The 143,126-nt window shown below is 45.1% G+C and overlaps 3 protein-coding genes across 6 annotated transcripts in view; 2 read left to right on the forward strand and 1 right to left on the reverse strand.

The window, feature by feature from the left end:
• Positions 1–3,144: 3,144 nt before the first annotated feature.
• On the reverse strand, positions 3,145–20,530 carry MRPL44 (mitochondrial ribosomal protein L44). Of its 2 annotated transcripts, XM_047870085.1 has the most exons (5): positions 20,263–20,530; positions 17,832–18,300; positions 11,490–11,668; positions 8,037–8,254; positions 3,145–3,972 (listed from the first exon to the last, which is right to left on the reverse strand). In XM_047870085.1, the coding sequence occupies exons 1-4, from the start codon at positions 20,439–20,441 to the stop codon at positions 8,065–8,067; spliced, it is 1,017 nt and encodes a 338-aa protein (XP_047726041.1). In that variant the 5' UTR covers positions 20,442–20,530; the 3' UTR covers positions 3,145–3,972; positions 8,037–8,064. The 2 variants fall into 2 exon arrangements, with proteins under 2 accessions (XP_047726041.1, XP_047726040.1); XM_047870084.1 differs by lacking the exon at positions 3,145–3,972 and having other exon boundaries at positions 7,735–8,254.
• A 5,022-nt stretch (positions 20,531–25,552) lies between these two features.
• On the forward strand, positions 25,553–71,698 carry WDFY1 (WD repeat and FYVE domain containing 1). Of its 2 annotated transcripts, none has more exons than XM_047870082.1 (12): positions 25,553–25,788; positions 41,504–41,571; positions 47,849–47,922; positions 52,592–52,646; positions 54,248–54,398; positions 56,042–56,154; positions 57,928–58,054; positions 59,040–59,145; positions 64,393–64,494; positions 66,209–66,339; positions 67,407–67,515; positions 68,335–71,698. In XM_047870082.1, the coding sequence occupies exons 1-12, from the start codon at positions 25,652–25,654 to the stop codon at positions 68,392–68,394; spliced, it is 1,233 nt and encodes a 410-aa protein (XP_047726038.1). In that variant the 5' UTR covers positions 25,553–25,651; the 3' UTR covers positions 68,395–71,698. The 2 variants fall into 2 exon arrangements, with proteins under 2 accessions (XP_047726038.1, XP_047726039.1); XM_047870083.1 differs by lacking the exon at positions 25,553–25,788 and adding an exon at positions 36,541–36,609.
• Positions 71,699–97,841: 26,143 nt separating this feature from the next.
• Positions 97,842–143,126, forward strand: part of AP1S3 (adaptor related protein complex 1 subunit sigma 3) — a 59,753-nt gene continuing 14,468 nt past the window's right edge. For both annotated transcript variants that reach the window (XR_007154743.1, XM_047870704.1), the window contains exons 1-2: positions 97,842–97,991; positions 141,168–141,346. Coding sequence is in view for 1 of the 2 variants with exons in the window: in XM_047870704.1 (XP_047726660.1) it covers positions 97,989–97,991; positions 141,168–141,346 (182 nt within the window). In the remaining variant the exon portion in view is untranslated. The remainder of the gene's footprint in view (positions 97,992–141,167; positions 141,347–143,126) is intronic.

The raw sequence follows: 143,126 nt of genomic DNA on the forward strand, positions 1-143,126 counted from the left end.
TTTGTATTTTGTACAAAGTAAAAATAAAGTGTTATGAGTAGTAAAAAAAAAAAATGCCGTTTCTCTGTTATTGAAAATACAACAAAAGAAACAGAGCCTTTTAAAGGTACTTAAACCTCTTCTAAACCTTTGCACTCAGGCAAACGGCAGAAAACCAAAGCCCTTGGCCTTCTCCTACTCCTTTCCTCTAACGCCAGACACTGTTCCCTGCTTCACTACCCGTCCGTGCCTGAGTCGCCGCAGGGGAGTAAGTATGAAGGCAGTCCCAGCCCTGGTCTCAGCGCTGGCTCCCTCGGGGGCGTGTCCCCAGCGTTCAAGGTAAAGACCGGTTTTGTAGCAAGTGCGCAAAGAAGACGCCCGGTGCCGACATTCTTGGGAACTGAGTGAGGGGTACGTGTTTCACTTCTGGTGATGGGCTGGAGGGTCTGTTTTCTAAAATGGCAAGATGTATTTTTGTCTTTTGTTTTTGGAGAACTCATCACGTTTCTAAAATCAGAATGGTTTAAAATATGTATCTAGACTTCAAAACATTTTTTCCTTTTTTTTTTTTTTTTCTTAAACCCGTGAGCTCTACTCATCACTCTTTTGAGAGGGAGAGAGAGAGAACCTTGAACAGGCTCCACACCCAGCGCGGAGCCCAACGCGGGGCTTGATCTCGAGATCGTGACCTGAGCCAAGAGCAAGAGTCAGATGCTCAACGGACTGAGCCGCCCAGGTGCCCAGCATCATTCTTTATGCATCAAAACCGCACATTCAGCACTCCAACAGTTTGTCATTCTTATTTGTCACGTCGGCTGAGCTTTGCTGTTTGCAACTATTTGAGTACTTTAAGTATGGATATTTTGGTTAGCCAAGAGAGAAAGGAAAGGGTGGGGGGACTGCTTTCCTTATTTAAGAGTAAATTTATTTTGAACTGTTGACACAGATTACTTGCACCCTAGCAAACATGCTAGTGTGGTTAATGCCTTTGAGAGCCTGTTTTACTTCTCCAGTTTCCTCGTCCCGTTCTGTTACCCTATTTTGAGTAGTTGAAGATAGGAATAGTTTTAGCAGAGATCCAAGAGTTATATACACTCCATTTATTCATTTGGGCACCTCCTGGGTGCGAGGTACTAAGGGGTACAGAGATAAATGTGTCCTCTCCCTGATAAGCCACCGTGGAAGGGAGAGCGTGACTCCTACTAGGTCAAGTTCCTCATTGGTGCAACTGTACTTACAAGATACACAAATAGGACCGGGTGGACATTAGTCCACGAGAGAAGTAAAAAAGTAGCTGCAGGACCCAGACTGGATCCCTGGCTCTTGGGTCCTCGTTCCAGAAAGGACCGGGAGAGTTTGCTTTCCGAATACCGTCTGGTAGAGTGGCCCTGGTAGGTGTTACAGATAGGCTGCTCCCCCAAAATAGAAATTGGTCACATTTCACTGGGCATATTCAATTTCAAAGTATCCGGTCCCATTTCTGAATGCCTCTTCAGTGTGTGAGATGGTAAAGTTTCAAATTTATGATACAGAACTTGGGAAAATCTCATGGAAAAGTCATAATGTCAAGGTTCCTAGACAATATTTCTTCGCTCTTTTTCACTTGGTTTTACCAGCTTACTCATCATTAGCCCTTTCTCACCAGTCAGCACCCAGTTTCTGACTCTAGCAGCCTCTAGAACTGGTTTATAGTCTCTGGACTGGGGAAAAAGTTCTTCTCAAGTTCTTACTTCTATATAATTCAACTTGTATCTTTTATACGCTTCAGTCAATGAGTCTATAGGCCCTGTCTTCAAAAAGATAAACTTTATGAATTTATGATAAAATTTATTTGACGAAAACTGGAATAAATTTAAGATACGGAGGTTGCCACAAAAAATTGCAGACCTGTCACAAAAGATCACGTTTGCTGTGATATTGTGATTTATCGTAAGAGATATGTATTTGGTTTTCATGCCCATTTCTGGCACAGAACTTCCAAACCCTTGGAATTTACAAAGTGATAGAAAGCTACAAAGGTGTCTTTAGCTATGTTAATAAGGTAACTTTGGGCCAAACTAGGAAAGCACCCAGAGGGCCTGGGTCCTGGGAGGGAGCTCTTGGGGTTACAAGGCATCTAGCTAATTCTAAGCCCTAACCTACACAAAGTGTATATTTCCACAGAAGGCAGACCTTCAGGAATCTGGACTGCCAGCCAGGACTAGATCAGGTGGGTTGGCCGAGGTATAAAGAGACACCTGGGAGCCTTGAGGGCTGCAGGATGAAGGCTGGTTGCTAGGAGACCCAACCAGATTGGAGGGCTGACGCTTTCAGCCCCACCCCAGTGGCCTCTGGGGAGGGGAGAAGGGCTGGAGGTTGAATCAAATGGCCAACGGCCAAATGATTTAATCAAATGTGTCTTTGTAATGAAGCCTCCGGAAAAATCCAAAGGACAGGTTGAGAGAGCTTCTGGGTTAATGCGCCCTTGGAGATTTGCCAGAGTGGAGCACTGGAGAAGGCACAGGAGCTCCTCGCCCTGCCCCAGACCTTGCCCTGTGTATCTCTTCCATCTGGCTGTTCCTGACTGACACCCTCTTATAAACCAGCGATCACTAGTAACATGTTTCTCTGAGTTCAGTGAGTTGCTCTAGCAAGCTAATAGAACCCAGTGAAGGAGTTGTGGGGACCTCTGATTTACAGCCACTGAGTCAGAAGCACAGGTGACAACCTGGACAGGAATTGGCATCTGCAGTTGGGGGGTGGGGAGGCAGCCTTGCGGGCCTGAGCCCTTAACCCATGAGATGTGACACTCTGTCTCTGTAGATGGTGATAGAATTCAGATGAATTGTAGGATGTCCAGTGTCTGAGTGTTGGTGGTGTGGGGAAGGACACCCACACATTGGGACTGGGTGTCACAGCAGAGTAGCAAATGCCTTTCTAGGACTGGTTGGGGTTGGCTGCCCTGGGGAGAGGCGTAGACAGTTAACTAATTGGGGGGATGACTTCTGTGTCCTTGGCCTCCCATGACTGCTCGAAGACCCTGTGTCCTACTGAGTCCACGTCCGGCCACCCAAGAGCGGAGGACACCACTGGCTCTAAAGTCCCATTTCTTCTGAGATTCCCCAACCGCCCCTTTGACCCTCTCCCAAATCTTGAAGAAAAATGATGCAGTTGTGATTCAAGGGAGAAGTTCGCAAAATGAGAAATCACTGTTTTATATGATAACAGGTACATTATTAGTGTTTGCAGATTAACTATTGAATGCGAGGGAACAAAACAGAAGTGAGTTTTTACATTTCTCAGTGCTATCCGCCCTTCATCTGAAGTTTCTAACCCCAGCCACCAAGCGTAGAGTGGCAACACTTTGTGCTCGTCCTTCGTAGACAAGGAAGCAATCCCAGCACCCACATCAGGGTCTTGGAGGCAGGTTGTCAGGAGCCCCGCGGACATCGTTGTCAGGTTAGTTAATCTGAGGATGAGCCGCGAATTGTTTTTTTATTACTGTATTTGTCTTATTAACTATATTGCCTACTGATAAATATCTCTGGCCCTGACTGATACGTCTTGCTGGGGAGACACTGATCGATAACTTGCGTAGAGGAAGTATCTTCAGGAAGTCAGGCAATTTCTCCGGTCAGAGAGATTCTTCTTCCAGCAGGTCAATGATCTCATGACTCATCTCTTCTGCAAAACTCATTAGAACAAACTCATTAGTTCATCCTGCAATTTTAATGTACAACAGATGTGGTAAAAAGGTATCCTGCAAACAAATAATGGAGTTCTTCCTCAATTGAAGGGGGAATAGGTTAATGTTTTTAATCTTCTCAGTGGCTCTCCTTCCAGAAATTTTTCTTAGAACTGTTACGAGCGAGCCCTAACCGGCAGCCGGATACCCGAACAAGAACGAATGCGTGTTAGCGGAAAAGCACAGACACTCCCAACGTCGAAATGGCTGTCTTTTTTTCAGGAGCACGTGCGCTCGTGATTACAATTTTTGATCGTGTGAATTTTCTCCTGGAAAAAAAAAAAAATTGTTCCTGGTTTGCAAGATGGGATTTAATGTAACAATCGTTCTTGGTCTCCTACAGAGAGAGCCCTGGCTTCCCAGCGCTCTGATAGCCAGCCAAAGTTGTAAGCCACAGCTCTGGGTCCTGGGGGATGGTGGTAGAGGGGCTTTACACACGGAGGTTTGGAGAGATGACACGAGGGTCAGTTGAAGGGAGGAGAAGATTAAGTGGGCTTAGGGATACAGAGGGTAGCAACGTGCCCCCTGCTGGGGGCTCCTCAGGGGGCGCCCCTCAGTCAGGGAGAGTTGGGAGCTGGTCCCCCAAATGGGAAGAATGTCCACACCCAGTTTTATGAAGTGTCAAGATGCACAGTAAGAGTCCCTGACCCTGCAGAGCATTGTTCACACACAGAAGAAAAGGATAGGAAGAAGGGGCCAATACAAATCTTTAAAAGCGTTGTCTATGTCAGCCCTACAATTTTCTCTCTTTTCAGTAAATGTAAAAAAGCTCAGGGGCACGTGGGTGGCTCAGTCGGCTGGGAGTCCGGCTTCGGCTCAGGTCACCATCTTGCGGTTCGTGAGCTGGAGCCCTGTGTTGGGCTCTGTGCGGACAGCGCAGAGCCTGGAGCCTGCTTCGGATTCCGTGTCTCCCTCTCTCTCTGCCCCTCCCCTGCTCATGCTCTGTCTCTCTCTCTGTCAAAAATAAATAAACATTAAAAAAAATCTTTTTATTTATAAAAAAAAAAAAAAGCTCAAACATTCATTCCTTGGCAGCATAGGTGAATTGCTCATGTATCAAATTCTTAGCTTCACATCCTGAGGGCCAAGGCGAGCTAGCTTCTTGCAGTCAGGTCCATAGAATATTAGAGCTCTATGCGACCTTGAAAAGTCATGTTTCACTATAATCCTCTGCCCTATACATCCCTCCTTCCTGTGTATGGAGGAAAGAACTGTTCCCTCCAATGGCACTTCGCACACTACTTAACTGTCAGGTGGGACTACCACACCACCTTGTGGCCAAAATCTAAAAAATGCTGAACACAAACAAAAACAGCCCCCGTTTGTTCCACTATTCCTTGGAAATTCATTTCTAGTAATAGTTTACTTTCTCAAGACCACATGAAACACTTTGAGAATAATATTCCCTGTTTTATATATGCCTATCATAAAAACATTATGGACTAAAAAAGGATAAAGCTTATGTAATTGAGTCTGTAGAGATCAGTCGTACGTTTTTGGCTCAATTTTATGCTTTGGGCTCAGGGAACTGGCAAGTGGGAAATGGTGGAAACGGAGGTCAGAATTGCAACGTGAATGGCTTTAATGTCTTTCTCTGGTGCCAGGCCAACCCTAAGCATCAGTGCTTACGGTGTTGTTCCGACTTCCGTGTGATCATAAGGACGCTCTTCTCAATGTCAATTAGACAGTGGCCAAAAAGGCAGTCCTTCAAGTGGCCCCTGTATGCTTTTGGTCACACACACGCCTTTGACAACATCCTCACACCCCCGTGTTCCTCCTGCCCACATGTCAAATGTACGCAGTATTGGCTCTTATGTGGCAAATTAAAGTTTATCTACAGGTTAGCTACAAGTTTCAAGCTCTTTCATAGGAAGCTGCAAAAGTATGTTAGCATTTTACTTTCTGCATTCCAGCCCATCATAGTTTAGTGGGTGTTTTTTAAAAGTACAACTTTGGGGCGCCTGGGTGGCTCAGTCGGTTAAGCGTCTGACTTCGGCTCAGGTCATGATCTCTCTGTTCTCGAGTCTGAGCCCTGCGTTGGGCTCTGTGCTGACAGCTCAGAGACTAGAGCCCGCCTCAAATTCTGTGTCTCCCTCTCTCTCTCTGCCCCTCCCCTGCTCGCACTCTGTCTCTCTCAAAAATAAAAAAAATAAACATTAAAAAAAAGTTCTTAAATACAACTTAAATCGGGGAAGACTTTACTTAGAAATGTGTTGAAATCACATTCTTCATAAGAGATTTGGATCTGTCCTTGCAAAGTTTTTATGAACTAGACCTAGATTTCCTCCACATGTAAATCTAGAAGCGTTCAAGGTTCAGAAGCTTGAAAATCTAAGGGTGAGGAGAGTTCCCTCCAACCCTGTAGGATAAGCTCCTGCAAGACGCCCTGAGCAGGAGAAATCTGGGATTATCAGCACTACTTGTGAGGGAAATGAAGGACTACCGAGTTTACAATCGAATTCTCTAAAGACCTTTTGGAAAAATGTTCACCCCAAATAAAATTAGAATAATACTTCAGCTGGGGCACCTGGCTGACTCATTCCGAGGATGCAAGTGACTCTTGATCTTGGGGTCATGAGTTCGAACCCATGTTGGGCATGGAGATTATTTAAATAAATAAATACATGCATACATACATAAATAAACGTTTAAAAAGAACATTAATTTTTAAAAAGTGTTCATAAAAAAAGTAATACTGTAGCTAAATCTGACATTTTGCATATACTGGATGAGTTAAGTGATTGGAGGACATTTACAGTTTCTTCTTCTCAGAACCTTTTCTATGAGCTCTTCTTCTCTGGTGTCCATGAGATACGTACAAATCGTGTTTACTTGTGGATGACACACCCAAGTGTGGCACTTTACCACTAGGTTTGGCCCTCTATCCCGGCGTTCAAGTGTTAGGAGCTGGAGTGAACTCTCAAAAGAAAGGTGAAATACTTTACTTTTGACTGACCAATGCAGCCAATTAGGTAATTCTGAGACTTTCCTCTCTAAAAACAGTCTCTACTTTTCCTGTGACAGCTGTAAGCCCTCTTACATATGACAAAAGTCCCACTGTCCTGACCGGTCTCGGGAAAGAGGTTCCAAAGGCCCTTTATCTTCCTTAATAGAAAGATTTTATGGCCAGTCTTTTGCCACCGAGAAAGCAAGGCGGGTCAACCAGCGGTTCTACTGGAGCCGAGAAAATTCAGCCAGGGTTCTTGTTCTCGCCACTTCTGCTCCAACGGGCATGATCTGACCCGGAATTACGGCCTGAGGATGTGCCACCGGGGTGGGTCTCCATCAGGACGCAAAGGACCCAGGCTGCATGAAGCTGGATTAAGTGGACTTCACGAAATGGGTCATCCATTGTGTCGATCTTAATGCTAGCTCTTTGAACATAAAATAAAAATATTTCAACTAAAAAAAAAGATTTCACGGCAAAAGTGCTGTCAGTTTTAACATTTCTATTCTCAACTCCCCAGTCCCACTTTTCTTGTTAACCCCTGGGACTGACTACTGACAGACTGAAACCAAAAATTATCACTGCTGCCAAAAGTTAGAAACAAACGAAGGGAATGTGTGGTTGGAGGGTCACTGAATCAAACACGAAGGACCGAAGAACCGGAAGGAGACACGCTGAGCTCTGCCCTCCACAAGCTGAATGTTATGGTAAAATACTTACAACATGCTTGGTGCACAGCAGCCAGGACTGTGATTCTGGGACACTACGTTGATAAACACATACTTTATTTTTCCGTTGGCATTGATAAACGTATACTTTTTCAATTGGCGTATTTTAAACTGCTTTTGAAAAGTTAACCTTTTCTGCCACTTGTTTTATAGAAATTCAAGAACTATGAGATGAATTAGTTTAGCATACAAAATTTTAAACCTTGACAGAATCTAAGGATCATGTAAATACCCAACTGTGATCATCTGCACTTTACATTTCGAAAGGTTAAGAATGATTACTATTTTAGCTCAAATAATATTTGAGGGGCAAAGTTCACCAACCTGGGTATATCGATGTAAACTACAATGAAGTCTTTAGAGAATGACTTTTTTATTGGCATTAAAGTTCGCATGAAACACATACCCAAATTATGATGAAGCCAGAAAGGAATAAAATACGCCTAACTATACATGTGAGATACAGTAATAAAATCAAAGACTTCAGAAAAAATTTACTGGAAGACATCTAAAAAGACTTTTGACAAAACAAAAATGAAAAAAAAAAAAAAAGAATCACTGACATGATGAATATTTGTTTAATTTTAGGAACTCGTGATGAGGAATAAGACCTATTTCTTTACAATCTGAACAATGTCCAGCTGTGAGCATCTCTGACCTGTGTCTCACTGCCTGGCTCGCAGATCTCAGGCTGCCACATGCTTGGCCGGGTAGCCGGGTAGCTTCTCTGCTCTGAAATTCCCTCCGGGTGTGGAATAGTCCCAGGGCCGGCGATTCTCCGTGAACCCGTAGAGCTTCCGGAGTGCCACGCGAGCAGCTTCTTCTTCCGCAGCCAGCACGGTCTCCCCAGGTCCTTCCGCAATCAGCTTTCTATCACTAGACAAAACACCGAGATTAGTCTGAAATTATCCGCGCATCATAAGACATGGGCCACAAGCCTGTTATGGTTTCTGAACCTTATTTTGGCAAGAATATCTATCAGGAGTAACACAAGAGCTTTGTATGTAGTATCTTTTGAATAGTACGGTTTTGTACGAATTCCTTATATACAGTAGTTAGAAAAGAAATATTTACATTTCCATAGAAATATCAACAACTTAGTAGGTCCAATATTTTTTTTCAATTTTTTTTAAATGTTTATTTATTTTTGAGAGAGAGACAGAGAGAGACACAGCACGAACAGGGATGGGGCAGAGAGAGAGGAAGACACAGAATCTGAAGCAGGCTCTAGGCTCTGAGCTGTCAGCACAGAGCCTGACGCAGGGCTTGAACTCACGAGCCACGAGATTATCACCTGAACCAAAGTCAGACGCTTAACTGACTGAGCCACCCAGGTGCACCCAATATTTTTCAAATCAAAAACCAAGGTGCATCTAGGTAAATATGGTTTTGTTCTGTTGTTGTTAGTGATGAAAGAATATATAAAAATCTTCCTACAAAAACTCAAAAGTATTAAAACTAAATTCATGGAGGGCGCCTGGTGGTTCAGTCGTTAAGCATCTGACTTCGGCTCAGGTCATGATCTCATGGTTCGTGAGCTCGAGCCCTGCTTTGGGTGAACGTGAGCCCGTTCTGGGTGAGTCCCACTTTTCCCTCTCTCTCTCTCTTCTCCTCCTGGGATTCTCTCTCTCTGCCCCTTGTTGACTTGTGCCCTCTTTCTCAAAAACAAAAAAAAGACTCTTCATGGAAAATTGACATTATTTTTAATTTATCTTGAACCTGTAATGTGAGGAAAAATTTTACGGAACTAAATTGTGCCTTTCTGGTTTCTCATCTAAACTTTAAAACAAATAAGATAGTAGTTATATATATATACTTTTTAAAGTTTTATTTATTTTGAGAGTGTGCACACGTTGAGGGGCAGAGAGAGGGAGGGAAACAGAATCCCAACCACAGAGCTTGATCTCATGAACCATGAGATCACGACCTGAGCCAAAATCAAAAGTCAGACGCTCAACTGACTGAGCTACCCCGGTTCTAGATTTTACAATAAGAGCTTTAGATCTTTAAAACGTGCTAAGATCTAAAAAAAATTTATATATTATAATCCACTTTAATTTATTCCCAAAGGATACTGAAGTAGCACAGTGAACACTTAAGGCTATCGGTGTTCTATCAAAACCAAATTACAACAAAAACAGGTATTCTGCTTTACTGATATCTGTCTTACTATAACTAGCAATCTCTTCTCCAAAAGTGTAAAAAATGATCCAGCAAGGGAGGAAAGGATGTGCACTGAACAAGTGTGGTATGGATGTGCTACTTCTCGATTATCTTTAACTACTTCCTGGAAATTTCCTGACCCCAAACTGGACCTATCCAACTAAAAGAAGCATCTCTGAAAATTTCATGAACAGCAACTCCACTTAGTAGCTTTGATTCAATATAAATTGACCTGAAAGCTAAGGAAGACTCAAATCAAAGAAAGACAAGCAGAACTGTGCAGATAAAAGAAAAACAATGTGGAAGGAATTTGCTCAGAAACACTTGCTGTGGTAATAATATGGAATGAAACAAAGCTTAATCATATAGGTTACACTTTACCATAATAATTACACAGCACATATTTGTACAAAATAAAGGATAGAGAAAATCATCTGAGTGAATTTCAACTATACAATGTTTATTTATCATGTTTCTACCTCAATGATGGTGGCAATGTATCACTGTTCATTTTTTCAAAAACCATTATGCAAAATCTAGGTTTTGTCCTAGATAATAATAATAATTATTAACAATTCTACTACCTGATGACAATAATTTTAGTAACAGGGCAAACTCCCTTTTTTGTTTAAATATAAGAGATCATTCTTCAAACTTTCCATGTATCATTAAAAATCCTTTAAGAACATCACTTGTCCTAGCTGTACTATATTCCATCATGTGTATCTGTCATTTCCCTCTTGCTGGATACCAAAGTTTATACTAACTTTTTGCCTTATTTAAAAACTATTAGCTCAACAACTGTTTACTGACTATGTCAGTTCCTATGTCTTAGGGACTGTTGTAGGTATGGGGGATAAAGGGTAAACCACAAATGAACACCTTTGTTTACACATTTTGATGGCCAGAAGGAGACACACCCAAAAGTGAGAACACCAAATCAAAGAACGTGAAAAATTTAAAGACTGTTGGCGTTTTGTCAGAATTCCGAAATATTGCACCACTCTGTTCTTCTGCCAGGAGTATATGAACTGCAGATAAAGGACGTGTTTAAGACTTTTCAATCTGATAAGCAGAAGTATCTCATCATTGTGCTGCGCACTTCAAGTTGAAACTTTTTACATTATCCATTTTCTCCTTTGTGATGCCTTCCATCGCCTTTAACTTAGAAAATTCTTCGTCATATAAAGATTAGGAAAACATTTACCTAATTTAATCGAGGTCGCTTATTCAATCAGTGTGAGGCAAGTCAACTGTTTACTAACAAAACGAAGACCTGTTCAACGTGGGTTGATTTATATATTTTGATGGACAACTAAACCCTTCCTTTTCCAGTCCTAGGCTCAGCTGAAGCTGTTATAAGTGTGGATTATGGTTCAATCGGTAACACTTTTGAATCAGAACTTTTCTTTTTCTACAGAAATAGTTAGAATAAGATGAAGTTCTTACCTCCAAGTATACAACGTATACTTGGTTAGCAAAAGCTACTATTAGCAAACCCCAGATTACTTGGCTTCCCCTAAGAATAACCAGCAGGAAAAGAAGTAGATAATAGATAGAAATAGATAATAGATTGTAATAGTAGAAATAGATAATCGTGGGAATGAGATTTTAAAAATCTTCTAATGCAGGGGTGCCTGGGTGGCTCGGTCGGTTAAGCGTCCGACTTTGGCTCAGGTCATGATCTCACTGCTCGTGAGTTCGAGCCCCACGTCGGGCTCTGTGCTGACAGCTCAGAGCCTGGAGCCTGCTTTGGATTCTGTGTCTCCCTCTCTCTCTGACCCTCCCCCGTTCATGCTCGCTCTGTCTCAAAAATAAATAAACGTTAAAAAAAAAAAAAAATTTTAGAAATCTTCCAATGCAATTAGAGATTATATTAAGGAATTGTGAAGTCAGTTTTTAAGGCTTCCAATCAATGTTATGAAGCTAAGATTAAAATTTTACTAACCAGTACAAGCCAACAAAAAACACAGGCAAAGCTGTGGTGCTTCCAGACTGCCTGGTAAGTCTAGATTCAGGAGCTGAAATATTCCTTTTCTTCAGTTCTTCTACCAGTAGCCCCATGGGATTTATTATCTTCCAAATCTCAAAGAGTTCTTTTCCAGTCATCTGAGTAATTAAGAAGTCCTGCGCATAAAAATATAATTTATACATTGAAATTAGTATGATGAAAATAAGGACCATAATTCAAAGTAATCTTAAGAGAATTTAAAAACTTACTGGGAATTGAAAAAGACAAAATGTACTATTCTTTTTCATTTCTGTGTAGTTTTTCACGTAAGTTTTACGACAAAAATCATAGTTGTCGCAGACGACATGATACTCTATGCAGAAAACCCAATAGATTCCACCAAAAAATTGCTAGAACTGATACACGAATTCCGTAGTCACAGGATACAAAATCAACATATAGAAGTGTTACATTTCTATACACCAATAATGAAACGGCAGAAGGATAAATCAAGGAATCAATCCCATTTAAGATTATACTGAAAACCGTCAGGTATCTAGGAATAAACCTAACCAAAGAGGTAAAAGATCTGTACTCTGAAAACCATAGAACACTTATGAAAGAAACTGAAGATGACACAAAAAAATGGAAAAACATTCCATGCTATGGGTTGGAAGAACAAGCATTGTTAAAACGTCTATACTACTCAAAGCAATGTGCACATTTAATGTGATCCCTATCGAAATACCACCAGCATTTTTCACAGAGCTAGAACAAATAATCCTAAAATTTGTATGGAATCACAAAAAAACCCAGAAAACAAAGCAATTCTGAAAAAGAAAAAGCTGGAAGCATCACAATTCCGGACTTCAAGCTATATTACAAAGCTGTAGTCATCAAGACAATATGGCACTGACACAAAAAGAGACACACGTATCAATGGAATAGAAGAGAAAACCCAGAAATGGACCCACAACTACATGGTCAACTAATCTTCAACAAAGCAGGAAAGAAAATCCAATGGAAAAAAGACAGTCTCTTTAACAAATGGTGTTGGGAAAACTGGACAGCAACATGCAGAAGAATGAAACTGGACCACTTTCTTACACTATACACAAAAGTTAAGTACAGGAAACAATCAAAATCCTAGAGAAGATCACAGACAGAAACCTCTTTGAATCTGGCCATAGAGACTTCTTACTAAATACATTTCTGGAGGTAAGGGAAACAAAAGTAAAAATGAACTACTGGAACCTCACAAGATAAAAAGCTTCTGGGGCGCCCGGGTGACTCAGTCGGTTAAGTGTCAGGCTTCAGCTCAGGTCACGGTCTTGAGGTCCGTGAGCTCAAGCACCGCGTCGGGCTCTGTGCTGACAGCTCGGAGCCTGGAGCCTGCTTCAGATTCTGTGTCTCCCTCTGTCTCTAACCCTCCCCGACTCACTCGTGCACTCGTGCACACGTACGTGCACGCACACTCTCTCTCTCAAAAATAAACATTAAAAAAAATTAAAACAAAAAAGATAAAAAGCTTCCGCACAGCTAAGGAAACAATCAACAAAACTAAAAGGCAACCTTCAGAATGAGAGAAAATATTTGCAAATGACATATCTGATAAAGGGTTAGTATCCAAAATCTATAAAGAACTTACCAATAATACCCAAAACACAAATAATCCAGTTAAGAAATGGGCAGAAGACATGAGCATTTCTCCAAAGATATATACAGATGGCTAACAGTCACATGAAAAGATGCTCCATATCACTCATCATCAGGGAAATACAAATCGAAACCACAATGAGATCCCACCTCACGCCTGTCAGAATAGCTCACATTGACAACTCAGGCAACAGGTGACGGTGAGGATGCGGAGAAAGAGGAACCCTCTTACACTGTTGGTGGGAATGCAAACTGGTACACCTGCTCTGGAAAACAGTGTGGAGCGTCCTCAAAAAATTAAAACTACTACTACCCTACGACCCAGTAATTGTACTACTAGGTATTTACCCAAAGAATACAAAACTGCTGATGTGAAGGGGGACACCCCGATGTTTACAGCAGCACTATTGACATCAGCCGAACTATGGAGAGAGCCCAAGTGTCCCTAGATTGATGAAGATGTGGTATATATCTGCAAAGCAGTATTACTCAGACGTCAAAAACAATAAAATCTTGCCATCTGCAACAACGTGGATGGAGCCAGAGTGTATTATGCTAAGGGAAATGAGTCAGAAAAAAACAAATACCACAGGATTTCGCTCATATGTGGAATTTAAGAAACAAAAGAGAAGACCGTATGGGGGACAAAGAAGCAAACCATAAAACACTCTTAACTACAGAGAACTAGCTGACGGTTGCTGGAGGGGAGGTGGGGGAGATGGGTTAAATGAGGGATGGGTAGTAAGGAGGGCACTTGTCAGGATGAACACTGGGTGTCGTATGTAAGTAGTAAGTCACTAAATTCTACTCCTGAAACTACTATTACACTATATGTTAAATAGAATTTAAATAAAAACTTGAAGAATAAAATAAAAATAATAGTTGAAGGTGAAATCTTATCTTAAAAATGTATCTTTATCGTAAGAAAAAGATTTTTAAAGCAGATGAATAATGAATAAATGGTAGAAACTTCCAGCAGAAACTCGTTTAAGAAACTACTATGGGAGGCAGCTGGTGGCTGTTAAGTGATGCTTCAGCTCAGGTTATCATCTCAGGATACTGAGATCAAGCCCTGGGCTCTGCACTGGTTGTGGAGCCTGCTTAAGATTCTCTCTCTCCTAGAGCACCCGGGTGGCTTAGTCGGTTAAGCGTTTGACTTGGGCTCAGGTCACGATCTCATAGTTCGTGGGTTCAAGCCCCACGTCAGGTTCTGTGCTGACAGCCTGGAGCCTGCTTCGGAATCTGTGTCTCCCTCTCTCTCTGCCCCTCCCCTGCTCACTTTCTGTTTCTCAAAAATAAATAAATGTTAAAAAAAAACCCAAAAAACCTCTAGAGGGTAGTACTTCACTGTCTAAATTTATGATTTAAAAAAATCATTTAAATAATTTCACATTGTGTCTTTTGAACCTATTTAAGACCTGATATTTTCAATCTATGAGACTAAGAAAATTAGAAAAATTATGAACAAAGAATTTTGCCAATAAAACAACTATCAATATTGACAGAAAATAAGGGAACGTAAATTTTCATTAAAATATACTGCAAGTAACTCATGTTAACAAACACAGTATAGGGCACCTGGCTAGCTTAGTGGGTTGAGCATCCAAGTCTTGGTTTCGGGCTCAGGTCATGTCGTCACAATTCATGGGTTCAAGCCTCGCATAAGGCTCTGCACTGACAGTGAGAAGTCTGCTTGAGATTCTTTCTTTCCCTCTCTCTCTGCCCCTCCCCTGCTCACGCTCTCTCTCAAAAAATAAACTTTTAGGGGCGCCTGGGTGGCACAGTCGGTTAAGCGTCCGACTTCAGCCAGGTCACGATCTCGCGGTCCGTGAGTTCGAGCCCCGTGTCGGGCTCTGGGCTGATGGCTCAGAGCCTGGAGCCTGTTTCCGATTCTGTGTCTCCCTCTCTCTCTGCCCCTCCCCCGTTCATGCTCTGTCTCTCTCTGTCCCAAAAATAAATTAAAAAAAAAAAAAAAAAAGTTGAAAAAAAAATAAACTTTTAAAAAAAAGATTAAAAAAACCCCAGTATATAATGAATGATGGGTAAATGGGGATAGGAGGGAAGAAATTTAAAAAACACCTTAGTTCATAAAATAGTCAATTTCATTACAACACTTGCCCAAGCACCAGAACTCTATTTCAGCTTCATTAGTAAAAAATATTTATCACCTGAAACCAACATAACACTGTACAATAATAACACTGGAATTAATTTTTTTTTTAATTTGTAAGTCCTTATTGGAGATTTTGAATTTTTTAATGTATAGAGTTGCCTTACGAGACACATGTTAATTACACCTATATATGAATCCCTGGGATTATCTGCAATATAAAATAACCCAACGGTAGGGTAAGGAAAAACAATCTGAATGCCTAAGATATTAGTAGGAATATAAAAAGAACTCTAGATTTTTCTGGTGATTACCTATGCCTCCTATTTTTTCCCGATAGGTTCCTGGTCTTATTAGTTTATTATTAGAACTTTCAGTGGAAGTGGAGGTTGAATATTCCAATCTCACCTCCCCAGAACAGGGAGACAGTATGAAGACATGCTTCTAAAATGCACCTATGATCATGGAAATCTATCAAAACTCCTCCAGGTTTCTCTAGAGCAGTCTTAACAAGACCATCCACTATGTACTCCTCAATACGCTTCCCCACACACAAGCCTGTCCTCAAGGTTTCTTCCTGGAATGTCCTTCCTAGGGGCAAGCATCACTTTCATGAACTTCCCCTAACCCTGTTATAACTGACTGTTGCCTCCCGAGTTCCCTCTGCACCTTTATAACACATCTTTGAGAGCAACGGCCACTCGAACCGCCTAATGAGCTGACTAGGACCCTGGAGGCAAGGACCGTATTCCATGTTGCTCCGGCTCCAGTGCTCAGCCAAGTGTTTAGCACACAGTAAACAACAGATCCTAGGTGGACAAATGAATGGAATAAACAGAGATATTTGACCTACTTATCTTTAACAGGATCTATAAGTAGAACTGTCAACAGAGTCACTACGACACAGAAAAGATGAATTTCCAAAATGGTCTCAGGACTACCTTGTGGAAATATCAAAGCAAAGCGACCAAAATTTGTTTAGACAGTTCTAAGACTCCACAGAAGCTAAAGGGACAAAGAGAATGGAAATCAACGGAGGACTTAGTGAGGATTTCTTTAGAAAAAGCTATTTTACTGGGAGAGGAGAGGGCAGAGGAGAGGATTTCCTTTTCACCTCAAGCCGTGAGGACTTCAAAGAGTCCAGTGGCCTCCAAATCTGAGACGAGAAACATACAGTCACCTGGCTGCCAACACACATTCTCTGCTTACAGGCCAACAGGCTGGCAGAGGTTGCCAGTAGCAGAAGCCTGCAACTCATGTCAAAGGCATAAATATCCTTGAGACCTAATGTGGAACTCACAGAAGGGATATCATTTGTAAGGGAATCCTATCCAGGAAACCGGAAGCTGATGTGGGAAAAAGAGTCAATACCCAGGTCAAGGAAGATGGCTAGAAGGTTCCAGCAGGGGACACAATGCCCCGCAGAGTCTGTTTTGAACATCAACCAGACTCAGAAAGCACTGGACTAGCTGACGGCCACCAGGTCAAGTAAAAATCTTCTGTTCTCCTTTTTCCTTCTCTGAGCTCCCACTCCAGAAGGGCCGTTAATATACCTGCTTCCCAAAGGCAGAAAGGTGGCCCACCTGTTACAGGCCCTAGTTGGGGAAGGAGGAAGACGGATATGAACAAAGCCTGAATGTTGGCCAATGCAGGTGTTCTTCTGTATCAAAGTGATCAAAACGAAATGATATCCCAACAGTTAAGGGATGCTGATTTCAAGGACCCGACATTCAGATGTCTGAATCAAGACTGTTTCTTGACTTAAAGTAATTGTGTGGATTTGCCATTATGTAAAGGTGACCAAAAACTCGTGCATTCATCCAATGCAGGGGATAAAAATCCTCCCAGTTAAATTCTAAAAGAACAGGGGGAGTCAAGGAATCCCAATTATGTAAGTATTTTCATTAGCTAAGCTACTGGCTAACAAGGAATTAGGTATACATCAACGAGACTCAGAAATCCAAGATTTTACTACTTGTAAAAGTAGAACAGCAGCCGGTGCCTCAGCACGAAGCTCCCTAACCACTCCAGGCCTTTGAATAGTTGGTGTCATTCATTCACTAAACACCTACTGAACATGTACCATGCAGGCACTGCCTGTGGACCTAATGATGGAAAGCTGAAGACAGGCTTGCAGTCCTGGGAACTCACAACCTAGCACTTGATATGCACCTCTGATGATGTCCTCAATAATGAGACACTACCATAAGCTTTAGGGCTTTCTCAGAATTTGGTAGGGAGAAAAATTCACATATAAGCTTCCAAGATCATATAACAAAGGAACGAATCACGAAACAGTTTTTTCAGGGGCGCCTGGGTGGCTCAGTTGGTTAAGCTCCAAGCTTCTCAGGTCGTGATCTCACGGTTCGTGGGTTTGAGCCCCGAGTCAGGCTCTGTGCTGACAGCTCGGAGCCTGGAGCCTGCTTCGCGTTCTGTGTCCCCCTCTCGCCCCGCCCCTTCCCCCACTTGCGCTCTCTCCCAAAAATAAACACTAAAGAATTTTTTTTTTTAAACTTCTTTTTCTTCTGCCCACCTCATGTATGTCCCAGCCTCTGCAATCAAGCATTACCTACCCTGATGAAAAGAGCAGTCCTCTCAGGGCCACTGCTCTGCAGCAAGGCTCCAACTACTGCGAAGAAAGTCTGCTGTAAAACAGGCGGGGGAACTGGAAATTCTGCACTCAGTGTTAACTGCTCCACGGCCAAGTTTCTGGCCACATGACATACCACTTCCTCACCAGTGAGAAAGTCAACGAGACTCTTAATGCCTTCGGTGGGCAAGTCTGGGTATGCATCCTCGAGACATTGTGTGAGGCAAGTTTTTGAAAAAGATGTCCCTTGTTCAGAGAGTTCTTGATTATCTTTAAGATTCAGAAGAACAGCTTCTTTCTCTATTCCAAGGTTTTGGCGCTTGGCCTCCTCACTTTTAATATAGCAGCTATTAACAAATGCAGTTTTGAGAAGATCTAAGGAAAAGGTCTCCTGTAACCGATGTCCAAACGCTTCTATTTCAGCATGGTAATCCCAGTTGGGCTTCTCTGAACTGAAAACATACAACAGAAGACAGTAAGAGATGGTAAAGAGAACAATAAGATGTTGCAATGATGCAAGAACTTTTCATTGGGATGCAATTTGATTATGTAAAGGAAATTAAAAAAGACTGAGTTTCATTTTTTTTTTTCAAAAAATTTTTAAATGTTTTTTTAATTTATTTTTGAGGCAGAGAGAGGCAGAGCATGAGCAGGGAAGGGGCAGAGAGAGGGGGAGACACAGAACCCGAAGCGAGCTCCAGGCTCTAAGCTATCAGCACAGAGCCAGATGCAGGGCTCGAACTCACGGAGTGTGAGATCATGACCTGAGCTGAAGTCGGACGCTCAACCGACTGAGCCACCCAGGCGCCCCCGCGGGCTGAGTTTCATTTTAACACAAGACTTTGATTTTCTAAAAGTTAAAACTTAAGTCAGATGAGTACTTGCGGTTCTTTGCTATATTCACTGGTGCACTCATCTTCCCTCTGAGCCAATGTTAAAGATGTTCTTCAACGTCAGAGACTGAGCCATTACCCTACCTTTTAGAGTCCTCATTTCTCCTACAACCACGGAACTATGCTTTATACCCAGGTATGAAATACACATAATTTCACAGGTTCAAGATATGAACAATAAGTACATTATATTCAGCTCTTATTTTATCAAGTTTTACAAACACCCATTTAAATTAGCAACTAAATAATCTACTATCATAGTAAGTAGGTTAAAAGTTCGTGATCATTCCCAGGAATGACTACAAGGTCTTTCTAAAGAGACACTAAAGCCAAAATAAAACTCTTTTAGGTAAAAAAGGATAGGAGGGATGCCTGGGTGGCTCAGTTAGTTAAACGTCTGAAGCCTGCCTGGGATTCTCTCTCTCTCCCCTCCCTCTCTGCCTCTATCCTGCTTGCTCTCTCTCTCTCAAAATAAGTAAGTAAACTTAAAAAAATTGTTTTTAAAATAGGAAAAGCTAAAGATTTTGGCTATAAGTCATAAAGTGTATATAACCTATATAATGCTTAGTTTCTTCCAACTATAAAAGCTTAACATGACTAACCTCACAATAATCAAAGAAATGTGAATTAAGAAGAGGTAACTATTTTTTTGCCTATTAGGAAAAGACCTTAATATTGTTTTGAAAGAATAGAAGAATATGAACTTCTCTTCCTACTGATCTATGTTTAAATTGGTTCACCTTTCGGGGGCGGGGGGGGGGGGCACTATTAAAGCCGCTATGAAATTTCATACTTAATTCCAAAGGAGTAGTAACTTCCAAACTAGTCACTGCTGTAATAGCAATAATATGGAACTCAAATACCTACAAATGGAAGTCAAAAGACTGAGGTGCACACTGCCACGACTGCATGTCAAAGACACCTTATCAGAGACAAGAAGATCCAAGACCTCACGTGTAGCAGATCTCAGGTGGCGCTACCTGTGACTTTCTCTACCAGACCACTGGACTTCTCTGCCAAGCTACTGCCAGACACTATTGCAACAAGACTAAGAACAAACAAGATAAATTAGGGCAAAAAAAACAAAAAACAAAAACCCAAAAAACCCCTAAAGCTCAACCGTTACTGTTTTCCTTTTATTCTGGCAAGTGGACTTGTGCATACACTTAAGTTCGCTCTTGCAACGCTGCGGAACGCTTTCATCCCTCTTATCCGTACCCAAGAATTCCCAGCCATTGCAACACAGGGTCTACAACCCCCCAGGCCCGCATAAAGGTTACACTCGGGAGGCCTCGTTTCTCACAACTCGCGGTTGATAGGATCGAAGGGAGAGTGCCGGGGCGCCCCAAGGCAGAAATCCGTTCCCTGGGCCTCAGTCCACGCGTCCACGTTCCATCGGTGTCTCTACCGCACGTGTCCCAGGCTCAGGCCAGGCGCGCTTTAGCGAGGAGCCACCCTCCTCGCCGCCGCCGCCGCCCGGTCCCCCACCGCCAACCCGACCCCTTCCGAGGCGGCTCCTACCGGCGCACGGGCGGCGGCGGGCACCGGAGCAGGCGCCAGCGCTCTAACTCCTTCTGGAAGCGGAAGGCGGCGCGGAATCCCTTCTTCACGCCCCGAACAGGCGGGACGAGAGTGGGGGCGGCCGGGGCCAGGAGACAGCGAGGCCCCCGCAACAGCAGCCTCCGCAGGCCAGATGCCATTGCTGGGGGAAAAAAAAAAAACTCAACGGAGGGCGGAAGGAAAAAAGCCGGACCGGTGCCTGGGTAACACAGACCCCGGACTTGGACGAGGAGAGCGAAACCGGGGCGGGGCTAGTACGCAGGGGGCGGGGCGGCTGCCGTTGAGTGTTTACTGCGCATGTGCGGGCTCTAGTTCCTGTCCTAGGGTTTACTCGCGGGTGATCCCGGATTGAGGGGCATTTGGCTCCAAAAATTCGTGGAAGCTGGTTCGCCCTGGCGGTTGCTTTCTTGGTCCTTCCTTTCTCATTAACGCAAAAACCTGGTTCACTCTCAGTTTGAAGAAGACACTTAAAGTCTCAGAAAAACCCATTCCTTGTCAATATATATTTAGTCCTAAGAGTTACAGACCATCAATCCAGCCACTATTTATGAACAAATATTTACCCAAAGTGTCTCCAAAAGCCTTCGTTTCAGGAGCCCTCCACTAAGGGATTTTGACTTAACCAAAATTTAAATTTATAACAGTACAAACTTTTTAAAGCATTAAAAAGAAAAAAGGATTGGGGAAAAAATGCATCAAAATGGAACAATGGAATTATGTCTTTTCCCCCTTATCTTCTCTTTGGCAGTATTATTATATTGCTTTCCTACCAAACGGTTAATATAAATGTTAATCTAATGTTAATTCACAAAAGAAGACTTGTCTGAATTTCCAAGTTTGAGTTGCCTGCTGAACATCTAGATCCCCAAAGGGCAGGCACCTCTTTCTGTGGTCTATTTGTTAATGGCATCAGTGTCTCCCTCCCTTGCCCCCCCCCCCCCCACAACCCAGATTGGGCTCCGATGTTTTCAGTTATTTCTATTTCCATGAACACCCTCTTTTGTCCAGGAGCCAAGTCCTTTTTCAATTTATTTCCACAGCAACTACCTGATGGCTATCCTTACCTCCTTGCCAGGCCTTGCACCTTCCTTTCTTCACCTTCATTCATCTCCCTGAAACACAGACCCAGGCATGCCACTACTTAACTCAAGAATCTCTAATATTAGGCTGTGATAAGGATTCTCCCCTTGACCAAACTATAGTCAGGATCCCCTAAGCCCTCTTCTCAACTAGGCTTCAACCTTAGGCTTCATTGTCTTTGTTAGGCCTGCGTAGCCCACTTTCAGCAAGAATCCTGAGTCAGTTCAGGAAGAATTCCACACCTTCACTATTTTGATCACCCTTGATAGCTAAATCAAATTCATCACCTGCCACTATCCCCACATTATACCTGATCACCCTGGCCTGCCTTCAGAAGAATCCTGTCAAGAATCCTCGCCACCCCCCCCCCCCAAGCCCTGCCTTTACCCTTGATGTTTCCACTTAGTTTAATGTTCACGGACACTTCCTAGCCCCCTTGGGTATAAATTCCCACTGGTCCATGCTGTGTTTGGAATTGAGCTGAATTCTACATACAGGTCTCTTTTCCCTTATTGCAATAGTTCCCGAGTAAAATCTGTCTTTATTGTCTAGCTCTTGTTTTTCTTTGGCAGATCATACAACTCAATTTGGGGTCTCTTAACCTTTCAAGAGGGAAAGTCTGAATGGTTCATCATAGCCTATAAAAGCGTTCTCTTTGGGGAGGGAGAGAGGAAATGGAGGTTGGCACGTATCATAAAACAAGCTGATGGATTTTTGGATGAGGCAAATTCTCTCAGAAGGGATGAGAGAAAATCATGATTGGTCTTTGTGTTTCAATAATTTACACTGCATGTGAACAAAATTCACTGAACATTAGTCAAATACATGGGTTAGAAGAAAGCACAGGAACTATTATTTCTGTAACAGTCCATTTACTGGGAGAAATAATCTAGTAATCTAGTTGGAGCAAATAATGTTATGTTAATAGGACGAGTCTTTGAGAGTTTCTCAGTAAATACAACAATGAGAACGTAATATACAAAGCAAAAATGTAGGGTCTCAAGAAGCTTTTCCCACTAACTCACGGAGTTGAGGTATTAAGCAGTTTTTAAAATTCATTCATGAATTTGTTTATTCAATAAACATATGCTAATGGGACTACTTGGTTCTAGGACCCAGGCTCAGAAAACAGACCCCACCCAGGGCTGCCTGATGCACTTCATTTATGTCCCTTCAAATCCCAAAGTTATGTGTTCAGTCCAGACTTCTCTGCTACCCAGTTGTGTATATACAAAACTCCTGCACATAATCATCTCCTAAAAACTCCAAATGGACATGTCAAGCTTCGTGCATCCAAAACTGAACTCCCCATCTTCTTGCCCAAGCATCTTCCCCAGATCGGTAAAAGGCAACTCAATTTCTTCAGTTTGTCATCCCACACACCCTGGTGTCATTCCTGATTCCTGTTTCTTTCATACCCCATATCCAACAAAGTTCATTGGTTCCACCTTCCAGAAATGTCTAGACTCTATTGTCTTCTCACCGCCTGCACTCTGTTCTAAGCCATCACTGTCTCTCGACTGCCTTATTTGATTAGCTTCCCGACTGACACCCTTGCCTTTTAAGACTGAAGGCAGATCAAGGTAGTTTTCTGCACTCAAAATCCTCCACTGGCGTCCCATCTCACTTAAAGTAAAAGCCAAACTCCTGACCATGGCCTCCAGGGGTGAGGTTATCTGTCCGGTGGCCCTTCTTCCTCATCTCTCTGTACCCCTCACTCACTCTGCTCCAGCCACACTGGCTGCCTTGCTGGCCCTAGAAATTCCCAGGCATGCTCTCACCTCAGGGCCTTAGCACTTGCTGTGCCCTTTTGCAGGAGAGGACTTCTTCCATACTTCTGCCTGTTTTACTCCCTGTTCTCCTTCTCGGCTCAAACATCACCCTCTCCGTGAGGCCTTCCCTTGGGTTGCATTCTCTGGAAGCAGACACTGAGACAGAGATTGGTGTGCGGGATATTTATTAGGAATCCACATCTATGAAGAGAGGCGGATGTAACAGGATTAGGTAGAAGTCGGCTGCAATACAGGCCTGATAAATTCTCATCCAACCCATGAGAGAGCTCTGGAGCAAGTTCTGCCTATCAGTGTGTCCCACACTGGACTGAAATAGCCAGCCCTCTATACTCCTCTCTCATTTAGTTACAGAATTCGGGCTGCCCCGTGAAGGGCATGGTCAAGCCTTGGTGGCTCTCTGCAGCTGAGGCAAACCCTGAAGGAGCTGAAAGCTAGAGAACATCTGCGGCCCGCCTTCCTTCTATGAAGGTGGATCTATGCAGCATATCTTGGAACGTTCCACGCCATACCCTCTATCACCCCTATCACTGTTTAAAATTGCCATACCCTCTATCACCCCTATCACTGTTCAGTTTTATTTTTTTCACAGCCCTTAACATCTTCTGATATACTATGTCATCTAGTTATTTCTGTTGTTTATCATCCGGTTCTTTCCTTGGAATCTAAGTCCTAATGGTAGAGCAACCTTTGTGTCTTTGGAGCACAGCTACATTTAGAATGGTGTCTGGGTCATAGCACGCACTCAATAAATGTTTGTTGTTTGAAAAAAGTTGTTCAGTCTAGTCATCACACTGTAAAAGCCTTGCAAGAACCATGTCTTATTCATCTTGTCAGAATACGGTGCTTAGTCGGTATACAATGCATGTTTGTTGAATAAATAAATCCATGAATAAATGTTATTAACTTCATGTAAGAAAGTACTCGTATAGCACAGTCCAATAGAAATACCAGGTGAAGCACATACGTGATTTAAAATCTATTAGCTGTATTAAATATAGTGACATTAACGTTTTAAATATCTAACTGAATGTATCTAAATTTTATCATTTCAACATGTAATCGACATAAAATTTATTATTGAAATCCCTTATTTTGTGTTGTTTTGTACTAAGTCTTTAAAATTTGGTGTGTACTTTGAACTCATACCATAACTCAGTTTGGACTAGCCACATTGGAAGTGCTGGATAGCCATGGGTACGGTACATCTCTAGTGCAAGTCTGCAGTTCATGGGTCAGAATAATATGGGGGGGAGTGTGGGTTGGAGAGGGGAGGTCTCGGGAGTCAATGATTTTCTGGGTCCCCATCATGACTGTAACTTAGCAGCTCTTGATGTGCTCTAGCCAAAAGCCACCAGGAACGCACCTGTACTTGATCACGTTGGGTTGGTTGCTAACTGGCAGGAGAAGGCATATCGTGGGAATTATGTGGCCTTAGTGATAGAATTTACTGTAGGATTTAGGTTTGTGTTCGGTGATTTTAGGGAGGATATAAGGAAGAAGGGCTATCCTCTGGACTGGACTGGGTTTTGTCAGGAAATGGGGGTCATTCTATGATCGGAGCTTTTACTAAATCTTGTCTAGAGGAAGGAAGACTAGGCAGAGGCTAAAGCTGGAACTAACTGGTAAAGAAACAGGAGTCACTCTTGTTAGCCAGCATAGAGGGATGTTTGTTCATTTGTGTGGTTTGGACAATTTCATGTTTTGGCTGTGTTTATATATGATTATGGAGTGGCATTGTTTGGTGTTTATGTTCTGCAGGAAGCAGCTGTCAGCGCTGGGCCAGCTCCCGGCAGCACTGACATCTGGATCACAGGACCACGCCATCTCCTGGAGTTTTCTGTTTCTAATAGCCGTGCGCCCTAAAGCAAGTGATTTAACTTCTTCGTGGTCCAGTTTTCTCACGGCTACAAAGAGAATACAAGAGCTCCATCTCTCCATCTCTTGAAGTTGTTATCAGCACTAAATAAGATAATCCGTGTCAGGAAATGGGGATAGTGCCTGGTATAGAGTCCCCACTCAATGAGTGTCACCGACTGTCTTTCGAGGATTCTAAAAATGGCACTGTATTTTTTTCACGCTTGCCACATCTTCCAAATCTTCCAAACAATGGCTTCTAAGAAGCAGCACGACGTAGTATCATTATTTCCAGAAGGCTCTGGTTTGGGGGACAGATCCTCGTCCCTCCAACGGCTCAATCCACTCCTGGGTGAATGCCTTTACCTTTCGACCTTTGTCACTTTCCCACTTGTTGGGAGACGGCCTCCGGGGCTCTCTCCCGGCTTCGGAGTTTTCGGCTGCGCGGCTTCCCCAGGCAATACGGGCCTGGGCGGCAGCACTCGGGAGCTTACGGCGGCGCGGCGCCCACGCGGCCCCGGGAGCCCGAGCGGAACCGGCGCGTCCCCGCCCGCCCGGCCGTCAGCTGATGGGCTTCCCGCCCGGGAGGCCGCTGCCGCCGCCGCCGTCGCCGTCGTGCGAACATGGCGGCCGAGATCCACTCCAGGCCGCAGAGCAGCCGCCCGGTGCTGCTGAGCAAGATCGAGGGGCACCAGGACGCCGTCACGGCCGCGCTTCTCATCCCCAAGGAGGACGGCGTCATCACGGCCAGCGAGGACAGGTAGGGCCGGCGGGTCGTGCGCCGGCGGAGGCGCGACGGGGGCGGCCCGTACTCCCGCCGGCGGCAGGGTGTGGGGATCGTGGGGTCGGCGGCCTAGTCCCTCTCCGGGAGGGGGCGTCCTCGGCCCCCGGGACCTCGACGCGCCCCTCCGGTCTGGGACCTTCACTGCACCCCTCTGGCTCGGGACCACGGTCTCACCGCCCCCTCCAGCGGGGGACCTCCTCTCGCGGTCCCACAGCGCCCTTCCAACCGAGGACCCCTGTCCCAATGCGCCCCTTCAGTCAGTGACCCCCACCGCGCCATTCTAGCCCAGGATCCACGCCCCTTCCAGCTCGGGACCCCGGACCCTCCGTGCCCATTCCAGCCGGCGACTCCCTCCCGCCGCGCCCCTCCATAGGGGTACCCCCTTCCCGTCGCGCCTCTCCCGTCGGTGACCCCCACCGCGCCTGTCTAGCCCGGGATCCCCGTCCCTGCCTCTCCTTTGTGGGGTTTTGCTTGCCCCTCGAAAGCGTCGCGACCTCTGGGGGATTTCTTGGCCTTCCGCAGTCAGTTTCAAACCTCTGAGCCGGGAGTATTGGAGGCAGGTGACCGCGGGTCCTGCTGCGAAGGATTCCCTTCTCTCAGCAAACCTCCAGGAGCATTCACTGTCTCCCTTCTGCTTCACAGCTGCTGGGACCCGCTGAACTCTATTTACTACATAGTTTTGTTTTGGTTTTCTTTCCTAAAAGAGACTTATTTTTTAAAAGGTTGGGTCCTTTTATTTTAAAGAAAAATGTGTTTTCCACTATTAACAGAAACCCAGTATCACCTGCCATAAAGAATTAAACTAATGACTAGAGTATGTTATCCTGTGTGCACCTGAAGTCATCTCATTCTTGTACTAAGACAACTGGCATTGAAGAATGCCCTTCACACATTTGGGAAACACTGATCTGGTGCGATTTTGTCATTTTACCCAAGAGGAAGTTGAGGCCCCAGGAAAGCCCCAGAGATACTGCTGAAGCCAGAAATGCAACCCAGGACTCTTACCTTTTTGGTCTGCCCAGGGCTGTGCGATTGGATTGGAGAGATATGGTTTGTTTTAAAACTTTTGTTTTTAAAGCGCTGAAAGTTTAGGTTTGTGGCTTTACAATAGGAATTTGGAAGAAATGACGGATGTTTGCTGAGTGAAATTGTGTTTCCTTGCTACAATGAGTGCTCTTAAATGGTGATATTCCAGAAGCCAAAAGGCTTTCTGGAAATGGAAGGTACTGTTCTTTGCTTAGAGCTGACAGCTTTTTGTAGTCCTATCTTTTGAAGTAAGTAACATCTGAGGGCCTGTTCTGGGCACAGAAAACTTGAAGCCTCCTGGGTCGCCTAGTTGACCTTTGTATTTTGCTTTTCGAGTCTTGTTATTATGAGCAGGCAATAGCCTCTCCTGGCTTGTATAATGCAGCCAACCTCAGAGGAGGTGGGGAGTGATTGCAAAAGACCTGGGTGTTGGTGTGCAGAGGCAGGCAGGGAATGGGAGAGGGGGATATGAGCCACAGGGAGACGAAGGGAATGTGAAAAAAAGGCAAAGGGCACAAGAATGATATTTGCGTGATAATCAACTTAGATGCAGACAACATTTCATAAAACTTAGCTATCTTACTCAGTAAAATATCTTATCCATGACTCATGCATGTTGGGTAAATTGCTGAATATTTGAGATTACTGGCCAGGAGCAGTGCTGATAAATGTTTTATGGAAAGTGATTACTTAGCTGCTCTGGGACTGAAATGTTCTGGGGGGAGCCTTAGATCAGCTCTTTTTTTTTTTTTTTTTAACTCGGATACAGCAAGGCCTTTGCTGATGACCAGACCAGGTGAAGGTTGTTAGAGCCTTGTGTTTCTAATTTGTGTTTCAGGCCATGGAGCTTTCTTGAAGGTAGGACGTTTCTTAGCAGGTGCCTTTATGAGATTTATGAAAGTACGTGGCTATGGGTTTTTGCTGTTGTTGGATGTGGGGGTCTGTCTTTACATTGTCATAAATAGGTGTCTTACTGTTCAATCATTTATTCATTCATGCATTCATATATTTAGAAATACTGTACCTATTGAGTGCCACTTGCCCTCCTAACTTCTGATTCATTGATTTTTATGGCCCTTGACCCGATGAAACCAGCATATGGAGGAAACAGAACACTGACCGCCCTTATTTATCAAACAAGCATTTATTAGACACTTACTGTGTGCTGGACCTGTAGTGTAGCCAGAATCTCTGCTTCCAAAGGACTGGACAGACTGGTTGAAGAGATGCCCTGTGCTCTCGGCTTCTAGGGTGTTGGGGAGACACAGAGGAAAGAGTGTCCCTGAGGGCCAGAGTTCAAGGAAAGTCTCCTAGAGGAGATGTCACTGGATAGAGAAGTGGGCTGTGTGAAGGGAGGAGGACACACATCCCTGTTCCAGGCAGATGGAAAGAACAGGAGGCAATAAAGAACCACCGTCACTTCTGGGTGACCGGAGCAAAGTGGGGATGAGTGGCCATGGCAGGAGAGAGTACTGAGAGCCGGACGGTCCTAGTGCCCCGTTTTGGAAGGGCCTTCTTTGTATGCCACTGTTAGGAATTTGACCTTAGTTCGCAGCTAGTGAGGAACCATCAAAGACTTCAAAGCAAGCGACGTGATCAGAATTTGTACGTTGGAAATAACAATAGCTAACCTTTTAAAAGTCCCTTCTCTCTGGGTGGGGAGGGGGAGAGAGAAAGCAACCACAAGGATTGATGGAGGGAGAGGGATGGGAGGTGGGCTAGATGGGTTTGTGATGGGCACTGGGTGTTGTATGTGAGTGATGAATCACTGAATTCTACTCCTGAAGCCATTGTTGTGCTGTATGTTACTGAACGAAAATTTAAATTAAAAAAAAAAAAAAAGTTCCTCTCTCTGTTGGTACAGAATTGAACCCATGTATTCGGCGGCATCCAGTCCTCACATCTCCCCTTGAGGTGGGTACTACAGTCACTTCCCTCATCAGGAGCTCCAAAATTCAGTACATTCTAAAAGTCAAAAGTGGTTTCTGTCTGTTTGTAAACTGGGCCCGAAAACTCACTGGTGCTACCACTTAATAGATGAGACCGTTTGTAATCTCGGTTTATCCCATGCCGTGTGAGTGTCCCTTTGTTTGGCCGGGGAAACAGCAGTGCATGTCCCTTGCAGGTGCTACCCCGGGCCCTGCTGGGAGCCTCCAAGAACACACAGGGTATGCACCCTACCGCGGAGGGCCTTTGACAGTTTCGAAAACTGGTTCTCAGTGAGGGGTGACTTTGCCGGCCAGGGCACATTTGGCAATATCTGGAGACATTTCAGTTGTCACGACTGTAGGGGGGTATTGCTGGCATCTGGTGGGTAGAGGCCAGAGATGATGCGCCACACCTTGTAATGCACGAGGCAGCACCTCGCAGAAAGAATTACCGGCTCCAGATGTCCGCGGTGCCATGGCTGAGATACCCTGGTTTAGGCTTAATGTACTTACTTATCTGCTCTCTCTAGACACTGGTTCTCAAACTTGAGCATGTATCAGAATCAAATGGAGGCCTTGTTAAAACACAGATAGCTGGGCCCTGCCCCAGAGATTCTGCTTCAGCAAGGCTGCGCTGGGGCCCCAGAGTTTGCCTCTCTTCCACGTTGCCAGTGCTGTTTTTGCTGCTGGCCCAGGAACCCCACTTTGAGAACCCCGGTTCTGCAAGTTCCGGGTCACGATGCTTGCTTGTGTAGGCCCACTGGGAGGGAACACTGTTTATACCTTGTCTGTCCTCTTTTACGTCAGTTTCTGGGATATATTTGCCTGGAGTCATTTGTTACATGCACGAGTTTATTTCCCATTAAAACCAAACTGTGTATATGACAAAGCTCATGCGAACAGTCCGCTCAGAGTATTAAACCGGTGTGGGATACCGAGCTTAATTCCATCATGCTGGGGTCACCCACCGGTCATGGTTTTGGCAGAAACATTCGGGGTTACTGGGCCGCAAAGGGTTAACAGAAACCGGGCCCTACTCTTTTGTATGCATTCATGTAGATTTTGTTACAGTGGTAATTACCCTAAACTCTTCAGTTTCCAGTTGCCTGCACTTTGGAACCGGGCAGTTTTTGAGCATGCAAAACAGAAGAATGATACATGCGTGGACTTTACGATTGTCTCTCTAGTCGGGGAAACTGTAAAAATAAAAGCAATAACCTGAGCGGTAAGTTGAGGGGCTTGACCTACGGCAGTCATTTTCCTGAGAGTGGAAACAGAAAATGAGACTGCTTTCAGAATAGAACTGCAATGTGGTGAGACAGCGAAAACCCATTCCCTGGACCCACTGGCCTTTTGAACTGTTTTTGCTGCGGACTGCATCAAAAATGTAGAGTCAGTTGGAGGATAGAATTAAAAACAGAAAAAAACCTTTGTGATAAAACCTTAGAAGTAAGTTAGGGCGGTGGTCCTGAGGTCTTCAATTTTGGGAAACAGTTTGAGGATGAGCGTGCTTATGCTATTGTTGCATCAGGGGCCTGGAGGCCAGGCGATTGATTTCCTGGAGAAGAAATTTTGCTTGGCCTAAGTCACACAAAGGCAGAGCTCCCGTGTTGTGAAATATTGTAGGATGTGGCGCTTAGGCTGGTAAGCGATAACAATGACAGAAAACCAACTCGTAGCATATTTTTGGTGGCATCTTCTTTTCTTGTTATTGTTATGCCAGCTGTTTACTTTAATATGTGGATTTCCTTTTAGGCATTTCTAAGACTGAAAAGATGGTTTGAGGGAAAGAGTGTATGTATCTTTACTGACTGTTCATGCAGAAACAATTTCGAATAAACCACTTGATTTTTAAGCGTTATGCTTAGCAGAAAACCTGGCATAGCCGGAAGTTGTTAGCCTGTACAGATAACCAGGGCGTTAACTGCTGTGTTTTTGTTGTCATGCAGTGCCTAAAAGTAGACTCTTTGATTTGTGTTAGAAAATAAAAGCAAGAAGTGAGAAGGGAAGAAGCATTTATTCCTCGCTCGTTAGAGTGGCCCTTCTTTGTGACGTTCATTTTCTTTTCATAGCATAGTTAAGAACAGATTCTGGATCCAGAATGCCAGAGTTTGAATCCCAGCCGTGTGACCTTGTGCAGGTTACTTATTCTTTCTGTGCCATAGTTTTCTCATCTGCAAAATGGGAATAGTATCTACCTCACGGTTTTGTGAGATTTAGATGAATTAGTATGCAAAGGACACTGAACAGTGCCCAGCACAGAGAAAGCACCATATATATGTTGGCTGTTATTTCCCATTTAATGACTTTAATCTCATCAAAAGCTAAAGATATCTGCTTACTGTGTGTGTGTGTGTATGTGTGAATAAAATAGTTTTTCCTGTATAAATAAAGCAATACCATTTTCGGAGTGACTTACAAACCTAAGTTCTTGTAACAGTCTTTGAGTTGTGCCTTCTCATCATTTCCATATTTGGTCATTTACAAGTCATGTCAGTCATTAGTTTTTCCTCATAAAATCTTTGCCCTGCTGTGTTTGGGGGCCCCAAGATCACCCCCTCGGTTCGATGATTCACTAGGAGATGGTTGTCCTCATGGCCATGATTTATTACAAAGGACACACAACGGAATCGGTGAAAGGAAAGGAATGGTTGAAGTCCAGAGGAAATCAGAGTCACCTTCCATGAGTCCTTGCCCTGTGGAGTCACACAGGAAGTGCTCCTGTGTTATTCCCACATCTGTAAAATATTGTCTACCAGGAAGCTCATTAGAGACTCAGGACCCACTGCTTTTATTGGGGGCTGGCTGTAGCACTTGACAAAATTCTAGACTCACAGAAGGAAAGCAGGCATGCCGTGGCCTCTCAGATGTTAGTGTGAGTGAATCACTAAACAGACCTGGTAGGAATAAAGCATGGAACAGAATTGGAAACCAGGCTACTCTTCCTAGTTCCTCAAACTGTGCTTCTCTGGGGTGAGTTTAACCTTGTGTTTCAAGACTAGGCTGGGGATAGAGTTTGAACTTTTTTTTTTTTTTTTTTTTTTTGAAGTTGAGAAAGCTTTGCACAGCCCCTAAATTGACTGCATCCTGCCTGGATTGCTCCTGTTCCTAGAGGTTTGATGGCTTTTAGTCTTCTTGATAGCACAGAGGTCACAAGAAATCATCTCGATGCTAGTAGTGAACAGGTAACAGCAGGAATGGTTCCTCAAGTGAAAAAGAAAATACCTGCAGCTAGAAAAGCAGCCATCTGGCTTCTGGAGAAGCGTCCTTCCCTCAGGAGCCGGGGGAGATGCCACACAAGGGGCCTCCCTCTTGGGATAGAGATCTGCCTGTGACAAAATCAGGAGTCATCATCGTGGGCAGTTGAATTCCTTCCCTGGAAAAGGAGATGGAAATTTAAATTTTTCTCAGCCAATCTAATTATCCTCAGTGAAAAGGGGCCGATTTCCCTGCCTTTCCGTTTAGATGGTCAATTCAATAAAAATCTAGTGTTTTCCCCTTTTGTTACCAAAGGAGAAAAGCTTCTTTCTGTGGCAGGAATGAAGAGGGCAGAGTTCAAGAGACTTGGCTGAAAGGAAACTGCTCTTTATTTGATAAAAGCAGATTGCATTGATGACCACATCCTTTTCTTTCTCTTGCAGGCTAACATCCCAATGTTATAGAAAGCATGGAGGCTACCAGAATTACCCATTATGTCTGTAGCCCCTGAAGGTAGTCAGAGTAGGAAAAAATATCCTTTGCTGATGGTAACAGAGATGCTTGGTGGTTTATCAAGATATGAAATAGTATCAGCAGCCTTAAGAGTGACCGGAAAATCAGATTTCCTCAAACTTACTCTTGTAAGAGTTTAAAAGAATCAGGCCTTGCGCTTAATTTGTAACATATGCTATCGTTTGTATTTTGTGTTTAATTGGTTAATTGAATAATGCCGGTATATCAGTTTATGATATAAAGATGGTTGAATTGCTTTCATTCAGCTGTTTGGGGATGATTAGGGTGTTTTTTGAGAGTTTTCAAAAAAGATCTCGTTTTATAAATGCTGCTGTGTCAAGCGAGGCAGAATTTGGCCTTGTGATTTTGCCAAAGCCCTCGTGTGCTCTTTGAATCTATTTATCAAAAGTGTAGGCATGATTTTCAAGGTACTCGTACTGGAAAATAAAAAGTATTGGCTCCAGATGTGTGTTCTCATGGAGTTTCAGGTCAAAAAATGAAATTAATCACCACTCCCACAAGATGCCTTCTGGTTTGAGAGACGTGCTCTTCACAAGGAAAACCATGCTTTGACTCTGTCTGCCTTCCTCCTCTAGTCCAGCTTAAGCAGAGGAGGCTTTATCGACTTGGTGATTTCCTAAACTATATGTTTAACTTGCTGTTTATCACTCTTTGAGGGAATCCGAGGGACCAGAAGTGATCAAAGGAGCCTCTTTACCCATTCTGATCATCAGGCAGGCATATCTTGGAGAAGATCACAGACTAAGTCTTCCTGGAATAAGTACTTCATTCTTTTTTTTTTTTTTTTTTTTAATTTTTTTTTCAACGTTTATTTATTTTTGGGACAGAGAGAGACAGAGCATGAACGGGGGAGGGGCAGAGAGAGAGGGAGACACAGAATCGGAAACAGGCTCCAGGCTCTGAGCCTTCAGCCCAGAGCCTGACGCGGGGCTCGAACTCACAGACCGCGAGATCGTGACCTGGCTGAAGTCGGACGCTTAACCGACTGCGCCACCCAGGCGCCCCTAAGTACTTCATTCTTAACCAGACTTGTGGTTTTTAGTCTGCGTTTCATGTACCTGCTATAGTAAGGTAAAAGAACATGCAGAATTATGATCCTTAATAGGATGAACAATATTGACTGATATTTAATTAAGAGAAATAACTTCATTTAGCTTTTACAGTAACTTCCTTAGTTTCTTGGGATTCAAATTAACATCTGTGTAAAGTGAAGATCCTGTATTTCAATTAAAAGTTGAAGTGGACTTATTTGTTTATTCAGTACATTTAAATCCTTGGTACTCAGTAAATGCCAAATGCTTTTTTTTTTTTTTTTTTAATTTTTAAGGTCAGAATCCTAAGTATTCTTAAAGGTATTCTATTTTTGGAACAGGTAGAATTGTATCATTTGGTTATTGCTATGAAACAAACCACTTTAAAATTCAGTGGCTTAAAACAGCAAGTACAGTTGACCCTTCCTTGAACAGAACAACATGACTTTGAACTGTACAGGGCCACTTATATGTGGATTTTCTATAGTATGGTATAAATTATAAATTATTTTATATGTTTCTGGTACATATAGTTTATGGTATAAACTATAAATTATTTTCTTTGACTTTCTTAACATTTTTTCTTTCTAGCTTATTCTACTGTAAAAATACAGTATATAATAAAATACACAGAATATGTCTTAATCGAGAGAGACTTTGTAAGAATACTGCTCCTGTTTAGCACAGAAGTCAGTGTTTCTTTGAACTAAATGAGAGCTTTGAAATTAGATGTAGGCTTTTTCTACAGTCTGGGTTTGTTTGGAGGAAAAAAAGTAACGCTTCATGTTTCCTTATTGTTTAGGGGTTACTTACTGCTTTGGAGGACAAAATGTGGAATTTTCTGAAAAGCCTTTTTTTTTTTTTTTTTACTTGTTTCACTTGTTATTTATCACATAAAGCCTCTTGGCTTTGAATTATTTACTTTCGTAATGTTTTGAAATGCGAATTTTCATCATCCTCTGACATAAGAGCGATGGAATTGGACAAAACGGCCAAAGAAATTGACGTTGGTTTGTTTGATTTTAGGGCCTGGACTCTCCTTCCTTCCGTCTCCCTAAGTATAAAATGGAGGTCCTGGCTGTCATCTTTGCCATGAGGATGTGGCATCACGTTCTCGACCGACGTCGTCTTTCTCGAATCCGAATGTGTGTCTAGAATACAGGAAGCAGCTTTGTCTGCCGCTACAGTTCACTACTGTGAACTTAGAAGAGGTCAGGCAGGGCCACATGTTGATCAGGAGGCATGGTTTTTTATTGCCCTGTCTCTTTCAGGCCCGGTGCCCCCGGGCCTTTGGGCGTCTTCTCTTCTCTGCCTTTCTGCATCTGATTCCTTTGTGGGGATGTGTCCCCTGCTCACCGCTCCTGGGGCGTGACATTCTCTGTTCATCCAGTGTCTCTAACCCTTGTGTCCCGGTCCGAATCTCCTTATGAGCTCTGGGCGTCCTTGGCCCTCTGCACTGGCCTCCTGGATGCATCAGATCCTTGACTAGACCCCGTGGGGGCATGACACGCTCCAGACTTCAGGGCCTCACCCATGGAATGACTTCCTGTTGAGGACAGTACCAATCTCCGAGGGAGAACCTCCCGTGAGGGATGACCAGAGCCTCTTAGGATCTGCCTTACGAAAGAAAGAGAAGGGTCTGCACCCTGCTGGAGATTGCTCTGATTCTAGTGCCCGCCCTTGGCACTGGAGCTTCTAATCTGAGGCCTGTTTTACCCCTCAGCCTGGTTTGCGCTTGTTGGGAATGATTTGACAGACACATTCCTGCGGAGGGAGCAGTCTTCACATTTAGATGGCTGTCTTGACGTCACACAAGATACCTCCTCCTTGTTTGATTGTTGGCTTGTTCTTCTGCTTATTGAGCGGAGGTGGGGGACCCCGCGGTTCTCTGGATGTCAGGGCTCCAGGACCACCCCCCACCCCAACAAGGAGCCATAGGTCGCGGCTGTCTCACAGGCGCGTTCCTTCTCCTCTCCTACCGGTCCTGCTCAGCCCGGTTACGGAAGTTAGCTCTGTCATTTTACATTATGCTTTAAAAAAAAAAAACAACTAACATTTCATAAACCTTTTCTCATGGATTCATGGTCTTGGCAACTATTTTTAACGGCTACACCAGCCTGTTAATTCAAGTAGCTTATCACGAACCCATGGTTTTCATAACTATTTGTAATGACTACGTAAGCCGTTGAATTAATATGCCTGGAGCCCATTTCATTATTTAACATTCCCCCCAGTTTTTACTCCTTTGAATAGTGCTCAGGGTAACTTTTTTTTTTTAATGCGTAGTTCTTTTTTTCCTATGAACTAATGTCTTCAGAATCAGTTGCCAAGCATGGAGTGTCTCAATCACTTTGTTGTTGTCATGACCGTTGCTAGCAGAACCAGCAGTGTTAGGCGGGAAATGTTTTTGCTCACCATATGGAACAAATTCTTGCCAAAGAGCCGGTTCTGATTTGCGGTGCTGACACAAAATTATGAGAACCCTAGCGATGGTGTTTTATTATTGTTTTCAGGTGTCCGTTTGCTCACCCCCGCGTTTTTAAACACGTTTCGGTTCGAAACCTTTAAAACAAGAAAGTACAGGCCAGCATTGGCCTTTCGTTTGTCTAGAAAATAAGCGGACCGTCCACCTTGCTGAAGACCGGCGGACAAACAAGGCGTGGGTAGCGGCGTGCAGGCAGCGTGGCGATGCGTATTACCGTCTCACATAGAAATACCTTTTCTCGTCTACGTGCGGAAAATGCCGCAGCTGTATGTAAGTCCTGGCTTCTCTAACTAGGAGGCCGGAGGAGGTAGATGTAGGTAATCTTAGCGGGGAGAAGTCTGAAAAAAATTGTATGCAGACCCTGAAAGAAATGACACATTTCCTTTCTAAGTACCTTTCGGAAAACTGTCAAGCTATTGTTTTAAAATAGCCTAAAAATAGAGCCTCGCGAAGATCAACCAGTTTCTAAGATTTCGGTTGTAAGGAAAGACTTTTTTTTTTTTCCAGATTGACATGGTCTTGGAATCTCAAAGAAAAGCCATCCTCTAGAAAAATGGCTAGAATAAGCAGCAAGCAAAACAGAAAATGAGTTGAGGTGCGTGGGTGTAAACTTGTCAAAATATTAAAGGAAAAGTTAAGCTGTTGTATCTTAACTCAGTAGAGAAAGCAGCTTAGACATTCGTCTAGGCAGGCAATATTGTGGCTTTGTAGAAATAAAACCATCTGATCTTGATACTCTGTGATTATATGATCTCTTAATAACATCCTGGAGTTTTTAATAGTTTTCTCCTATAAATGTCACAAACTGTATTGTGTTGCTTAGAGCTTATTGAATAGATTTTACCTCCAATTTATTTAATAGTAAATGTTCTCGGCCTGTGGAATTTGTTGACTTTTTTTTAATTAAAAAAAATTTTTTTTAATATTTTTATTTATTTTTGAGACAGAGAGACAGAGCATGAGCAGGGGAGGGGCGGAGAGAGAGGGAGACAGAGAACCCGAAGCAGGCTCTAGGCTCTGAGCTGTCAGCACAGAGCCTGACGCGGGGCTCAAACTCATAGACTGTGAGATCATGACCTGAGCTGAAGTCGGATGCCCAACTGACTTAGCCACCCAGGCGCCCCTAAATTTTTTTTTAATGTTTTATTTACTTTTGAGAGAGAGAGGGGCAGAGTACGAGTGGGGGAGGGGCAGAGAGAGAGGGACACACAGAATCCGAAGCAGGCTCCAGGTTCTGAGCTGTCAGCGCAGAGCCCGACACGGGGCTTGAACCCACGGGCTGTGAGATCGTGACCTGAGCTGAAGTCGGACGCTTAACCGACTGAGCCACCCACGTGCCCCATTTGTTGACTTTTTTAGTAAACAGCCCAACTTAAGTCTGTTTTTGCAGTCATTCTTTAAACCAAATGAGACCTATTCTAAACACCATACAAAACACATTCCTATATTATTTAGTAGAAACTATACAACTTTGTTTAATGCATAGGTTCTTGGGAGTGCGGGAGTGTTAGGGGTTAAACCTAGCATTGTCTTGATTTCATCTTGGAAGTGAGAGATTTTAGCGTTGTTGTGGAAGGAAGGGAAAGAGATTGGCTTGAAAAGAGAAGAGGCAGGGTTCCAGAGAGAAGGTGTGACTACAAAGAGACCTTGTCAAGGTCAAGTGCCGATTTTGGAACTTGATTCCCAAGAAAGGATGGGCTTCTCGCAGCCTGGATAAGATAGATTTTCAACCGAAACATCCCATGAGATCATTTAAGTCTTGCCAGTTTCCCAGTGTGTCAGCTGGGGTGCAAGCCAAAGTACAGTACTAACGTTTGTCCTCCAAGGGAAATGATACTGCGTTTCACAAAATGCCGGTGTCTAGGTAGGTTCCATTTTGACCTTGGGCTATTTTGAATATAATTCTGAGCTTTGCAGACTTAAAATTAGACCTTTCCAGGTTAGATGATTGGCTGGAAGAGATAACCTTTAGGGTTTCCCCTTCTCCGGCCGCCTTTTCTGCCTTTGAGTATCGCTCTTCTCACGAGAGGACCCAAGGAAGAGCCTGTGGCACTGAGTCCTTCCTTCTTTGAGATGCCAGTGTGTCCATGACCCACAACTTTTGGAGTTGATTTGAAGGGTTTTAGAATGTGTCTGTACTCTGTTCTTCTTTAGGCCCTTAAAAAACCTGGCAGGTTTAGCCCCTTTGTGATCCGAGTGAATGAAGGCCGGTGAACTTGACGGGGCGCTGTGCGACGCTCTGATCTCCCGGTGCCTTGCCTTTTCCTATCCTGTCTTTGGAACTGGAGTAGGACCCTGGGGTAGATTTAAGGCTTCTCAAGGAGTTGGCCTTTAACTTCTTACAGCTCCTTTAGCTTCATCCCTCATGTTGAACGTAAGTAATGAAATGTATCCGTAAAACCTTCTGTAGTGAGTGACAGGCTGTGTCATGCTGAGATGGCACCCGTGCTGCGGTATGCCCAGATAAACTATCTGGAGAGGGAAGTTCTTGGTAGAGTGGCGAGGGTGGAGGGCTGAGAGCCTAACTGGAGCTCGGGGTACTTGGGGTCCTTGAGGACGGCAGCTCGTTGGGATAGAGGTCTGGGTTGGGAAGTCATAGGCACTAAGTGTCACACGGACCCCTGATTTGAGACCGCCAACTGCTGGTGGGCTCTCAGCACGGGGCAACGGAATGCGTGGCTCCTTGGGAGTTGCAGCCGCTGGTCCACCTGCCCCGGGGCGGGCCCACCGTGTCGGAGGGAAGAACCCACCAGGTGATGAGAGGAGCTGACGGAGCCAGACTGTGGTGGGTGTACCGATAACAGAGAGCAAGGGCCAGCATCACATTTTGGAATCACTGCTTACTTCTTAAAAAAGCAAATAAGCAAAAATCTGCAATACCATTATTACACCTAAAGAAATGAACGGTATTTTAATACCGTCAAATATCTAGTCAGTGTTCAGATTTTCAGTTTCACGACGATACACGTGTGTTTAACAGTTTGTTTGAGCGAGGATCCAGATAGGTCTATGCATTGGGATTGCTAGATATATCTCTTAAAACCTCTTTAATTATAGTCTGATCCTCTATCTCTATTTTTTTTCCACATGCAAATTATTTGTAGAAGGAACTGGGTCATTGTCTGTAGCCTTGCCTGTGGTCTTGAGTTTTGCTGAATGCACCCATGGGGTGGTGTTTATGTTCCTCTGTATTTCCTGTAAATTGGTAGTTGAATCTAGAGGTTTGATCAGATGGTATCTTCCAACAAAATTGGTATCATACTGCCGTTATTGGTTTTGTAGAGGGCTTTCACTTAACATTATAATGTGAACACTTTCTATGCCACTAGCCATTTTTCATAACTTGATTTAAATGGCTCCAAACTACAAAGGTCTGTATTATGAAAAATTTTTAACTTCTGAGGTTTGGGAAAGAAGAAGGTAGGGTAATCATGAACAGCAACCAAGGACCCCGTAACAGAGAAGTCTAAATGTTACCTTGAAGAGTGTTAAATTTTGGTTTAAGATGTGGAATTACAAACTGTAAAAATTAAAGGTCTGTTTCTACATGCTTTAGTCTGTTCTCCCCTCTCTTTTAATTTTGGATGTGAACTTGGATGCTTTAGAACTTCTTTTCACAATACAGGTACCTCAAAAGAAAGTCTGCCTGGTTATCTTGCCTTGTGAACCTCATTTAATGGTGCTCAGCTGAACAGACGGTGTTTGATATTCTTCTTGGTGTCTCTTCAGACACGGTATATGGTACTTGCTTGATTGCAAACAACAGAAATAAGTCAGACTGACTTAGGCTGCTTGATGAGGGTGTTTCTGGTAAGGATGCTGGGGTGTCTGCCTCGCAAAACCCCAGTCTTGGGAAATAGCTCTGCTTTGGGCATGAGGGACTCTCACCTGGACCGTCTGCAGCTCATTTCTCCTTTTAATAAGTTGACTTCATACATTCTGCAATCCAAATCGCAAACCATATGACCGGAAACAGCCATTTCAACTACTGGAGACACTGATCTGTTTTTCTCGCTCCTGGTTTCTGATTTCCCAAGGGAGGAGCTGATTGGTTCAGCTAGGGTCAGACGCCCATTTCTGGTCTAGCCAGTTGTGATCAGGGGCGGGATGTGGAGAAGGTTGGCAAAGGTTCCATTGTGACCAGTTGGCAGTGGCTGGAAGACAGGGCATGTTGTACACATGGCTGTTCCTACCCCGAGGCCTGTGTTCAGTTCTTCTACAAAGTAGTAATTTGCCCACTGTGCTACTGGGTCATCTTACTTATTTGGATGAGTGAAGGTCAACGTCTAAGTCTTCCTTTATTGTGATCTAATCACACGCAGGAATCTGTACAGATCTTCATTGCAGCTGGACAAGTCCTGACAAATTCATGCACTCGTGTAACCAACTCCCCAGAGCCCTGCCATCCTGTGTGTCCCTTTACATTCTATCTTCCTCCCCAAGAAGCAACACTGTTCTGATTTTTATCCTCATAGACCAGTCATACTTGCCTTGAACTTCAAACAAGATGGTGACCTGTTGAGTCAACATTTAGCCTTCTGTATTTTAGTTTAAGGTGAAAACATTTAATGAGCGCCAGCTGCGTGCCAGAGTCGGTGCTGCTGTTAGAAATAGGAGAGGGATTGGGACGTGGCTCCCAGGAAGGGACAGTGGGATGGCTGGGACTCACTGCAGAGGCAGAGCGTGCCTGTGCGGGAGGAGGCACGCGTGTCCCAGGGGTCCTGAAGAGGAAGAGGCCTGGAGCTTGGAGGAGGTTCTGTGAGTGGAGGAGGAAGGGTCTTAGTGTTCCTTATTGTTCTTCTGACATGAGCCAAAATACCAATCTTTGGCTATTCTGGCCATTTGTCATTTTCCTGCCTGTGTACAGGATTTCCTCATCTCCCTGTGTGTGTTCTGATGAAAGGAGAGGCCCAGAGACCTGGTGTGGGGTGATTTCCCCCCGGGGCAGGAAGGCTGGGAGTTATCAGAAATGAGCACTGCTGTGGGCTCTGCTTCCCATGCGCATCTGTCCCGCTCCTCCAGAAGCATTGTCGTTCCGTCTGTATCTTCTGCTGTCCTCATTTGGCCCAGATGGCAAGCAACCAAATTTGCACAGTTTGTTTTTTACTAAGGAAAGCAGTGAATAGTTCTCCCGTTTTCTTGGTGTATCCTCCTATAATGAGATTTTATGTATTATTAAACTCACTTGAAATCCTGACTCTGAGCTACTACATAACTTGCCATATGTGGTCATATATGTGTAACTGTAGATCACGTGTGTGTGTGTGTGTGTGTGTGTGTGTGTGTGTGTGTGTGAATAGTGTATGGACTACATATAATGTACTATGTGCTGTACTTGTGGGTCCTGGCGTATTTCTCTAGTTTGTCCACCTGATTAACCTTATGAGGTCATTTGGGAAATACTACTGAAAATAAAATAGTTACATTTCCCTGGAGCACAAAAGAAGATAAAATTACTAAAAAGTACTCTTTCGTTCTTTTCTCCACAGAACCATTCGAGTATGGCTGAAAAGAGACAGCGGTCAGTACTGGCCCAGCATTTACCACACAATGGCCTGTGAGTAGCTGAGCTGTTCCACTTGAGGAAAGTGTGTCTGATGCCTTTGATGATTCATATTTCAAATACTTATTTTTTTGAGAGCAAGAAAAGTGTGTCTAATGCTTTGATGATTCAAATTTCAAATATAATTTTTATTTTTGAGAGGGAGAGAGCGTGCCAGGGAATGGGGGGGGTGGGGGGAGGGGGAAGAGAGAGGGAGAGCACCTTAAGTGGGCTCCGTGCCCAGTACGGAGCTCCATCCATGACCCTAGGATCATGACCTGAGCCAAACGCAGGAGTTTGACGCCCAACCAATTGAGCCAGCCAGGCGCCCCCGATGAATCAAATTTCAAAATGCCTGAATAAAAGGTACTACTAGGGGCCCCTGGGTGGCTCAGTCGGTGAAGCACCTAACGCTTGATCTCAGCTCAGGTCAGGATCTCACAGTTCATGCCCCCTATCAGGCTCGCGCTGATGGCACAGAGCCTGCTTGGGATCCTCCTCTCCCTCTCCCCCTCCCCCTCCCTCACTCTCACTCCCCCCCCCCCCCCTCTTTCTCAAAATATATAAACATTAAAAAAAATTTTTTAAACAGTGCTATTAGATTTCAAAATGAATTTCTTAGTTGCCTCATACCCCAACAGACTATGCTAAATCGCAGGAAGACTTCTTTTCTTTTGCAAAGGAAGTTGGGTCTGCTGGCTTAACTGAAGCTGAGTTGAGCAAAACTGAAAAAAGAAAGGAGAGGTGGGGGGGCAAGGGCATGCCCGCCACCCCCAGGTTTTCCTCTGTTTTTATTTTGCCAACTTGCATTATTAGTGACCGTGTACTTGGTAATAGCTGATCCTGACACTAAAAACGAGCTCTGTGCACCCCCTGCCTTCATAACCAGCCTCCGGCCCGGCCTTTTCACAGACTTCCGGTACTACCGAGAGATTGGGTCCAAAGAGCAACCCTTTCTACGCAGAGAACTTTCTCAGGAGTTAAATGTGTTCGAAAACTCAATCTAGAAGATAAAGCCTTAGCGCTGGGATTTTGAAATCGCCCTGGGATGCAGTGACTTAAAATTACACTTAAGTTCCAGCCCTTTGTGCAGATGTCAGCAGCACTGCCTTCCTCCCACCCCCCCCCACCCCCCCCACTCCTTCTCTTCATCCTTTCTCGAAAAGGAAGCCCCACAGCAGAGGCCTGGGTGCCACCCGGGCCCCAAGCTGGGCTTGGATCCTGCCGTCCCAAACGGCCACATAGAAGCCATCCTTGGCTGCTAATTCCTTAATGAGGCATTTTCCTCAGTTAAGGGTTCCAGTATTCAGAGGACCCCCTAGGAAAAGAAAAAAAGGCTTTGGGGCCTGCTCGATGCTGTGTTACGTCCGAACACCGCTGTAAGGTCCTTGCCACTCGCTGCACACGCTGTTGACTGCGTTCACAGCTTTCTTAAGAGTTAGCCCAGAGCCAGTGGGGCGTGTTAGACACCGATTCCGAGTAATCAGTCGGGGTCATCCTTCCGAGGGCCTCTTTCCTTGGCTGCGCTTCCTCCTTTGTACGTCTCTTGCAGTGTGTGTGTGTGTGTGTGTGCGCGTGTGTGCGTGCGTGCGCGTGCAAGCATTCGGGTCCTGCAGTCGTGCTCTGAAACAATTAGTAGTCCGTCAGGAGTTTCCTTTTTTCTGCCTGCCTGGGACAGCTTGGGCAGGCTGCGCACCAGGACCTCTGTCTTGGTGGTTAGTCACTGAAAGCGAAGATACCGGGACAAAGATAACCATTACAAAAGGAACCATAAGACTTTATGAGACGTAGCACCTTAGAGGTCTCCGCGAAAAGCTAATCATAATTGAGGACTAGGGACTGACTGTTGCCCGCGTCCGCACACATAGGGAGCGTGCGTCACCTTGCCTGCCCCCTCTCAGCGGTGATGACCGATGGCTTGGCAGATGTACTCATGGAGCCCGTTTGGGAAATTTTCTGGGGGGGGGGGGGTGTTGGAGCAGGGCAGAGGCGTCTCTCAGACGGGTAACTCCTCACCTGCAGTGGCCCAGTGATGGCCCTGACCGCCGGCAGTAGCCACAGCCCGAGGAGGTCCTGCCAGTGCCGGGGAACATTTGTCATCCTCGTGGACAGTCTTGTTAATGCTGCCACTCTTATTCCTCCCGTCCCCTCCTCTCCCCCACACCCCGCACTTCACATTTTGGGCACAGCTTCACGTCCCCGAGTCCTCAACCTTGGAGTCGTTCGTGCTCCTTGGAATAGAGACTTTGTCCTGTATTTTGCTCACTTACTCCTCGGTTTGTGTGTATCCCAGATATTTAGTACAGCTTTGTAATTTCTCTCCCCAAACCTGGCAGTGGAAGTGTGCACTCTTTCTTGGCTTTTAGGTCTCGGGCCCGTGGCGTGGGCTCTCTCTGTTGCCATCCCTTGCTAACCTGGCTTAAGTGTCCCCCCTGGAAAGTAGCTCCCAGAATGCTGTGGCTGGAAAGACCAGTGACAACTGGAGAGAACAGGCCCAGCCTCTCCGTTGTCGGTGGCTGCCGCCCACATGTTTGCACCCAAACACATTCAGCTTGGTGCTTCCGGATGCTTCTGTGTTGTGCTCCATCTGGAACTGCATCCCTGGTGAAACTGTGAGAACACCGCCGGCAGAAAACAGGGCGAATGAATGACGAGACATGACTGTTTCGCGATGACTTTTGTTCCCAAACGGGTTTCAAAATGTGAGAAGTGGCAGTTGGTTCTGAACACCATCTGCGGGTTGTCCGGTCGAGGACACGCGAGCGTCCATCCACCAGGTGAAACTCTTTCTTGGGGCCTGACAGAGTGAAGGGAGCCGCCCCTTAGCGTGCCGCTCTGTGCACTCGAGTCGCTCTGTCACTTTACCTCACCGAGCAAAAAGGACTTTCAGAGTCTGCTCTAGCCAAGGGGAAAACGGTCCCTCCTAGTGTCCACATCTACCCGGTGACTCGTGCCTCATTTTTTTGGGTAGGACCTTTCTATGAAATCACACAGCTCTGCAAGGGACGGCGTCTTTTCACCGTTTGGTCAGCGAGGGAACCGATGCCAGAGGGGTTAAGCCCGTGGCTTGTGATTGGGATTCCAGTCCCTGCCGTCTGGCTCCAGAGTGATGCCACCCACCGCAGTCACGGGGTGGGCACTGACTTTTCCTGCGAAGGGAAAGTTGCCAGCCAGCTAACATCTAGACATTGAAGGCCACACAGCCTCTGTGGCAGCTGCTCAGCTCTGCCGCTGTGGCATGAAAGCAACCATAAACAATGCATAAATGAAGGGAAAAACCAAAAATACCTTTATTTACAAAACTAGAGTTGGAAGCATGTGAGTTTGGATGGCAGTGATGCCTTTTTAAAAGGCCACTGAGTTAAAGATGGTATATGTTTTGCATGTTTATAAAACTGTGTGAATATCCAAACTTTTTTTTTTTTTAATTAATATTGCTTATCTCACTAGAACCTTCTCTTCTAGAAAAAAGCCAGGACAGGGGCGCCTGGGTGGCTCAGTCAGTTAAGCGTTCCACTTCAGCTCAGGTCATGATCTCATGGTTCGTGAGTTTGAGCCCTGCGTTGGCTCTGTGCTGACAGCTTGGAGCCTGGAGCCTGTTTCGGATTCTGTGTCTCCCTCTCTCTCTGCCCCTCCCCTGCTCACTTTCTCTCTCTCTTTCTCTCTCTCTCTCTCTCTCTCTCTCTCTCTCTCAAAAATAAAACTTGAAAAAAAAATAAAAAAGAAAAAAGTCAGGACATCTTTAGATGCAAAACAAATAAGTTAGGGAAGCTTTTTTCTTCCTTTTTTAAATGTAAGAATTCTCTATCCTCATAAAACTACTCAGCACGTTGTAAATTTTACACAAGGGAGGATTTTACATATTTATGGACAGTTTGTTATGGGGGGGGGGGTTGGACATAAAAAGAATCGAAAGAAGCTTAAAACTAAAGTGTTAAGATTTTGTTCCAACCTAGAAGTAAGCAAAAATGACGACAGTGAATCTGAAATCATCAACGCGTGTTTGGTTTGCCAAAGATAATTTTATGATGGCTATTGAAGAGCACAGTGAAACCTTGGATTGCAGATACCTTGTTCTGTGAGTGTTCTGTAAGATGAGCAAACATTTCTCATGAGTTTTTAAAATTTTTTTTTAATGTTTACTTATTTTTGAGAGAGAGAGAGAGAGCAAGCAGGGGAGGAGCAGAGAGAGAGAGGGAGACACAGAATCCGAAACAGGCTCCAGGCTCTGAGCTGTCAGCACAGAGCCTGACATGAGGCTCGAACTCACGAGCCCTGAGATCATGACCTGAGCCGAAGTCGGACACTCAGCCGACTGAGCCACCCAGGCGCCACATCTCATGAATTTTAACTTGATAAACAAGCGATATCTTTCAGTACAAGCAGTAGGTGATGCCAGACATCACATCACAACTGAGCCGATGGTTCTTGAAATTCGCTTTGATATATGAGTGCTTTGGATTACAAGCACGTTTCCAGAATGAATTATGCTCGCAAATCAAGGTTTTACTGTACGTTACACTAGGATACATATACCTTTGGGGCTATAATTCTTAAACTCGATTGTTCTTTTTTTTTTTTTTTTTTTTTTTTAGATTTTTAAAGAACTTTTATTTGTCTGAGAGAGACAGGCACAGCATGAGTTGGGGACTGGCAGAGAGAGGGAGAGAGAGAATCCCAAGCTGGCCCCATGCCGCCAGCACAGGGCCTGACGTGGGGCTCTTGCTCACGAAACCACAAGATCGTGACCTGATTCGAAACCCAGAGTCGGATGCCCAGCTGACTGAGCCACCCAGGTGGCCCTAAACTTGGTCATTCTTTCTAGTCCCCCAGTTCAGTGTGGTGGATGAGGGGTACGGACTTCAGTCAAGTGTGATTGTTGTGTGCTCACTGCAGTAACACCTGCCTTCCAGCTGGGTAGTTCTCTGCACTTGAAAAAGCCTCTTTCCATCATCTCATCATGCAGCTATCTATGTCTTTGCCTTCAGGTGCAGTCCAGTGTTCGAGTTTACTTTTGTCCTTCAGTGGAAAATGTCAGCCCTTTCTAGAGAGAGAACCTTAAATTAAACCATTTTCAAATGGTAACGCCATTTATAAGATCTTCTTTCTTTTACTTTTTTGTAAGAAGGGTTACCTCAAAGTAAGCTCAAGTTTGTTTCACGGTACGTATTCCCTCATGGTGGTTCTCGCATGGTCAATTGAAATTCTTTAGGCTGCAGCGAACCCAAACATTTCAAGTGTTCCACTTCACAAATCATTTTAATTCTGATTTTTAGCAGAAGGAGATGATTTGGAGTTTCTCCTCTCTGTGACTCATTCTCTGGAATGAGAAGGAAGGGAGAAGGGAGGAAGGAAGGAAAGAAGGAAGACAGATAGGTAGAACCTGGAAAGGGCTGTGGATGTGAGAAGAAGCAGGTGCTAGCCCAGTCACATGACACCACTGTGCACCTTACCCCTGCAGTACTCCAAACTGAGGCTGTGTGTGTCATCGCAAAGGGACCCCCCTCCCCGGCTTTTTTTTTTTTTGACCATCGGAAGAGAAAACATCATCCCAAAGTGGCTTTCCTAACTTGGCTCACATATGCTGTGGAATCGGAATTCTGGCGCTGGGAACCCCTTTTCCATGATTCCAGCCACTCTGTTACCTGTGATGGGGAAGGGGGGTGGGGCAGGATGGCCTGCTGAGTTTAGGGAACAGATTTCTCACTCCGAGCACCGAGCACCAGTCTGCAGACTCCGTAGCCTCCAGGTGGGCGTTCCAGCCAGATGAATCCGCATGCCCGCTTGCTCTGTTCAAAGATGCAAAACAATTGAGATTTTTTTGAGTTGGAATTTTATTTATTTTTTTATTTTTTTATTAAAAAAAATTTTTTTTAACGTTTATTTATTTTTGAGACAGAGACAGAGCATGAACGAGGGAGGGGCAGAGAGAGGGAGACACAGAATCTGAAACAGGCTCCAGGCTCTGAGCGGTCAGCACAGAGCCCGATGTGGGGCTCGAACTCACGGACCGTGAGATCATGACCTGAGCCGAAGCCGGCCGCTCAATCGACTGAGCCACCCAGGCGCCCCTGAGTTGGAATTTTAAACTGCAGCAGCAGAAAGAACTTCAATAGGAACTTCAATAATGGTTAATAACCATTAACTTTTCCGTTTACATCGTTATTTTCTACAGAACATTCTTGCCCTCTTTTTTAAACCTAAATCGTGTATGCTTTTTAAATAACGTGTTTTGAACAATGACTTAGAATGCGTAGCTCTGCCTTTAATATGGTCTTTGTCTTTCTGGCAGCTCCTTGCTCTGCTATGGCTTACCATCACGACAGCAGACGGATATTTGTGGGCCAGGATAATGGAGCCGTCATGGTAGGTCGCTTCCAGAGTGCATGCGTTACATTGACCCCCCCCTCCCCCCGCAGCGTTCACGCCTGTTGGACGGTTGGAATAAAGAATGATGGATGCCTGATTGTTTGGCATCAAAGATTTTTTTTTTTTACTTCAGTATGGGTATTAGGCCTAAAAATGGATTAATTTTAATTAGTGCTTATTTTTAAACTAGTCATGGAGCTCAGAATGTTTGCGTGATTGATAGTTCGGTGTTCAGCCTAAGCCACAAAGCACAGCTTTCCTAAGGTGAATGTGAGGCCCCATCCTTGAACCGTGAAGGGGGCCAGGCGGGGGGTGGGCATGACGGCCTGTGTGCACACGCGTGCACGTGTATGGAAGTGTAACCGTGGAGAGGGACAGAGGGCAAGGTTGGTGACTGGTCATTGAGTCAACAGCTCATATGACCGTTTAAGGCAGCGCTTCTCAAACTATCTGTGGCGAAGGGCTAGATATTCAAAATTTCAAGTTAGTATAGATTGTAGGTATTTTTATGATTCTAATTGCGTGGGTGTGTGTACGTGTATTTTCTTAATGGAGGTATAATTCGCGTGAAATTTCACCAGTTTAAAGTATGTAATTCACTGGTTTTGTAGTATATTCACAAGATTATACAACCATTAACCTTCTCTAATTCCAGAACATTCTCACCACCCCCACCAAAGAAACCCGTACCCGTTAGCAGTCACTCCCGCGCCTCCTTCTCCCAGCTCCTGGTAATCACAACTCTGCTTTCCGAGTGCAGAGATTTGCCTGTTTTAGACATTTTATGTAAACAGTCACATAGGATGCGTTGCCTTTCGTGTCTGGCTTCTTTCACTCAGCATGTTTCCAAGGTTCATCTGTGTTGCGGTTTGAATTAGCGCCTCATTCCTTTTATGGTGGAACGGGCTTCTGCCACGTGGGCATAGCAGCCCTTCACGAGCCTTTGTGTTTCTTCTGCAAGGCTGGCGGTCGTGTCCCCCTTCCGTTGCTGGATTTAGTGGTTGGAGTCCTCGCTGTTTCTTCCTGGCTCCAGCTGAATCGGTGTCCATTTCCTTGATCTTTTCAAAGAACCGGTTTTGGTTTCAGTGTTTTTGTTTTTTTTTTCTTTTGTTTTTCCTATTGTCCGCTTATTTATTTCAACTCTAATTTTATTATTTTCTTCCTTCTGTTTGCTCTGGGTTTAGCTTGCTGGATTGATATTTTTGACACCACCTTGGAGCAAGTGAGAACATCCACGATTTCATCCTTGGGTGTGATAACAATATGCTCAGCACCAGGGAGGGGCTGGGGGGCGATGGGAGAAGCAGTCTGAGGCCGGGTCGTGTCGGGCCTGGTGGGTCTGGATAAAGTTTTAAGTTTTGTTGTAGACTCTGTGGGAAGCTCTACAGGGCTTTCAGCAGGCAAGTGACAGGATATCATTTATGCGCTCAAATGATCCCTGTGGCTGCTTGGTGGAGAACGGATCAGTTTGGGGGGGCAGCAGGAATGGAAGCTGGATGGTCAGGCTGTGACCCTGGGAGAGAGGACGCTGACGGGGACAGTGGACAGAAGTGGGTGGATTTGAGGTGCGTCTGGGAAAGGTTGGTTGTGGGGAGGGGAAGAAGAGGAGGAGGCTGGTGATAGCCAGGTTTCTGGCTCGAGTCACTGGGTACACAGTGGTATCATTTACTGAGAAGACAAAGGCTTGGGGGCGTGTGGGGAGGGGACATTTGGAGGGAGAGAGGACAACGAGGAACCCAGCCGTACAGTTGAGAGACCAGGGGGATAAGCGCCGCCCATGCGAAGTTAGCATCAGATATGCAAGCCTGGAGCCCATTGGGAGCCTCGGCTGTAGTCCTCAGCATCGAGGGTGGTTTTTTTTCAGCTGTAAGAATGGCTGTGTTCACCTGGGGGAGAGAATGAGCAGAAGGTAGGGAGAGATCGAAGAAAGAGGTGAGCCATTCCAGAGCGGTGGGGAGCAGGTGTAAGAAGCCAGGGGGCTACGTACAAGGCTTGTCTTGAATGGCCGCGAGATGAGGAAGTCTCTGCCCGCCCCCCCCCCCCCCCGCCCCCGAATCTTAAAAGTTTTAAATAGTGGCCTTCACTGGGTTCAGTCACGTATACTGTCCAGATGGTCCCAACAGCACGTCGCCATCAAGGCTGTGTCCTTGGGACAGCGTCTGGGAACAGGGGAGGCCAAGTGACACACGCTTACCAGAGACCAGGGAAAAGGGTGAGGGGCCTCTGACTGCTGATTGCCAGGGCCCCAGTTCACGGGCCAGCTGGTGGTCATGTCCTCTCAGTGACCTCTCTCGACAGCGAACCTCAGGGTCAAGTACATTAGGTAATCACTGCACGAAGGGGAGCCATTGAAGAGCAGTAAGCCGGGGAGCATAGACTCGTCAGGTTTCTATTTTTGTGAGCTTAGCGTGCCTGTATGTGGAGTTCGGGGGGACAAGGCTGAAACTGAGGCGGCCCAGCTAAGAGGCTACTTCAGGACCCCGACGTGAGATTGCAAAACACTGGGGGTAGTGCTGGAGAAGAGGTGATGGCTTCGAGAACTGTCTGGGCAGCAGGCTTGATGTCTGATGGGAGTGGGTGCTTAACAGAGAGCTGTGTGAAAATGGCTTCCAGGTTTTTAGCCAGGATGGTGGTGGTGAGCGGTCAGCTGCCCTCTAAGAAAAGATGCTGATACAGAGGGGAAGTTGATGAGATCCGTTTTGACAGTTGGGTCTGTGGGCCAGAACCTCAAGGGTTTGGTCTGGAATTGGGAGTTCTCTGAACATGGGTGTCAGCGGAAACTGCTAACAGTGGCCGGGCGGCTCCAACTGGGGATAGCAGGTGGATTGAGAAGAGCCGAGGGCCAAGGTCACATTCCCTGGGAATAGCAGGAAGGGAAATCAGAGGGCTCGGAGCCCATGGGGGAGACGGAGGCAGAATGGGCAGAGCTGGAGGACAGCCAGAGAGGACGCTGTGGCCGTGGAAGGCAGAGGGGCAGGGAAGTTCACATGGGGGTGAGTAACTGTCAGGTGCAGCAGAGAGAGGATGAGGTCAGGCCTGGAAGATGACCCTGGGGACATCCCAGGAAGGGAAAGCCCTTTCTCTGTAGTGGTGGCAGTGCCGTGAGGGCGGTGGGTGGAAGAATGACCAGGAGAGAGCAGCTGGAGGGCCCGAGGGCAGCCAGTGTGGGCTGATCTCAGAGAAGGGGCCGAAGAAAGTCGGAAGATTGTTAAAAACAGTTTTGTTGGTTTTTTGCTTGTTTTGGTTTTGAAACGAAAAGATAAGAGGCCTCGAGTGTGTGGAAGAGCCAGGGAGGAAGAAGCCGGTGGAAAGGACAGGCCCCCTGCCCAAGCAGTTCACTCAGCGGCGGGCAGGGTCAGGCGTGCTCAGCTCCTTGCCCGTCAGTCTGGGGCTGCGGTGAATGCCTCACGGAGCCGTAAATGCGAGTGTTCTCGTTTCTGTCCTGAAAATTTTATAGGAATACCGTGGCAATGGGCATGCACGTGTGTAACCAGAAGCCACAAAGCACAAATAATTTCTCCAGTGGTGGCAGTGGTTGCACATTGATTTCTCCAGGGACCCTTCTTGTGGCTCCCGGTTCAGGGGTAGATTATAGAACAGCACAGAAAAAACACACAGCTCTTCAGTGCAAAGGGGCAATGTGAATCCGGTTTACTGTTCATTAGCACATGATCTGTTGATTTTCCACCCAATACAGATGAGTATATATACAGTGATATATACTAGTACATTTATACTGGGCATATATACTGTATATTATATATATTATCTTACATCTGAGGATATATAATATATATTATAGTACATATATGAACACACACACACACACACACACACACACACACACACACACACATATATGGTAATATATACTGGTACATTTTTGTACTTTCCAATACCAAGATGGAGAGCAAGGGATCAGTATTCCTTTGTGAGTTTTTTTTTTCTTTTTGTCAACAATTCACAATGTCCATGTTACTTAGAGCCTTAGGAACTTATCACTTAGCATCGATCAATAGAATTCATAGTGCTTTCTCTTTAGAGTTGTGTCTTCGTTTTATGCTGAAGGTGATTTTTTCATTAACAAGTATATACTCTTATTTTTTCCTACTTATAAAGTATTGCCCTGTCTATAAAAAATTAGGAAGATACAGGGTATTTTAAAAAAGCAAACCACCCACAACCACTACACTTCCTTTTTTTTGTACGTGTTCTATATGAAATATATGTAATTTCCCCCTTACATTGGTGAGGTACCCAATGCCATATTTTCAGTGTAGCTGAGAACTCTGTTCATAATGGGTCTTTGTAATTTTGCTTTACGGACGTCATCTTGAGGAATGCTCAGCGTAACCAGGACTGCAAAATTAACAAGTCCTCCTCTGCGGCGGAGGGAGAAGGAATACAAAGCTCTCACTCACAGAGGGAGAACTGCAGAAAAATACTGTGCTGGTCCGCAGCACCTTCCGTATTCGGTGTGCTCCCCAAAAGAACTAGTGGCCTGAGGACAAGCCTGATGAAAGAAGCAGTTCCATAGTATTCTTCTAGAGTTAATCTCGAGTCCCACCTCTGGCCATAGCTAGGTTTGGATTTTCCTTTGTTTTGAAAGTTAAGTTCCTGTTTTTAAAACCATGACTGTTTTCTTATTGCATGTGTTTACTTTTAGGAATTTCATGTTTCTGAAGATTTTAATAAAATGAACTTTATCAAGACTTACCCAGGTAATTATGATACACACACATACTTACATATATATGTGTGTAGATAGACGCACACAAAACTAGAACACTGCCTCTTATGATCAAAATTAGGTTTCACGTGAACTTTTTAGTGGTGTTTCCCCAATTATACAGGAGGCTATTAACTCTTAGAGATATTTACCATCCTTTCCTGCTTATCCCCGTTCAAAATTTTGTATACTGTTCCATTGGGTGCATGATCAGATTTAATTTACCCATTCTTCGATTTTGGAGCATGGGTAGTGCTTCCATTTTTTGCTAACACACAATGACCTGTATGACAGGGTATATATACGTAGGTGAGCCTATGAAACATTCACACGCGCACACGCACACATACACAGGTGTGTGTGTGTGTGTGTGTGTGTGTGTGTGTGTGTGTGTCTTGACTATTATTCTGACGCTAATCCCCTAGCCCTGGGTTACTTCTATTTAAGACAAATGCCTAAAAATGGAGTAGCTGGCTCAAACAAGTTTTTTAATGCTCTAGATTTCTTTTACAAACTTCTTCCCAGCAATAGTGTGAATTTTTACAGTCCCACGAGTAGCTGAAAGTATCTGTTCATCAAGTCTGTACGACATTGCTCTTACAAATGTTTTTTGCCAGTTTGATAGTCAAAAGTTCTCAATTTAAAAGTTACTTAAGCTTTATTTAGGGTTGATCATTTGTGATCTTTTATGAATGTCTGTTGATGATTTTGCCCATATACTCATAGAGTTGTAGTGTTTTTGAATTAATGTATGAGAAAGAGTCCCTCAATTCTTTTGAAGCAGCCTGTACAGCTGAGAGCAAGGTCAAACCGTTTCTCTGTCCAGCCTCTAACTTCATTCATCAGACTGGGCATTTATTAAACACCTGCTGCATACCAGGTCCTATACTAGATGAAGTAGACTAGACAGGTTACTGCCCTAGCGTGGCTTGCAATCAACCTGGAAACGAAAGTATTTGACAGGTCACATGATAGAATGCCTTCCTTTTTCTCAGCTGTTATTTTGGAATACAGAACTCCACAAACACTTTGTCTTTATAAATAACAAAAAGTTTCAGACAAACAGAAAATATTCCAGAATCAAAATGCTTGCACTATTTTTTAATTTCAGAAAATGGAACTTCTCCTGCTCACAATGTCAGTGTTTTCTAAATGGTCAAAGTACTAAGGTGATAGACTATAAAAAAACATTGTTCCTTTAAGAAAAGACTACCGCATTCCATATGGGACTGATAATTAATAGCAAAGGAAAAATGTTTGTTCTCTCGAGTACAGCCAAAAAAAAAAAGTCTGTTCTTTGATCTGTTGTTGGAATCCCTCTTGAGCATCAGTCTTCAGTGAGCTGTGCTTCCCATCGTCCGCCCAAGTAGGGACACAGGGCAGCTGGGCCACGGAAAGCAAGTGTGTGGTGCTGAGCTGGGGCTGGGAAGGTCATCTGAAAGCTGGCTCACGGAGCCCGGGCGTTTCCGTGGTAGGGTAATTGAGACCGTGAGCCCCCAGGCCAGCCTGCTGGAGAAGGCGCGCGCCTCCGTTCGGATTCGGAAGGTCACGTTTCTTCGTGAAGGGCGCAGACTTCCCTTTGTGTTCCCGCAGCTCATCAGAACCGAGTGTCTGCGATTATCTTCAGCATGGCTGCCGAGTGGGTGATCAGCACCGGCCACGACAAGTGCGTCAGCTGGATGTGCACCCGCAGCGGGAACATGCTCGGGAGGCACTTCTTCACTTCCTGGGCTTCGTGTTTACAGTATCCTTCAGCGGGCGGGCCCTTCCCCTGCCCGGCGCCTCCTCGTCACGGCAGTTCGTTTCAAATCTGATCGTGAATTGGCGGTTGAGATCCAGAGAGAGTGAGCGATTCCTGCGTACTTCACATAAAATCCAAGAAGTTCTGTGTCCGCGTTTCTTTGGTATAGAGTTGGTTGGTTTACTAAAAATCATTATCAGATGAATTGCCGTTCTCTGCCGGGAAGTACTGTCTGTTTTTAATACAAAACCTTGGAAACCTAAAGCTCCTTCATCAACCCCTCTCACCCCCTCATTCCTTTGCATTTCAAGGTGAGAATAAAGACCTTTTTGTTGAATAAAGAAAAACGAAAAGGGGGTTGATCTTTTATTCGATCATTCGCAGACCCTGAAAGAATATAATAAGGATTTGTGACCCTGGAGTTCATAAATGGACTTAAGGGAGTTTTATAGTTGGTCGGCGTGTATGTGGAGGGGGTTCATAATCCATTTAATATTCTCAGAGATGCCTTAGGGTCCTCAGAACGCTAACAAATTGCTGCTTTCACAGTTTTCTACTACTGTCTGGAACTTGTTTCCTGTAGAATTTGCCCTTACAGGCGACCCGTGGCAGCGGTGTATCTCAGGGACGGTGCGCTCAAGGCTGTCAACAGGCAAATACCCCAGAGTAGTTCCTTTTCCAGAGTTGGATGTCTGGCGCGGTAAATCCCTTTTTTCCATGGAAAGCCTTTATGAAAAATGTTTGCTACAAATGAATGCACAGCATGAGGTCTTTAAAATAAGCATTCAAAGCAGTCCCATACATTTGAGATTCAGATAAGGGAAAAATACTTTGATTCGTCCTGTGCTAAGGAAGTGTTTCTGTCGTGGGTAGGCTTCTCATATGGATTGCAAGAAAATGGTGCAGAAGCACAAAGGCACAGCCCAGGCTGTGCTGTTCTTCTTGACCTGTGTTTTGGCACTGAAGCAATGGGCAGCCTGATGTGTTTTAAACTGCTGCTCGGCCACCGGTTTCTATGGCCATTAAGTGACCGAGAAAGTAGTGAGTTGCTGTCAATGGTTCGTGTATTTTTGAAATTTAAATTTACTGCTGTTCAAATAACTGCATTTTGGATGATTAAAACTCTCCACGGCGATTTAAAATGAATCATCCTCTGCACTTCAAGCTGTCTCATCCAGGCCAAAAGAAAGATGGGTTCGTGTCCGTATTTGCTACGAGTTTTACATTATTTCCAGAGATATTTCATAAATAGCCATTTTGTTCCAGTTCTTTCTTGCTGTTTTCATTATTGAGTGTTTTCCTTTTTGTACTTAATTACAGTTTGATTATGACTACTTGTTTTCATGTCTGTCTTCTCTGTCAGCTCTTATCTTTTTTTTTTTTTCAATACCCTAGAGTATTGGCTGGAATAGTAACAGGACCTCAGTGAATTCTTGTCAAATGAATATTAATTTTCCCAAGAATTCCACCTTGAAAAGCCTTTTTTTTTTTTTTTTTTTTTTTTAAATATGTGTTGCCCGAATTTCAGTTGGGTATTTCTTTGTCTCATAGTTTTAGGCTTGTGCTTACTTCCTTAAAGGGCACATTGTTCAATTTTACAACTTTCGGATGGATTGTGTTATATATCCTTGACTGCTTCTCCACAGATATGATTATGATACTCAGTATGCTTTTGTTGGCGATTACTCTGGGCAGATCACCCTGCTGAAGCTTGAACAGAACTCCTGTTCAGTTATTACAACCCTCAAAGGACATGAAGGTAGGCTGTGTGATCACCCACGGGTTCTTCACCTAATCTGGGCATCCGGATTTAGTTCTCGGCCCTGGGGCTTCGTGAATGATCAGCTCCTATGACCTGTCGGTTCCGGTTTGATTAGCCAGCTGTGGGATATAGATCTAAAAGAGTGAAGGCTAACTGTAAGTAGGCTCTTGGGCTGGGTTCCGTGTCGTCAAAACCCTGTCCAGATGGTTCATGTGGATAATACTGTCTATTTTGTTTGTTTTTTTAAATTAAATTATTTTCAGAAGATCTTTTAAAATTCGTATAAATGGTAAGACCTTTGGAAGAATGTTGGTTTTTTTTTTTTTTTTTTTTTTTTTTTTAATTTGTCAGTTTCTAGGGCACTGAACAAGAGCTGGGAGACAATACAATTAGGAGAGATGTCTGGGCTGTTCTGCTTCTGCTTGGTTAGCGACGGAGGGGAAAGAATGGGTGGGATTTTATCATTTCTACAGTGCGGTGAGTTGGTCAGGCTCTAGGAAGAGTTCTAAAACTCACTTGGCCATTTTGGGTAACAAATTAGACACTCGAGCACCGTCTGGTTTCAATGGAAGAATGGGGGATCTGTTGAAAGAACTAATGATGAACTTACTTATGAAAATAGTGTTTTAGGTATCCTCCGTTAAATACACTCTATACTCTGTGCTTTCTAGCGAATGTATTTGAGTGAAAATGAGTCTGTCAGATGGGGGATCTTGTAGAGCAAAGGGGGGTAAGTAAGTTAGAACGTATTCGGGCAGGAAGGCACAGCCCCTAAGGAAACCACTTGTGTTTATGACTAATGGTCTCATGGTCCCCAGGCTCCTGAGTGTTCTCTGGGTTGCTAAGGACAGACGGGGTTCTGGGGACTGCTTAGTAGTGTTTATAGCGAAGGACCATGTTTATCTGCTGTCAGGCCTCCAGTGAAGTGTACAGGGCACAGCATTAAATAGGGTCAGGAGTTATGCACAATTGTTCCCTGAAGCCAGTTTTGCAGAACGCTTCTTTTTTTCACTTATGCTAAGTCTCTGTGAGAAACTAGTTTCCGTTGTTTGCTTTTGAATGGGACTTCATCGGTTTTCTCTATACCTGCCAGAAGCGTTAACTTGGGTGACTGGCTCGGTTTTATTAAGTTTGTTGACAACTTTTTCTAGGCAAGCAGTAATCAATAGAACCACCGAGAGAGAAATCTGTTGAAAGAGAAAACTGTAGAAAGATTTCTCAAGGGTATCAAATTTGTTAAGTTTAGCCAATATAGAAGGCATAATTGTGTGCAGACCATTTTGTTTTCTGAGACCCTTAACTTAATTTCCTTACACATATGCATCTTGAGGTAAGACACCTGCAAGGCCCCGGCAACCTGGAATAATCTAGATATTTATCTTCCCTAAGTTGACCACAGTAATCTTCACTGTCTTTTCTCATTGAATATTGTCCGCTTTTATTTTTTCCCCTCAAAAGCTTTTTCTGAACTAACCCTTCATAAATATGTATCATTTTTTTTTTTTTTTTTGGTACAGAACAAAGAAAAATTCCTTGAACATCTTTGTGTTCAAAGTAGTTTGATGTACAACTGCAGATCACTGTCTTGTAACTCTGGGTGATAGGTGTGCCGTGTCTTCTCCGTGACTCGTGATAAAGTGTTGAAGGCCCTTTCGCACAACAAAGATACGGTTTTACTCGGGGGCTCAGCCGGGCCTAGTTCGGTCTGGCTGTTGAACGTGTATATGCAGGTGCAGGGCTGTACTTCACCTCTCCTCTTTCTCACCGTAGGTAGCATCGCCTGCCTCTGGTGGGACCCTATTCAGCGGTTACTCTTCTCGGGAGCCTCTGACAACAGCATCATCATGTGGGACATCGGAGGAAGGAAAGGCCGCACCCTGCTGCTGCAGGGCCACCAGTGCGTGACTGTTGGTGGGGGTGGGGAAAGAATCTGAGTGTGGGGGAGGCGGGGCAGTATTAGTATTCTGATACTCTGTTTTCCAAACTCCCATCTGTGAAGGCAGCCATATGCTGGGGCTCACTCTGTCCACTTTTAACTTGGACTGCTTTTCTGTTAGCCCTGCGTGTCTGGTGTTATAGACGCCCCCCCCCCCCAAAAAAAAAGAGCCCAGAGTCTTCTTCCTTCTTTGTCCAAAGAGCACTTGCCACCTGTCTGACCCAAGGAGTCACCCTCTTGAAATATCTGCTTAGGGCACAGGTGGGTTAAGGACTGCGGGTGAGAACTTTGGCCGGGGAAGCTTGCACAGAATGCCATGCTAAGCCAGTCTGGAACTGGATGCCTAACCGGTTTGGTTATTCTGAAAAGTAATGTGCGGGTGTGGTTTGACACAGGCCCCGTCACCTGAGCCATGATGTCGCATTACTCAGGTTCTTGCCTTCTAGTGTTCAGAGGAAGAGGACACTGGCCTTTCCTTTCCTCGCTCTCGGGTAGGCTGTTGCTGTCCACTGTAAGCAGAGTCGGGTTGCACAGTAGCCGAGGAACGATCCTTCACACAAGTCTGTAGGTCAGGAGATTGTTTCCGGGTTGGGTTCCAGTAAGGGCGTCACCCCTCCTTGCTCTTCGTTATGAACAAGTAGGTGAATCTTGCGCCCCCGAAAAGGAATGGACCACAGGGATTGGCCCAGAGGACTGTAGCCATCGTCTTCTCTGTGGCCTGCGATGCTGAATGACTGATTTGAAAGTAGTGTTTCTTTCGTGGAAACTCTGGTGCCGTATAGGAAGTTACAGAGTCATTACACATCATCTGACTAAAGTGTATGCCAGAGGCCACATTACCGTACCTGAAAGTGGCAAAATGCCGGTTGCTGGTTCCAACGAGGGGCGAGATTTGAGCCTGTGTTTTTCCACGTCGAGACAAGTGACCGATGTGTGTTGTTTGCAGTGACAGGGTGCAGTCCCTGTGTTACCTTCAGCTCACAAGGCAGCTCGTCTCCTGTTCGTCGGATGGCGGAATCGCAGTGTGGAACATGGACGTTAGCAGAGAGGAGGTAAGGCAACGAGCAAGACGAGGCTGATGTGGAAGGGCCCCCCCCCTCCCCCCCCTACAGGCTGGCTTCTTGGGTTCCCACCCTGCCGGCTGCCAGTGCTGACTAGCACAGCCCCGCTCTGCGCCCTCGTCCTCGTTGGTTGTCGCCTGACGGGCTCCCGCGTGTCACTTTGCACTGCACGCCTGCCCGTTAGAGGGTTTCCACGGTGACCGGCACTGCCCGCAGACTGCACGAAGGCTGTTTTCAGCCTGGAGACGGTCCCCGGTGCCGCTGGGCGCGAAGTGGGCGCCACAGCGTCCCTGTCAGTGGATGCTGGGAGAGGGATGCAGCAAGGTGCTTTTCGTCTCCCTGGGGAAGTATGTCACTGTTCTCTGCTTTTATTTTCTACCGGGTGGTGTCCACGTAGTGTTGTTTTCAGCAGACCTGAGTTCTGATTGGTTTGCGCGGCTAACGAGTTGTGGGGCCTCGTTTAGAGGAGTGTCGTCGTTTCTCTGTTCACTCTTCCGTGAAGTAGAGTCATCCGATGACACCTTCTAAAGCCGCTTCTGGTTCTTTAGACGGATACTCTGTCTAAACAAACTCGCTGTCTTTTTTTTTTTTTAATTGAGAAATAGTCAATGTATATCACTGTATTAGCTTCAGGGGTACAGTGTAGTGATTCGGCATTCGCACATATCGGGAACGATCACCGCACTGAGTCCGGTTAGCATCCGCCACCGCAGTTGCAAATCTTTGTTTCTTGTGACGAGAACTTGCGCGAGTCACCCTGTCAGTGACTTCAAAGTACTCAGCGCGGTTTCAGCCTCCTGGCTGTACCTCAACTCCCCAGGACTTGCTTCTTTGACAACCTGGAAGTTGGTACCTTTTGACCCCCGTCACCCATCGCACCCTCTCTCCACCAGCTCCTCTGGCAACCGCCAGTCTGTCCTCTCACCTGTGGGCAACTCTGTCTTTTTTTTCTATTTTAAACAATGCTGCAGTGAACATTCATGACCTCGTCATTGTATGATTGTTCAGCTGTTTCGTTCAGACAAATTTCTGAAAGTAGACCCTGCGGGACAGGAGATGTGTACGTTCTTAATGCTTTTTATGGATGTTGTCAGATGACTTCCAGGCAGGATTTCCATTCTCACGTCTGCCAGCGTGGGTATTACCTGTCTTTTCCAACCTGTGATGTAAGTAGCAGAAGAGCTGACTTTTTGTTGACTCAAAAGAGAAGATTTTAGAGTTGAGGGACCGAGGACTCCATTTCAACTTCAGAAACATTTACTGAGCCCCTCGAGGGTGGCTCTGATGCCTGGAAACGAGGGCTTGCCGCTCCTGCATGGCACTGCCTACTGCGTGGTGTGAGGTCACGTGGTTTGCTCAGGGCGCTGTCCTGTATCCAGCGCGGAGGCCCGTGTGCTGGGCCCCGTTGGTTGGGATGCCACCGTCCCACCGGATTCTGCGCGTGACTTGTACCACACGTGCCACAGAAGACGTAATCCGGGGGGTTCAGTTTATTAAAAAAACAGTCACGATGTGACTCATTTCCAGACTTTACGGCTACCATGCTCTCGATGTCTTCTTGCCTGCAAGAAGCTTGTAATCTCCTGAGGGAAACAGACTATCCCCGTAAGTAATAAAACGGAGTTCATAACGTGAAGTAGTGATTGTCACCTTTTTTAGTAAACTTGTGAGACCAAACAGAAAATCTTAAGAGTCGGCAAAATATTTTGGTAAGGCTTAAGCTGACTTGTTATTAATTATCTATAACGTTGGCATAATATTACATACAGTTTTCCTTGCAAAGATTTATTTTAACTGTGTTTTCCAGTAGCTGCTCTCGCGGGCATCAAGAGCGAACACCTAGCATACTGCTCAATTTCCTGGACTCTTGGCCCGTTGTATTTCAGTCTTATTCTGAGCGCACAGACCAGAGGCTGTGTTCCCGGGGTCGCGTGGGAGGGCGACGCCTGGGGCCAGTGCTGCCGGAGCGTCTTCTAAGAGCTCACCCACTTGGATTTCAGTCCACTATTCTCATCCTTGGCAAATTCTTTTAGAAAGAAGTAGTTAACAAAATAAAAACAGGATTCTCCCCTTCAAGGGTACACGGTTGTGGAGTTCATTTGTACGTCTAGGGAAAGAAAAGACATCGCCCAGGATGCTTCCTTTGTAGGCGCGTCTCTTTTCAGTCATTTGTGGAAGATTCCCCCCGATCACATGCATGCTGGCGGGTTCCACGTCACGCTCTGCAAGCTTCTCTCTCTCAGTAGTTGACAGTGTTGGTGGGGAAGCAAATTGGGTCAAAAAGATGCATTGTTTTTAGTAGTGTCTCTGTCTCTTTTTTTTTTTTTTTTTTAAACCAGCTGAGTATAGTGCAAAGGGAAACAGCCCACAGATACAGAAGGTTCTGGCCCTGGAGTTAGGGTTTGTACAATTTATAAGTCTTCCTTAGGCAGGGGCACACAGAATTAGTCCCAGATTCTCTAGCCCCACGCTGCTTGGAATTTCTTACTGAGTCACTGGGAAATACTGATTGGGGCAGGCTGAAAGGAGATTTGCCCCCTTGCTAGCTCGTAATTAGTGGGGCTCCTTTCTGGAAGTTGACCTGCAATATAAACGAGTAAGTAATAATTAGAATGAACCCACTTCAAAAGAGAACCTTATTTTAAACTAGTAGATCGCAGGATGTTCAATATGGTGCACATTAGTACCATGCAGATTATTGCAACAGTTGGTAATAGCTGCGTCGGGGATTATTCTCGTTACGTCGCGCCTTTTGTGCAGCACAGGCAGATGGAACAGGATGTAAGGAAGAGCGAAACAGTGCTTGATTAGCGTTCTCTTCTGCTCTTCTCAGGAAAGAAAAAAAAAATTCCCTTTAGAGAATAAGCACAGAACAGGATGGTTCCTGATAGCTTGGAGCATAGCACTGTATCCTATTAAAAGAAAGAAAGTTGCGGGTGCTTCTTACAACAAAACGCTCCAGAAAGCCTGTTTACTTCTGATTTTGTCTTTTGTGTGTCATCTGAAGTTTCGGAAAGCATACCTTTCTTCCCTGGAGCCCCTCTCCCCACCCCAGCTCAGTCAAGGAATGTTCTTTCCTAAGCCCCTGGACAGAATTGTATGTTCCTGAGGGTCAGGGCTCGGCTGGAGTGTGGCCACGCCCCAGAACCACGTGCGGAGAGCCTCACGTTCAAAGAGAGAAGACCCATTCGGGGATGCTGTGTCGAGTGCGGCGGGCGAGCTAGGGTGTCCTAGATGGCCAGCTACGCACTAGTCCCCTACGGCCGCTTTGCCCCCAGAGCCACGGTCTCTTTGCTCACACCGTGGCGGTGTCGCTGCTGCGTGTCTCCTCGGGTTGTGTTGAAAATCAGGTGGCGTCGGGCACAAGAATTACTTGGTGCCCCGCCCGGACTCCTGGGGCACTTGGGACGCCAGGCCCCATGCACGCGCTTCCCATGCGTGGACTCGCCCCCCTCCCCCACCTCAGGAGGCGGGTGCTCCTGCGGGGATATTGGATATTGCTGCTGTCAAGACATCCTGAGCTTTCTTCCACGGGTGTGTGGTGCCGCATGCGTCCCGGACCCGAGCCCAGGCAGCGGCACCTGCTTCCCCTCCCCGCGGACAGACATCACCATGCCGTGGGTGGCATGACCCGCCATGTCGCCCGTGTCCTCCCTCAGGGGCCTTGCTCCCGAGCAGTGTTCCCCAGCCACCGTACCCCCGCCCCCACTTCTGTTGATCACAGAAGCGGAAGAGGTAATTCTGCAGCAAGGCCATCCTCCTTCCCACGTGGGTGCACGTCTCTGTCACCCTTTTCTTCGCCTTCCCTTCTTTCCAGTATTTCTCCGGTTATCCAGAGAAACCTGTCTTCTGTCCGAGCCCACTTCGTGCTATTTGTGGTGCTCCCCACCCTCCAGAAAGTCCTTTGCAGAAGTTATTTCTTGCGACGTATCTAAAGTAAGAAACAGGAAAGCCCAAAGTCCTGAAGCAATAGGAAGCAAAAAAGGACGCAGAGACACTTGTTCTTAGCCCCCAGAAGTCCCGGCTTCAATCTTGGAGGCTCTCCGTCTTACTGACTGCTTTAGAAGGGTCGGTGGGGCCGGTGCAATGCGGGGTCCGCCATTCTCCCATCATGGTCTCCTCTCACCAGGTGTATTTTTCTGGAGTGTGCACTTTCTTTTTTTTTTTTTTTTTTTTTTTAATTTTTTTTTTTTCAACGTTTATTTATTTTTGGGACAGAGAGAGAGCATGAACGGGGGAGGGGCAGAGAGAGAGGGAGACACAGAATTGGAAACCGGCTCCAGGCTCTGAGCCATCAGCCCAGAGCCTGACGCGGGGCTCGAACTCAGGGACCGCGAGATCGTGACCTGGCTGAAGTCGGACGCTTAACCGACCGCGCCACCCAGGCGCCCCATGGAGTGTGCACTTTCAAGATCAAGAAAGAATCATTTTTTCGCAGTCTTTGGCCTGACAGAAATTCGTGTTCTCTCCTCTTTGTATCGCACATATGTAATGACAAGTGATTGAGGTTCATAAATGGCTTTTAACAGTTTCATCCTGTAATCGGGTACAATCTAATGGTTTGTCTAGAGCAGTACTTTCTAAGTTCTGGTTAAAGTGACATCAAGACTGTTAATCATCCTGTTTTAATAAAAATTCATTGGGGACCTGCTCTGGGACAGGCTGTCCATACATCAGGACGAGTAAGAGCAGTGAATGACAGGCTCATGGGGAGAAACGAGACGTGCATATAGGATTACAGTCCAGAGAGCACGGTGCTGGGGCAGAGGTGTGCCGACGGTGCGTGTGCCTGCGGGAGGGTAGCCGCTCATGGGAGCGGCTGGCAAATCTGCCTGACAGGAGCTGCCCCCGGAAGATGTGACCCCACAAGACTTCCCAGGTGGTCATCCCCCAGATTCTGCAAGAAGTGGGTTTTCGCTCAGTGGGATTTCGATATTCAGCAACTCTGGCACAGAAATCTACGAAGACATCCCTTAGGAGTTCCCAGTGAAAACTGAATTACCCCTTCCTGTCTACAGATTAAAAACCGGACAGTCCTGTAAACATTGCCAAGATGATAAAGATTACTGAACGCAGGTGGTATTGAATATGGCAACCGCTATGATGTACTGAGGAATTTTTTTTAAATTCCTTGTTGGCCAGCACCAACAAGGTCTAGAACTGTTGTATCAGTAACCTGAGAAATCCTAGTCAACATGGAGATGCTCTAATGGTGGCTTTGACTTTCTCCTCCCCCAGGCTCCTCAGTGGTTAGAGAGTGATTCTTGTCAGAAATGCGAGCAGCCCTTTTTCTGGAACATAAAACAGATGTGGGACACAAAGACACTGGGGTTGAGACAGGTGAGTAGCCAACGCTGAGTTGTTGCTAGGTTAATCGTGCATCTTGTTATTTGCGGTATTAGTCCGTCATTTTGTTTGGAATCCTGCTTCTTCCTGTAAACGCTGCGAACCCCTGTGTTTTTGATATCACGGTCTCTGTGTAACTCACAGCGAGTGGGACCTTTCCTGGGGCCAGCTGTGCTGTCGCTTTATTCTGCGTTGGAAAATCAGGAATGCACAAGAAAACACTGAGTGCCTCTTGCAGCTACACGAGAGATCCTTCAGTCTAGGAGAATTGCTTGTTAACGTCAGCATCCCATGCGAGCCAGGCACAGAATTAGAATGAAGCAGGTCATATGACTGGAAGCCTTATGCTTCTGCGGTTTGTTAAAGACATGTGACAGTTTGGCCCTCGTTGGAATACTCTGACACTAGGAATTTAAATTAGTCATAAATTGTCCCATATAAGTGTACCCGAACATTTTTACTAAACATGTTTCTGGTACTTTTTTTTTTTTCTAATTAAAGAAACATGTCCTGAATAGCCTATAGCTTTCTTTTTTTTTTTTTTTTTTTTTTAATTTTTTTTTTCAACGTTTATTTATTTTTGGGACAGAGAGAGAGCATGAACGGGGGAGGGGCAGAGAGAGAGGGAGACACAGAATCGGAAACAGGCTCCAGGCTCTGAGCCATCAGCCCAGAGCCCGATGCGGGGCTCGAACTCCCGGACCGCGAGATCGTGACCTGGCTGAAGTCGGACGCTTAACCGACTGTGCCACCCAGGCGCCCCCTGAATAGCCTATAGCTTTCAAAGATGCTCTTATCACTGAGTATTCATGTAATTCTAAAGTTCTACCAAAAAAAACATATTTCTACAGCAACCATGAAGGTAGTGCACAAAGATTGAATATGAATTTGTGCAGGTAAGTACAAAAGAATGCTGATTTTATTTCTTAGCACCTCTATGAGGGACTGGCCTAAAGTTTGTGTGTATTAATGAACTTTCTTTAATTTTACTTAGAAAACTACGCTGCCGCAAGGTCTAATATGAGACTGGCAGGTAACATGGGTGATTTTAGCACCTGGATAACATTCTGATGCTTTGAAATGGAATCTGAATTCCATCTTTGGCCTGTTTCCTACAACATGTGTCTGGTGGTAACAAGTGCGTTGTAACTGATGGGGGAGATAACCCCTCCTTCTACAGGAAACGTGAAGACATTAATTTCCATCTTATGAATGGAGAGAGGAAAGGTACAGGTCACTAAACCTTTAGTAGGAAGAGAATATGTCGAAGTTAATAATAACTGGTCTGTTTTGAATGTTCTCGAGCCTTATTTCCAGAATCACAGTTTGGAAGATTAAAAGAAATAGTAAAACATATGATTATGGATATTTATTTCTTAATGAGGGCACGTTACCTTATTTCAAAGCTTTTCTCTGACTGACGTAGGAATAGATTTTGTTTTTCCTCCGACACCTCTAGTCGTTTAAGCTCCTAAACGAACTTGAAGTTGGTTTTAGTAATGTCGTTTGTTGACATCCAGACAGATGATATGACTGAATCGAAAGCTGTATTTGACCAGTAAAGCAAGGAGATTTGGAATTCCTTGACAAGTGTCGAGATTGGCCCGTCTACCCCGCTCCCATCCCCCTCCCCCGAAGGGAAACCGGGAGCCCCGAAGCGGAAGCAAACGTTAACCTCCTCCTTTTCCTCCTCCCGGTCCCCCCCAAGCATCACTGCAGGAAGTGCGGGCAGGCTGTCTGCGGCAAGTGCAGCAGCAAGCGCTCCAGCTACCCCGTCATGGGCTTCGAGTTCCAAGTCCGCGTGTGTGATTCCTGCTACGACTCCATCAAAGACGAGGAGTGAGTGTTCGCGTGTCTCTGTCTTACTGTGCACCTGCAGGGGGAAGCAGTCTGAGAGATGTTCGCCCCTTCCCAGCTCCGTGAAGAGTTTCTGAGGAAGCCCGTCGGCCCTCGCCCTACGGCCCTAGGCAGATTTCTCCCAAACACCGTGGGAGTTGAGCAGTTGAGCAGAGGGACGTTCTCGAGCCCCCGCACCACGCAGGGCGGTGCGCAGGGTCAAGGCCACGCACGCACTGATGCGGTGGCTGAGCCGGTCCATCCCGTGCTCCAAGCTTTGCTCTCCTGTGCTTGGAAATTTAATTTTCTTTCCCTTACCTTTGAATCATCTTAGAAAGTTCTAGACTGGCAAACCGTGGCAGAGCCCCAAGTTGAAAGGCGAGTGCAGCATTGCTGGGGTCAGTTCGTTCCCGAGGAGACTGAGGCTGCGGGCGCAGGGGCAGAGTGAGAGCCAGCGCCCGAGGGCTGCTCCCGGTCGCAGAGAAGCTTCGACCCCTGCAGCCTCCCTGCCAGGGTCTTACCCACAGGACAGGATCTCATGCAGTGTAGTCCCTCTGTGTTATTTAAAAAAAAAAATAATAAATTTTAACGTATATTCATTTTTGAGAGACGGTGACAGAGCGTGAGTGGGGGAGGGGGAAAGAGAGAGGGAGACACAGAGTCCGAAGCAGGCTCCAGGCTCCGAGCGGTCGGCACAGAGCCCCACGCGGGGCTTGAACCCACGCACCGTGAGATCCTGACCCGAGCTGAAGTCAGACGCCCAACCGAGGTGCCCCTAGTTCCTCTGCCATTATTAAAAGTGCTTTTTTAGTGCCTAGGAATATATAAGCCTTCCCACTAAAACAATACATATCCATTATCTGGGGAGTTCTGCCAAACCTTCTATAGAACAGTCTTGCAGCTGATCGTGCCTTCTGTCATCCTTTAATTATAAACTTCACTGTAGGCACATTTTGAGGAGCAAATGTGGACACTATCATTGCGTTTCGTTTCCTTTATGTTGCTAAGAAGACGCTTTCCTTAGCTCTAGAAACAGCTGAGCTTTCAGTGGTCTCTTTTCTCTTGGTCAGTCGGACTTCTCTAGCAACCTTCCATGAAGGAAAGCATAACATTACCCACATGTCCATGGACGTTGCCAGGGGACTGATGGTGACCTGTGGGACCGACCGCATCGTAAAGGTAATCTGCCTGGTTGTCCCGACGAGCGTGTGCGTGCAGATGGCTCCGTGGTCGTGCCATGGACGGAAGACTTCTAGTCCGTCCCATTTCTGGTCGGCCGGCTCGCCTTCCCTTTTTATAAGCAGCCATGCCACCTGCAGCCAGTTGAAAACCCTGAGTAACAAGTCGCGTGTTTGTGAGTCCCCAGGCCCTTGGTGGTGGCTCCTTCCGGTGGTGTTTCCCTGTACCACATCCATCCTCGGGGTAGCTGGTGGGGCCTGGCACCCAGTGTGGCCATCTGCCCAGGGTTCCTGCCTCGCAGCTCCTCTGCGCCTTAGCCGACCCCTTAGCCGACCCCTGCCGCCGGTCGTCCTTCCCTTGCTGGTGGTCCTGGGATCCTGGACAGAAGGTTTCCTACTTGTAAGAAATAACCACACGTTGTTTCTTTCGATCCCTCGGTCACTGACACAGATACTAAAAGCTAGCGTTTTAGACTCAGTGCCACTCTGGAGTTGTGAAATCATGACACGCTTTATCTCTTAATTCTTCAGAATAGGGGCTTTCCCCAGTCGGCTTTTTATTAAAAATGAAAATAAATGTCTAGCAAACATTGTGATGGAATCTTCAGGTGACAGGATAGCGCTTACAAGCTTTTTTCACATTTTAGTGAGCGGTTTGTGTGCTTTTGTCACTGTAGATCTTGAGAAGGTTTTATAGCAGAAGAACGAGAGAGTGAGTTCCTTTGACCCCTTTTCCAGTTTAACAGCCGTTTGCAGCGTGAGCTCTGCTTTCGGAGCCCGTGACGAGCACTGCCTCGCTGGCGTCTTCTCTCTCTTGCAGATTTGGGACATGACGCCTGTGGTGGGCTGCAGTCTGGCAACTGGGTTTTCTCCGTGTTGATCCGGGAGCCGGGCGAGGCCTGCACCTTCCCAGAGGCGCCCTTCACCAAATGCAGCCGTTCCCCATGGCGCCACCGTCCCCGTCACGGGAATGGCCAGTAGCCGCCAAAACGACAAAGCAACATTTTTTTAAAAAAGAAAAACACGTCACCTGTGTTTGGGGGCACTTGTGGCACGACCTGTGGGGACGAACATGGAAAAAGTTGGTCGTAGTTGTTCCCCAAAGAGAGGAGTGACCTCGGTAAGGCTCCCTCGTGAACAGGGAGCTGGTGTGTGCTGAAGGAGCGACTGGGCAAATGCGAGTTTCAGAGGAAAAACTATTGAACAAAAGAGCGCCAATGCTTAGAACTTTGTTAAAGCAGTTCCGGGTGCAAGCCCCCTTCCGTCAGACTCGCGGGCCCTCCGCGGGCTTCGGTGGCTCTGTCGGCTTCGGTGGCTCTGTCGTCAGAGCAGGGAGCACGGGGAGGAGAACATGCTCTCTCCGTCTTGAGGGGCGCAGCAGGAGCTCAAGAGCCCAGAGGGCCCCTCCTTCCTTACTGTCCGCGTGGGAGGATCCTGTGCACTTAGTTCTGGACAAACTTCTGACGGATCCCTGTTCTGGGCAGGTAGGGCCGTTACCTGCCCTCGGTGTTTGGCACATTCGTTGCTTCCTCTTCCCAGACCGTATGCCACGGCCAACCTTCACGGTTGTTACTAAGCGAGCTGTAAAATTTCTAGATTAACCCGGGCAGCCCACCTTCTTCCCTTTCCCCCAGACGTGCTCTGAGGACAAAACGTATTTATGGTGCTGTTAACGTGGGAGTCACACGAGCCGCCTGACTGCCTCACTACAGTCAGAAACGACCAATGGAAAATGGAAAACCCCACCCAGCTACCAGCATGACTGCGAAGGGAAGTGATCGTTCTGTTCCACGGAACGGCGCAGTCCTCCGAAAAGACACATGTTCCAAGATGAGCCCCTGTGATATTGTGGCAATTTGATATACACCGCAGAAAAGAACTCCAGAGCTTTTTAAACTGTGTTGACTCTTTGCTGTGAGGAATATCGTTAATATTTCCTAGAAGGGAACGGGCAACCCAGAGCAGCAGTTGTTCACCAGGTCCTGCACGGTCATTCCTACCTTGTAAATCACGTTCATAACAACCAGCGAATTCTCTCGTGTCAAATGGCATTTTAAAAGTTTGTGGCCACTTAGTACCGGGATGGGGAAGAGGTGGGGAAGGGGGAGCCTGTCTTTTAATATTCCAGTATTTATTTCTTGGACTGTTTGTTTTTACAGTAGTACACGTACCTGTTCAGGTCTGTGCAAGTGAGCGGAGAGAGGCCCACTCTTCTGAAAGACAGATTTGAAAGTAGAGAGCAACAGTGTTTTTGTTAGTCTTACTGGTGGGTACTGATAAAAACTACTGCGTCACTGTGTTGGGATCATATCAAGACAGCGTGGTTGTTCTGAGCGATACCACGAAGGGACTAAATCTGTTTTTTCACAACGGCTGAGAGGGACTATAATGTTTAAGGCAGGCAGTTAAACTAAGATATCTTAATGGCCAAGTGACGCAAATAATAAGGAAAGGATTCTAGAATGATCTAGAATGATCTGCATTAAAAATTGACTTGCCTTCAGAAATACGACTGAAGGATTTTGTTGCTCCTTATAATTTTTGTGTTATATCACCTTTAATAACATTTCTTAAGCTCTTTACAAAACATATGATACTCACACAGCCTGGAAGAAAGCTTGAGGGGTGGGATCTTAAAGGGCAGCATTGAATGTTAGATTTCGTTCAGTTAATGGTCCAGCTCGTACAAAGGTGCTATCCTGGGGATTTCATGAAGTCCTGAAAGGAAAATAGTATATGATCTGTTTCTGGCCGTGTTAAAGAGTACTGAGCTGTGGTTCTGTTTGCCTTTAACTTCTGTCCAATGTGATTTTATCGTGTCCATGGTAGACAGCACAATATCACGCCGTAGCTTTCAGCCTTTTTTTTTTTTTTTTACTGTAAAAAATTCTTAATGGAAAACCTAGTGGAATATAAGGTTGTGAGAGCACCTGCTAAGGGGTTAAGCTAATATACACCAAGGAGGAAAGGCATATATAACAAAGAACTAGAGAGGGGTATCCAGAAAAGGAAGGAATGTTTCGATTGATTTCTGTCTCCATCAGAGCCTGTTAATCACTTTTCTTTTTAAAAACACACATGGCAGGCTTGTCTTGTCTCTACTACTTACTAGGGAGCAAATGGGGTAATATTTTTATAGAGGTGGGCAAAAATTATTTTCTCAATTCTGCTGACTGGGCACATAAGGAAAATACCGCTAGACTTCTAGTTATTGCCTTATTTTGACTGCGTTGCTCTTAAACAGGTCATTTAAAATAGTTCTTCAAGTAACAGTTTATGGTTTTTCCATTCCTGAATATTCACGCTAATTTCTACAAATAGGGATTAAAAAGTACAGAATGTTAGAGAAAATCCTCACGTTTAGATCTAGTTATGTATGTGATAAGGAAATGTCAATTCTTCATTCTAGATGTGTTCTAAAATTGCCCTTTTTAACGCAAATGATAGAAACACCGGCGTAGCATTAGCCGGAAACGTTATTCAGTACGCTGTAAATCTGTTTACTATGTCCTGCTTCTGTCCTGCTGCCTGGAGGATGTAAACAAAAAATAGTGCTCTCGAATGCATCACTTGGTTCTCTCCCTAAAGAATTCTGTTTGCTAGTACCTACATTTTTCAACTGTTGAAACTGGCCTGAATATGTAATAAATACCATAGTGACTCAGACCCAAGGAAATATTTTCTTAAATGAGTTTTCATTAAATTACTTTCTACTTCCGTTACTGGATCTGGTGTCTCCTAAAATGTAAGGAACCAGTTACTATTCATGATAAAGCATCTGCTCATTATCAGTGTGAGGTTTAACAAATAAGTAATACATGCTGTATTTATGCGAGTGTCTATTGCTTAATTGTTAATTGTGAGCAGATTATTTGAATGCCTACTCTATTTTCTGTAGTTTACTATACAGTAACTCTTTGAGTAAATTGAGGTTTAATTGTGCAACAAATTTATATTAGAATACAGTTTAAAGTGTTTTACTCTATAGCCTTTTTGACTGGGGAAGCAAAGGGCAATGTTGATTAGTACATTTTGTCTTGTACTAGCTACGTTTCTATAAGACATGGTGCCCTGTGTGTCCCAGAGAGTTAGAAAACTTTGTCCTTTGCTCCTGTTTGTGGGTTCTGTTTTTTTGTGTTATTTTTGAGAATATGCATACACAATAAAATGTTCCTTGCTTGTTACCCTGTTGCTTAATTTAGCTTTTGTTACAGTTGATCTGGACATAGGGCAATAATGCTACTTACTAGCACACTGCGCGCGCGTGCGGGGAGCTCTGTCTACGTTACGCTCTTTGATCTGCCAACATTCCCGAAGGGCGTTATTGTCCCTGCTTTACAGATGGGGAAACCAAGAAGATCCTGTCTGTCTGTCTGACTTGAAAGCACCTGCCTTCTCCATACCGCGTGCTCTGATGTGCTAGCGTGTAATGAGTGTGTCAGGTAAGCGTTAGGGGTTAGGTATCATCATCTCTTTTGAAGTTTGTGCGGCCTTGAAGTCCCATCGCTCAGCATATCTAGACTCCCTGGAGACACCGGCCTCCGTGCCCTAGTTCTCCACGTCAACAGCTCAGTTTTGCGAAGAAACAGCGTGGTTCAGACCCGAGAGAACTGATGAGTTGATTGAGAAACCAGCAAGGCATTCATTTACTGTGTTTTTTTCAAAGCAGTATACCTTTATTGAATAAATCATATGTAATAAAATAATATATAATAAAAAGGAATAAACAGAAAAGGAAAATAAAAAGATAACACCAAAAAGTCTAACAAAGATTTTTTTTAAAAGCCTCTGTCCTACCACTGCCCAGAGAAAACACGGTCAACCTTATGCTGTACGTCTTTCCAGTGTTGTTGTTTTTTTAAGTTTGTTTATTTTGAGAGCGAGAGTGCGTGCATGCGAGCAGGCGGGGGAGGGGCAGAGAGACAGGGAGACGGAATCCCAGGCAGGCTCTAGGCCATCAGCACAGAGTCCAACACGGGGCTCGAACTCACGAACGCAAGATCGTGATCTGAGCCGAAGTCAAGAGTCCTGACCCTTCACTGACCGGGCCACCCATTTTCAAGGGGCCATGCCATTTTCCCACCTGCTGTACTGTGTTACGGACAGCTTATTGTATCAAAAGCAGAGTCCCACGTTAGCCTTTTTACTTGCCGCACAGTTGGGGTGGACAGGCGCTCTGGGCCGTGGGACACGTGGGACACGCCCCGCGACTGCGGCCTAGGTGAGGCCGCGTGACCTGCCTCAGCTGGCAAAGTGCTTGCAGAAGCATGGGACTGCAGGTAAGCGGTTCAGCCCCCGTGGGTGGCCCACGGTGGTCGCAGAAGTACGTGTTGATGGAGAACGTCCCGTGGAGCCATTTGATGAGGGAAAAATAAATCCTTGTTCTAGTCCTCCGAGGTGGGGGGGGGGGGGTGCGCGTGTGCAGTGGAACATCGTCCAGCCTGGGCTGCAGTATCCCCCTTGTTCCATCATGCAGCTATTTAACCAATGTTTACCACGCTGAAGTTACGTTACGGATTTTTAGAATATAATTTTCATGAATACGCTATTTAAAAACTTTCAGGCACCTGGGTGGCTCCGTCAGTTGAGCATCTGACTTCAGCTCAGGTCATGATCTCGTGGTTCCTGAAGGTGAACCCTGCCTGGACTCTGTGCTGACAGCTCGGAGCCTGCTTCCTACATCCTACCCTCCCCCCCCCCCCCCCCACTGGCTCACTCTCAAAAAATAAAACATTAAAAAAAAAATACTAAACTGCATGCTTGTATGCTCGTTTTTGCCCACTTTTGCAAGTATTTTCCCAGGATAAATGCTTAAAAGTAGGAATTACTAGGTCAAAGAAGATGCATATATATTCTTTTAAGTTCACCTATTTTGAGAGAGAGAGCATGGGGGAGAGAGGCAGAAAGAGAGAGGGAAAGAGAGGGAATCCCGAGCAGGCTCCACGCTGTCAGCACAGAGCCTGACGTGGGGCTCAAACCCGCGAGACAGAAATCATGACCTGAGTGGAAACCGAGAGTTGGACACTTAACCTTGGCTGAGGCACCCGTGTGCCCCGAAAGAAGATGTAGATTTTAAGCTTTTTATGCTTCTTTTTTTAAGTTTGCTTATTTTGAGAGAGAGAGAGAGAGAGGAGGAGGGGCAGAGAGAGAATCCCAAGCAGGCTCTGAGCTGTCAGCGTGGAGCCCAACTTGGGGCTCGATCCCATGAACCATGAGCCCATGACCTGAGCAGAAATCAAGAGTTGGACACAACTGACTGAGCCACCCAGCCGCCCCGTTATTTTATTCCTATTGCTAATATCCTCACGCCATTGCCAACATTTGATTTTTTTTTCCCCTTTGAATAGGGAATAAAAATGTGTATCTTAGTGGCTTAATATGTGGAATTTCAGTTTGTTTACAATGAGAATTCTGTCTGCCAAGCAGACCATCTTTCTTTAGGACGGTCTAGTTAGAACCCACATCACCACTGAAGGCTGCTTAGCAGCCAAGGGCACAGAGGAAGAGAGATCGGCTGGGATGACTGTAATGCCATCACGACAAGCTGATGTCACGGCTGCTGGGGAGTCGACTGATCTCTTCGCACTGGGAAAGTAGAGACACCAGCCCGTTTTCGTTGCTGGCCTCTTTAGACTTCACCTAGCTTACCGTTATGTCAAAAGCATTCTCAGGCGGGTAGTTCAAGTACTTGATTTCCGGCCTTCCTCTCCTTGACTCTTCAGGCCCTGAGTCTCCTTGGCCATACCTGAGATCTCTCTAAATCTTTGCGCTGGGCATACAAACCATCCCTCAGGAGGCTCATTACATACTGGCCCATACGGTTTCTCATGAAAGCGGAAAAGCACATTCTGGGACCACCTTCAGGGTCATCTGTGGTATAAAGTGGGGCCTGGGACGATGCCCCAAGGCAAACCCGAGTGCAAAACTGAAGGTTCCAGCCCAGTGTGTCTGGCCTCAAAGCCCAGGCTCCTTTTGTCTTACCCCATCTGGCTCTTTCTGATTTGAAGACATTTTAGATCCTGAATTCGACATTCTGGAGAAGGAGTAATGGAAATTTCTTTACAGCATCAGCAGGGCAATGTGGCATATCTTCCCACAGCCTAGAGTTCAAGTGGAACTCTATAACAGATAACGACATCTAATATCTTGCTTCTGGAGTTCTATCAGCTATTAATCTATCAAATGGATCCCAACTTGCACATGTGTGCTGGAAACATGGGCAAGTTTGCAAACGCAAACCTCGGTACAAGCTTATGGGCTGTACCTTCAGAATGTATCCCAACATGGCCCCTTTGCATCACTGAGCTGCTATTGCCATGGTTCAGTCCAGGGTCATCTGGATGATTCCAGCAGCCTCCTAACCAGTCTCCCTGCTCCTGCCCCGGCCCCTGTCGGCCTGTTCCCGACACACTTGTTAAAACGTGACAGATTTTATCATGCCATTCCTGTGCCCAAAACCCTCACAGCTCTTCACTCAGTAGAAGCCCAGGTTCTAAGTCCAGGTCCCGTCATTCCTCCCCCGGTGTCTGTGTTCTTGCTTACTCCTATCCGCCCCCACAGTTCTTGCTTTCCTCCTCGTTTCTGTTGGGACGAGGAAGTTGCTCATACAATAGTCTTGAGCTCAGTGTCAGGCGCATAGTAGGCACTTAGCAAAGGAATGCCCGTATGTGTACAATTCAGGAATTATGTGCAAAAATGAAAAGGAACGTGTGTGAATCATCCTCGTGAGTTTGTGGTGGGGGATGGCTGTTCCCTCCACCACCCTCACCTGTACCCACCCCATCCCATCTACCTAGCCACTGTTCAGTTTCCAGAGGCTGAAAGGAGCAGATGGAGAAAAGTGTAGCGAGGGTATAGTGGATATACACACAAGGGGTGCGATGCGATGTGCTTGTCTTCCTAAAACATCAAGCACTCGTTCTGGGTGTCTGATCATCCTAAGGCCTACTTTAAGACAGCCTCCTTCACAGCTTCATGGTTGATGGGTGTAGGGGTTTTAAATATTTCTGTAAATTTATCGAGCAGTGGGACTTATGTTCCCTCCCCTTGAATCTGGGCCAAACTTAGTGACCCACTAATAGAATATGGCAGGGGCATCTGGGTGGCTCAGTCGGCTGAGCGTCTGACTTCAGTTCAGGTCATGAGCTCATAGTTCGTGAGTTCGAGCCCTGCATCGGACTCTCTGCTATTAGCACAGAGCCCACTTTGGATCCTCTGTCTCCCTCTATCTCTGCCCCTCCCCGTCTCTCTCTCTCTCTCTCTCTCTCTCTCTCAAGGATAAACATTAAAAAGAAAATATGTCAGAAGTGACTCCGCAATGTCTTAGGCTAGGTCAGAAAATGCCAAGCAGCATCTACCTGGTTCTCTGTGGGAAACCAGCCGCCTGAGGGGTTCTGGTCAGCAGCTGCACTGACCTTGCTGTGAGTGCGCCATCTTGGATGTTCAGCCCAGTTGAGCTTTCAGATGCCTGCAGACCCAGCCCACAGCTGTGAGAGGAGAGGCCCCGGGTGAGGCCCCAAGCTGTCCAGGTGAGCCCTTCCTGAATTTCTGACCCACCCAAATTCCAAACAAAATAAAATGGCTGTTTTAAGCTGCTAAGCTGTGGAATGGTTTGTTACATGGCAATGGTAACCTGAGCAGAGGGCCACCCACTGGACTCAACTCATCCGGGAGCCAAAGGGCAGAGCACAGCCCTTCCCCACCATCTCCAAGCAAGAGAAGTGATGTGAACACAAGGTGATATCCTACCAGTGAGCTTCTTCAGAAGCAAGTGATCTTTCCATAAGGGTACTCTAAGAGCCTATAGCCAATGGGTCACGGTCCTCATTATCCACTTCAGACTTCCTCCATGTTTCTGTCCACCAAGGCCACCCCCCTACCTCCTCTACAAGTTTTTATTTGAGCGTTTCCTTTTGGCCACATTGAATTTGGTTTGAACTAACCCAGTCTGGACTAAGCATATTAGATTCTTATTTTGGCCATATTTAAGGGTGCTCAATTTTTTCCACATTTCTGCCCATTATGTAGATGCAAGTTGTGTACCATGATTAGGGCACGGAAACTTCTGAGTTGTGGAAATTTTCAGCTTCCAAGCATTGATGTATATGATGTGTATTATTTCGTTTATAGTGCTTTTGTTGATGTAACGCCATTCATCGAAAGATTATCAAGGACTTCTATATAGGTACCGTTTGAGATTCCTAGAAGAACATCAGTGAACAAAACAGATCCTCATTCTGGTGGCGTTCGCATTCTTGCACAGGGAGGAGGGCGATACTCCATAAGCCTAGGGAAAAGACAAATTATGTAGCGTGTCAGAAGGTTATGAGTGCTATGGAGAAAAGAGAAAGCAGGCTACCGTGAGTGGGGCCAGTTTGCCAAATAGAGAGATCGGGGTGATACAATGCTCTAAGAATTTGGAAGAGGTGAAGAAGATAACTGAGTGAAAATCAAGGAAAGAGGTCCCAGGCGAAGAGAATAGCTACACAAAAATGCTCCAAGACAGGAGTGAGCTTGATGCATCTGAGGAAAAACAAGGGGACCAGAGTGGCTATAGAAGAGTGAGGGAAGGCAAGAGTTTTAGCACAGAGTATGAGACCTCAGTGGGGGCTAGATCATGTAGAACCTGGTAGGCAATTGGAAGGACCTTGGCTTTTACTAAGAGTGAAGGGGGGAGCCATGCAAAGGCTGTGAGTAGTGGGGTGACATTATCTGACGTGCACGTTAGGAAGGTCCCTCTGCCCTGCTGTGCATACCTTGTAGAGGCAAGAGTAGAAGCAGGATGCCCACTGGAGAGGCTGGGGGGGTAACCCAGGAGACATGATTGCAGCTTGGCCAGGAGTAGTGATGGTAGAGAGGGTGAGAAGTGGTCATCTGGACGTACTTTGATGGAAGAGCCAGCGTGACTATTCATGCCCAGGGTGTGAGGTACAGGGGAAATCAGCAAGTCAAAACCAATTCCAAGGTTTGCCCCAAGCACCTGGAAGGGTGGAGCCGCCATATAGCTCAGAATAATTACAAAGATCAGTTGTTGAGCTAAGTAGATGCCTTGGAACTCAGGTCTCAACCTGTACTAGGAAAAGAACCCAGCAAATCCAGAACCGATCAAACACCAAGCTAACATTCCACTTCTCCACATGCATTTTTTTTCTTTCTTTCACCCAATGAATGAATGAGGCTGGATCTACCATTTACAGTGAAGGAAAACTACAGTTTAGTGAGCTTCTGATACATTCAAGCTCAGAGAACTTGCCTGACCTGGTACGTGGAGGGACCAGGACTCAATTCCATTTGTTCCCCAGCATCTGTTATTCTTCACTCCTTGTTACTATTTGCTTGTTTGTTTCCATAATATGTTACTTAACTGTCTAGCTGCTGTAGAAGACAAAATTATTGCTGTCTCTCAAAGAGTGTCACTGCTTTCTAAAGTTCCTCTCTCTTGAGTCAATAGATACTTCAGTATCTTTATACCTACAAATCCACTTGACTTGGTTTTCCTTAGTCATTCAATCTGAATGGCCTCTGTTCTTTTGTTTATCATCTGATATAGCTTGAACACCGTTGCCACCAAAGACTGTTAAGGCAGATAGCTTTCGGTCCTACCTATAGTTTTCTAATTATAGATACAGAATTTCTTTTTTTTTTTTAACGTTTATTTATTTTGAGGACAGAGAGAGACAGAGCATGAACGGGGGAGGGGCAGAGAGAGAGGGAGACACAGAATCGGAAACAGGCTCCAGGCTCTGAGCCATCAGCCCAGAGCCTGACGCGGGGCTCGAACTCCCGGACCGTGAGATCGTGACCTGGCTGAAGTCGGACGCTTAACCGACTGCGCCACCCAGGCGCCCCTTTTTTCTTTTCTTTTCTTTTCTTTTCTTTTCTCTTCTCTTCTCTTCTCTTCTCTTTTCTTTTCTTTCTTTTTTTCTTTTCTTTTCTTTTCTTTTCTTCCTTCCTTCCTTCCTTCCTTCCTCTCGCAAGCAAGCGCAAGCAAGGGAGGGACAGAGAGAAAGAGAGAATCTTAAGCAGGCTTAATGGTCAGCACAGAGCCCCATGCTGAGCTGCAGAGGTCAGTTTCGCCACCATAAGATCATGACCTGAACCGAAATCAAGAGTCGGATGCTTAACCGACTGAGCCAATCAGGTGGCCCGCAAATATACCATTTTAGATCCGGAAAGGTCCCCGGTTCCTTGATCATTACTGACTGATAACTTAAGCACTCTTTGGTTCCTGGGGTGCACGCAATGTCACAGCTGCTCCAGACTGTGCCTGCGGGCTTTTTAATCTTGGTTCCCTGTTTCCAATTATAATTTAAATGAAATGGAAGCTTGTTGGCCTTCAGTCACTTTCTGGTGTCATTAAACAATGTGAGAGACGCTCACCCCCAGGGCCCGGCAAGTGCAGGATTGATACTTAACTTGGCCTTGACTCCTTAAAATTTCTGTCCACCAAGACTCACAGGCTGCACCCTAATCCCACCCCGAGTCACATTTTCCTGATTTTCTTTGTATTTGTCGTCATCTGAAACTATCTGCTTCATTTATTCATTGATGTGAATAATGGGAAATAGTTCTCTCTCCCATCAGACTACAAGGCTCCATGAAAACATAAACTCTGACACACAGGGCCTCCAAATCCAGTAGGTTTCGGGGATACAGTGCACAGAGTGCGTGATGCTTTCAGGGGCTCACACGAGCATCTGAATGTTAATTTCTTCTAATATCAGAAACGCTATTTTCATACGGCTTCATTTTTGTTACACTGTTACGCTCCTTAATTTTTGTTTAATTCTTGTTAACCTAACAGGTGAGAAATGGCATCTCTGTAATTTTAATCTGCATCTCTCATGTTCTGAGTGAAGTTGAACATCTTTTCATATGTTTAAGGGTCACTTAAGCTTGTGTGTGCGCACGTGTGTGTTTATGCCTTTTGCTCATTTTTCTATCAAGTGTTTTGATCTTTTCCTTCTTAAATCTGAGTCCTTTGTATGTCAGAGAACTAGCCCTTTATCTATGGCATATGTTGCAAATATTTTTTCCCGTTTTTCATTTGTCTTTTGACTTTGACTAGTGGTGGTTTTTTGTTTCCTGTCATAACATTTAAAAAAAAATACTTATTTGTCAAATTTATCAATCTTTTCCTTGATCGACTCTAGCTCTTTTTAGAAATCCCTTGGGACGCCTTGGTGGCTCAGCTGGTTGGGTGTCCGACTTCGGCTCAGGTCATGATCTCACGGTTTGTGGGTTCGAGCCCAGAGTCCAGCTCTGTGCAGACAGCTCAGAGCCTGAAGCCTTCTTCGGATTCTGTCTCCCCCTCTCTCCGCCCCTCCCCCGCTCATGCTCTGTCTCTTTCTCAAAAATAAATAAAAACATTAAAAAAAAGAAAAAAAAAAGAAATCCCTTCCCTATACACAGGTTAAAGAGAAACCTCTATGTTTTCTTCTTTTATTTATTTATTTAAAACAATTTTTTTTTATTTCTGAGAGACAGAGAAATGTCTCTGTTTTTTAAATGTTTTTTTTTAAATGTTTCTTAACTGTCCTTGCATGTTTATTTTACATATAAACTTTATTTCTACTTGTCCTGCTCCATAAACAATGTCTTGGTATTTTTATTGGAACTGACATTTTTATAATGTTGAGTAATCCTATGCAAAACAGAGTATTTGTGCCCTTTTGTTCAAATCTTCTCTTGTGTCTTTCAGGAAAAATTTTTTTTCTCCAATAAGGTTTTAAAACACTTCATGCTAGGGGCGCCTGGGTGGCTCAGTCGGTTGGGCGTCCGACTTCGGCTCAGGTCATGATCTCGCGGTCCGTGAGTTCGAGCCCCGCGTCGGGCTCTGTGCTGACAGCTCAGAGCCTGGAGCCTGTTTCAGATTCTGTGTCTCCCTCTCTCTGACCCTCCCCCGTTCATGCTGTCTCTCTCTGTCTCAAAAATAAACAAACGTTAAAAAAAAACAACAAAACACTTCATGTTAAATTTATTCCCAAGTGATTTTTCCCCCCGTTTTTGTTGCTGTGGTAAATAGAGGTCTGTATACTTGATATGATATGATATGATATGATATGATATGATACTATGATATGATATGTGGCTCAGTCGGTTGGGTGTCCGACTTCAACTCAGGTCATGATCTTGCGGGTTTGTGAATTCAAGCCCTGTGTCCAGCTCTGTGCTGACAGCTCAGAGCCTGGACCCTGCTTGTCTCCCTCTCTCTCTGCCCCTCCCCTGCTTGCTCTCTGTCTCTCTCTCTTGAAAATAAACATTAAAAAGAATTGAAAAAAAAAAAAAAGAAAGAAATGCACTTTCTTGAAAATAAACATTAAAAAAACTAAAAATCTCAAATCTTCATATTTAATTATGGTAAAAAGTTTCAAAGTCCTTATTATGCAGTGAAGTCAAATTTGTGGCTGGTATCTGGTAATGTGAGGTATACTTTTTTCATGTGTCTCCTTACCAGTTTTCTTAGAACAACTTGAAACATTGTTTATAAACATCAAGTCAATTACACTTGTGTAGCTATGAACCATTTAAGACTTTAGTGATGTATTTGTGTAACTACGAACCATTTAAAACTTTAGTGGTGTATTTGTACACTTTTCTGATTTCCAAAAGCAATAAGTAGACGAAAGTAGCTTCAAAAAAAAATCTGATGTTTAATTGAAATGTATTAACTAAGGCTAGTACCCAATGAAGCACCTAACTGTGTTGAGAATGCAATTGCACATTTAGGAAAATTCTCCCAAGTTGCAAAGTTGTGTCTGTGCTCCCATAATCGTTTCAATTGCCCTTTAATCTCCTACTGAAAATATTCATCTCATTCCTAATGAACGCAGTGGAAGCTTCTAATTAAATGCGTAATTTATTTACACCTATGGCCTGGGTCTCCGAAGCGAGTCACAGCAGGATCCACAGGGGCATATACATCTCACAACATAAAATACCATTATAGAACTGATGCCAGTTTGCACCTCGTGCCTGGAAATTGAATGTTGAAAGGAACACAAAAGGAAGGGTGAGAGCCTCGTGTAAGCCTTGCAGCCGCTGTCTTTCTTCCGGCATCATGGGCTTTCTTAGAGTTAATTCAATGAAAGAAATATATCTCGTTATATTTTTCTATGCATCTCTGGTGAACTTTAGGAAAATTGGGTTATTACTTAGAGCCGATTGGTTATTTCAACACAGTCAGATTAAGAGGTAGAGTATTGGGGCGCCTGGGTGGCGCAGTCGGTTAAGCGTCCGACTTCAGCCAGGTCATGATCTCGCGGTCCGTGAGTTCGAGCCCCGCGTCAGGCTCTGGGCTGATGGCTCGGAGCCTGGAGCCCGTTTCCGATTCTGTGTCTCCCTCTCTCTCTGCCCCTCCCCCGTTCATGCTCTGTCTCTCTCTGTCCCCAAAAATAAATAAACGTTGAAAAAAAAAAATTAAAAAAAAAAAAAGAGGTAGAGTATTGAAGAACCGGTTTCAAAGAGGATAAATATTGATTCATTTGTTCATTTACGTATTCATTCGGGTATTTTCTTCACTGTTCTCGGTTCTGGTTTGAGGGAAAGGATCGCTTATATGCAGCGAGTGCCTATTTTTTTTCTGACCAAGGTGCTAAATTCTTCACCTGGGTTATTTGATTTAACCTTCTAAAAAATATTTTATTTATTTTGGAGAGAGAGAGGGCAGGAGGGGCAGAGAAAGAGTGGGGGACAGAGGATCCGAAGCGGGCTCTGTGCTGACAGCAGAGAGCCTGACGCGGGGCTCGAACCCACAAACTGCAAGATCGTGACCTGAGCAGAACACTTAACCGACTGCGCCAGCCAGGCGCCCCTGATTTAAACTTTTTAAGGGCTCTGTAGAAATGGTCCTCAAATTCCAGATTTTCTGCTTCTGAAACACACCCTCCCACTTCCTGCCCAAATGGTGATTACAGAACCCCCAGAGGAGGCCAACAGGAAGTGCTAATGATGCCTTCAGGACAGCGTAGGGTAGAAAGAGCATGGACTTTGGCTCCACGCTTATCTGGGTTTGAATTCCAGTGTGGCTACTCACTGGCCAAGTTAACACTTGCAACTTACGCAAACATTCTGGGCACTCATTGCTTTCATTACCTGTCACATGAGTACAATGATATCATGTATGTAAACATTAAGGTACTTAAAGCAGGATAGCCTAGTATCCACAGTAGATAAAAAAATATTAGTTCCTTCTTTCTGCCTCCCTTCAATTAGAAATGATGCAGATGAAGCAGGGATTGAACCCACTTTGGGGACGTTGATGGGGGAGAAGAGAGCGCTGTGCAGGATGTGCCCCTTGAGGCAAAGCTCACTGTGGGGTGGAGTTGGGGTGTGTGGCCTGATCCCATTGGAGTTCCTGGTTCACGGCTTTTAAGAAAGGCTGATACTGGGCAATACCAGTTCTCTGGCCCAGTCTCTTCGGCTCTTGTTACCGGTTAAAGAAGGAACTTACAAGAAGGTCTGAATGAGCAGGATTGGGGATGTGGGTAAGGCTGACTTCCCAAGGGAAGCAAAGAGTGCTCTGTAGTCAAGGAGGGGAAAATCGCCCCAAGGGCCAGGGATAGAGCTGCTGACCTAGAGTCTCCTAATGTCTAGAAAGGAAGGGAAAGTGCTAGAAGAATCTGCAGCCTGGGAATGTTTCTCAGTGGGATCTTGAAGTGAGTTCTATTTTGATTCATACAAGCCTTCACTGGACACTGATTCACTGAGCCTGTGTTCGTCGGGCACCCGCTGTGCAGCAGCTACTGGAATGACCCTTAGGAGCTGTGTGGCCCCTGAGCAGCCATTTAACCTCTGGATTCGGATTTGCTCTCTCTGTGAGGTGGGGAGAGTAGTGACCTCTAGAGAGTCTTATGGTGAAGATTAAATGAGTCCATGCGTACAACGTAACACGTACGCTGCCTGCCACATACTCAATGTCCAGTAAATTAGACCTATTTTGATATGTCAAGCTGGGCCAGAAGACGGAATTTTGAAGACTGGTAAGTTCCAGAGGGCTGCAAGGCACTTAGAAGTCCCTCATCCCAGCAGGGGGAATCTGGGTATCCTTGTCAAGGCAAAGACAGGGTCGGGCCGATGCCAAACCCAGTTCCCAGCCCTGCTTTGATGAGGTGCTGTTTGAAAAGCCCAGGTGGCACCCCATGGCTTCAGGTCAGAATCATTCTCCCCTGGTTCCTGACTGGTCTTTTGGACCCATATCTTTTCTACCGCACACAGTGTAATGGGAGGGCCGAGCTTGGGGGAGGCTATGGGCTTGGATGAGGTGATATGGTGACTCTTTCAAGCCTGTGAAGTTGGGTGGAAGTTTTGAAGGTTACGAGCTTAGGGGCGCCTGGGTGGCGCAGTCGGTTAAGCGTCCGACTTCAGCCAGGTCACGATCTCGCGGTCCGTGAGTTCGAGCCCCGCGTCAGGCTCTGGGCTGATGGCTCAGAGCCTGGAGCCTGCTTCCGATTCTGTCTCCCTCTCTCTCTGCCCCTCCCCCCTCCATGCTCTGTCTCTCTCTGTCCCAAAAATAAATAAACGTTGAAAGTTATGAGCTTAAAGTAGCTGAAAAGTGCCGAAGAGAGCCCTGAATCCTCTCCTGTGCCTCTTCTGTGACCCTGGAACCTGGTGATGGTCAGTGACTCGACCACCCAAGCCAAAGGCAAGGCCAGAAGCCAGTCCCCGGTTCTGATCCCAGTCTCCTGGGATTATAGAATTGAAAAGGCCCCTGGGCTGTGTACTGTCCAAACTTTCTGGGTTTTTTTTGTTTGTTTGTTTGTTTGTTTTTTAATGTTTATTTATTTGAGAGAGAGAAAGAGAGTGAACAGGGGAGGGGCAGAGAGAGAGAATCCCAAGCAGGCTCTGCACTGTCAGCAAGGAGCCCGACATGGGGCTCGAACCCACGAACCATGAGATCATGACCTGAGCCAAAACTGAGTCAGACACTTAACCAGCTGAGCCACCCAGGCGCTCCCAAACTTTCTGTTTTTAGAGATGATAATGCTAAGGCTCAGTGATGTTGGAAGACGCTGCTTACTGGTCCAACTTCCTAGCTCCACTGAATCTAAGCTGACTTCTTGTTAATTAAGTTGCATTGGGAAAGGTGGCAACTGATTATAGAATAAATAAGTTCCTAAGAATGGGCCTGGTGCATAAAGGACATTTTCCCACTTAACACCTTTAGATAGGAGAAAAAAAGGTTCATTCTGGTAGCTATTACTCAGACTGAACACAGGGGGTCTCCACTGTCTGGGCCTACAAATAGCTCAGTTTTCTGGTCTTCCTTGAAAACCTTACTACACCTCTCACAAAACTGTTAGGATCTAGTCTTTAAGTCTGGCAGGGATAGAAGAGGTTACTTACTGCTCTGGGAGCTTCATGTTACCAGAAATGCAGCTCTGAGTTAACATTCAGACTTTTCCTTTTGCCTGAAAGTATATAGGTTTAACGCCAGAGGACTATCTAGGCAAATGTTCAATAGTTATTAAATGGGAGCAATGGAAAATGTGGAACACTCCTAACCCACCACATTCCAAGGAAAACGATTTCTTGTGTTGGGGGGCTCAGGTAAGCAGATACCACGCTGCCATGACCTGAGAAAGATGACACCATTTATTTGAGGGGTGGGGGGCACAGTGAGCAAAGGGCAGAGAGAGAGAGAGAAGCAGGGCTCACCTGAAGCAGGGCTTATGTTTACCCAAAGCAGGGCTCGAGCTCACAAATTGTGAGATCATGACCTGAGCTGAAGTCAGAAGCTTACCCGACTGAGCCACCCAGGTGCTTAAATGACACCATGGAACATAGGATTCAGAGAGGAGAGAAGGGAGTATTGAACAAGTGTTCTGTTCATTCATTCCTTAATAGGGGGAGCTCATCAGTGCCGGTTTGCTTAGAAAGCTAAAAGAAGGAAGGAGGTTCTTTTCCTTAAAACATTCCAAGTCTTTAGCAGAGCCAAGACTTGCCCCACCTGGAACCAAGATCTTCTGGAGTGCTCTGCTCCCCATATGCCAACCACTCACCCGTCCTCTCCCATCCTGGTCACCTGGCTGACTCCAATCCAAGTCTCTCCCAATCCCCTTCAGCCTTCAGATTCAACGCCCCTTCCTTTAGGCCCCTTCTAAGTAGATTCCCCCTTATTCTCCATCACTGGTCCCTGGTTTTATCCACCATGGAATTCCTCCTAGTTTCCAATTATGCTTTATTACTGCTTTTGCTGGGGTACTGGTTTCCTGCTGGTTACTTCTCACAACAAAATATGAGTTGTGCACCTCCATTTACATATCACCTCCGTATCACCTCCATTTACAGCTCCTCTACTGGCCTCAAGGGAGACAACAGTCCGAGTGAGATCTTTGTTTTTGCCTCCGACAAAGGTTCACAAACTTTGGTATCAACAAAAACTGTTAAATTTTCTTAAGCACTTACTACGTATAGGCACCATGTAAATAATTTTTGGGTATTATTAAATTTTTTTTTAATATTTATTTTTGAGAGAGACGAAGAGAGTGTGAGCGGGGGAGGGGCAGAGACACAGAATCGCAAGCAGGCTCCAGGCTCCGAGCCATCAGCACAGAGCCCCCGATGCGGGGCCCCAACCCACAAACCGTGAGATCATGACTTGAGCGGAAGTCAGACACTTAACCGACTGAGCCACCCAGGCGCCCCTTAGGTATTATTGTTGTGGTTAATTCTCACTACAAAACTTTGCATGTTAATAGTATCTCCATTTATAGGTGAGGAAAAGGCACAGAGAAGTTAGGTAATCAGTTCAACGTTGCAGAGTTAAGAAGTGGTGAGGTTACTTATTAAATCAAAGCCCTGTAGTAGAATCTATGCTTGCACCTATCTCGTTAGAAGCCCTTGAAGAGATCTTCTGGATCAGCATTTCTCTGGGCAGGGCTGGGCGTGCCTATCTTTAGCATGCTCCTTGGCGATTCTGTGCGCACCCAAGTTTGAGGCCCCCCGGCTCTAGTGAGAGGGGTCTAGAATTCTAACAGCTCCCATGGTCTCGGCAGGACTTTTGTCTAATCAGTGGGACCCCAACCCGTGTCGAGGGTGGTGACTCTAAACGTCAGGCTGGAGGCAGAAGTGTGAACACTGTGTGCAGGACAGAGAAGCCTCTTCAGCCTCTTTTTTTTTTTTTTTTTTTTAATGTTTTATTTATTTATTTATTTATTTATTTATTTATTTTTAATGTTTATTTATTCTTGAGAGCGAGAGAGACAGAGCGTGAGTGGGGGAGGGGCAGAGAGAGGGAGACACAGAATCCGAAGCAGGCTCCAGGCTCTGAGCTGTTAGCACAGAGCCTGATGCGGGGCTTGAACCCACAAACTGCGGGATCGTGACCTGCTCCAAAGTCGGACGCTCAGCCGACTGAGCCACCCAGGCGCCCCTTCCCTCTTCAGACTCTTACGAATGTTGCAAGGTTTGGCCAGAATAAATGCAGCCCAGTAAGTTGGGAATGCAGAGGATGAGAATAAAGGAAAGTTTGATAAAGTCTAGCTAAAGACTTTAGCTAGGTCTGGGTGCTAGGGTGCTGGGTGCTGAACGACAACCATAGTGGAAAGACCATGGACTTCAGGGTCCAGATCGCCCATCTGAGTTCCAGCTTTGCACCTTACGAGGGGGGTGACCTTCACAAGCTTAACCCTTCTGAGCCTCGGTTTCCTCCTCTATGCAAGAGGGATAATGACTTGTACACAACATCGGCAGCAACCTCAGTACTTTCTTTCTTTTTTTTTTTTTTTTTAATTTATTTTGGGGACAGAGAGAGACAAAGCATGAACGGGGGAGGGGCAGAGAGAGAGGGAGACACAGAATCGGAAACAGGCTCCAGGCTCCGAGCCATCAGCCCAGAGCCTGACGCGGGGCTCGAACTCCCGGACCGCGAGATCGTGACCTGGCTGAAGTCGGACGCTTAACCGACTGCGCCACCCAGGCGCCCCTAACCTCAGTATTTTCTAAAATGTGTTTCCTCTCAACCAGAGTGGAAACAAGTGAGAGGAAAAGAATGTGGATTAAGAAAATAAAGAGGCGGGGAGTGGGGCGCCTGGGTGGCTCAGTTAAGTGTCTGACTCTTGACTTCGGCTCAGGTCATGATCTCACAGTGTGTGGGTTCGAGCCCCACATCAGGCTCTGCGCTGACAGCACGGAGCCTGCTTGGGATTCTCTCTCTCTCTCTGCCCCTCCCCCGCTCTCTCTCTCTTAAAATAAATAAATGAACATTTAAAAAAAAATTTTTAAAAGAAAAGAACGAGAGGATAGACCTGCACAGAAAACCTCCACTGCTGAGTGAATTCCTGCCAATTGTTTGCAATTCTAGATCAAAAGGGCAGAATGTTTTGCTTTAAAGATAAGATTAACAGCTAGTATCTATTACGCATTAACACTGCTTTTAGAATACTGACCCATACTAGAGAAGAGCCAGTATGAAGCTGGGTGTTTATGATGGCAAAGTATTTGTTAAGGACAGAAATAAGAAGGAAATAAAGTTCTTGAGCGCTTTCAGCAGCAGAAGAGGAAGTATTGTCTCACACAGGATTCTGAATGTAGGAGGCAGCTTGCTGTCATTTTCTCAGGTGACAATTTCTGCACCCGTGTGCATTCACATGATTCCCCCTGCGGAGCCTTGGGACCATCTGGTCACCCACGCCCCTTGCTAGTATGTGCAGATCACCGTTCTGCACCATTCACTTCTTTCTCGAGTTTCGTGTGCCTCCCCTGGCCTGTGGCATGCTGGGGCCATCAAGCTACCTTGCCTTCCCGCTCAGCTCTCTCCCTTGCTTTGAAACATGGGAGTCGCGTTTTAACACGCTTTGGAAAAAGTATTTAGGTCCGTGAGTATGCAAGGTTGCCTTCTAAAAAAAATTTTTTTGATATTTATTTTTGAGAGAGAGTGAGACAGAGCGCTCGCAGGGGAGGGACAGAGAGAGAAGGAGACGCAGAATCTGAAACAGGCTCCAGGCTCTGAGCTGCTGGCCTAGAGCCTGACGTGAGGCTCGAACTCGGGAATGGCGAGATCATGACCTGAGCCGAAGTCAGACACTCAACTGACTGAGCCACCCGGGCGCCCCAAGCTGCTTTTGTAATAACGTTAACACAAATGAAAATTTACTACTAATAGTGAGAAGAGCTGTAATTATTCAGTAGTGACTTTTAAATCCTGGCAGCATCTTTAGGAAGCATAAGAATTATCATTTCCATTTTACTGGTGAGGAAACTGAGGCACAATGAGGTTAAGCATCTTGCCCAAAGTCACGTGGCTTGTAGGAGGAGGAACCAGACCGGCACTCAGGACTTTTGATCGTAACTCCTCTCCTCCTGTAAGTCAGTCCCAGCACTCAGGCAGGTCTGCGGCCACGTTTCCATGGGCAGGGGTGAACTCTCAAACTTTGCCTGTCCCAACTCACTCGAGGTCTAGGTTCTCCCTCTGTTCTCCATAGCCCTTCCTGCTCCCTGCCCCAAATTTTGAATCACCAGCCTAGAGGTTTAGTTCCCTTTTCCAACATATACATTTATCTAGGGACTCTGTACTTATGCTCAGTCTATGCATGGTCACAGGATTGCATGGGGAGTTTACAACTAACAGCTATAGAACCAAAGACTGCTGTTCATCAGGGGCACCAGGGCTAACAGTTCTCTGGTTGACGTTGAAATTTAAGTATCTCCCAGGGAGGGGCACCTGGGTGGCTCAGTTGGTTGAGTACCTGACTTCAGGTCAGGTCATGATCTCATAGTTTGTGAGTTTGAGCCCTGTGTCGGGCTCTGTGCTGACAGCTCAGAGCCTGGAGCCTGCTTTGGATTCGGTGCCTCCCTCTCTCTTTGCCCCTCCCCTGCTCATGCTCTGTCTCTCTAAATTAATTAATAAATTAATATTAACCAGGGAGTTCAGCATATTCTGTAGGAGTCCGGAGGCTGGGAACATAGGACACCAGTGTGGCCTCAAGTTTCGGACCAACCTGAAGGCCTCTCGAATACGAGGGTATCTCCTCCTACCCAGCTCTAAATCAGGCCCCCTCAATGTCACATCTATGCCTTGGGTAATTCATCAGTGTCAGCACTGCGTATGCTGAGCAGCCGGGGATGTGGCCATCGTTTGCTTGTTTGAATCTTCAGAATTCCAAAGTAGGGTGGATATGAGTAGGGAGGAAATGGTGGCAAAAACCAGACAAATGTGGAATGCACCAGCCAGGAATGATGCCAACCCTTTTCCACCAGGACCCAGAGTGGGGAAGGCGAGCCTAAGAACCCGGACTGATCAAATCAAAGGCTAGCCCTCACGTGAACGTCTCGGTTCTTTCGGAGGAACCCGGTCTCACCCGCGCGCTGACGTAGTCTGCGTTTTTCATGGTGATTGTAACTGCCAGCCAGTATCAGGGTTCAGCTGGATTCCATTTTCTTTCCGGTGTAGCAACGATAACCATCAGCGTGCCTTGTTGAAGTATCTCATATCTGACAACACAAAAGAGAAACCCAGGAGCTGCCCCATCCGACCCATTTTAGTTCAGTTGGCCCTTAACCAGATAACCATTATGATTGGAGAGAAAGACCTTGTTGGCTTCCTAACATGCGTCGTCTGATATCTTCAGTGAGTCTTGTGTATTCCCAAAGACTACGGCTCAGAAGGCAAGAGCCATCAGGAAGCATTTTGCATAATCACACACACGAGATGCATGCTTCACGCTCGTTTTCTAAAGAAAATCTGGCGTCTACAGTGTGAGGAAGTAACACTTGAAGAGTATGCATTGGTATATACATCATCTGGATAGATGATTACAACTGTAAGGCGGAGACGCAGGTCACTGCAGAGACATTCGTCTCGTTCTGGAATAACGTCACATATGGAGCGAGGTGTTGACGTGTCTGTATGAATCCTTCAGCGTGTCCAGAAAAGATGATAGGGAAGACCACTCTTGGTACTATGTGTGTAGTGATGCTTTTAAAGCCAGTTTGTGGTCTCTGGAGATAATGGATATAATCTACTTATGGATGGACCAAAAAGGCTTGGCACTCCAGAGCTTTCCCCAAAAGAGGGCGGGACCCTCTGCCGCGAAGGTATCTGCCAAGGTATCTGCCAAGAAGAACACGGAGGAGCGACGATAAGCCTGCAGCATTTGACTTGGTGGCTTTCCTACCCTCTCAAGGCTCTGTCCCGACCCTGCCACATCTCTGGGTCTGGGGTTCGCACCCCTCTTTCCATAAATCCCCACTGCACGAAAACCATGCCGGAAATACGTTCATGTGGAGATGGAAACAATTTGACAGTTTCCATACTGCCTTTCTTGGTGATTCAGTAAGTGATAAAGCCCATAACGTAAAGGAACTGCATCCTTGTGGAGTTTCTGCCTTAACAGCAACGTGTGGGCGTGTCTGTGCGCGTGCACACGTGTCCACGTGCGCGTCTGTGAATCAAGTGACACGCACACTCTGAATTTCTTGGCCAGATTACTAGCTTCTTCTCAAATCTCCAGAAGTACATTTAAAGTCCCACCTGATTGAGCATGTTTGAACAGTTCCTTCGGACAGCGTGCCCTTATGCCCTGCGCCCAAACACCTTCTCAGGTTAATCTCCTTCAAGCACAGCTGTGTTCCACCCACACGCTAACCCTTTCCGCTACACTTCCCGCCCCCAACATCCTCACCCTGCCGGAAAAAAAACCCAATAGCACCTCACTGCGTCTAAAAGTAAAACAAGTTTTAACCGACGGGCACCGGTGCCCTTCAAAACTTGGTCCAAACCTCCATCAGCAGCTTTAAAACACCCACTATCCTAACTCATGCCACTTCTCGGCCACCCCGGGGACTGAGTGTGAACACCGACCCTGGGTGGGCCAATGCTGAGAGCACTGGAGGGTGAGGGGGATTTAGCAAAGGCAGAAGGACACGGCCAAGGAAGTAAGAGAGCAGAGCCGATGGTGTCCCGGAGGCCAAGTAAACAGAGTCCGGGAGGGGGTCGTGAACAGTTTGATTCCACGTTGCTAATGGATGGACCTGAGTGAAGATCAGAGTCACCCCAGTGGGTTGGACACTCTGAGCTCACTGGCGATCTGGATCAAAGCCGCTTGGCCAAAACCCTAATGGAAGTCGGTTCAAAGGAATGTGGGATGAGTAGATAGGAAGACAGAGCAGGGGTGAACTGTTTGAGGCATGACTGCACAGAGGAGCAGAGACACAGGTGGAGGCTAGCAGGGCATGTGGGGCCAAAGGAAGTTTGGGCTTATTTTCAAAAGATGGAATATATTACCGCATGTTTAAACATTGCATGGGAGTGCGTCCGTGGAAAGGGGGGATGTGTGACACAGAAGAGGGTGGCCGTTGCAGAACCGGATCCTTGCTCTGTTGGGTGGGGGGGCGGGGACCTCGTGTCCCAGTGGACGCCCCCCGGGGGCCAGCCAGCCAGGTAGTCACAGAGGGATGAGCAGGTGGCGGAGGTGGGGGCAGGCGGGAAGCCCGGGACATTTGGTGTTTGAAGGATGAGGAAGTTCTCTTTTGATTGCTTCCATTTTTCTCAGCACAGTAGGAGGCTGAGAGGGAGGCAGGAGGAGAGGGTGGAAAACATTCCTTCAGGAAAGGGCAGCCGGGTGACAGGGGAGCCTTCTCTGGACCCCAAAGGCCTATTTACATTTGTGAGCAAGAATCTGAGGTGAGACCAGCCAGCCAAGTTGCGAGTTTTCTCCAGCTAAATTCAGCTGGAACTTTGCTTACACTGAAATTTATTCTTCATTCAAGAGTTACACTGGGTATTTATTATTGCCAGGAGTGCATATCAGTGTAAATTGATACAATCTTTCTTGATGTATGTATATATACATCGTGTGTGTGTGTGTGTGTGTGTGTGTGTGTGTGTATATATATATACATATATATATATTTCCAGAGAGAGAGAGAGATTGAGAGTCCTGAAAAAAGGTTTACTCTTTCAACGGGTAATTTGAATTTTATGGATTTATCCGGATTTGACCAGAAGCTTGGACCAAATTTGTATGTGCAAGATTTCCATTGTGATATAAAAACCAGAAACAATGTCAGTATTTAGTTGTAAGGACTTAGATTCCGAATATCAGTATGTATCAGTTATAAGGAAATAGAATATAACTAGTCCAAGAATGGACTCTTTATATGTCCTCTAAGTATCGTTGAAAAAGATTAGAAATTGGTTTTGAGAAATTCTCACAAAATAACACGAAGTAAAAAAAAACCACCATCCTGGTAGGAGTCACAATATCATCTCTCACCTGAAATATTGCAAAGGCTCTTAAACAAGCCTCCCTCCGTCGTCTCTTGTCTGCCTCCAGTGCTGTTCTCTACACCGTCACTGTAGCAAATGGGACTATTCATAAACATCTATTATTTTATTTTATTTTATTTTATTTTATTTTATTTTATTTTGTTTTACTTTTGAGAGAGAGCGTGCACACGCATATGCATATGGGAGGGATAGAGGAAGACAGAGAAAGAATCTCAAGCAGCCTCTGCCCCTAACACAGAGCCCGACGCGGGGCTCCCTCTTAAGACCATGAGATCGTGACCTCAGCCGAAATCAAGAGTCAGATGCTTAACCGACTGAGCCAGTCAGGTGCCCCCAAAACATCTTTAAAAGGCAACCTGGACAGTTCTCTGCTTGTAAGCCTTAAATGGTTTCTCATTTCTTGGTCTCATATTCTGAGCCCCTAAAGTGACCTCCAGGGCTCTATGTGATCTGCCCCTCCCCACACTCAAGCTTTCTTGCTCCAATATCATCCAGCTTCACCTGCTCCAGGCCCCTTGGCCAGCCACATGCTATCCTATCTGCTTCAATTGCACTCCTAACCTCCCTCCAGGCTTCGGCCTGCTTAACTCCCATTCAGTCTTTAGGTCACACCTTACACCTCCTGGCCTCAGGAAAACCTTTATACCCCTAATCACCTTAATTACCCAAAACCCTGATAATCCAAACTAGCTCAGATAACTATAAAACCCAAGGTCAGTTTCAGGTTTGATTCAGGTCAGAAAAAGTCACCAGCACCTGATTATCTCCCTACCTCTAGGCCCCATTTCCTTAGCGTTGCCTTCATGGAGAAGCTCAACCTTCATGGTGGCAAGATGGCTGCAGCTGGTCCGGCCTCCTCACTCACCTTCAAACCCAGTAGGAAAAAGCTAATATACTGCTTCGAGAGGATTCCAAACAGTGTCCCAGAATTCAGTCTCATTGGCTTGGGTTACTTGATTCCAGGTATTTGCTTATATTAAAACTAAACATTGTCACTGTGACAATGCAATGCTCTGATTGGCTAGGACTGGGTCATGTGTCACCTCTAGGGCTACCAGCTCGTGTGTGGGAGTACAGAAGCAGAGGCATGGATCCAGAAGAGGCAAACAATATACGTCCGACAGGAATTTTTTTTACTACAGGTTTGCATAGCACCTTATCCTTTCCTTTCACAGGATTTGTGATAACGGTATATTTACTTATGGTATTATTTGTTCAGTATTTGTCTTTACTATGACCCTCTGCACTTGCTTTGAGAGGGACTGCGCCTCCTGTTCTAACTCTCTTATGCCTGGGAGCCAGCATAGTTCTTGGCACAGAGCAAATGCTCAATTAACATTTGTTTAATAACAATGTTACTAAACAACCCCCAAAACAGCAGACTGTAAAACAGTATATATGCTAGGATTCCATTTTTTGTTTTAGCAACTACGCCTTTCCCCTCCTCTGTCTCTACAGATTGCAAACCTGAAATACACCAGATATAATAGGAGTTATTTCTTGATACAAGAATGGGATTTTAAAACAACGCTTTTCTTGATTTCCCTAATCTACAATGAACCTACATTATTTTTAGCTGAAAATTTTCCTGAAAATATTCTTTAGAAATACGTTGGGTAAGGTTCTTCCTCTTGGAATAAAAAATGTCCTGTTTTGACAAGAAAAGGGATTTTCCAAAGAACGTAAGGCCTTAAACCAACTGTTTAAGGACAAGGTGAATTCCTGTACACTGCAGAAGGGATTATTGGAGATGTTGATTACTTAGGACATTAATAGGAGGGCACTGGGGACCAACAGGGCCAGGCTCCAATCAAGTTTGTGTGCTGCAGTGGAATTGTTACATAAGATGGCTTTGAAGTTGGCCTCTCTTTCATTGCTTCCTTTATTTTTTAACCTTGTAGCTTGACCCCTCCCAGTTTCTGGAAAGTTAGTATTTTGGCTTACGGACTATCATGGTTTTACTTTTATTTTCATGTCCCTAATTTCTCCCCCTCCCCCACCTCCCCGGTTGGCGGTGGCTTTTACTGCTTTCTCTCCATCTTCTGTCACCCTGTAGTTCCGGAGCGATCTGAGAAATGAAACTCATAAATCGAGTCGATCTCTTGCCAGGGCATTGTGTTGTGAATAAACGTGCACGTACAGAATTGCGTTCGCCTGCTCTCAACCCCATCCGAAGCACGTTAGCACACTGTGCACGCTGGTCTCTTTCTATAACAGTAAATTTCGAATCTAAAGACCCCATCTGGATTGCAGCAGGGGGCCTCTTTCTACAGCGGAACGTCTTGAGCTATAGGCCTCTGGGTCGTCCTTGGGGTCAGTCTCATTGTTGGCAGACCTGATGTGGAGTTCAAAAGGGAGCAAAGATGGGATAGAGAAGCAAGATCCCCCAAACGCAAGTTATTCCTCAGGGGCGCCTGGGTGGCTCAGTTGGTTGAGCGTCTGGCTCTCGGCTTCGGCTCAGGTCGTGATCTCACGGTTCATGGGTTCCAGCCCCACGTAGGGTCTGTGATGGCAGCGCAGAGCCTGCTTGGGGTTCTCTCTCCCCCTCTTTCCGTCACTCCCCCACTTGCACGCACTCTCTTTCTCTTTCTCAAAATAAATAAGTCAGCCTGAAAAGATGCAAGTTATTCCTCTGAGACACGTGGGCGTTCTGAATAAACATCGCTTACCACCCACTGCTGTGTCCCACTGTCATGTATGAGGCTTCGGGGGGAACCAGCTTGAGGCTTGGTGCCGTGAGACCAGCCTTAGCTCTCCCTCTTCTTTGCCGCCTGTGCCTGCTTCGGTCTCACCACGTCTGTGTTCAGGCTCTCATCTGGACAATGGGCACAGTACCCCCCAGTCCCAAGCAGCATCAGAGCCTGACATGGGGCTCGATCTCAGGAACTGTGAGATCATGACCTGAGCCAAAATCAAGAGGCAGACACTCAACCAACTGAGCCACCCAGGCGCCCCAAGATGAGTTTTGAAGTCAAACTCCCCTCATTTTCTAATCAAACGTTCCCTAACACAGGCTACTCTGCGAGGGAGCTTTCTCTCGCTCTTATCTTTTACCTAACCCTCTCGGCAGGAGCACGGGGATTTATCTTTCATGTACACCATTGATACTCCAGCTCTTTCTACTAGCAACAAAACCCTCAAAGCAGAGGGCGCCGGGTGCTTTTCATAGGCTCAGCAAGGCAGGTGGGGTAGGGCTGTGCGCCGCCCTGAAGTCAGTGGAAGGAAAAAGACCCGCAAAGGTTACGGTTGAACTGGGTGAAGTCGAAAGGCCAAAGATAGGCGGAAAGCACACCTCGGGGTGACAATCAGAAGTTCGAAAGCAGCTCTCCTGAATTCACAGTAAATCGTGGAGCATCTGTCAGAAGGCACACTCACCCCATTGGGATGGGGCATAAATTGTTACATATCCTCTTCCAGAATCCTCTGGAAGATGCCACAACACCAGGGGAGGAAGCCAACAGGAGGCGTGAAGCGTGATGGAGGTGAGCTTTCTGAGAACTTTGCAGTTGCCGTCTTGGGGGCTGTAAGCCCTGTACGTGATGCCCTAAAGCAGAGAAGGCCCACAGGCTTGTGGTTCCTGCCATCTCTCTGACGTCCTATCACTTAAGTCCAGCCACAGAGGTCCCCTTTGGGGTCTTTCGAAAAGGACAACTCTCTTCTTTCCCTTCCGAGCACTGGCTTTTCACCTCCAGGTCTTACATCACTGTCTCAGGGGCATCCTTCACCTGCCCCCCTAGGCTCAATGTACGTAGCCTTCCCTGAGCCCATCCCAGCCACCTGCACCCACCTTCCTTAGAATCCTTTCACCCACTTAACACTCATCTTACTTTATAATTATTATCTTGAATCATCATTATTTATTCACCAGTTTATTATGTGTTGTCCCACAAGAGACTATAAGCTTCCAAAGACTGGCTGGCTCAGTCGAAAGAGCAGGTGATTCTTGATCTTGAGGTCATTGAGTAGGAGCCCCACATTGGGTGTAGAATTTACTTAAATAAATAAAAATAAAAATAAAAAGCTTCATGAGTTCACGAGCCCCACATTGGGTGTAGAGATTACTTACATAAATAAACATTAAAAAAAAAAAGCTTCAGAAGAAAGACAGCTTGTTTCTTCTCAGCTGGCCCCCCATGCCCCTTCTGTAGGACCTGGCACAGAGTTAGCACTGATAAATGTGTCACCAGTGCATGGACGGATGGAGCATGCCTTCTAACCCATCTTCTCAGCCCACACCCCGTGGAAATTACACAGTAAATCCTAGGAAGGTCTTTTGGCCTCCAGGGAGCACCCGGGCAAAGGTTTTTAACCTTTCCGCACGGATCTCTTCAGGTATTTGATAAAACCAACAGCCTCTCCCAAAAGAACATACACACACACTAAAAACTCTGCTTACAACGTGGGGGTCTGGACACTCCTACCTCCCCAGGTAAACACTCCAGGCTTAAGAAACATCAAGCGGGGAAGGGAAGAGACTGGACATTCGACGCCACCAAGTCTTAGGAGAGACGTCCTAAAACCGGGCCTGTATAAAATGACCTATGTCCTTGGATTGCAGCATTAAAAAAATACACAAAGACGGGAAGAAATCGGGAATGGGTGGGGTGGGGGGTGGTGGCAAGCGATCGCTTCTAGTTCCGGCTCTGCCAGCCGCTCCCTCCCTTCTCGGTTTAGGACAAGCCAGCAGCGTCTGCCACAGTTCCCTAAGGGTATCTGCAAGTGCTGGGGGCAGATGCACATTTCTGGAATACAGGAATAACATATTCCCCGGGGCAGAATCTGGAAAGCAGCCCCCTCGGGGGGTCCCTGCTCAGGGGTTCCCAGTGGCCCAGGGTGCAGAGGCTGGGGCAGGTGCTTCTGCACCTGCCGCAGCCTGCGCGCCGGGCTGGGAGGGCTGGGGGGGGGGGTGGTGGGGAGGAGGGAGAGGAGGTGGAGGAGGGAGGGTAGGAAGTAGTGGAGAGACGGAAGGAGGGGAGGGAGAAAGCAGGGGAGGAGGGAGTGGAGGAGGGAGAGGGGAGGGGAGGAGGGAGAGGGGAGGGGCGGAGGGAGGGAGGGGAGCCGCGCGGGGAGGAGTCTGCAAACTTTCAGTTCGAGGGCATTGTGGGAAGCAGCCATGGTCTGAGGCGGGCGCCTCACCTGTCAGCCTCCGGCTCCTGCGCTCGCCTTGCGCCCTGGTGACCCCCGCTCCACGCTCGCCGCTCGCTCCTGGGCGGCCGGGGGGAGGGGGCGGCGGAGGCCCGGCCACCATGGTGAGTGACCCGGGGGCGCGCGCCGGCGGGAGGCACCTGCGGCGGCCGCCTGGGGGACTCCGGGGTCCCGGTCCGCCGCCCGACGGTGCGGACGCGCGGGCCACCGGGACGCCGCCTCGGGACCCTCGGGGCCACAGGCGCGCTCCTTCATTCATTGGCTCGTTCGCTGAGCGCGGGGTCAGTGCCAGGCGCGCGCGGCCAGGTGCAGGGTGTCGCGGGGGACGCGGGGGACCTTCGCTGGCAGGGGGGTTACCTTCTGGGAGGAGGGTGTGGAGACGAGATGGGGAGCCGGGTGGCAGACCGGGGAAGTAAAGGTAACCGCCGCGAGTGAGTGCTCCCCAAGTCTCCAGTACCACCGGATGGCGGAGGGGAGAGGCCACTCGGGAGGAGATCGCGGAGAAGGCCCTTTGCGGGAGGTGACATCTCAGATGCCGGAGATCCCGCGGGGGCCATGCAGGTGGTGGGAGCCGAGAGAGAGCAAAGAGGAGCGAGAAAAAATCCTTGCTTGTGGCAAAAAGAGAGAGAGAGGGGCCAGGTCCAGTTGAGGCGGGTTGTTAGAAGCCAAGTTAAGGAGTTTGGGTTTTATTCTAACTTAGTTGAGCCCTGGGAGCCTTTTAGCGAGATTACTGGTCTCATCTCATCCCTTCTACATGCAAAAAAAAAAAAAAAAAAAAAAAAAAAGTGCCTGTGGCTGTTGGCGGAGAGTCGCCTGAAGGACACGTGTTCGAGGAGGGGTTTCCATCAAAGTAGAAACAAGGAGACCAGTTCCAGCGCCCCAGGTGAGAGGTCATGACCTGCCCTCGGGTGGAAGCAAGAGCTTCAGGCGCCTCGCCTCTTCCGTTGCCTTCTGTCCAGGGCTAGCGTTTTGACAGTGAGGTGGCCTGAACTGTGCCAGTCGCACTTCCCCAGGTGAGCTCAGGTCCCACATTTAAGTAGGAACAGAAGCAACCCCCAGTCTGAGGGCTTGAGGGCCCGCTGCGGGCTGGGCAGGAGATAGTCAAGGACAGTGTGGAATGCTAAGCCCCTGGACGCAAAGACCACAGATCCTGGCCCCAGGGAGAGGCCTGGCCGCACAGGCCGGAGATGCCTTTTGTTGTTTGTTGAGGATTCCTTGTAAATACAGCACCTTGTAAAAAGGAGGCTGTAAATAATGGAGCAGCTCTGTTCGTTTGCTCGGGTTTCCCAAGGAACAAGGTGACAGCGTGCGGAGCTCGCCAGCATCACTTGCCTGCTGGAGGGGTGGAAGTGGGAATGAACTGGGGCAGGGTCCTCACTCTAGACAGCACTTGCCGTGGAGTTTTGTTTTTTTTTCTTGCTGGTTTCGTATGATCAGGTAGTCAAATGTGTGCAGAAATGTGTGGCTTTACCACCAGGCCTCGCCCACCAGAAATGCTCATGTGATTGAGCACTTCGGATAGGCCCAGTGGGATGCTCAACCCTACCATTCACCATCTCGGGCAAATCCTGATGAAAGTGAGTGTTCTGCTCTTTGCACTTTACCTGCTCCGACCTGTTTTTAGCAATGTGGCCCTGGACGGTCTCTTGACCTCTCTATGCCACTTGGCTTATTTGTAAAGTGAAGATTGTAAGTGTTCCCGACTTGTTAGAAGGAGTTCTCCACGTGCAGTCTGGGGACCCTAAGGAGTCCCTGAAACTTTTCAGAGATCCACAAGACCCGAGGAATTTCATAAGAGTTTATAACAGCACCATGATATTATGTGCCTTTTTCACATTCATTCCTACATGACCGTGTGTGGAGTTTGCTTGAGACTAACATGTCCCGGGATTATGTGACAGATTGAATACGGACACAGCTAGGAGAGTCCAGCTGTCTTCTACTGAGCCAGACATTGAGAAGATTCGAAAAAAATGTACAATAGGGGCACCTGGGTGGCTCTGTCACTTGGGCTCAGGTCATGATCTTAGGTTCGTGAGTTTGAGCCCCACATCAGGCTGTCAGCACAGAGCCCATTCTGGATCCTCTGTCTCCCTTTCTTTGCCCACCCCCCCCCCCACCATGCTCTCGCTCTCAAAAATAAAGAGAAAACGTTTAAATTTTACAAAAAGAAAAACTATAACCATACATAACCTACATAAATAAAAGGTCTTTGGAGCTACCTATTTTTAAGAGTGTGAAGGAGTCACAGGCAGGTTCTGTGAGTCAGTGCAAGTGAATGCATTTAGGGCAGTAGCTTTGCCCCCGTCTGAGCTCGGGGACTATAACGTCTGCTCTGTTATTACTGCCATGTGCTGGGAAGAACCTTCTTGGTGAGGGCCACTTTGTGACCCTCTGTCTTTCTCCTGCTCCGTTCTTGACTCCTGCCAACTCTTCCCTTAGGAAACTGAAAGGTGCTTACGCTATCCTACTTGCTCCCTCAGCACGGGAGATGGTTCTTCATCCCTGTGCCCGCGGGCCAGGTTTCTAGCACAGGGATTCTATACCTCCTGAATCTGGGGACTGTTTTTTTATCCGAATTGTCTTGTTTGAATCAACTTTGTACCTCGGCACCCTGTCTTTGTTTTAGAAACCTCTGCCCTGGGAAGCAATGAGAGGGTTATTGTGTTCCAGGCATCCCCGTGGCTTCTGAGCACAGTGTATTTAAACATCTTAGTGGGAAGCCTTTACTGTTGGATGGTTGATAATGTTGGTGGAGGAAGGAGGATTTTCTTTTATTTGTTTATTTATTTTTTTCCCTGGCAGAAGATAGCAGTGAGGATTTAGAGGGTGAAGTTTGGGGGCGCCTGGGTGGCTCAGTCGGTGAGCTTCCGACTTCAGCTCAGGTCACGATCTCGTGGTCCGTGGGTTTGAGCCCCACGTCGGGCTCTGGGCTGATGGCTCGGAGCCTGGAGCCTGCTTCCGATTCTGTGTCTCCCTCTCTCTCTGCCCCTCCCCCGTTCTTGCTCTGTCTCTCTCTGTCTCAACAATAAATAAACGTAAAAAAAAAAAAATTTAGAGGGTGAAGTTTGAAGGGCTGTGGGGACGCGTTTACTAAAAATGCAAGCGGACCTTGCTTTATGCAGTCCACATGCTTCGGATGAGTTGAAATGGCTTTTAAAACCACGTTGCAAACAAAATAAAGGAATTCCCCATTGAAAGAAACTCCAGGGGTGACCCAGTTTTGAAATATGAAGAATCATCTTCTTGCGATGCAAATGATCATAATGGACGCTGCTTATATCTAAAGGGAGATCCGCTTACGCTAAAAACAAAAAGACCGAAGATTCTTTGGTGTGATTTTAAATCTTAGTTTAGAGAGAGACTTTCCCGAGCTGAACTGGGAAGCCAGTTCTTGATCAGCGTTGACGTCAGTCAGTTTGAAACAGCACGAGGGCACCTTCTCCTAAATCAAGTACATCAGAGTTCCCCGTGTTCGTCCTAATCTCACTGTATCGCCTGGAAACAGGAAGGATGAAGAGGGTTGCAGAGGGCTGAGGAGGGAGAAATCTAACTATGAACCTGTAGATCCTGCTACGATCCCGCCTCCCTACCCAGTATATCAATTTAATCGTCCAAGGCTTAAGTGAACTGTAATAAGCACGTAGTTATTTAGGCAGTTTAAGTTCTAGTTCCAGGGTGAAGTAGTTTATTACAGCAAGGAGCACTTTCCTGCTCCAAAGCCTCGTGTGAGCTGCTGGGCAGCCATTCGTGTGGGGGGGGAGGGGGTTGGGAAGAAGGGAGGGAGGGCAACGTGGCCTCGGTGGTGGCCAGTTATCCCCAGAGGCGAGACCACAGACAGCCCTTCCCCCAGGTCTCCCAACAACACCAGTGAGACTTGTGTTTACCCGACCCCAGGACTGTGATTCCTGAGTTCCCATTCCTGGTTTCTGTGGCCAATAATGTCAACAGCTTATGATTTTTGTGTGACATTTTACAAACAGCTGGAAGGAAATGGTCAGCAGATTGTGTACTCGCCACAGGGTATTTTCGATGTGTGTCTGTTTGGGACCCATGAGAGATTTCATTATTGACTAAGACGTAACAGATAAAGCGAAGCCCATCCCCCAACACAAAGGACGAAAACTCCTTGAAGAGCCCCCAGAGATAGGCATTTTGGGATCTCCCCATGACCCATTCCTTTGATGATATTTTGTTGTTACTATGGCCAGGCCAGAGGTTCTTGCAGTGATCGGAGACTTCACTGGGGTTACTTCTTCCCTGGGGCCTGCCCGTGCCTATCCTAGCCATTTACCTGGGAGAAACTCCCTTTGGACCATCTGGAGCCCCCAGATCCTGTGCTGTGAGAGAATGCACTGGGAAACCAGAAGCCAAGCCCCTCAGGCCTCCCAGGGCAGCTCTGACCTGTCTCGCCAGCACCCTGACCGGCCAGAGGAACTGTGCTGATTACGTGGTTGCTGACAGCAGGATAAATGGTGACTTTTAACAATGAAAAGGAAGCGCTACAAATCATTTAAGTTAGAAACGAAATGCCGTTGAATGTTATGAGGAAACTGGCCTTCGAAAAAGCTCCGACCACGTCCTGAGCCCGGGAACTTTCAGACAGGTAGAAGTGAGTTCTGAAAAAGCTCTGACTAGTTTCTGCAAAGCGCCCGGGGGAAAATGATCAAGTGTCCGGGAGTCTGTCAGTGCGATGGGCCACTGACCTGCAGTACAAGAATAAGGGCACTCAGGATTTCCTATGTTCGTGTCCTTGTGGGATCCTCTCTTAGTAGGGCTTCCGGGCTGATGAGAAAGGATGGGTGTGTGGTGGGGTTCGCTGCGTACTTAAATGCTGCAGGAGGCTTCTGGCCGCCCTGGGTTATTAAAGACGAGAAGCTAAGGCCATGGTTTGCGAGCTGGGGCGCCTTGTACTTGGTCTTGTAGAGAGCGGACGTCAAGGGATAATCATGACTTGCACAGATCATTTTAGATTTAAAACTTCTTTGCACTAAAACACGAATGGGGGTGCCTGGGTGGCTCATTGGTTAAGCGTCCGACTATTGATTTCGGGTCAGGTCACCCTCTCACGGTGTGTGGGATGGAGCAGCCCATGTCGTGCTCCGTGCTGACAGCACGGACCTGCCTCAGATTCTCTCCTCTCTCTGCCTCTCCCCCACATGCGTGTGTACGTTATCTCTGTCAAGAATAAATAAACATTAAAAAAACTCACAAATGCGTTTGAGTCCACGCTGCAGAATTCATACACACTTTAAAGATAGAAAAAAAAAAAAAAACCTAAGAAGTAGCTTGTGTATGGCTAGTTGCTTAAGACTAGCACTCTACATCTCACGAGGCTACCTGCCTTTTTTGCTGTTTCGGTGATTTGGGTCGAAAAGGTTGAGATGGTGTTTGAAGACGGGGTCAGAAAAATTTTTCTGCAAAGGGCTGGATCATAAGTATTTTAGGCTCTGTGGGCCCTAAAGTCTCTGTCCCTGTCACTTAACTCTTCTATTATAGAGTGAAAGCAGCCATGGACGAGATGCAAATGGGTGTGGCTATGTTTTAATAAAACTTTATTTATAAACACAGGGGGTGGGCCAGAATCCGGCTATCGGCTGTAGTTTGTTGACTTACGTTCTAAAGTAACTTCCATTCATTCACTATATATTTGACAAGTGTATTGGGCATGTGCCCCAGGACAGGCAGTGCACCAGGTAGGACTGGCTATATAATTTGTCACACCTAATACAAAATGAAAATGTAAGGTCCCTTGCTCAAAAAACTGTTGAGAATTTCAAGATGACTGCAGAGCATTAAACTAAGGACTTGCTCTAGGCAAGAACCCTGTGTCCACGGAAACCAGCCCTGGGTCTAGGCCTCAGGGCTTGTGTTAAATAAACCAGAAGCTCCTTGCTGTCCTGGAGCCCATGTTCTTGGTAGAAAGTTCTCGAAACTTTCTAAATATTTTGTACCAATGACACAGAAGAGGATATTATAAAGCATTCATAAATCATCCTCTCATTTTTTTTACTTGATGGAAGTTGCAGGTGTTTCTGATGTGGGCAATGTGGGACCCTGTGGGAGCATGTGGAATTGGGGGCAGTCCTGGTGTAGGTGGCCACTTCAGTCCCTGCAATTTGACCCCTTCTCAGCCTGAGGAGGCGGGTCCATTCATTGGGCCAACTCAGCTGGCCCTTGGTCACTTCCTGAAGCAGTTGTGACTGGACAGAGAGTTCAGGAACCATGTCCTTCTCCCATATCCCCTTGGGTACAGGATATCGAGGCTTCCCCAGCCCGTTCCCGGTTTGCCCTAAAAGTCCAGGTGTGGTGTAGTTTGTCAGTGTAAATCCTGTACGTTAGTTCCCCATTTGTGGAAAATGAGACCGATACGCCCATGTATAAACTGGAGACTTCCAGGAGGATATGAAAGAAACAGTGATTATTCCTGGGAAGGGCTCTAAGCATCCAGTATGATACATTTTCACTTCGTATTGTATGTTCTATTAGACACTTCAGTTCTCTCTATTTGAATGTTAATTATCTTCTAAATTATATGAAAAATCACTTTTAAAAATTCTCCATTTACATTAGTCCTCCAGCAAGACTCTGTTTGGTTTTTCCCTGTGTTTTGTGACTTTTTCTTAAAGTTTATTTATTTTGAGAGAGAGAGAGAGAGCACAAGCAGGTGAGGGGCAGAGAGGAGGGGAGACAGAATCCTAAGCAGTCTCCGTGCCTAATGGCACAGAGCCTGATGCGGGGCTTGAACTCATGAATAGTGAGATCATGACCTGAACCGGAGATCAAGAGTCAGACACATAATTGACTGAGCCACCCAGGTGCCCTGCGTGTTTTGGAACTTCTTAAGGTTGGATGTGTCTGGAATTGGGATGTAGGCAGAAGTTTCCTGAAATCACACACACACACACACACACACACACACACACACACACACACAGGCTTTCTCTCTGACTTGAGCTCTTGGCCAGCCTTCTGAGACTCCTATTAGTACCTGTTTTCATATGAGAACTGAGAAAACCTGAGGGGAAAAATGTGAACCATCTTTCTCACTTCAGTAACTCTGAAAACTTTTGGTAACGACATAGAATAATGTTTCTAGTCACTTCATAGAGGACTGAACCATTCAAGTACAGAGATGGGTTGGCAGATCACCTAGGGTTGGCCTTCCTGCATTCAGTAAAGAACTGAACATTCCAGCAAGATTAAGAAGTCACATCCCTGAAAAAGTCAGGAAGGCCCCATCAAATGTGGCATCAGATAACGACTGTCACTGATTTGTTCTGCCCCTGATTTCAGTGTCTGCTGCATATCCCCAGCTTCCCAAGCCTTCCTTAAAAAAAAAAAAAAAAAAAAAAAAAAAAAAAAGGACAAAAAAAAAAAGGCAGCAACTTTTCGTTATATGGAGGTGAAGCTGTAAAAGGCTTGAAAAAAAGGTTTCTTTGAAGAGAAATGTCCGAATTTCATCAGGTGACAGAACGTGTTATTGGAAGACACATCTCTGTTGTGAAAATGTTCAGCTACTGGTTCCCTGTAGAAGTGACACGCGGGGCATTTTGCCCAGCTTCCCCCCACCCCCTAAAGCCTTCATGTGTTCATTTCCAGAGGCAGGTGTCAGATGTCAGTGCAATGTGTCCAGGAGGAGCACATGATGAGGCCGACAGCCCCAAGCCCTGCATGTGTGCCCTGTGACCTTGACCACTTGGTTTATCCCTTTCACACGGGGCCCACTTCCTCGGTTTACCTGCAGATTGGATGAGATAATCCAGTTCAAGCCCTTTGCATGCGGTCTGGCACCTGGAACACATTCCATAAACGTTAGCTAGGCTATTTTTAAGAGAAACAGGAAAAAACCCTAACAAAATGTTTAAAAAGGGTTATAAGTTGATTCCCGCCTCCCCCCCACCCCCCCCAGGAAACTTATCTGAACCAATGAAATAAAGAAACAAAATATCATAGACTGTAAACACTGGGGAGATAGGAGAAGGTAAGGGTTTTTGTAGTATCACAGTGTTTTTCCAATGTGATTCAAAACCCAGTGTATGTATAGGACATTTTTCTTTTATTTCCTAAACAAGTACTTTCAGTTTCTTTACTAAGAAGCCGAAACCTCAATTCTAAGTGCACTGCACATGCATCCAACCTTTTAAAGTTTATTCGGCCTCATGACTTTTATACTTTAAGGATTCAGATAATCTAGTCTATATCAACAGTCTTGGTAAAAAAAAAAAAATAAATAAGTGGGAGAGGGAAGACTTGACTATATAGCAAGCCAGGTCTTTCTCTCAGATTCAACCTGAGCTTTGAAAGAGGATGATGGATGTGCCATTGCCCACCTCCTAACAAATTTTGTTCACCGGTGTAGACCTTGTTGTCAAGGTATAAAGGCACGAGGGACAGATTTTTATTGAGTTCTGAATAGTCTCCAGTAGGAGGAAAATGGAAGTTCTTAATAAACATTGAAGTGGTCATTACCATCGAGGTTAGCATATTAAGCATAGCCTCTTTTTTTTTTTTTCAACGTTTATTTATTTTTGGGACAGAGAGAGACAGAGCATGAACGGGGGAGGGGCAGAGAGAGAGGGAGACACAGAATCGGAAACAGGCTCCAGGCTCTGAGCCATCAGCCCAGAGCCTGACACGGGGCTCGAACTCACGGACCGGGAGATCGTGACCTGGCTGAAGTCGGACGCTTAACCAACTGCGCCACCCAGGCGTCCCAAGCATAGCCTCTTAAACAAAGTTCCTGATCACAAAAAAATTCACATGAAGAATGATTGAATGAGCATCACTATGAAATACGAATAGGGTCCCAAGTTATTCATGTTTCGCTGGACTTCAAAGTCATACTGAATGTTGCCTGGAATTTCTACCCACTATTTCTAGTTATCTTTTTGGTCCTTAAATGATTTGAAACAGAACCAAAGGCCGGTCTGCCTCTCAAAAGACTCTAGAAGAAAATCTAATTGGAGTTATAGTTACTCTATGACAAAAATGAAGCAATTAACAGGTATTGTTGGTATGTTCTAAATTGATTACTCTGCCCAGAGGAAGTAATAAATGGAGAAATCATACGTGCATCACTTCTCAGGCTTTTTTTTTTTCTCCTCACTTGTGAACCCTTGAGCTCTTTTAACTGGGGAGGTTATTAGAAAAGAAAACCCAGGGGCTCCTCGGTGGCTCAGTTGGTTGAGTGTCTGACGTTGGCTCAGGTCATGATCTCACAGTTCACAAGTTTGAGCCCCGCATCGGGCTCTGTGCTGACAGCTCAGAGCCTGGAGCCTCTTCGGATTCTGTGTCTCCCTCTCTCTCTGCCCCTCCCCTTCCCCCCGCCTCGCTTGTGCTCTGTCTCTCTGCCTCTCTCTCTCTCAAAAGTGAGTAAACACTAAAAAAATAAATACAAAAACAGAAAAGAAAAACCCACAAGTGTAGATCTGTTTCTTGATTGCAAGATATGTGTGTTGTGGGGAAGAAATTTCTCACATGCACAGGAGTGGATGATTAAGCACTGAAGTATATTGTTCAGATTATATAATTGCTGCAGAAGCAGGACACAGTACGAGCTCATGGGAGACATGGGCACTGGGCTGAGACCAGAAGGGCAGGACGATCCTGCCTGCAGCTTTTCAGAAGAGCATGTACTGTAGATATGCTGGATGTGCATGTGAGTGGGAAGGGTTCGTAAGCAGACCGTAGAGACAGGCAGTTTGAGGGAAATGCAAGTCCTGGAGGAGAGCCTGGTTTCTCATCGACTCCACCTTCTCCAACTTTGCTCGTCCATCAGCCCCAGTGGGACAGGATTCATCCAGTATCATCTGGGAATGAGTGGATTTTCCAGAGAGCAAAATGGACAACCTTTTTTTTTTTTTTTTTTTTGGTTGTAGAGTTCAAAAAGTGTTAATACCCTCCTCAAGCATTTGGGGAAGTTCATCAGAAGTAGTTTGAAGCAGCCTCACTTCCCTGCTTGGTTTTGGGGATGAGTTAGTTGCCTTCTAAGCAGCCAAAGTACAATGGTACAGAAATTGCAGGTGTATTTAGGATGCATGTGTGTGCGTGTGTGTGTGCGTGCGCGCGCGCGTGTGTGTGTGTGTGTGTTTTATCTCCGAGTGGGTTAGTTCCTTTAAAATACTGGGGTGCCTGGGTGGCTCAGTCGGTTAAGCGTCTGACCGGCTGAGGGCATGATCTCTCGGTTTGTGAGTTCGAGCCCCGTGTTGGGCTCTTGTGCTGACAGCTTACAGCCTGGAGCCTGCTTCGGATTCTGTGTCCCCTTGTCTCTCTGCTCCTGCCCCATTCATACTCTGACTCTCTCTTTCTCAAAAATAAATAAACATTAACATACCAGCTGCTGTTCCTTCCCTCCACTACCCTGTATGTCTGCCCCCAAACTCTCTTCCTCCAATCACTTTCATGTATGTTTCAAGAAGGAAAGTTCATTTTTAAAAAAAGTTTGTTTATTTTAAGAGAGGGGAGGGGCGGAGGAGAGAATCCCAGGCAGGTTCTGCACTGTCAGCATAGAGCCCAATGTGGGGTTCCGTCCCATGAGCCAAATCATGAGATCATGACCTGAGCTGAAATCAAGAGTCGGTCGCTTAACTGACCAGGCCACCCAGGCACCCCCAAGACAAGGGAAGCTCATTATAATAGCAGCTTAAGACAGACATCACTAGGAAGACAGAAGAACATAGCACTGGTAGGGGTTGCCGCATTGGGAATGAGAGAACTCAGGGCCGTCACCCGGCTATACCAATGACTGTGACCTTCACTGCTCTCCTGCCTTCCTGGCTCTGTTCTTGCTGTCACGTGAAGCAAGCTTGGACCTGAGGCATGATCTTAAAAACTCTTTCTGGCTCTCACAGTCTGTTACCTGCTGCAAGAAAATCCCATGTCTCTCTAAACCTAACGTACACTGTTTTCTGAATGTGTCAGAACCAGAAGCAGGGCGGGGGTGTGATGTTGAGTTGTTGATCCGTGTGTCTTTACGTTGCTGTTGATGCCTGACATGTCCTAGGTGCAACTTGCAGGTGCAGTTTCCATGTCTGCAGCTGGCCTGAAGGTCTGATGGCCATCCCAACACTGAGGGTACATAACTAGGTGGTGAGTCATTGCATTCCTCACACATCTGTCTGTTCACAGCGCGTAAACATCACGAGTGCATCGTTAAGTGCACGATCGTAAGTGCAATTTTGGCTTCAGTCAGCATAAGTGTAAAAGCACAGCGTTATTATTCTGCTTTAGGTACAAATTTACTGAATACCTACTGTGGTCTAACCCCGGAAATGGAGATTATTAAGCGCTATAAGGGAAACAGAACTGATGATGCTTCTGATCCCACGGGGAGGGAAACCTATACATAGAGCAGTTTGTACTGCTAAACCGTGGGTTTCTTCAAAGAACGTTGAAAAATGAAGATGTGGTCAGGAGGCACTAGGGTTCAGAGGGAAGTGTGAATCTGGAGAGAGGTTTTGAAAGGATGTTACAGATGTGCTTTGGTGATGAGTGTATTTCAGACACGGGGCTCGAAGGAGGAGCCAGCTGCTGAGGTGGGTCCCAGTAACACATGTTCTAGGGCCTGTAAGCAGATTGGCATGGCTGCATGGGGGAATGGGTTGGAAAACACACACACACACACACACACACACACACACACACACACACCCCAAATACTTGGGAGCTAGATATCTCCCAAGAAAAAGTAGAGTACTTGGGTGCTTTGGTGGAGGGCATTGAAAGACAGGAGATTTTCTCTGTGCCATTCTGGAGGACAGTCCTGAAAGGTCTGTCTTTTCTGTTTTCTGTTCAGAACCATCATTTCACAGATGTGGAGTGTGAACAGTGGACAGGCACTGCTTGAGACAAACACCTAAACGAAATCTCCGTCCCTCTGTAGTATTTTTAGATGGTAGGGGGTAGCGTGTGCACATATAGGTGTAACTGATTTGAAGTTTTAAAGTGAAACAAAGTTTTTTGTTCATCTTGTTTGTATTGGTAACCACACCCATTTCTTGGAAGAATTTGAGCCTATCTTTGCCAATGATCATTTAAAAAAGTTTTTTTAATATGAAATTTATTGTCAAATTGGTTTCCATACAACAGTCAGTTTAAAAGAAATTCAGGCAATAAATATTTATTGAGCAGCTGTTTGTCCATACCTATTAAAATTCAAGCCATTACACTTGCTCAAAAGTAAAAAAAAAATGTAATTTTATTTATTTTTATTTATTTTGAGAGAAAGAGGGGGAGAGAGAGAGTGAATAGGGGAGGGGCAGAGAGAGAGACGGAGAGAGAGATTCCCAGGCAGGTTCTGCAAGGTCCATGCAGAGCCTGACATGGGGCTCGAACTCATGAAACCATGAGATCATGAGATCATGACCTGAGCCCAAGTTAAGAGCTGGATGCTTAACTGACTGAGCCACCCAGGTGCCCAGGCACATAAGGGACTGAAAGTGAAAACTTCAATTCTGGCTCCTTGTGTAAAGCTTTGGAAAGGACTTTTATTCTTTGTCAGTTGCAAGATAAGTAACTATTGGTCTGAGAAAAAAAGTTTTTTAAAGTGTCCTTCTTTAAAATAATGCGCTTGTCTGATTAAGTGATGTTTATCCATATTTATCAGTTTCAGGGTCAAAATGCTGATACTCTAAAGACCACGCAACTAAATCTTTCCAACACAGTAATGGTGAGACTTTTTTTTTTTAAATAAAACTACCCTTTCAATCCCATTTTCCTGAGCTCCTTCTTATAACCAGTGAGTTTAATCATATTTTATCAGTAAGAGTTCAAAGAACAGAATATTTAAGATCAATAGGTTTGCAATAATTATTATATTTTTAGCAAATATTTACAACGTGAATGTTTCTAAAATATACTTCCAATTTAGAATTATATTCTGTACTACAGTCTTGACTATGGAAGCTAAAAATTTTAGACCTTGAGCAAAAGCGACCAAAAAAAAAGGTCTAAACTTCTTTTTTTGTTAACTGTGAAATAAGATAGTCATAAACACAGTAGGATTTCCTTTTTCTTACAAAGCATCTTTTTTTGCTCCGCAGTTTTATTGAGATATAATTGACCAAAGCATCTTGGGGTGGTATTTTTTTTGTAACATCATAGAAAGATTTATAATTAAATATCAGTTTTACTGAAAATGCACACAATTATTTATGGGAGCCAATGACTTTAGAGTTTATTCCATAGCTACACGTTGCTAAAATTGGGTTTGATTTCTGAATTTTAAAGTAACTATTTAAAATGTTGCACAAGAAAAAGAAATGAGAAAACAGACTGTACTTATCTTACATTGCCGGTTTCTCTACTGAGTGGTATAAGGAATGGTGATTTCCAGCAAAAGGGACCGCAAAACATCTATTGTATTCTCCCGTAATAAAACTTTATGCTACATGGGAAGTCTAATAAAAAAGAAACAGGTGTTCAAAATGGAAGATGTTAAGCCCATCTTCAGCCCTACCTGCACATGGCTGATTGCTATGACCCCAAAATGGGCCAGTCCAGTGCAGGCTGTAGTCTGATGCTCCCTTTTGGGTAGGGAACTGAAGGCCACCAAGTAGAGAATAGAAGCACTTTGGCCAATGCATGTGCGTATCACCATCCACCCTTAATTACTCACGTCTTAAGAATAGAAGGAACCCGGAGAGGAATCATATAATGAGCTCTGAGCAGAGGTCAGGTTCACTATCAAGTAATTAGCACTATCAGCAATTAATATAGCGTTAAACTATTTGCCTGTGACTGAAACTTAAATTGGTAACAATTAAGTTGTCACCTTAATGCATGTAGCCTGCACAAAATACCGTGCTGGTGGTGGTTCTTAAAGTTTTCTGGGATAAAAATCCTTCTTAAAATCTGCTAAAATTTCTGGACCTGATTTCTAGAGTAATTGCTCATCTAAAAGTTTGCATTTAAAAGTTTGCATAGACTTTCAAGTCTACCAACACTCCTTTCCCTTTTAAATTACCCTTAGTTAGACCTTGGGGATTTATTATAAAGGTATAGAATCCTACCTGAATTCAATACCTAGCCCTGCCACCTATATTTTGAAGACTCCACGAAAGTCTTTGAAGTGTCAATAACTAATTTTTTTTTGTATTCAATATGATACGTCACCTAGGTATGTGGATTAAACAATACAATAGGACACACATATAAATGTGCCCCAAACCGTGTCCGCCGTGCAATGGATTGTCTTTATTGATAAATAAATAAATTTGTCATGTGGCATAGTATGTTCATATGGGTTGGTCTGTTAATAGACTGGAGTCTTCCTGGAGAAAAGGGACCCTGAGAAGTTAGATGGTGATCAGAAAGTTTCTTGGGAGAGTGCCAGATCAGAGTAGCCACATGGGGGGCCAGTGACAGTGTCTGTAGGGTGATCCCCCTCATAGCTGTCGTATCTACCTCCACTCTAGGTAAACAAGTCAACAGATGCTACTTGGAGAGGCCACACAGGTGCCTTTGTCCCTAGAGATGTGTTCACAGATTCTTCCAAATTGTCCTATTTTTTCAAGAACTCTGAGCAGACCACTGCTGCTAACACAGCTTTCTTCAGACCAGCTCCTGTAGAATAGGAGCTGGAGGCCCTTTCTGGTTGTCATCCCAGCCGTGTCATCCTGTGACCACACTGTGGCTGATTGAGCTGTGTCTTCTGTAGAGAGCTAATCTCACCACTATGGGCTATTTTATTTTCATTGCCAGATTATGAGGGTTACCTGTAGTCTTTTGTGAACAGGCTGCAGTCTTGTGGACCGGAGTGTTATGTATCTGTTTAACAGAGATTCAAAAGCATCATGTAGTATGTCCAGCAGTCTCACGGGCGCTGTGCACGTTTGAAGACTGCCTTTGACTGGTGGATTGTGTGAGAAAACCTCAGGCTTTAGAGTCGGACGTATCTGTGTGTTGGAATCCCTCTCTGCTATTTACTGGCCTTTGAGCTGAGTCCCTGACATAGGTATCATAGAACATCTATCCATGACCTCATATGAGTACTATCTGTTCCTTGCTGGTGGTTATCATGATTGTGATGGCTTGTGGCTACTCACATTTCCTGCTTCTCCTAGCAACGCTGCATGTTCATGGCCCGGAACCCTGGCTTTGCTCGAAAAGGACCATCTGATCTCTTGATTTGTTTTTGATGGGTTATCAGTTGAAGTAGTTTTTTTCCAAATGTATGGGGATGAAAAGAATAGTCATCCACTCTCTGTCATAGAGGCTTATCACCACACACGTCACACTACGTTCCTAATTTAACCAATTAACCTGAGATGATAAAAGTTCACTCTGACAGTATTGTGTTCTGTGGAATGCAAAGCGATGTACCTATAAGATTGGTTTATGTGCTTGGATTTGCTGTGGAGTTAAAACCGTTTCAGATTTCTTAGGAACCTAGGACCCATTGCTTTAGGTTTTCTTACAAGGTTCACATGTTAAGTTGGTTTTACAAATCTGTGCATCATTTATTTTAGGTTAGTACCGCAGTCCTTAGGAATCTGATGTCGGTTCATAAAGTTAGGGGGAAAGTGATTGTTATCTGACCCTTAAAGCAGAAGCTAAAGATCTGTTACTTTGGGTCTTTCTGGAGTTAATTAACCCAGTCTCTCTGCTTTCCTTGGGTTGAATCCAGCATCAGCCCTGGACGGTTTTTCCCAGACTTACCTTCCCCAGACTCTCCCTCCCGAGGAATACGTGTCTTACACTGGAGCCCAGGACTAAAATTTACCATGCAAGGTGAATCCGAGACTGTCCTTAGTTTTATAGCAGAAGATACCCAAACATTTTCCAATGTGGCTTATAGAACATTTACAGAATCAATGGTATTGTTTCACTAACTCAGTCAATCCCACTGGTAAAATGGTTTAAAAGTCCAAGTCAAAAATTATATTGATGTTCATTTAAAATAAAATTGGGGGGGCGCCTGGGTGGCTCAGTCCATTGAGCGTCTGACCGGCTCAGGTCATGATCTCGCGGTCTGTGAGTTTGAGCCCCGTGTCGGGCTGTGTGCTGACAGCTTAGAGCCTGGAGCCTGTTTCAGATTCTGTGTCTCCCTCTCTCTTTGACCTCCCCTGTTCATGCTCTGTCTCTCTCTCTCTCAAAAATAAACAAACGTTAAAAAAAATTAAAAACAAAAAAATTAAAATAAAATCGGGTCTTTGTTATTACTGTCAGCCTGAAATATCTTGCACAGTCTTAGAATTCTTGCTATAGTTTTTAGTTTAATGTGCAAGCCTCATTTGGATTGAGGTACAGCTAGGAGTTGCTGTGTTTGAAGCCAGAGATTGTTTTGCAAACGGTGGATGTTCACATGATCAGTGAGAATTTTGTTCATGACGTTTGTTGGGGTCTTTGGAGAATCCGTCCTGGGCACCTGCCTCTGATTATTTTGGCCTAGGATGGTGACCAGGGATGGTTTAAATGTGACTTTTCAAGTACATTTGGTTTCAGAATTTGGTAATGTCAGTCCCTAGGCTGTAGGCTGTGAACCAGACAGAATGAAAAACAAAAGCAGAGAAGGGCCATTTCCTATTGTTAACAGAGCAGAGTGTAAGATTCCAGCTATTACCAGCTGTACCCACCACAGCCTCTTATCTATGATTTTTCTCAAACTTAGCATAGCCTTCCTCCTAGCGAGAGTCACAGGGAGTCAGGGCATGGATTGCGGGGGGTGGGGGAGCACAGGAAACGCAGGCTACTTCCATATTCTGAAGCCACCTGCACATGAAAAGAGAGTGCCCGAACAAGGCTGTGAACATTGTGGCACCTTTTCAAGCCTTAGGCTTAGCCAGTCGGCACAGACAGCATGCATAAAATACCGCGCACTTTCGTCTTGCCTTTTGCAAAATGTTTGAGGGATTTGTAAACAAAACAAAACAAAATATATTGATTCACTGTGTATGCCAGGAGCTTGGACTGGTAATGGGCACAAGCTTATGTCCTTATGAAGAACGTCTCTGCCTTTTGACCTCAGTGGGCCTTTTCTGTGACATCCTGAGTAGTATCCAATTTTAAGTTTGAGATCCTTTGTGGATGTGGGGCGTGCCCCTTCCTTCTAACCCCTTTCACTGAGATGGGTACCTCTGATTCTGAGGATGACTTGTGTGTCATTGCTGCCCCACTCATTGCCACTTAGGGTCCATGTGTTAGAAAATGGCTTACAGGAGGTCAGAATGGCATACATGAGGCGATGGTGGAAGACGAGGACGTTTTTTCGTTGGCTTTTTTTTTTACTAGTTTTGATTCCAGTTTACTTGTTTTTGTGACTTTGTGGCACACTCCTGATTTCACTCCCCCTCCTTTCTCTGTTATTTGAACAAGTAGACAGTAGTGGTCAAGCAAGGCTCCATGGAGACCCCCGGAAGCCTCCCACATCTCTTTCACCATAGCTGCTCAGATTTCTCTTTGACTCTTTGTAATGAACTTTTATTTCGATCTAGACACTCTGTGTTTTAAATAAAAGCACTCATGGGGCGCCTGGGTGGCGCAGTCGGTTAAGCGTCCGACTTCAGCCAGGTCACGATCTCGCGGTCCGCGAGTTCGAGCCCCGCGTCGGGCTCTGGGCTGATGGCTCAGAGCCTGGAGCCTGTTTCCGATTCTGTGTCTCCCTCTCTCTCTGCCCCTCCCCCGTTCATGCTCTGTCTCTCTCTGTCCCAGAAATAAATAAACGTTGAAAAAAAAATTTTAAATAAAAGCACTCTTGAAAACCCCTTCTCTAAGGGCAAAGGATAGAAGAGAACTAAATTTTGTTGCACTTGCCTTATACCAGGTCAACAATGGCTCACATACCTACATGCATAAATGAGGGAAGACTTTGGTCAGTGAATGGGAGACTTTTGTTTTTCTATAACATTTGATTTCCGAAAAATGCAAATATGCTTTATGACTGCTGGTCTGAGCATCACTTTCTGCATTCCATTGTTTTAAAGAATGTATGGGTATCATTGCCTTGTGTGATAGATAGATATCTAACGTCAGACTGTTGGGGTTGAAGGGAACTATGGAAATTATTTTAGGTCTAGCACCCCAGAGATACTGGTCAAGTTGCATAATCACATGGGACTAGTTCTTGGTTAAACCTGGGATTGTAACCACATTTTAAGCCTCTAGGCCATGCTGTTTTTCCTAAGGCTAATTATTTTACTGGCTCAAGAGTAAATAGGTAGAGAATAAGCAAGCCTTAAACTACTTACAGGGCACCTAAAAACTACCAAATCATGTATTCCAATTTCTACCGCTTATGTCCAGGAGACCCCAAAACATAAACACAACTCCCAAGTCCCAAATAACCATTGAATCAGAATGCTCCCACCATCTACAATTATATGTAGGTGGAATTGTTAAAAATGGAGCCCAAACAACTCAATGAAGAAATAGATAAAGGCCTTGAATAGACATGTCTCGAAAGATGACATCCACGTGACCAATATGCACATGAAAAAAATACTCAGTGTCATGATTCACTTCACACCCATTAGATGGCAACTATTAAAAACAAACAAAATACCAAGTGTTGGTGAGGATGCAGAGGAATTAGAATTTTTGTGCAGTGACGGTGGGAATGGAAAACGGTACAGCTGCTTTGGAAAACAGCACGGTGGCTCTGCAAAAAAATTAAACATAGCATTACCATATGACCTAGCAACCCCCTTCCTGGATATGTACCCCCGAAAAATCGAAAGCAGGGACTTGAAGGGATTTGTGCACCCATGTTTGTAACAACATCATTCACGAAAAAGTGGAAGCAACCCAAATGTCCATTGATGGGTGAATGGATAAAATGCACTGTATATAAATGCAATGGGAATGTTATTGAGACTTAAAAAAAAAAAAAAGAAGGCAATTCTGACACATGCTACCACGTGGATGAGCCTTGAAGACATTATACGAAGTGAAATAAGCCAGTCACAAAAGGAAAAATACTTGGTAATTGCACTTATGTGACATCCCTAGAGTAGTCAGATTCGTAGGGACAGAAAGTAGAATAGTAGTTGCCAGGAGCTGGGGGGAGGGAGGAGTGGGAAAGTGTTGTTCAAGAGGTACGGAGTTTCACTCTGGGAAAATGAAAAGGTTCTGGAGGTGGGTAGTGGTGATGATGAATGCACAACATTATGGATGTATTTCATGCCGCTTGAACTATACATTTAAAAATGGTTAAAATGGCAAATTTCAGGTTAGGTATATTTGACTACAATAAAAAATTGTAGATCATTAGAAATGGAGCCCAAATTTAACCATAAGAAAAGGATAAGGTACTTCTGGAAAGAATATTGCAGTGAGTGGATCTGTAAGAGAGGAATCTTTAATGGTTTATTATAAATAATGGCTGTCTAATTTATTGGGCATTTTGTATTCATCACAAAGTATTTGTGGAGTGTTTTCTGCATAGTAGTTTTTTGGTAAGTGGAACAGCAGATCTTTGCATTTAGGTAAGTAGACATTACTTCATGGGCTATTTCTTCTTTTTTTTTTTTAATGTTTATTTATTTTTGAGAGAGAGAGAGAGAGAGGGAACGAGAGGGGGAGGGATAGAGAGAGAGGGAGACACAGAATCCGAAGCAGGCTCTAGGCTCTGAGCTGTCAGCACAGAGCCCAACGCAGGGCTTGAACCATAAACCTTGAGATCATGACCTGAGCCTAAATCGGACACTCAACCGACTGAACCACACAGGCGCCCCTTTCATGTGCTATTTCAAGAAAGGAAATTACAATGCTTCCTTGGGCCAGCTGCAAACTTAAGAGTAGTGTATTTCAAAAACTACGAAAGAGAGGAGTTGGGATGGGGTCAGGTATCATTTATTTTCCCTCTGTCATGTATAAGCCACGTAGTTTAAATTTTCACTGCCCCAGCTGCATTTTGCTTTGGTCAAAAGACAGCTGTGTACTGGAATTTAAAACACACACACACACACACACACACACACACACACACACACACAACGGTGTTTGTGGTCACGGTCTCCAGGCCATGATCCTGAATCATCAGCTTATTAGTGATGCAACTTTGGGCAGTGGCCTCTCCTCTAGAATTGAGTTTCTATTAGACTGTGTCCAATAGGCTATTCAGCTTTAGCATTTTGTGAACTCTGTGCGATTTTTTAGCGCATATACAAATTTTAAAACGTCTTGCCCTTTGACTCTTGATCCATCTAACTCTTTTCTCATTTTGCAATCAAGAAAGTTCTTGAAGATTGCTTTTGAGTTAAATGTAGGACACCCAGTGGACTCAGCTAATAGCCCAGACCTGAGAAGAGGTATGGTCAAAGATGTAAAAGCATCTGGGTGTTAGGAGGATTCTCAGTGTTGTTAGAGAAACATTTTCGTGAAAACCCCGCTTAAGCCCCCTTGATGCTAGTGCTGTTGGGATCCATTATTAACTCCCTCTCGAGTCCCGTGGCGGGTGGGCCCTGCCACTTTTCTGCCATTCAGACGACACCTGGAAAATTCATAAGCAAAACATGAAGGGATGGATGGCGACAAAAGCTTGGCTCTCCATTCCGAAAATACTGGCTCGGAAATTGAAACAATTTTTTTTTTTTCCAGGGAAACAGAAAAATGAAATGGCTACCTCTAATGAGTGGTTTTAAGAAAATTCTTTTATTTCCTCCTTAGCTAAATTTTCACATGTCCTTAGAGGCTTCCGTTGTGCTGGCTGTACAACGGTCATTCACACAATCTAGGTACATGTTAGCACGGCCCAGTGTACTTTTGTGTTGTCAAGATATTTCCTTTGGCTGTAACTTTTTTTTTCTGATAGTTGATGTCTCATTTTCTGGGAAGGGTAACGTTGAATGTCCTGGAAGAAGAGATACTTGGTTTCCAGTTGAAAAGTTAAATGTTAATCAACTAAATGTTACGTCCCCCTGGCGGTTACTCCATGATAGTCTCTCTCTCTCTCTCTCTCTTTTAAAACATTTCTTTATTTTTGAGAGACACAGAGAGACAGAGACTTGAGCAGGAGAGAGAGAGGGAGACACAGACTCTGAAGCAGGCTTCAGGCTCTGAGCTGTCAGCACAGAACCTGACGTGGAACTCGAACCCGCAAACTGTGAAATCATGACCTGAGCTGAGGTCGGACGCCCAACCGACTGAGCCACCCAGGTGCCTCTACTCCAAGATAGTCTTGTCAGTAAATGCACTAAGGGAGATTTTCTTTGACTATATGTGATGGATTCTTCTTTTTTTTTTAACTGTAAAATTTATAGGAAGAAAAATTCATAGTGTTCTCATGTTGCTTTCTCATCTGTTGTCCTAGGCTTATCCAAGAAGATTGGCACCAAATATACTTGTAGGCTGGTTAGTAGATCAACATCCCCTAGAAGAAATTAATTTATCTTCTCTCCCACAGGCACAATTCTGCCATTAAAATGTGAAGCAATGATTGATTTAGACATAATTATATAATAATAACCCATCAATATTATACTAAGCATTAATCTTCTAAATCCTCACAGCTCTATTGTGAGTTAACCAGATAATTACATTTTACACGCTACCTTTTCTCTTTTGTATTATGGAACTACTATTGAGTGAATTACTGCTTCGTCACCTACCTACAAGAGCAGATCTGCCATAATCACTCATTCATTCAAAAAGTATTATTTGAGGGCCTACTATGTGCCAGCCACTGTTCTGGAAGCTTGGCATACATCAATAAACAAAAGACAACATGACTACCTCATTGGGCATATATTGTATGATGTGTATTAAGTATAATAAAATAATAAAGTAAAATATTAAGTCACAAGTACTTTGAAAAATAATGGAGTAAGACTGGAGGATTAGGAGTATTGGGCCAGGCCAGTGATGGGGTAGTACATTTCCTGTAGAGTGGTCAGGGTGGCTTTACTGAGAAGTAGATTTTTGTACAGATTTGATGGAAGTGAGAGAGTGACCCATGAAGATATGTGGGGGCAGAGTGTGCTGGGCGGGGGGTACAGCTAGTGCCCTGAGGTAGGGTGTGCCAGCGTGGCTAAGGATAGGGCGAGTTAGGGGACAAGTGGCTGGTGACGTCAGAGGTAGAGAGGGCCTCATTGAGTAGGGCCATGTAGGTCACAGTGAAAACTTGGCTGTTTCTCGGAGAAACATGTTGAGCAAGGGAGTGGCCTGTCCTACGATTGTAGTCTGGGTGCTTTATTAAGAACAGATGGTAAGGGAGCAGTGGATGAAGTCATTGTTACCACCTGGCTGATGAAGTCTCTTAAAACTTCACCAGCCTGTTAACATTTATTGAAAAGAAAATGTTGAGTATTCTAAGGAAAGGCAGCTGTATGGTTTTCCAGTGCTAATATTAGCCTGGTGCATTCTGGTTGATTGACCATCAGAGTACGAAAATTGAGGGCTCGTTTTTGGTCTGCCTTTTAATGAAAAGCTGAGCTATTTAAAAGTGGAAATTATACATCATGCAACTTTGTAATGTAAATGTGACTGAAAAGAGTCCTTCCTTCTGCAGTGTTTCGGGGGGCCTATGGAATAACCAGAAGAAAAAACACGCCCCTCACTTCCATGTAGTATTAGATTAAATTCTCCGTAATAGCCTAGGTTTTCAAATGTATCCAAAGGGAGGGGGGCGCAGAGCGCGGGGAGCAGAGACTTCATCCCATCCTGGGTATCCGGGGCCTTTGGGACGGTGTTGGCTCGAAGCTGCCAGTGAAGTCATCGCAGCAAGATAGGGGTCTCTGAATCCTTGGAGGTCAGTTCTAACTATGTCACCTCCCTGTGTTCTGAGGTCTTACTTGCCTCTGAGAAGAATTTACATTAACGATTTTTTCACTTCTTAATGAGGGGAATGCTTACAAATACTGGGTGGGCTATTTCTTGACCTAAAGCCCACATCAGCAAAGCCGTATTTTCTTGGGCAGGTGTGTTGGGCAGGGGTGGGGGTGTGTGTGGCAGAGTCCTTGCTCTGATGTCCCTGAATAACAGCTCTGCCTCCAGCTGCCCAGCACCCCAGGAAGCCCCTTCCCTTGTTAGAGTTGCTCCTGCGTTCTGTGTTTCCCTAGCAATCTTCACTTCAATTTTTAAAACTTAAAAATTTGGAAAAAGCAGAAATACAAAGGGGGAAATGCGAGCGAAGCTTGCAATGTTGTTTATACAATTACTTTTTCATTCAGATATAAAAAAAAATAAAGATGAACAATATTTGATATTATTGGCTCCTCCCCAAAAGCACGGTTACAGTCTCAATCACATGTATATAAATGAATACACGTATGTTCTAAATACTGAAAGTGTAAAGTCAACTTCCTTTTTTTTTAATTAAAAAAATTTTTTAATGCTTTATTGATTTTTGAGAGAGACAGAGAGAGAGAGAGAGAGCAGAGTGAAAGCTGGGGAGGGGCAGAGAGAGAGACACTGAGTCTGAAGCAGGCTCCTGGCTCTGAACTGTGAGCACAGGGCCTGACACAGGGCTTGAACTCACGAACCGTGAGATCATGACCTGAGCCGAAGTCAGATGCTGAACCGACTAAAAGTCAACTTTCAAAAGTAAGATACATAAAAGGGAGAATCTAAAATGATGTAAAACGATATGTAGCAAAAAGATATAAAACACGGGTAAATGATGTGATATAAAAATAATCAGCCAAGTGATATAAAATATCTAGGTAAAATGATATAAAATAATGCTTTGTTTATATCAGAAACTGAAATGTGACCGTGAATTTTACAAAGCGTGCATTTCACTTTACTGGGGTGATTACCAGGAGTGGTCATTGGGGTTTGGCACATTTAGTAATGAAAGCATGTGGTCATTTGGAACCTGTCTGGTTTCTTTTTAACTTGGCAAGCATGCCTGCTGGAGAGCCATGAAGTTTTTTCTAGTGTTTGTAACCAAGTCTGTCTGTGTTTTTGTTTTTCTAGAAGTTAGTTTGACATTCTTTCTCTCTCTCCAACCTTTACTTGGAACAGTACCAATTCTCCTGTAACATTTGTGATTCGGTCCTTGATCAATCATTGTTAGAAATGGAGGTTTCTGGGGGCACCTGGGTGGCTCAGTCGGTTGAGCGTCCGACTTCGGCTCAGGTCATGATCTCGCGGTCCGTGAGTTCGAGCCCCGCGTCAGGCTCTGGGCTGATGGCTCAGAGCCTGGAGCCTGTTTCCGATTTTGTGTCTCCCTCTCTCTCTGCCCCTCCCCCGTTCATGCTCTGTCTCTCTCTGTCCCCAAAATAAATAAACGTTGAAAAAAAAAATTTTTAAAAGAAATGGAGGTTTCTGGTGTACTCAGACTAGGGAAGGCACAGAAGGTGCCTTCAGATTTAATCTCAGAATCATCATCATTTGCAAAAGTTCTGAAAAACATTATAACTAAATTATGTATGCTGCTTGGGCAAAACGCATAAGGCAAAAGGGAAGGAAAAAAAACAACCTCAACTCATCCAAGCTTGCAAGCAGCCTAGGTTAAGGATCAGCTGGCAAGATCAGACTACATTTTTTTAATGTTTTAATTTTTATTTTTTTATTGTTAAAGTTTTTATTTAAATTCTAGTTAACATAATATTAGTTTATATATTATTATTATATATTTATTATATTTATATAATATTATTTTATATTTATAAAATATATATTATATATTGTATATAAATATATATTTATAAAATATATATATTATATATAAATATATATTATAAACTATATATATTTATAGTTTATATATTATATTATATATTTATTATATTTATATACTATTATTATATAATATTATTAACATAATATTAGTGTAATATTAGTTTCGGGAGTAGAATTTAGTGATTCATCACTTACATATAACACCCGGTGCTCATCATAGCAAGTACCCTCCTTAGTGCCGTCACCCATCTAGCCCATCCCCCCCCCCCCTCCCTCCAGCACTTCTGGGTTTGTTCTCTATCGTTCAGAGGCTCTCTTAGGGTTTGCCCCTCTCTCTCTTTTTTTCTTTTCCCTGTGTTCATCTGTTTTGTTTCTCAAATTCCACGAGTGAAATCGTATGGTGTTTGTCTTTCTCTGACTTATTTTGCTTAGCATAATACACTCCAGCTCCATCCACATTATGGCAAAAGGCAAGACTTCATTCTTTTTGATGGCTGGGTAATATTCCCAAGTAGAAGAAGGGAGCTGTAATTCTGACCTACAACAAGGTATTAGCATATGCTTGTTCAAGTAACTTACAACGGTGCCGGATACACACCTGAAGCTTCTCGTAGATCACTTACTTGGCAGAATAAACTTTGAGACCAAATGCTTTTGTCTTGACTTTAGCAATGTATGTTGGAAACGTAATGGTAGAGAACAAAACCATCCCGAAGCATTTCCGGAAATTGCTCGTAAACACGTGTTAAAGCTGTAGTAGTCACAATTGCCTTCTTCCTAAGCCCGCTGACAGGTGTCCAAGGCTTCTGTTCAATGCTGGCCTTTTCTTTGCTGGGCCATTCAGAGGCAAGTCCTTTCAGTGGTGGTTTCTCCTTGACTGTTTACTCCTGGGTTCTTTTTACGTGACTTGCATTTGACACGTGTTTCAAGCCTATATAATTTCAGGAGCTAGCGATTTCCAACTAACCAGCACCAGAGTGCCCATTCCTGCAGTGCTGCTGCAAAATTAAGTCTTCTAAGATGCAGTATTGAAGATGGACATACAAACACAAGTTGCAGATTTTACCATTAATATCCTTACTTTAAAAAACCTCTGTTTGTTTCATTTGATCCAGAAGATCCTGTTTTTTTCTGTCATCCCATAGTTTGGAATCAGTGGGCCGGGAAACTGGAAGAAAGGGAATTATGGCATTGGCAAAGCGGGCGTGTTCACTTGAGTGTGCATTGTGACGTTAATTAGTGCTTACACCTCCCAGTGGGCAGCTCAGATCCACAGCCGCTAATTTGGGGCACTTGGGACGTGTGCTCAGCCCCCACCTGACGGCTGTTCTGTCATGCTTGAGCCACAGATGGGACCTAAATTTAAGTGTGTGAACATAGACATCGATTGGGAGGCTCTAACTTTCCCTGGCTCTCATTGCAATAGTTTTTAGTTGTTTTGTTTGTTGTTTTTATTTTCTTTAAATGTTTATTTATTTTGAGGGAGAGTGCACCTGCACATGCATGAGCGGGGGAGGGGCAGAGAGAGGGAGAGAATCCCAAGCAGCATGGAGCCCCACTGGGGGCTTGGTCTCCTGAACCCAGAGATCATGGCCTGAGCCAAAATCAAGAGTCCAGATGCTGAACGACTGAGCCACCCAGGCACCCCTGTTTTGTTCTTAAAGGCTGTTGTTCAGCCTATAGGAAAGGGAGATGCAGAATAGGCATCCTATTTGAACTTGAATAATGACAGCCTTGCCTCCCACGTTGCTTCTGTCCAGTCCTCCTTTCAAAGGCCGAGAAAATTATATCCATTATTAAATGCCTTTTGGAGCTTTCTGTCATCATGGCTCCTCTCTCTTGTTTTAGTTACGTCAACTTTCCTACATGTTTTCTGAATTCAGGCACACAATTTTCACCCCAGTGGTAATAAGTGACCTGCCACCCTGGGACTTGCAAGAGCAGTTTTCTTTACGTACACAATATGGCTGGACCCATCACCTTTACCCTCACGCTAGGTGCCGTGCTGTTAGGATAAAACCAAGTAATTGTCGCACGAAGCGAAAAGCACTTACATACGGAATTCTGAGAGGTGATATTTAGTAACACTAAAACGCATCGTGAAATTGGCGCATTATAAACCTGACGGCATCTAATTTTTGTATGCCATTTTGGCTCCTCTTGACTCATCTTGGAGGTAAATGAAAAAACCTACTGGCTGCATTTGACTTCGAATAAAGCTTTGGCGCTCTGAAAGAGGAAGGTCTCTACCTGAGTTTGTGATCTCTCTGAGGCTAGATCTTAGAGTTGGGGTGAGTTGTCCACACCGAGCACGAGTGATTTACAAGAAAGAAGAAACTTGACGGCTGATAGATGTATTGGTTCACAGTTGATATCATTGCAGTTTCAAGTTGCTTTAAGCAGGGTTCAGGCAGTCATAGAAGAACATTGCCTTCTAGTGACAAATGTGCTTCAGTATCATATTGACTTTAAAAGTGGTGAAGGCCAGCCCAGTGGGTGCCCACGGATGTGTACTTGGTGTCTTCAGGGAGGCGATGTTGTAGAACCATTTAAGGGGTGAACTCTAGAATCAAGCCGAGCTCTGGAGTCTTCTAGCTGATTGACCTGGAGCTAGGCACTTCACTTTTTGGGGGGCCCCAGTTCCCTTATCAGTAAATGGGGGTAATAACAACATGCTGACGGGGATTAAATGAGGTGCTGCATGGAAAGTGCTTGGTGTGGTTACAACCACATGTTCCCACGTGTCAACCATCGTAAATAGGTTTCTGGTGTTAGCATGAGACTTGCTTGCTTGTCATTATTTGCACAAATAGAAAAAAAATGAAGAAGAGTAATAATTTTAGCTTTGCTGGAAACCAAAAGGGGTTGAATGCATCGAGTGCAAACAGCCTTGGGAGGGGAGACAGGAGATCATTTTAACTCTGCTGCTCAGTAGCTACCCAACTGAGGGTCCAGCCCCCTAGCTCTCTGGGTCTGCATTTCCTCAAATTCAGAGGAGAAGGTTTTCCCCAGCCCAGCTGTGTTGTCCTTGCTAACGTCAGCATTTCGTGCGTCCAGGAATGAGCGATTATTTCATTTAAAATACCTCACTGTGGTAGACACTGAATAAATATTTGCAAAGTTGAGTGGAATCTGCCAACTTTATCTCTGGAATGTAGATGATGTGGTTTTAGGATAGGCATTATAATGGCGTAGAAAACAGCAGTCGTGCTTTTTGAGATTAAAAAAGAAGACATAAAATTCAAAGCCACAGAGAAGCTGCTGTAATCAAGTACCACAGACTGAGGGGCCTACACAAGAGAAATTTATCACCTCTAAGTTCTGGAGGCTAGAAGTCCGAAGATCAAGGTTTCCGCAAAGCTGGTTCCTTCTGGGGGCCCAGAGAGAATCTGTCCCACACTTCTCTCCTAGCTTCTGGGGGGTTGCTGGCCATCCTTGGCACTCTTGGTCTCTGCTGTATCACTCCCGCCTCTGCCTCCATTCCCCCCCCCCCCCCCGCCCCGGCATGCTCTTTGTGTGCGTGCCTATGTCCAAATCCCCCCCCCCCCGCCTTTTTTAGAATGGTGCCTATCGTGTTGGAGAAGAGGCTCACCCTCTTCAATACGACCTCATCTTAACTCGTTACATCTGCAGTGACCAAGATCACATTCTGAGCTACTGGGGGTCAGGACCTCAACATATGAATTTTGGGGTGATGCAGTCTACCCCCAATAGGTTACTTGTTCCGTCTTCTAATGCTGCTCCCCAGCCAGCCATCCTTCCATCCTTCCCCCCCAGTAAACACTACTGCTCAGTACAGGTGGGTGGATACCAGACAGTCTTATGAGGAATTTTCTTCACAGAAGGATCTTTAAAGTCCTACATAAATGGTCCCCAGCTAGTTCTCAGCAGTGAATCCTTTAATTCGCGGCTGACTGGTGACTTTTGTTTCTATCTCATTCCTTTTGCCTTTTCTCTGGCTGTCCCTCTCATTCTGCTCTTCCTCTCTCCTCCTCACCCCGTTCGCCTTCTTCACCGAGCATGTCACTTGTCATAAGCAGACCATTCTGCCACCAGATGGTGTGCAAGGATTGGGAAAAGAATCGAAAGATGTTGGCCAACGTGGCCGCTTTTCAATATTTTGTTTCCAGGAAAAGGCTAGCACTGCCAGCCCCAAATGAGATTCTGAGATTGTGTAGATTTGACTTTCCGTGTAAATTTCATCTTCTTTTATTGTGGAGACAGAAACCAGAACTGGAAATCTTGCAGAAAAGAAGCCTGTATAATTTGATGAATTAAGTTCATAGGAGATTCTGATTCAGAATGGATTTGACAGTATTATTAGGCTGAGATGTGGGAGCAAGACTGTCGGGTCGGAGGGCCACCTCCTCAAACAGACAGATTCAGAAATCGCAAGGAAAGGGAAATCGATTGAGGGCACACATGCTATGGAACGACATTCGTGACTTGAGCTGTCCCCTCATTCAACAGTGTCACATGAGGCCTGCGGCCTGAATGCCATTCGAGACTGCAGCCACTCACAGTCTGCTTTGCTCAGCTTATATAGTATTTTCTTAGAATTATGATTATTAATCGCCAATGTTAAAATAATCACGGTATTTTCCATAATCACCCAGATTTCGGGCTTCTTTTGGAAAAGAGAAAATCTGAAGACCCAGTGAGACTGGCTCATAGTTTTTCTTGGCAATACTTTCGTATGGCTGAGTTATGCCTGTCCCTTTCGTCGGAATGTGTGATTTCCAGTTTCACTCTGTTTCCTCCACCCCCTCTTATGTTACCCTGAACCTTTACCTTTGTTTAAAATGTTACCTGCCTCTGCCCAGCCCTTGAAAGGTATTTGAATATGTGACCCTGCTCTCCTGTTCCCTAGGTGAAGACACGGGGCCTGGAGAGGGGAACGGATGGCTGACTCAGTGCCACACGGTTCTTGCTAACCCAGTCTGCCCCTGTGACTACCCGGCACAGAGGAGCCCTGCCTTTCAAACAAAGAGCTAGGAGAGAAGGCAAACACTAATAATTAAAACATGAATCGCCAGGGGCCCCTGGGTGGCTCGGTCAGTTGAGCATCTGACTTCGTCTCAGGTCACGATCTCACAGTTCGTAGGTTCGAGGCCCGCGTCGGGCTCTGTGCTGACATCTGGGACCCCGGAGCCTGCTTCGGATTCTATGTCTCCCTCTCTCTCTGTCCCTCCCCTGCTCACGCTCTGTCTCTCAAAACATAAAATAAAAAATGTTAAAAAAGGGTTTTTTTTACAACATGGGCTGCCATTACTCGGGTGTAGAAAAGGAAACTGGAGACACACACACACACACACACACACACGAAGAAATGGGGAACCCTAAAGTAAACACCTTACATAGAACTTGGAGAGAATGGGTAGATACACGATCAGAAGACCATCGGTCTCCAGAAAGAAAGGAGCTCTGAAGGATTTACATGCAAGTTTGGGCTGTCTTTGGGGCAAACTCATGATTAAGCATTAGGCAGGTTAATTAAGGAGACGAGGTAGCAAGTCAGCTAGAAACTGGATGGTTTATCATGACGCCAGGAATCAGCAGAATGCCTTTGTGGGTGCCTGGCAGAGACTCTCCATATCAACGTGGGGACCAAGGAGGGAAAATAGATGGGGTAGCAGTGATTCTAAAGGAGGGAGCAGAGAATTTTTGGCCCCAGTGAAAACCAATGGCAATATCAGCGGGTAGAGCTGACTCCTGGGTGATTTATGGCAATAGCAAGACTTATTGAGAGTTTACTCTGTGCTAGACTCTGCACTGTGGTTGATACGTGTGTTATCGTTGCAGCCCCCGGAGGCTCGGCCTGGTGATAAATGCCCTTAATCAAATTTGGGCTGGCCGAGCCGTAAATGCACAGCATACGTAGGATGTGATCCCCAACAGTGGCTGAGACACATGGTTTTGGTTGGATGACAGGTCACAAGTTTTATTTATTTGTTTTTTAGATGTTTACTTATTTTTGAGAGAGGGAGAGGGGAAGGGGATGAGTGGGGGAGGGGCAGAGAGGGAAGGGGAGAGAGGATCTGAAGTGGGCTCTGTGCTGACAGCCGAGAGCCCCGTGCAGGGCTCGAACCCACGACCCCAAGATCATGACTTGAGCCAAAGTCAGACGCTCAACGACCAAGCCACCCAGGCGCCCCAACAAGTTTTAAAGAAGTAAAATTTTGGGGTGCCCAGGTAGCTCAGTCGGTTAAGTGTCTGATGCTTGATTTCAACTCAGGTCAAGATCTCGTGGTTTGTGAGATCGAACCCCATGTTGGGCTCCGTGCTGAGAGCACGGAGCCTGCCTGGGATTCTCTCACTCCCTCTCTCTCTGCTACTCCCCCACTTGCATGCATGCGGTCTCTCTCTCTCTCTAAATAAATAAATAAATATACTTAAAAAAAGAAGTACAGGGGCACCTGGGTGGCGCAGTCGGTTAAGCGTCCGACTTCAGCCAGGTCACGATCTCGCGGTCCGGGAGTTCGAGCCCCGCGTCGGGCTCTGGGCTGATGGCTCAGAGCCTGGAGCCTGTTTCCGATTCTGTGTCTCCCTCTCTCTCTGCCCCTCCCCCGTTCATGCTCTGTCTCTCTCTGTCCCAAAAATAAATAAACGTTGAAAAAAAAATTAAAAAAAAAAAGAAGTACAGTTTTAATTTCTGGCATGTAACAAATTGCCAAAGGGTCACTAAGCTGGAGGACTGACAGATTGTCAGTGAACCTTTATCCTGAAAGCACGATGTAGCTTTTGGGAAAGCGTAGTCTAGCAATCTTATTGCCACTCAGGGTGTGCTGGTAAAATCTATAAAAAGGGCACCTCAGTAAAGAGCTAAGCAAATGACCTTTGTGGAGAGAGAGAGAAGATTGCTGGGCTTCTAGAAGAGGGAGCTGTGTGTGGCTGGAGCCCTTTTGAGGAGGGGAACGCATGGGGCTGGTAAAGAAACCGTGGATGTCCCGTCCCACCTTCCAGAAGCCCCTCTGATGCTTCAGAGGCGGCAGCTCTGAAGGAATGAGTGCCCAGACCCGTTGTGTGTAACGTGGTTATAATTGATCTAGAACAGTAGCTGGATCTCTCTGTTTGTGGATGCTGTTAAGCTCTTTGGACCAGAGGACTACTAAACCAGTCGGGAAAAGCTGCCAGAATTCCTGGAAGATACAAATCCTAGACGCATGTATTGCATCTGGAGAAGAGTGATTCCAGTTGTAAACTTACGATGCCCCATGAAACCCCAGGCTTTTAAAAGGTCCGCTCGAGAAAACCATAATGTTCTCTAAGCCTTAAGAAAACTCGGTTCTCAGAATATTACTACAGGACTAGTTGCCGTTTCTCAAAATCCAACAGTCCCACCGATAGGTATTGAGTCCCTGTTATGGGCACAGAATGGAACTGGACATAATTCGGGAAGAAACCTGCCAACTGATCTTTCCTCCTTGCTTTCTTACTGTGTCCAGTGGTTTGTTTTCTTTTTCTATTTGTTCTAAGGGCAGAGTCACACCCACGGCGGAGTGAGGCATTTCCCTCCATTTTACCTGCTGTTTTAGTTTGTCTGCATTAAGAAAAAAGAAGTTTGAGTTCACTCCTACTCCAAAGAGGGCATCTTCCTGTTGTCACAAGCGGACTTAGTTATTTGACCTTATGCTGCTCTTATCAAAAGTCGGCTTTCTCACTGTTTGCGATATCATGGTTGCTACACCCAGAGATCCACTCCAAATGGCTGCTTCTCATATTTAGGGAAAAGAAAAAAATTTTTTTAATTTTAATTTTTTTAAATAATTTTATTTTTTAAAATGTATATCCAGGGGCGCCTGGGTGGCGCAGTCGGCTAAGCGTCCGACTTCAGCCAGGTCATGATCTCTCGGTCCGGGAGTTCGAGCCCCGCGTCGGGCTCTGGGCTGATGGCTCAGAGCCTGGAGCCTGTTTCCGATTCTGTGTCTCCCTCTCTCTCTGCCCCTCCCCCGTTCATGCTCTGTCTCTCTCTGTCCCAAATAAATAAATAAACATTGAAAAATAAAATAAAATAAAATAAAATAAAATAAAATAAAATAAAATAAAATGTATATCCAAATTAGTTAGCATCTAGTGCAACAATGATTCCAGGAGTGGATTCCTTAGTGCCCCTTCCCCATGTAGCCCATCCCCCCTCCCACGACCCCTCCAGTAACCCTCAGTTTGTTCTCCATATGTATGAGTCTCTTCTGTTTTGTCCCCCTCCCTGTTTTTATATTATTTTTCTTTCCCTTCCCTTATGTTCATCTGTTTTGTCTCTTAAAGTCCTTATAGGAGTGAAGTCATGTGATTTTTGTCTTTCTCTGACTGACTGATTTCATTTAGCATAATACCCTCCAGTTTCATCCGTGTAGTTGCAAATGGCAAGGTTTCATTCTTTTTGATTGCCGAGTAACACTCCATTGTATGTATATCCCACATCTTCTTGATCCATTCATCCATCGATGGACATTTGGGCTCTTGCCATACTTTGGCTATTGTTGCTAGTGCTGCTATAAACATGGGGGTGCATGTGTCCCTTCGAAACAGCACACCTGTCTCCCACGGATAAATGCCTAGTAGTGCAATTGCTGTAGGATGTAGGGTAGTTCTATTTTTAGTTTTTTGAGGAACCTCCATACTGTTTTCCAGAGTGGCTGCACCAGCTTGCATTCCCATGGGGAAAAAAAATATTTGTATGTGAGTATTCTTTCTGGTACCCCGCATTCTCTAAGAGCTTAAAATATTAATGATGAATAAAGGGCTATTTTTATGTTAACATTCCCTTACTGACTAGCCTCGCATAAAAATATTTTTTCCTTATGTTTTTACCTTCAGTGGACAACCTTTTCACTAGGCTCAGTGTCTTTGTATTTGTCTCCTCCTCCATTTCCTCCTCCTCCTCCTCCTTCTCCTCCTGTCCCTCTTTTAGCCACAACCAATAGCAAGAAATGTACTTTACACGACTACTCAGTATAAGTATACACAATAGGAACAAGTTTCTTGAACCACAGACCTTTAAGATATGTGGTGGCTCTGCTATGTTCTGTTCTGTCCTTTTTCATTAAAAATATACTGATTGGGAACAAACAATCCCAAAGACCCCACAAGCAACCACAAAAGACCCCAAATAGCCAAAGTAATGTCGAAAAGGAAACCAAAACTGGAATTATCACGGTCCTGGACCTTAACCAGTACTACAAAGCTGTAATCATCAAGACAGGATGGTATTGGCACAAAAACAGACACATAGGCCAGTGGAGTAGAATAGAGAACCTGGAATTGGACCCACAAATGTGTGGCCAACTAATCTTTGACAAAGCAGGACAGAGTATCCAGTGGAAAAAAAAGACAGTCTCTTTAGCAAATGGTGCTGGGAGAACTGGACAGCGACGTGCAGAAAAATGAAACTGGACCACTTTCTTACACCAGACACAAAAATAAACTCAAAATTGATGAAAGACCTAAGTGTGAGACAGGAAACCATCAAAACCCAGAGGAGAAAACAGGCAACAAACAACCTCTTTGACCTCAGCTGCAGCAATTTCTTGCCTGACATGTCTCCTAAGGCAAGGGAAACAAAAGCAAAAATGAACTATTGGGACCTCATCAAGATCAAAAGCTTCTGTACAGCAAAGGAAACAAGCAACAAAAGTAAAAGGCAACCGATGGAATGGGAGAAGTTATTTGCAAATGACATCGTATAAAAGGTTAGTATCCAAAATCTATAAAGAACTTACCAAACTCAACACCTGAAAAACAAATAATCCAGTGAAGAAATGGGCAGAAGACATGAATAGACACTTCTCCAAAGCAGACATCCGGATGGTGAACAGACACATGAAAAGATGCTCAACATCACGCATCATCAGGGGAAATACAAATCAAAACCACAGTGAGATGCCACCTCACACTGGTCAGAGTGGCGAAAATGAACAACTTAGGAAACAACAGATGCTGGTGAGCATGTGGAGAAATGGGAACCCTCTTGCACTGTTGGTGGGAATGCAAACTGATGCAGTCGCTCTGGAAAACAGTCTGGAGGTTCCTAAAAAAATTAAAAATAGATCTACCGTATGACCCAGCAATAGCACTACCAGGAGTTTATCCAAAGGATACAGGAGTGCCGATTCATTGGGGCACGTGTACCCCAGTGTTTATAGCAGCACTTTCAACAATAGCCAAAGTTTGGAAAGAGTCCAAATGTCCATCAACTGATGAATGGATAAAGAAGATGTGGTTTATATATACAATGGAATATTACTCGGCAATGAGAAAGAATGAAATCTGGCCATTTGCAGCAGTGTGGATGGAACTGGAAGCTATTATGCTAAGTGAAATAAGTCAGTCAGAGAAAGACAGATATCATATGTTTTCACTCATATGTGGAATTTGAGAAACTTAACAGAAGACCATGGTGGAAGGGAAGGTGAGCGGGGGGGGAAGACTTCAAACAACGATGGAGGCAAACCTTTGTATTAAGAGACTCTTAAATACAGAGAACAAACTGAGGGTTGATGAGGGAGGCAGGGGGAATGGGAAAATGGGTGATGGGCATTGAGGAGGACATTTGTTGGGGTGAGCACTGGGTGTTGTATGTGAGGAATTATGGGAATATATTCCCAAAGCCAAGGGCACACTGTATACACTGTATGTTAGCTAACTTGCCTATAATTATATTTAACATACATACATACATACATACATACATACATAAAACAAATGCTGGTTGGGTCCACTGAGTTTGTCAGCCTGTCGTAAAAGCAATATTCTCATTCGTGTGAGCAAAGCTTAACCTGTAGGTCCAGTTTTCTCCCTCTTCCTTTCTTCATTTCATTGTCAGAGTTAAATAGCATTGTTTTGAAATTAGAGAAAAATAGCTATCAGGGCCCCCCATGTCAGTATGGCAACAATGATCATTTCGCATATTCCTTCCCTACCATCCTTGTCCTTATGCTTGTAAAGTTGTGTGGCCAGGACACCAGCTGTGAGCCCCACTTGTCTGATTACATAGTACTGCAGGGTCTCTTGAGTAGAATACGGTCTCCTTGAGGTATAGTTGTATTTGTTGCAATCACCTTGACATTTATGTAGTGTTTGGCCGCCAGATAGAATGCTGACTGATTTTTATTGAATTTGCTAATATTCTTTGCATTATGCATTTTTTTTTCTAATTATAAAATCACGCGTATGAATTTGGGAAATTCCAGGCGAGTACAAAGCAGAAAACAGCATTTAGAATTCCACTCTTCCAGGATAAACACTATGAGCCATTTAGTGTCTTTATATAATTTCTATGTGAGTATAGTTTGAGATTGTTGCTATAATACTTCATGTACTATCTTATATTCCTTTTTTAAGCTTGACATTGTACTATAGACAGTCTCACTTACTGAAATCATTTAACAAATACCACTTAAAAATTTCTCTATTATTGCTAATTTAGGTAGTTTATAGTTGTATTTGTTTTGTATGTATGTGTGTGTTTCTATAAAGAACTACAGTAAGCATTAGGACCTAAATACTTATCTGCATTTTAAGGCACATCCTTAATATAGATTTAAACAGTAGGCTTATTGGGCCAGAAGGTATGGGCACTTTCTGGACTCTTGACACTGACTGCTGAGTCCAGGTTGGGATTCCAGAGTGGACCACTGTGTTTTTAATTTTTTTTGGTAATGTTTATTTATTTTTGAGAGAGAGAAAGGCGGCAGGGGTGAGGGGGTAGCAGCAGAGACAGGGAGACACAGAATCCAAAAACAGGCTCCGGGCCCTGAGCTGTCAGCACAGAGCCCCATGCGGGGCTGGAACCCACGAACTGTGAGATCATGACCTGAGCTGAAGTTGGACACTTAACCGACTGAGCTACCCAGGTGCCCAGAGGATCACTGTTTTTTTTTTAAACATGAGAGGGAACTTGGAATTACTCAATATCTACGTGTAACGTGTCTCAGAAGGGAGGGCCAGTGTCAGAATGACGGATCCACACTCCTGAAGACATCGGTGAGGGTTGAAAGCCAGGGCAGAAGATGATGTCGTGTCCTCTGACCCAGGGAGAAAATAAGTTGGCAGGGGTGGAGGGTGACCGAGTTTGTGCATGTGAGTATACAGGTGTGTTGGGGGCGGGAGAGCTAAGGAAACCCTACAGAATGGTTTTTATCCTCTCGACTTTTATCTTCCCAGAGTCAGGGAGTAATGGTGGAAGTAGGGAATAGGAGGGGCATTAGGGTGACTTGCAATAACCCCCTTGAGAAATGGAAGGGGGAGTTGCCTAGCAACCCTTTATATGAAGAGGTGGATGGAGAGTTGCCAAATAACACTGGGGAGTTCACTGAGCCGGACCTTCATACATCTAAAGTAGTACCAGTCTGCAAAGTCCTCTGATTTTTCTATGATCGGGAGTGCCTGATGCTTCAGCAGGGAAGCAGAGAGGAGAGTGGATGGGCTGATCTGGGCTAGGAGTTTGTAGAGTGGCTGCCGAAGTTGGGAATGAGGCTAAGGAGGCAAGGACTGTAGCAATAGTGTTGTTTAAGTGAGGCATCATGGGATACAGGGCACTAGAGGGCCTATCAAGTTGGTGGAATTGGAGGAAAGGAGCGTATTCTGTGTATTTATATTTGCAGCTCAGATCCTGAAATACAGGCTAGCCTGGGGTAACGGTGTTGGAGGTAGGAAGAGGTTCCTGGAGACCTCTCTCCTTAGAAGCTAGTTTTGAGTCTACTCCATGGGTTCAGGTCAAGAGCAGGGAGATTTGAAGACATTAAGAACTAAAGCTGCTATCGGATGCTTTCGCCTTTTATCTTCGACTAGAAGGAAAATGCTAACAGTGGCTCAGAACAGCAGACTAAATAGTTCGGTGCTGGTCTGCTTGGCGCATCCTTAAAAGGCCAAATGGTGCCTCCCTGGACATACTTCAGAAATAAAATTAAGAAAGTGCCCAGAGCAGTTTGCATTCTGGGTCAAAGTGAGAAATTAGGGCTATCTTCCATCAGGTCGAGGATTATACCAGTGGACACTCTGAGGACCGGGCATTCTTGGATTAACCTGACATGTTTGGATTTAAAGGATCGTTTGGGACAGAACCAGACCCCTCAGAAGGGCTTCTGGGGTAGGGATGAGAGATCTTGGTGAAGCAAAATGGCCACCCGCCAAGATATTTGGGCCAAATGTAGGAAGTCAACGTTGCTCAACACACTTCATTGGATTGTGTGGTTATTTCTGGAGTTGGCGTTTTCCGAAAGAGTATTATCAGTCTGCCTCTCCATTACTCTTTTTGTCTCAGCAGTATTAATGTCTGGGTATTGTATTCTGAAGTCAGATGAAGTTTGTTTATGACATTAACTGAAATGTCAGTTGGCTCTTTGTAAATATTGGAAAAAACCCTTCCAGCTGCTCTTTTTCCTGCTCTCAAGCTAATGCTAATCAATGAAGGTATTTGATTAACCTCTTGAAGCCTATTATTCAAATAGGCCTTGAATGACTAGACTGATAAATTGGACAAAATTAATTGCGGGAGGTGACGAACTCTTGTGCGTCACCACAGCTCATACAGCTCATTCTGCCGGTTCTCTCAAGCGAGACCATTAACTCTGGGGTGTGATAGACACCAGACACCGCAACACAAGCCATGTTTCGTTTCAGAGCAGAACTTGAGAGGACTAAACCTCTCAACACTGCCTTATGCAGTGCAATTATGGGATAAACTTGAATCAATTCGTTGCTTCTTTTGAATTTGGAACGCATTTCTGTATTTTATACGGGCTTTATAGATGTGTGTATCACGTTCCTAATCATCCTTCTCTTCGAACTCATGGTTAGAGTAAGGAGTTGCTCTTTGTTCATTGTCCTACATCGGTGATCCATGTTTAAGAAGGCCGGCAGGGGCTCCTGGGTGGCATTCGACTCAAGTTATTTAATGTTTATTTATTTTTGAAGGAGAAAGAGACGGAGTGTGAGTGGGGGAGGGACAGAGAGAGAGGGAGACAGGGCATCCAGAATCCGAAGCAGGCTCCGGACTCTGAGCTGTCAGCACAGAGCCCATCACGGGGCTTGAACTCACAAACTGTGAGATTATGATCTGAGCCAAAGTTGGATGCTCAACCGACTGAGCTACCTAGGCGCCCCGCATCTGACTCTTGATTTCAGCTCAGGTCATGATATCATAGTCATGAGATCGAGCCCTGAGTTGGGCTCTGCTGGGCATGGAGCCTGTTTGAGATTCTCTCTTTCTCTCTCTCCCTTTGCTCCTCCTCCGCTCATATTCCCTCTCTCTCTCTATCTCTCTCTCTCTTCCTCTCTCAAAGATAAAACAAAGGCAGGCACCCAATCTTGAGGGAATGTTGCAACGTAGAAGAACTAGAAGGGAATCCACAGTTAAACTCAGACCTAGTTCCAGCCTCTCAGTGGAACTTTGGACATAGATCTGAGCGCCCCCAGTTAAAAGTAACATTTAGCCTATGGGGAAATCTTGGAGGAATCACAAGAGTGATTTCGAGATCTGCAAATAGAACCAATATGAAGACAACATGAAACCAGACTTATTTCTTCTGGAAGGAAAAAGATTTATGGTAGACCAAAAGGCATCTTCAAATATGTGAAGGGTTAGCTATTACTCCTGGGATAGTGTGATATTGTGTTTTAATATACTCTCTGGATAAAAATCAGGGAAAATTGGTGTAAATGGTAACAGATGGGAGGAAAAGAATTTTCTGACGGGAAATGCAAAGTGAACACTAACAAAATGTGTGGATTTCATTTCTCTAGTGAGGGTCTGACCATTTTCTAGACATTGGATTGAATAGATTTTTCCATTGGTGGTGACCCACAGCTGAGTCTTGTTCTCAAGATGCTGAGGTTTTATGATTCTGTCACCATTCAACTTTGCCCTTTTAGAATGTCACTTTTACTATGATCTCTTCTTGGAAGTAAAAATATCTTTCTCAGGTTAATTCTTAGAAAACGGTAACGGTGTTCCATTATGGAGTTATTTATACCTGTGTTGATAGAAAAAGCTGTGTTCGGGGCGCCTGGGTGGCTCAGTCGGTTGAGCGTCCGACTTCCGCTCAGGTCATGATCTCGCGGTCCGTGAGTTCGAGCCCCGTGTCGGGCTCTGTGCTGACAGCTCAGAGCCTGGAGCCTGCTTCAGATTCTGTGTCTCCCTCTCTCTCTGACCCTCCCCCATTCATGCTCTGTCTCTTTCTGTCTCAAAAATAAATAAACATTAAAAAAAAATTAAAAAAAAAAGAAAAGGCTGTGTTCTCAACAGATATTTAAAACTCCAGACTGAGGGTGACTTTTTTTTTTAATTCAAATCCAAGTTAGTTAACATATAGTGTAATAATGATTTCAGGAATAGAATTTAGTGACACGTCACTTACGTATAACACTCAGTGCTCATCCCAACAAGTGCCCTTCTTAATGTACTTCACCCATTTAGCCCATCCTCCCACCCAACATCCTGAGGATGATTTTTCTTAAAGTTGCTAGATGAGGAGGGCTTTTACATTTGCTTTCTCCTCACTTGTGATGTCGTGGTCCTCAAGTCCTTGTTTTCAGAGATGTTTTCTTTGTAAGACAGAATATAACCTTATTAAGAAGACCTCGGGGCGCCTGGGTGGCGCAGTCGGTTAAGCGTCTGACTTCAGCCAGGTCACGATCTCGCGGTCCGGGAGTTCGAGCCCCGCGTCGGGCTCTGGGCTGATGGCTCAGAGCCTGGAGCCTGTTTCCGATTCTGTGTCTCCCTCTCTGTCTGCCCCTCCCCCGTTCATGCTCTGTCTCTCTCTGTCCCAAAAATAAATAAACGTTGAAAAAAAAAAAAAAAAAGAAGACCTCAAATTCTATAGGCTGGGGGCAGGAGGAGCTCTGGGGAAAGAGCCTGGTTTCTTTTGGTCCTCAGATATCACCACCTAGTGAGTTTTTATGACTTATGCCCTGACATTCAGAGCCAAACCCCTTCAATAAGAGAAGGTGAATATTTTATTTATAAAAATTCTTTAAAATTATAAGAATTTTGGTTTCTAGTATATATTGTTCTTCCCTCCCTGACACAATTAACCTCCACAATGAATTTTATCAAAAAAGGATAAAGCAAAAAACATGATAAATTATGATTCTAAACTTCGTCTCATATAGTACATGGAGAAAACGTCATCTCCCATCAGATAAAGATTATATACCATGTGACAATTTCCAGGAAGCATAGTAACTATACCTCCAAGGTAGCAAAGTAAATTTCTACACGTTATGGTGTTTTCTAGTTATTTAAAACTTTTAAAATTCATTGAAATGTGGGCATTTATTTAAAATGCAGACTTTGAAACTTCACTGAAAATCAAGATTAGGTTGCTTCCTAACGTGGCCAACACACTAAACTGTTAACAGTCTATTGTGGTGACAAAGACAATTGTTACTTGAGATGGTTGATTCTAAAGCTCTCAGCCAAGTTACCCACAAAGTGGAGTAAAGAGCTTATATGTAAGACTTAGTTTGAGGGGCACTTGGGTGGCTCAGTTGGTTGAGCATCTGACTCTTGATTTTAGCTCAGGTCATGATCTCTTGGTTCATGGGATTGAGCCCCCTGTTGGGTTCTGCACTGACAATGTTGAGCCTGTTTGGGATTCTCTCTCTCTCTCTCTCTCTCTCTCTCTCTCTCTCCCCCCCCCCCCCGCCACTCACACTTTCTATGTCTCTCAAAATAAATAAATAAGCTTAAAAAAACCAAACAAACTTAGTTTGATCTTCAACAAAGGTGCCAAGAACACACAATGGGAAACGGACAATCTCTCGATAAGTGATGCTCAGAAAACTGGTTACCCATGTGGAAAAGAATGAAATTGGACCTTATCTCACTCCATTTTAAAAAATCAACTCATGTTGTATGGAAAACAATTTGACAATAAATTATATTTAATATAAAAAAATCAACTCAAAATGGATGAAGACTTAAATGTTAAGATCTAAAACTGTAAAACTACTAGAAGAAAGCATAGAGAGAAAGCTTCATGACATTGGTCTGAGCAGTGATATTTTGGATATTGCCCCGAAAGCAAGGGCAACAAAAGCAAAAACAGACAAATGAGGTTACATTAAACTAAATAGCTTTTTCACTGCAAAGCAAACAATCAACAGAGTGAAGAGACAGCCGAGGACTGGAAGAAAATATTTGGAAACCATATATCTGTTAAGAGGTTAATATCCAAAAAATATAAGAAACTGAAGTCAATAGCAAGAAAATAAATATCCTGATTTAAAAATGGGCAAAGGCCTTGAACAGATACTTCTTCAAAGAAGATACACAGATGGCTAACAGGTATATGAAAAGATGCTCAACATCATTAATCATCAGGGAAATACAAATCAAAACCACGAGAGGAGATCACTCCACACTGATTAGAATGTCTGTTCTCAAGAAAACAAAAGATAACAGTGTTGGTGAAAATGTGGAGAAAAGGGAACCCTTGTACACTGTTGGTGGGAATGCAAACTGGTGTAGCCATTATGGAAAACAGTATGGAGGTTCCTCAAAGAATTAAAAATAGAACTACTATATGATCCAGCAATCTCACTTCTGGGTATATTTCCAAAGGAAATTAAGTCAGTATCTTAAAGGGATACCTGCAGTCCAAGTTCATTGCAACATTATTTGCAACAACCAAGATATGGAAGCAACCTAAGCGTCCATTGATAGATGAATGGATAAAGAAAATGTGGTATATATGTGTGTGTTTATGTGTGTTTGTGTGGGAGGGTGGGTAATAATAGAATATTTTCAGTTATAAAAAAAAGAAAGAAATCCTGGCATTTGTGATATCTTGGATGAACCTTGCTCAGTGAAATAAGCCAGGCATAGAAATAGAAATACTGCATGATCTCACTTACATGTGGAATCTAAAAAGTTAAACTCATAGAGGCATATAGACTAGAACAGTGGTCACCAGGGGTGGGGAAATGGGGGAAACAAGGAGATGTTGGTTGAAGAGTACAAAGTTGCAGCTGTAAGATGAGCAAGTCTAGAGATCTGCTCTTCACGATGACGACGATAGTTAATAATGCTGGGCTGAATACTGGGAGTTTGCTAAGGGAGTAGATTTCAGGGTCTGTCGTCATACACACAAAATGGTAACCATGTGAGCAGGTGAAATGTTGATTAGCTGGACTATAGCAATCACTTCACTATAGACATGGATATAAAATCATGTTGTACACCTTAAATGTATACAATTTTTATTAAAAAAAAAAAGACAATGTTGTCCCTTTCTTTCTTTCTCGCTCTTTATCCTCCTTCCCTTCTCTCCCCTTTTTTTTTTCTCTACTATCATTACATTGCTGTAGTTGTGATGGGCAACCGGGGTGTAATTTTTAGAGCAAACTCTTCTGCCATTTTTTAACACTATTTTTGGCTTGGGAAGGAAGATTTTGTTGTTTTCTCAAAAGAGTTACATGCTTCCTCAGTATCTTTTTCTCCGTGTAATAAATTTGTGACTCCAGAAGGGAGTACTTTTTACAAATCCTATCTTTCCCCACGAATATAAGTAAGCCATGTCTGTAATGTCCCCATTTCTTTATTCTTTAATGGGTTAAATGTAATTTGCAGATGAGATCGTTTTCACGCTGGTGAGAATTTTTTCGTTTGTTCATAACTAGCATCCTTTGTAAGCCCTGCCGTTTAATTTCCAGTGTCTATGTAGAATGACATAGCTGATAAAGCTCTGTTTTTCTCTGTGCTTTATTTGTTCTAGATACATTTCATATTGCTTTTCAGTCGACAGGGGAAATTACGGCTGCAGAAATGGTACACGACTCTCCCTGACAAAGAGAGGAAAAAGATCACCCGGGAAATTGTCCAGCTTGTTCTCTCTCGTGGTCAGAGGACAAGCAGTTTTGTTGACTGGAAGGAACTAAAACTTGTTTATAAAAGGTGTGAGTAACTTTATGAGAATTGCCTTTCTCATTATGGCTTTGGATTGTTTTAAATACTGGGCGTTTTCGATTGCAACACCAATTCCATCATTGACTGAAAGTTTTGGAGGCTGGAGCCCAAATATTTATACCCATAGACTAACAAAAAAGAATTCTCATTTATTGAGAGGCTCTCCCTGTGCCAGGATGGCTTCTAGGTACTTAATCTACATGTGGCTAATATACAAGTGCCTTCAAGGAATAGCTTATGGGCACCTATTGTATTTCCAGCACTTCTAATGGCTGTGGGCGCAGTAACTACCAGGCAGGGCTCAGTGCCACTCTCTTGGAGCTTACTCATTGGTCAGGTAAACAAAACCTCTGTTAATAACAGATGCTGCGGAAAAAAATGCAGGTTAACGTGATAGAGAGATGGACGGCTGTTATTATTACTCGTATTTGCAGATGAGGAAACTGAAGCCACAGAGAATGCAAGTAATCAATTAGTCTTCAGCCACAGTAACTAAGTGGCAGTTGGTAGAGCCAGGCTTTATTTTTTTAAGTTTATTTATTTATTCTTTTGAGAGAGAGAGAGAGAGAGTGCGCGAGTGGGCGAGCATAGGTGCATATGTGGGGGAAAGGCAGAGAGAGAGAGGGAGAGAGAGAATCCCAAGAAGGCTCTGCACTGTCAGCTCAGAGCCCCATGCGGGGCTCAAACTCACGAATCATGAGATCATGACGTGAACCAAAGTCGGGGGCTTAATCAGTTGAGCCACCCAGGTGCCCCCATATCTTTCTGGCTTTAAAGCCTATATATTCTCTCCTGATAGCACCTGCTTGCCATAGCAAGACCATACTGGAAAGGGACCTCAGTTTATGGATGAGGAAACTGAAGCCCTAAGACGTAAAGCACTTTTGCCCATAAAGATCCAAATAACTGATGCCTAAGCCAGGGCCAGAACCCAGCTGACCCGATCCTGCATCCAACATCCCACTGCCACTCCCAGAAGGAAAATGCACATTAGGAAGGTTCTTGCACGGGGTGTTTATAAAACCTGAAAGGAAACGACAGAGGCGACCTTGTGGACCATATTTAATGAAGTCAGTTACCAGGAGGTGCCTGGGCAAAGCTTCTGCTGCTGAGTCCCAGGATTAAAGCTTTCAGTACTAGCATCCAGAGAGATGTCAGTGAAGGCCTCTTAAAATGAGCATCCCAGGGACAGTAAGGCAAAGTCCCAGGAAGCACTTGCCAATAGGAAGCTTGCCCTTACTCTCTGCCTGCTGGTTTTTTAAAACTTTAAGTTCATTTGTAATTGAAACCATTGTATAAAGAAAAGGCTTTAGCAGTTTTCTCAACAGATACTTGCAGCTCCTGGGTTTATGATGCTGAGCAAGGCAGACTGAGGACCTGCCTTTGGGAAGCCACTGACCTCGTGGGGCAGAGACAGGCCACTGAACGGGCAGTGCTCTGATGGGGGAGGCACAGGAGTGCATAGCAGGGCATCTGGTCCGGTCGGAGAGGTTGGAGATTTCCCAGAGGAAATGACATCCAAGTTCAGAGCTAAGGGAGATGTAGGCAGTTATCCACACAAACGGGATGGGGAAGAGTATTTTAGGGAGAAGAAAGAGTTGCAGAGGGTAGACTGGATAGACTAAAGGCGGGACACATACAGAAAGAGGGCAGCACAGTGTGAGGCGAGAGCCCTGGTCAGGGGGTTGAAGTTTAGAAAGGACAGTTCACAAGCGGGAGAGGGGCGTGAGCATACCCCCATTCCAGTGGGCCAAGGACTCTGTCCCCA

This window comes from Prionailurus viverrinus, chromosome C1 (genome assembly GCF_022837055.1).
Source record: "Prionailurus viverrinus isolate Anna chromosome C1, UM_Priviv_1.0, whole genome shotgun sequence".
NCBI classification, from domain to species: Eukaryota; Metazoa; Chordata; class Mammalia; order Carnivora; family Felidae; genus Prionailurus; species Prionailurus viverrinus.

Coding starts and splice junctions, on each gene's coding strand:
- MRPL44 (XM_047870085.1), bottom strand. CDS start 20,441: ATGGCATCTGGCCTGCGGAGGCTGCTGTTGCGGGGGCCTCGCTGTCTC. Junction 18,301..20,262: donor CCGCCGCCGCCCGTGCGCCG/GTAGGAGCCGCC, acceptor GTATGTTTTCAG/TTCAGAGAAGCCCAACTGGG. Junction 11,669..17,831: donor GGACTGCTCTTTTCATCAGG/GTAGGTAATGCT, acceptor TTTTATGCGCAG/GACTTCTTAATTACTCAGAT.
- WDFY1 (XM_047870082.1), top strand. CDS start 25,652: ATGGCGGCCGAGATCCACTCCAGGCCGCAGAGCAGCCGCCCGGTGCTG. Junction 41,572..47,848: donor CATTTACCACACAATGGCCT/GTGAGTAGCTGA, acceptor TCTTTCTGGCAG/CTCCTTGCTCTGCTATGGCT. Junction 66,340..67,406: donor GACTCCATCAAAGACGAGGA/GTGAGTGTTCGC, acceptor TCTCTTGGTCAG/TCGGACTTCTCTAGCAACCT.